The 139,586-nt window shown below is 43.7% G+C and overlaps 2 protein-coding genes and 1 long non-coding RNA gene across 4 annotated transcripts; 2 read left to right on the forward strand and 1 right to left on the reverse strand.

The window, feature by feature from the left end:
- Positions 1-37,319: 37,319 nt before the first annotated feature.
- On the forward strand, positions 37,320-76,894 carry LOC106573454 (uncharacterized). Its single transcript, XR_001321349.3, has 4 exons — positions 37,320-37,441; positions 50,520-50,624; positions 70,562-70,627; positions 76,667-76,894. It is a non-coding gene; the product is annotated as an uncharacterized LOC106573454 (long non-coding RNA).
- A 101-nt stretch (positions 76,895-76,995) lies between these two features.
- Positions 76,996-95,596, forward strand: LOC106573453 (metabotropic glutamate receptor 3). The gene is made up of 11 exons (XM_014148514.3): positions 76,996-77,342; positions 77,561-77,704; positions 78,644-78,913; positions 79,447-80,083; positions 89,217-89,459; positions 89,788-89,977; positions 90,090-90,399; positions 90,614-90,807; positions 90,938-91,070; positions 92,245-92,422; positions 92,587-95,596. The coding sequence occupies exons 1-11, from the start codon at positions 77,022-77,024 to the stop codon at positions 92,661-92,663; spliced, it is 2,697 nt and encodes an 898-aa protein (XP_014003989.2). The 5' UTR covers positions 76,996-77,021; the 3' UTR covers positions 92,664-95,596.
- Positions 95,597-98,796: 3,200 nt separating this feature from the next.
- Positions 98,797-120,262, reverse strand: elapor2a (endosome-lysosome associated apoptosis and autophagy regulator family member 2a). 2 transcript variants are annotated; one of them, XM_014148516.3, is made up of 23 exons: positions 119,889-120,262; positions 119,094-119,195; positions 116,274-116,394; positions 108,210-108,399; positions 107,962-108,109; positions 107,707-107,796; positions 107,321-107,426; positions 107,082-107,234; positions 106,819-106,907; positions 106,429-106,609; positions 104,129-104,257; positions 103,792-103,882; positions 102,713-102,815; positions 102,430-102,567; positions 102,021-102,278; positions 101,726-101,899; positions 101,454-101,640; positions 101,259-101,355; positions 100,993-101,094; positions 100,448-100,574; positions 100,153-100,331; positions 99,874-100,048; positions 98,797-99,676 (listed from the first exon to the last, which is right to left on the reverse strand). In XM_014148516.3, the coding sequence occupies exons 2-23, from the start codon at positions 119,184-119,186 to the stop codon at positions 99,608-99,610; spliced, it is 3,000 nt and encodes a 999-aa protein (XP_014003991.2). In that variant the 5' UTR covers positions 119,187-119,195; positions 119,889-120,262; the 3' UTR covers positions 98,797-99,607. The 2 variants fall into 2 exon arrangements, with proteins under 2 accessions (XP_014003991.2, XP_014003990.2); XM_014148515.3 differs by lacking the exon at positions 119,889-120,262 and adding an exon at positions 119,346-119,625.
- Between the last annotated feature and the right edge of the window lie 19,324 nt (positions 120,263-139,586).

The raw sequence follows: 139,586 nt of genomic DNA on the forward strand, positions 1-139,586 counted from the left end.
AGACCCATACTTCTTATCCAACCTCCATGGACACCACCATATACATTCCTCATACATGTACCCATTAACCTGTTAGGGCTAGGGGGCAGTATTGACACGGCTGGATAAAAAACGTACCCGATTTAATCTGGTTACTACTCCTGCCCAGTAACTAGAATATGCATATAATTATTGGCTTTGGATAGAAAACACCCTAAAGTTTCTAAAACTGTTTGAATGGTGTCTGTGAGTATAACAGAACTCATATGGCAGGCAAAAACCTGAGAAGATTTCATGCAGGAAGTGGCCTGTCTGACAAGGTGTCGTTCTTCTTGCCTCTGTTTATTGAAGAATGAGGATCTCTGCTATAACGTGACACTTCTTACGGCTCCCATAGGCTCTCAGAAGTCGGCAAAAAGCTGAATCGTGGATTTGCAGGCTCTGGCTGAAAAAAAGTAGCGCGTTTGGGTAGTGGCTGGTTACAGTACTGTGAGACTCACGATAAACGTTCACAAAAAACATAACAATTATTTTAAGAATTATAGATACAGAACTCCTTTATGCAATCGCGGTGTCAGATTTTAAAATAGCTTTTCGGTGAAAGCACATTTTGCAATATTCTGAGTAAATAGCCCGGCCATCACAGGCTAGCTATTTTGACACCCACCAAGTTTGGCACTCACCAAACTCAGATTTACTATAAGAAAAATTGGATTACCTTTGCTGTTCTTCGTCAGAATTGCACTCCCAGGACTTCTACTTCAACACCCAATGTTGTTTTGGTTCCAAATAATCCATAGTTACATCCAAATAGCGGCGTTTTGTTCTTGCGTTCAAGACACTATCCGAAGGGTGACCGCCGGCGCATATCGTGACAGAAAATTTCAAAATATTCCATTACCGTACTTCGAAGCATGTCAAACGCTGTTTAAAATCAATTTTTATGCGATTTTTCTCGTAAAATAGTGATAATATTCCGACCGGGAGACGTTGTTTTCGTTCAAAGACTGAAAGAAGAAAATGGTGTCTTCACGTTTACGCTCGCGCCCGTCTCATTGTTCTCAGATCGACCACTATCCAAAACCCCTACTGTTTTTCAGCCAGGGACTGCAGTCATCATTCCCCGTTCTGGCGCCTTCTGAGAGCCTATGGGAGCCTTAGAAAATGTCACGTTACAGCAGAGATACTCTATTTTCCATAAAGAGGCTATAGAAGGACAAGAAATGGTCAGAGAGGGCGCTTCCTGTATGGAATCTTCTCAGGTTTTCGCCTGCCATATGAGTTCTGTTATACTCACAGACACCATTCAAACAGTTTTAGAAACCTTAGGGTGTTTTCTATCCAAATCAAACAATTATATGCATATTCTAGTTTCTGGGCAGGAGTAATAACCAGATTAAATCGGGTATGTTTTTTATCCGGCCGTGAAAATACTGCCCCCTATCCTAAACAGGTTAACCTCTTGGGGCTAGGTGGGACGCTAGCGTGCCACCCGTGGTGCACTCCATCAACAGCAGGTGCATTTCAAGAGCGGCAAATTTGAATCCAAATAAATGTCAAAATTCAAATTTTTCAAAAATACAACTATGTTACACCATTTGAAAGATAAACATCTCCTTAATCTAACCACGTTTTACGATTTCAAAAAGGTTTTACGGCGAAAGCATAAATTTAGAGTATGTTAGGACAGTACATTTACAAGAGTTGTGTGTAATGTTTTGTCAAGTCAAAGACAGGGTCACCAAAACCATAAAACCAGCTAAAATGATGCACTAACCTTTTACAATCTCCATCAGATGACACTCCTAGGACATTATGTTAGACAATGCATGCATTTTTAGTTCTATCAAGTTGATATTTATATCCAAAAACAGCGTTTTACTATGGCATTGATGTTGAGGAAATCGTTTCCCTCCAATAACCGGCAGTCAAGTCAGCGTCACAAATTAAATAATTAAAATTAGAAAACATTGGTAAAATATTATATTGTCATTTAAAGAATTATAGATTTACATCTTTTGAACGCAATCAACTTGCCAGATTTAAAAATAACCTTACTGGGAAATCACACTTTGCAATAATCTGAGCACTGCGCCCGGAAAAATACGCGTTGCGATACAGACTAGACGTCATGTTGGGGAGATCTAAAATCGAAAATACTATGTAAATAATCCATTACCTTTGATTCTCTTCATCAGATGTCACTTCCAGGTATCACAGGTCCATAACGAATGTAGTTTTGTTCAAAAAAGCTCATCATTTATGTCCAAAAATCTCCGTCTCGTTAGCACATGATGTAAGCCAGCCGGACTTCTCGTCATGAACGAGGGGAAAAAATATATTTCCGTTCGTTCAAACATGTCAAACGTTGTATAGCATAAATCATTAGGGCCTTTTTTAACCAGAACATGAATAATATTCAAGGTGGACGAATGCATACTCTTTTATAACGTATTGGAACGAGGGTACCCAACATGAACTAGCGCGCCAGGTGTCTAATGGGACATCAACGTTCCATGGCTCTTGTTCGGTCAGATCTCCCTCCAGAAGACTCAAAACACTTTGTAAAGGCTGGTGACATCTAGTGGAAGCAATAGGAAGTGCCAAAATATTCCTAAACCCCTGTGTTTTTCAATGGGATAGGTTTAAAGTCAATACAACACATCAGGTATCCACTTCCTGTCAGAAAATGTCTCAGGGTTTTGCCTGCCAAATGAGTTCTGTTATACTCACAGACACCATTCAAACAGTTTTGGAAACTTTAGAGTGTTTTCTATCCATATATAATAAGTATATGCATATTCTAGTTACTGGGTAGGATTAGTAACCAGATTAAATCGGGTACATTTTTTTTATCCAGACGTGCAAATGCTGCCCCCTAGACCCAACAGGTTAAGGCAAGGGCTGATTTCAAGGTTTTACTGCTAACCTGTTAGGGCTAGGGGGCAGTATTGACACGGCTGGATAAAAAACGTACCCGATTTAATCTGGTTACTACTCCTGCCCAGTAACTAGAATATGCATATAATTATTGGCTTTGGATAGAAAACACTCCAAAGTTTCTAAAACTGTTTGAATGGTGTCTGTGAGTATAACAGAACTCAAATGGCAGGTCAAAACCTGAGAAGATTATGTACAGGAAGTACCCTGTCTGACCATTTCTTGGCCTTCTTTGCCATCTCTATCCATTACAGAGGATCTCTGCTGTTACGTGACACTTCCTACGGCTCCCATGGGCTCTCAGAAGGCGGCAAAAAGCTGAATCGTGGCTTTGCAGGCTCTGGTTGAAAAAAAGTAGCGCGTTTGGGTAGTGGCTGGTTACAGTACTGTGAGACTCAGGCGCGTGCCCACGTCGACCGAATGCTTTGTTTTCTTTCCTCTGTTTACCTAAACGCAGATTCCCGGTCGGAATATTATCGCTTTTTTATGAGAAAAATGGCATAAAAATGGATTTTAAACAGCGGTTGACATGCTTCGAAGTACGGTAATGGAATATTTAGAATTTTTTTGTCACGAATTGCGCCATGCTCGTGACCCTTATTTACACTTCGGATAGTGTCTTGAACGCACGAACAAAACGCCGCTATTTGGGTATAACGATGGATTATTTTGGACCAAACCAACATTTGTTATTGAAGTAGCAGTCCTGGGAGTGCATTCTGACGAAGAACACCAAAGGTAATCAAACTTTTGTAATAGTAAATCGGAGTTTGGTCAGGGCTAAACTTGGTCGGTGTCTAAATGGCTAGCCGTGATGGCTGGGCTATCTACTGAGAATATTGCAAAATGTGCTTTCACCGAAAAGCTATTTTAAAATCGGACACCTCGATTGCACAAAGGAGTTCTGTATCTATAATTCTTAAAATAATTGTTATGTTTTTTGTGAACGTTTATCGTGAGTAATTTAGTAAATTCACCGGAGGTTTGCGGGGGGTATGCTAGTTCTGAACGTCACATGCTAATGTAAAAAGCTGGTTTTTGATATAAATATGTACTTGATTGAACAAAACATGCATGTATTGTATAACATAATGTCCTAGGTGTGTCATCTGATGAAGATCATCAAAGGTTAGTGCTGCATTTAGCTGTCTTCTGGGTTTTTGTGACATTATATGCTAGCTTGAAAAATGGGTGTCTGATTATTTCTGGCTGGGTACTCTGCTGACATAATCTAATGTTTTGCTTTCGTTGTAAAGCCTTTTTGAAATCGGACAGTGTGGTTAGATTAACGAGAGTCTTGTCTTTAAAATGCTGTAAAATAGTCATATGTTTGAGAAATTGAAGTAATAGCATTTCTAAGGTATTTGAAAATCGCGCCACGGGATTACACTGGCTGTTGCGTAGGTGGGACGATTTCGTCCCGCCTAGCCCAGAGAGGCTAACCTACAAAGCATTACATGGGCTTGCTCCTACCTATCTTTCCGATTTGGTCCTGCCGTACATACCTACCCGTACGCTACGGTCACAAGACGCAGGCCTCCTAATTGTCCCTAGAATTTCTAAGCAAACGGCTGGAGGTAGGGCTTTCTCCTATAGAGCTCCATTTTTATGGAATGGTCTGCCTACCCATGTGAGAGACGCAGACTCAGTCTCAACCTTTAAGTCTTTACTGAAGACTTATCTCTTCAGTAGGTCCTATGATTAAGTATAGTCTGGCCCAGGAGTGTGAAGGTGAACGGAAAGGCTGGAGCAACGAACCGCCATTGCTGTCTCTGCCTTGCCGGTTCCCCTCTTTCCACTGGGATTCTCTGCCTCTAACCCTTTTACAGGGGCTGAGTCACTGGCTTACTGGTGTTCTTCCATGCCGTCCATGGGAGGGGTGCGTCACTTGAGTGGGTTGAGTCACTGACGTGGTCTTCCTGTCTGGGTTGGCGCCCCCCCTTGGGTTGTGCCATGGCGGAGATCGTTATGGGCTATACTCGGCCTTGTCTTAGGACGGTAAGTTGGTGGTTGGAGACATCCCTCTAGTGGTGTGGGGGCTGTGCTTTGGCAAAGTGGGTGGGGTTATATCCTGCCTGTTTGGCCCTGTCCGGGGGTATCATCGGATGGGCCCACAGTGTCTTCTGACCCCTCCTGTCTCAGCCTCCAGTATTTATGCTGCAGTAGTTTATGTGTCGGGGGGCTAGGGTCAGTCTGTTACATCTGGAGTATTTCTCTTGTCTTATCCGGTGTCCTGTGTGAATTTAAATATGCTCTCTCTAATTCTCTTTCTTGCTTTCTGTCTTTCTCTCGGAGGACCTGAGCCCTAGGACCATGCCTCAGGACTACCTGGTATGATGACTCCTTGCTGTCCCCAGTCCACCTGGCCGTGCTGCTGCTCCAGTTTCAACTGTTCTGCCTGCGGCTATGGAACCCTGACCTGTTCACCGGACGTGCTTGTTGCACCCTCGACAACTACTATGATTATTATTATTTACCATGCTGGTCATTTATGAACATTTTAACATCTTGACCATGTTCTGTTATAATATCCACCCTGCACAGCCAGAAGAGGACTGGCCACCCCTCATAGCCTGGTTCCTCTCTAGGTTTCTTCCTAGGTTTTTGGCCTTTCTAGGGAGTTTTTCCTAGGGAGTTTTTCCTAGCCACCGTGCTTCTTTCACATGCATTGCTTGCTGTTTGGGGTTTTAGGCTGGGTTTCTGTACTGCACTTTGAGATATCAGCTGATGTACGAAGGGCTATATAAATACATTTGATTTGATTTGATTTGATCCTCTGTATCACTGTACATAGAGGAGCGGTATTGTTCCCCAGAGACTCTGTTAGCCACTTCCTTAATTTATTAGTCACACAAATCTCTGCCCGTCATATCAAATTCTTCTTTTCCAATTCCCTATAACATTAATGCCTTGGTTTTTGGGACTCCATAGAATGCAATGATATTGGTCCTGCCAGAAACTGCAACTAACACTCCATAAGACTAACCCTTGACCCCCTTATCTTACCATTTCCACTGATGGATTTCTATCTCAGTCACTAGTTCAGCCCCTAAATGAGTCTGTAAGAATGCCTTCATCTGCTCATATCTTCTTCCCCCTGACACTTGAGAGCAAGAATAGTTTGGTTCCCATATTCACCCCTTAGGATGTTGTCCAGAGTATAATTACCCCAACAAGCTATCTTTCCCCAGGTTCATGGTCTGCTGGTGTCTAACACTTTCCCTGACCACTTCACTCCCTTAGTTGCTGTACTAAATGGCATTACTGGTGAATAAAACCTCCTTTTACGCGACAGCACCTCCCCCACAATATTCTTTGCTACTCTATCGTCAGCAATGCTTGTGTCAATGTTTTCAACCTCCTGAAAGGTTTTCAGTTGTGGTAGCACTAGTCTGAAAGTTATCGACTGACCTTCAGCTGATGTAGAACCCTGGCATGTTATTTCCATCTGAGGCAAAAGAGAAAATCTAGTTTAATTCTTTAGACTCCAGTCTGTAATAAGACAACACCTTGTTCTGAACAGCCTACGCCCAATGTACTAGACCTGTCATCAAGTGGCTCCACCCAGATCACCATACCTTTGTGATTAGTGATCTGTCTGGTATCCGTAGTGTTAGTACTGACTCCACCCCAATGCATTCTCGTGTCTTCATATTTGGCACCCCATTCTATGTTAACCTCTTAGGGCTAGGGGGCAGTATTTACACGGCCGGATAAAAAACGTACCCGATTTAATCGGGTTACTACTCCTACCCAGTATCTAGAATATGCATATACTTATTAGATATGGATAGAAAACACCCTAAAGTTTCTAAAACTGTTTGAATGGTGTCTGTGAGTATAACATAACTCATATGGCAGGCAAAAACCTGAGAGATTCCTTTACAGGAAGTGGCCTGTCTGACCATTTATTGGCTTTCTTTGACATCTCTTTCCAAAACAAAGGATCTCTGCGGTAACGTGACACTTCCCACGGCTCCCATAGGCTCTCAGAGCCCAGGAAAAAGCTGAATGTCGTCATTCCAGCCCCAGGCTGAAATACATTATCGCCTTTGTCAAGTGGCCGATCAGGGGACAATGGGCATTAGGCGCGTGCACTGGTCACCCCCGTCTTTCTTTTTTTTCCTCTATTTAGCTAAACGCATATTCCCGGTCGGAATATTATCGCTTTTTTACGAGATAAATTGCATAAAAATTGATTTTAAACAGCGGTTGACATGCTTCGAAGTACGGTAATGGAATATTTAGAAATTTTTTGTCACGAAATGCGCCATGCTCGTGACCCTTATTTACCATTTCGGATAGTGTCGTGAACGCACGAACAAAACGCCGCTGTTTGGATATAACGATGGATTATTTGGGACCAAACCAACATTTGTTATTGAAGTAGAAGTCCTGGGAGTGCATTCTGACGAAGAACAGCAAAGGTAATAACATTTTTGTTATAGTAAATCTGATTTTGGTGAAGGCTAAACTTGCCGGGTGTCTAAATAGCTAGCCCGTGATGGCTGGGCTTATGTACTTAGAATATTGCAAAATGTGCTTTCACCAAAAAGCTATTTTAAAATCGGACATATCGAGTGCATAGAGGAGTTCTGTATCTATAATTCTTAAAATAATTGATATGCTTTTTGTGAACGTTTATCGTGAGTAATTTAGTAAATTGTTAGTAAATTCCCCGGAAGTTTGCGGGGGGTATGCTAGTTCTGAACGTCACATGCTAATGTAAAAAGCTGGTTTTTGATATAAATATGAACTTGATTGAACAAAACATGCATGTATTGTATAACATAATGTCCTAGGTGTGTCATCTGATGAAGATCATCAAAGGTTAGTGCTGCATTTAACTGTCTTCTGGGTTTTTGTGACATTATATGCTAGCTTGAAAAATGGGTGTCTGATTATTTCTGGCTGGGTACTCTGCTGACATAATCTAATGTTTTGCTTTCGTTGTAAAGCCTTTTTGAAATCGGACAGTGTGGTTAGATTAACGAGAGTCTTGTCTTTAAATAGCTGTAAAATAGTCATATGTTTGAGAAATTGAAGTAATAGCATTTCTAAGGTATTTGAAAATCGTGCCACAGGATTCAACTGGCTGTTACGTAGGTGGGACGATTTGGTGCCACCTGCCCTAGAGAGGTTAATTGTAAATCTATCCTTTTCACATGGTGCATTAAAACCTGTTAGGGCTAGGGGGCAGTATTGACACGGCTGGATAAAAAACATACCCGATTTAATCTGGTTACCACTCCTACCCAGTAACTAGAATATGCATATACTTATTACATATGGATAGAAAACACCCTAAAGTTTCTAAAACTGTTTGAATGGTGTCTGTGAGTATAACAGAACTCAAATGGCAGGTCAAAACCTGAGAGATTCCTTTACAGGAAGTGGCCTGTCTGACCATTTCTTGAACTTCTTTTCCATCTCTATCTTTTACTAAGGATCTCTGCTCTAACGTGACACTTCCCACGTCTTCCATTGGCTCTCAGAGCCCGGGAAAAAACAGAATGTCGTCATTCCAGCCCCAGGCTGAAACACATTATCGCCTTTCTCAAGTGGCCGATCAAGGGACTCTGGGCTTATGCGCGTGACCCGACCGCCCCCGCCTTTGTGATTTCTTCCTCTGTTTGCCGAAAAGGAGATTCCCTGTCGGAATATTATCGCTTTTCTACGAGAAAAATGGCGTAAAAATTGATTTTCAACAGCGGTTGACATGCTTCGAAGTACGGTAATGGAATATTTAGAATTTTATTGTCACGAATTGCGCCATGCGCGCGACACTTCTTTACCATTTCGGATAGTGTCTGGAACGCACGAACAAAACGCCGCTATTTGGATATAACGATGGATTATTTTGGACCAAACCAACATTTCTTATTGAAGTAGCAGTCCTGGGAGTGCATTCTGACGAAGACAACAAAAGGTAATCAAACTTTTATAATAGTAAATATGATTATGGTGAGTGCTAAACTTGCCGGGTGTCTAAATAGCGAGCCCGTGATGCCTGGGCTATGTACTTAGAATATTGCAAAATGTGCTTTCACCAAAAAGCTATTTTAAAATCGGACATATCGAGTGCATAGAGGAGGTCTGTATCTATAATTCTTAAAATAATTGTTATGCTTTTTGTGAACGTTTATCGTGAGTAATTTAGTAAAATGTTAGCGAATTCCCCGGAAGTTTGCGGGGGGTATGCTAGTTCTGAACGTCACATGCTAATGTAAAAAGCTGGTTTTTGATATAAATATGAACTTGATTGAACAAAACATGCATGTATTGTATAACATAATGTCCTAGGGTTGTCATCTGATGAAGATCATCAAAGGTGAGTGCTGCATTTAGCTGTCTTCTGGGTTTTGGTGACATTATATGCTAGCTTGAAAAATGGGTGTCTGATTATTTCTGGCTTGGTACTCTGCTGACATAATCTAATGTTTTGCTTTCGTTGTAAAGCCTTTTTGAAATCGGACAGTGTGGTTAGATTAACGAGAGTCTTGTCTTTAAATAGCTGTAAAATAGTCATATGTTTGAGAAATTGAAGTATTAGGATTTTTAAGGTTTTGAAAATCGCGCCACAGGCTGCAAGTGGCTGTTACCCACCTAGCCCATAGAGGTTAACCATTAAAGCAACAGACACAAAGATTATGGCGGTTAAAGTACAGTTGAAGTCGGAAGTTTTCATACACCTTAGCCAAATAAATTTAAACGAAAATTTTCACAATTCCTGACATTTAATCCTACTTAACATTCCCTGTCTGAGGTCAGTTAGGATCACCACTTTATTTTAAGAATGTGAAATGTCAGAATAATAGTAGAGAGAATGATATATTTCAGCTTTTATTTCGTTCATCACATTCCCAGTGGGTCAGAAGTTTACATACACTCAATTAGTATTTGGTAACATTGCCTTTAAATTGTTTAACTTGGGTCAAACGTTTCGGATAGCCTTCCACAAGCTTCCCACAATAAGTTGGGTGAATTTTGGCCCATTCCTCCTGACAGAGCTGGTGTAACTGAGTGAGGTTTGTAAGCCTCCTTGCTTGCACACACTTTTTCAGTTCTGCCCACACATTTTCTATAGGATTGAGGTCAGGGCTTTGTGATGGCCACTCCAATACCTTGACTTTGTTGTCCTTAAGCCATTTTGCCACGACTTTGGAAGTATGCCTGGGGTCATTGTCCATTTGGAAGACCCGTTTGCGACCAAGCTTTAACTTCCTGACTGATGTCTTGAGATGTTGCTTCAATATATCCACATCATTTTCCTCACTCATGATGCCATCTATTTTGTGAAGTGCACCAGTCCCTCCTGCAGCAAAGCACCCCCACAAGATGATTCTGCAACCCCCGTGCTTCACGGTTGGGATGGTGTTCTTCAGCTTGCAAGCATCCCCCCTTTTCCTCCAAACATAACGATGGTCATTATGGCCAAACAGTTCTATTTTTGTTTCATCAGACCAGAGGACAATTCTCCAAAATGTACAATCTTTGTCCCCATGTGCAGTTGCAAACCGTAGTCTGTCTTTTTTATGACGGTTTTGGAGCAGTGGCTTCTTCCTTGCTGAGCGGCCTTTCAGGTTATGTCGATATAGGACGCGTTTTACTGTGGATATAGATACTTTTGTACCGGTTTCCTCCTGCATCTTCATAAGATCCTTTGCTGTTGTTCTGGGATTGATTTACAATTTTCGCACCAAAGTATGTTCTTCTCTAGGAGACAGAACGTGTCTCCTTCCTGAGCGGTATGATGGCTGCGTGGTCCCATGGTGTTTATACTTGCATACTATTGTATGTACAGATGAACGTGGTACCTTCAGGCGTTTGGAAATTTCTCCCAAGGATGAACCAGACTTGTGGAGGTCTACACATTTTTTTTAGGTCTTGGCTGATTTCTTTTGATTTTCCCATGATGTTAAGCAAAGAGGCACTCAGTTTGAAGCTAGGCCTTGAAATACATCCACAGGTACACCTCCAATGACTCGAATTATGTAAATTAGCCTATCAGAAGCTTCTAAAGCCATGACATAATTTTATGGAATTTTGCATGCTGTTTAAAGGCACAGTCAACTTAATGTATGTAAACTTCTGACCCACTGGAATTGTGATACAGCGAATTATAAGTGAAATAATCTGTCTGTTAACAATAGTTGGAAAATGACTTGTGTCATGCACAAAGTAGATGTCCTAACCGACTTGCCAAAACTATAGTTTGTTAACAAGAAATTTGTGGAGTGGTTGAAAAACGAGTTTTAATGACTTCAACTTAAGTGTATGTAAACTTCCGACTTCCACTGTATCTCCCTGTCCCAACCCAACTGCTTGTTTACAGTGGAATCTACTCTTCCTCTTTCTCTTTAGCTCCATATCCTCTATCATAGTGGCTTCCAGCTCACCCATTATGCAGCTTATTTCTCAATTCACGTGAGAAGTGTGAACCCACCGAGGAGAGGCTGTGGTCTTCACCACTGCATGAGTACCGTGTGTGTATCCAGACCAACGGCATCCTAACACCCCCGCCTGGTGGTCTTGATGTACACTCGATCTCCAGGATTCAGCCCATGCTCTCTGTTATCTCCTTGCGCCTGCTCCTCATGTGCTGCTTTCACCTGGGAATAAACATACTGCAAAGCAGGGGTCATTTTCTGACAGTAGGACAACATAGACTCTCCCATTATTGCCAGATCACTAATTTGTGACATGTGAATAACAGCTCCCAGTACTCTCATCAGTCTCCCCGTTACCAATTCATGTGGCGTGAGTCTTGTGGTGGCGTTAGTTGACGCCCTCATTGACATTAGTACCATGGATAAATTCATAACCCAGTCTTTCCATTTGGTGCTCAATGTCTTGGCCAATTTCTCCTTAAGTGAATGATTCTGACGCTCCGTAATCCCCGCCACTTGCAGCCTTTAAGGACAATGAAAGTTATGTGCGATTCCCAAAGCCTTACACACCGCCTGTAGCACTTTGGAGGTAAAATGTGTCCCTTGATCGGAATCTAATGTCCAGATGAATCTCAATATCAATTACGTTAACAAAGTTTGTGCTACAAATTTTGCTGAAGCTGGGGAAGTTGCAAATACTTCTGTCCATCTGGAGAATCTGTCCACCACCATCAATGCATGAGTCTTCCTCCTTGCTTCGAGGGAGTGGATCTATAAAGTCTATCTGCAATGATGTAAATGGTCCATCCGGCAGGGGTTGCTATCGGGCAGGAGTAGGCATTGTAGGTGCAATATTGTGCTGGGCACATATCAAACATCTTTTAACCCAGTCCCAAAATGTTCCCAACACCCCCTTTCCCCACCACGTCGTCTTGAAATGAGAGTACATGTTCACAGCCGATTGATGTGGTGGTCCGTTATACATTTCAGAAAGAGTAATATGTATCCTGCTTGGTGCCACGGGCCTTCCAGTGGTAGTATTATACTACAAAAAAATACTATTATACTACAAGTCTACTTGGCTCCAATGTTCTAATCACTTGCACATTTATTTCTTGTTAGTTTGCTGCTGTAAATATTTTGGAATTAGAATCCCAGCCCTGGTATTCACAATATTGACATGCGGTTCCTTAACACCTTCTCTTACTAAGGCTGCTGCCTTAGCCATTTCATCTGCTCGGCAATTCCCTATGGCTATTTTATCTATACGACTAGTATGAGCTTCACATTTCACCACTGCTAATTTACTGTGTAGCTGACACGTTTCTAATAATGCCTCTACCTCCTGTCCATTTTTATTGATGTTCCTGTCGCTGTTAACATGCACCATTGTGACCACAATGTACCGAAATCAAGAACTACCCCAAATGCATATGGAGAATCAGTGTATATTGTTACATTCTCCCCTTCCAACAACCTACAGGCCTCGGCTAATGCATATAACTCGGCCCCCTGGGCTGACAGAGGCAGGCAGTGTGCCAGCCTATACTACACCCCTGTCATCCCACACAGTGTAACACATTACATTCTTCCCTTCTATGGTCATGTACTGTAGCTAGAGCCATTTGTATACTGTACAATACTTATCCGATTCCAAAGCTGTCTCTTGAAAATCGTGCCGAGGCTTTGATGTAATTTGATCTGGGTCACATATGCGATTCACCCTCCCCAGGCAACGGCATTAACAACGCAGAATTCAAAGCACCAATCTTATGGAATTGTAGATTTTCCCCATTTAATATTAACTCCCATTTTGTCCATCTCGCACTAGTAACATGTTGTGATTTTGTGCTGTTAACTATGGTTGCTACTGCGTGTGGAACGTACAGATTTCATAATACTACGCATTTCGCTCACACTCAGTGGCTGATGGTGATGCTGAATTTGGATCCGTACTTGGGGATGCGCATCATCAGGAATAGGGTAATCCTCCCCTGGTACTATTTGTCCCGGATAATATGTAACCGGGGTCGCGTGTGTTCGTATTGGGCGCACATCTCTATGATTACCTGGGTCATGCTGATCCACTATCCAGTCCGGGACTACTATATCCGGACTGGTATTTTGCCTGTCCTCTGCCTCTCGAAACCCATATCACTCTTTTTCCTCTTTAAGAGAGGGGTATAATGGTGGCCCACCAGATGTGACCTGTTTCACCTTATAGCATAGGGTGAACGGCAGAGGAGTGGCAATTACATATACTCCTCCACACATATTTTGATACTGTTGAAGCGCAAATATGAGTTGTTTTATTTGTTTTGGTCTATCCTCATGTGCTCCCTCTAATTCCTGGTTTAGGTTTGGACTTTTTTCTAGCGCAACAGCCAATTCCTGCTTTTGTTCTTCTAATCTATATGCATGCCCTTCGGACAAGCCTAGTTTTTTATTCGTTGCCTTGTTCTTGTCTACTGCCTGCTCCATTTTACCTCTCTGGTCTCTATTTTTCTATTTCTCCAGTTTTATCCACTGCTGATAAAATGCTGTGGTTTCTATTTTTGCCTGCGTATTGTGATCTGGACCATTCTCTGATCTTGCATCAATACACTCTTGGCTGGTTTTAACCTTTCCATCTATGGGATAAGGTGTACCAATTTTGTCAAATTTGGCTAATATCCCCCACTATTTGGGTCTTGGTGCTGATCATATTACTTTTTAGTGCTTCTAAAGCTTTGGTAACATTTTCCCCTTCTACCCCTCCCACTTCAGGAGTCTCCTGGCCTCTAGAAGCCATCTCAGTTATTATTGACTCGGCGTCACCCCCAACGGTGTTAAGTATAAACAGCTTTGGCTATTAATAATTTGGTCACTCCTCCGTACACTTTTGGTGCTGGACGACACTGTTGTATCTGTCAATTCACCGCTGGCAATTGTGGACGACTAATGTGTAGCACGGGAAGGGGTCCAAGTCCAATTTCTCACATAAATTACAACTGTTCCCAACAATACTCATTACCAAAATTACTTGGGGGATCAAATACTTTTTTCCCTCACTGTATTTCCACCTAATCTGTCACGGTTCTCCACTCAAATAGGGGATGGACCAACCTCTCTCTTTATTGCTACAGACGAATCATGTTCAAACATTCATACACTCACACACACCACACGGCCTCACAGCTACCGCGGCTGAGCTTTAACCCCCCCTGTTTCGGGTCTAGCAACCCTACCGGGATTTACCCCCTAGGACTTACCCTCTGCAGGTACCAACCTGCTCTGGCTTACCTTCCGAAACTTACCCTATTCTTTATGGTTCTCACAGGAACCAACCCACTCAGAATTGACCCCCTAGGACTTACCCTCCGCGGGGACTAACCTGCTCAGGTTTACCTTCCGGGAATTACGATATACCATAAATCAACGATCGGTCGTAATACAATGGGACTACTGAATAAGCTCAGACTTTCTAGGTCCGTATCCTATTATTGTTCAGCCTACGACTCTCATCTCCCCAAGATGTCAGAATGAGTGGTAACAGGTGTAGGAACTGAGCCTACCTTGTGTTTTTTTGTGCCTGCTCCTGGTCCACTGATTCGGACTCTCCAGTTTGACAAAAATATAGTGGTGAATCCTGTCGACAACACCAACTGTAAGGTTCTGACAAACAGAGTGAAAAACTAACGGAGCTCAAACCAAGTAAACACTACGCTTTGTTGCTAGGTAGGAAGTTAAGTGATGGGTGTAATAAAACTGTTCCTTCTCCCTTCATCTGACCTGACCTTGGCCCACATTCCTCACTAATCCACAGCTATCCAACCTTATCAGTGACCGCAACCAAGTGATTGCCTTTTCCCTCACTTAGTAACTTTCCAGACTCATACTTCTTATCTAACCTCCATTGACCCCACCATATACATTCCTCATACATTAACTTCTAGTATAGGAAGTATTTCAAATTACAACCCAACACACCAGATGCCTACTGGTTTTCTTATCCACACACCTTTTTTTAAGTTATCTGTGACCAACAGATGCATATCTGTATTCCCAGTCAAGTGAAATCCATAGATCAGGGCCTAATTCATTTATTTCAATTGACTGATATCCTTATATGAACTGTAACGCACTAAAATCGTAAACATTCTTGCATGTTGCGTTTATATTTTTGTTCAGTACATCATATTGTTATATAGCTAGTACAATGCAGTATGTTGCATGTTGCTGTATGTTGTTTGTTGATGGTGTGTTGACTTCATGTTGACTTTAATGTGTGTAAATATTGATGGGTTATATGTATTCTGGTCAGCTAGCATTTTGAGCAGCAGTTGGTCTGTTTCCCCTCAGGCCATGAAGCTGTACAGGGCCTGCTATCGGCTCAACCCAAACATCACACATACACTTACACACTACCACACACACACTGCGGCATAGTGAACATGTGTCTGTATTTAATGCTATTAAAGAGAACATTTTTCTAAAGGATTACTACTGAGCAGAGGGAGAGCAGATAGAAACTCCTTGAAGGATATCGATTAGTAACACACACACACACAAATACACACTCACACTCAAGGCTGTAACAAAATGCAATGATTTAAAACCATGAGTTTTTAAATGCTTCTTTCACTGTGCCCTGAAAACACATCAACAGCAGTCAGTCAGTCTGTCTGTCTGTCTGTGAGACATTAGCTAGATTGTTGACTCAACACACACAGTTTACGGCTTACTCTCTGTTGTCTAACATCTGTCTGCTGTTTGGTGTGTTCATCACACGATGGAACTAACGGCTCATATGATATGGCCAACAGAAAAATAACAAGTCACTGCAGCATTGACCAGTCAGAGAGAAGTATTGAATAATGGAATAGTATTTTTTGCAGAGATACTGTATGTGCTCTTTTATGTCATGAAAATGTTCAAGTTAGCAAGTTAATACAATTACTGTTATATTGTAGTTTCTGGTCTCGTGTGTGTGTGTGTGTGTGTGTGTGTGTGTGTGTGTGTGTGTGTGTGTGTGTGTGTGTGTGTGTGTGTGTGTGTGTGTGTGTGTGTGTGTGTGTGTGTGTGCACGTAGGTCCGTGCTTCTATGTGAATTTGTGTGTGAGTGCTTGTGCGTGGGTGTGTATGTAAGTTTGTGTGCGTGCATTTGTATGCGATTATGAAAATGATGTGTTGTGATCAGTGTGAGTGTCACTAGCCTGCCAGATACATCATGATTAATGTATGCTGTTCCACATAGCATCATCAACTGGCTTAAACCCTTCTCATATGTATCACACAGCCTGAGGCTGATGAGGAATAAAACATGATTTGGGGTTTATGTTTCGTAATATCTGGGAAAATATGACTTCAGGCAGCCTGCCACGATGGCATAGTTCACAACCACAAGGCCAAGCTAAACAACCAAATCAAAGCTTTAATTCTGTCAATCAGTGGTTTACAGCGATAGAATAAAGAAGTTCAACACCTGGAAAGAGGGGACAATGGCTGTCTTACGGCTGTGGTCATACACTCTGGTGTTAAGAGTTTACCCACTTATGTTAACCACTACAACCCTGATCATGTGCTTTAAAAATGTACCATTACTAAGTTTTCCTCCAACTGACAGTCAGAGGGCAGAGTATGGAGTGAAGTCATTATAATATGCCATATGATTGGTTCAGCTCTCCTGTCAGCTAGAAGAGAGAGGCTGTGCCTTTGGCATCAGACACATACACGCACACACACGCCTAGAGCGCTCAATTACCTGTGTGAGAGAGAAATTGTGTGAATGTGTGTAAATGGCTGGTGGTGTCATTGTGTGTTTAGAGTAGAAGCAGCAGGGTTTGTGAGATATCTGTACACCGCCGAAGGGCTGTCTCACTGAGCAGAAAATAGATGCTACAAAATAGAAAACTCATTAAGGGAAAATGCCTTTATGGATTTTATGCCACATGTGGCAGTGTGAGTGCCACATTTACACAGTGTTGCTGGTTCAACTCCTGCTCTGGCTTATTCGCTATAGACAAAATAAATCATCCTCATTGTTTGGAGGGGGAAAGAAACCGAGTAGAAGAAACAAATTAGTTATCTTGTGTATAAACGCCTTTAAAAATATACTTGTAAAGTATTAAAATGAATGATGCTAATACTTTGATATTGAATTAATCAACTGTTCCCACTGGTATTAAGTGGTAGTTAACCTGATGGGAGAAATAGGCAGCCACGAGATGAGACAGAGAGAAATTATATTATATCATACCCCCAGGACACACACACACGCATGCACACACAGACACACATTCCTTCAACTCAATAAAAACAAAGGAGCTGATCGTGGACTACAGGAGACAGAAGAGGGATCTCCATCTACAGGTCCTCAGTGGAGAGGGTCAAAGCTTCAATTTCCTTGGGGTGTACATCACTGAGGAACTGAAATTATCCCTCCACACCAACACCATTGTGAAGTCGCAACAGCGCCTCTTCAACCTCAGGCAAATGAAAACATTTGTCATGGCCCCAAAGACCCTCACAAACTTCTACAGATGCTCCATTAAGAGCATGGTATGGCAACTGCACCGCCCTCAACCGCAAGGCTCTCCAGAGCGTGATGCGATCATCCCAACGCATCACTGGGGGCACGCTGCCTGCCGTCCAGGACATTAACAGCACACAGTGTAGTTGGTGCAGCTCTATGCAATCATCTGAGATTCGTCTGAGATTCCTAAAGATTGGAAAGCGGCCGCGGTCATCCACCTGTTCAAAGGGGGAGACCCAAGCTGTTACAGACCTATATTCATCCTGCCCTGCCATTCTAAATTCTTCGAAAGCCAAGTGAACAAACCTCAGTCACGCTCAAGGTCCTAAATGATATCATAACCACCATCGATAAAAAACAGTACTGTGCAGCCATCTTCATCGACCTGGCCAAGGCTTTCGACTCTGTCAATCACTGTATTCTTATCGACAGACTCAACAGCATTGGTGTCTCTAATGACTCCCTCGCCTGGTTCACTAACTACTTTTCAGGTAGAGTTCAGTGTGTCAAATCGGAGGGCCTGTTGACCGAACCTCTGGCAGTCTCTAAGGGGGTGCCACAGGGTTCAATTCTCAGCCCGACTCTTTTCTCTGTATATATCAATGATGTCGCTCTTGCTGCGGGTGGTTCTTTGATCAACCTCTACGCAGATGACACCTTTCTGTATACAGTGAGGGAAAAAAGTATTTGATCCCCTGATGATTTTGTACGTTTGCTCACTGATCAGTCTATAATTTTAATGGTAGGTTTATTTGAACAGTGAGAGACAGAATAACAACAAAAAAATCCAGAAAAACGCATGTCAAAAATGAGGGAAATAAGTATTTGACCCCTCTGCAAAACATGACTTAGTACTTGGTGGCAAAACCCTTGCTGGCAATCACAGAGGTCAGACGTTTCTTGTAGTTGGCCACCAGGTTTGCACACATTTCAGGAGGGATTTTGTCCCACTTCTCTTTGCAGATCTTCTCCAAGTCATTAAGGTTTCGAGGCTGACGTTTGGCAACTGGAACCTTCAGCTCCTTCCACAGATTTTCAATGGGATTAAGGTCTGGAGACTGGCTAGGCCACTCCAGGACCTTAACCTCTTACATCTAGACGTTCCGCTAGCGGAACACCTCCTCCAATATCCAATGATAGGCGTGGCGCGAATTACAAATTCCTCAAAAATACAAAAACGTCCATTTTTCAAACATATTACTATTTTACAGCATTTTAAAGACAAGACTCTCCTTTATCTAACCACACTGTCCGATTTCAAAAAGGCTTTACAGCGAAAGCAAAACATTAGATTATGTCAGCAGAGTACCCAGCCAGAAATAATCAGACACCCATTTTTCAAGCTAGCATATAATGTCACAAAAAACAAAACCACAGCTAAATGCAGCACTAACCTTTGATGATCTTCATCAGATGACACACCTAGGACATTATGTTATACAATACATGCATGTTTTGTTCAATCAAGTTCATATTTATATCAAAAACCAGCTTTTTACATTAGCATGTGACGTTCAGAACTAGCATACCCCCCGCAAACCTCCGGTGAATTTACTAAATTACTCACGATAAACGTTCACAAAAAACATAACAATTATTTTAAGAATTATAGATACAGAACTCCTTTGTGCAATCGAGGTGTCCGATTTTAAAATAGCTTTTCGGTGAAAGCACATTTTGCAATATTCTGAGTAGATAGCCCAGCCATCACGGCTAGCTATTTAGACACCCATCAAGTTTAGCCCTGACCAAACTCCGATTTACTATTAGAAAAGTTTGATTACCTTTGGTGTTATTCGTCAGAATGCACTCCCAGGACTGCTACTTCAATAACAAATCTTGGTTTGGTTCAAAATAATCCATAGTTATATCCAAATATCGGCGTTTTGTTCGTGCGTTCACGACACTATCCGAAGTGTAAATAAGGGTCATGCGCACGACGCATTTCGTGACAAAAAAATTCTAAATATTCCATTACCGTACTTCGAAGCATGTCAACCGCTGTTTAAAATCAATTTTTATGCCATTTTTCTCGTAAAAAAGCGATAATATTCCGACCGGGAAAGCGTGTTTACGTACAAAAGAGAGAGAAAATAAAAGCATGGGATCCCCTCGTGCACGAGCCTGAGTCTCATAGTACTGTGACTGGCCACTATCCAAACGCGCTAATGTTTTTCAGCCAGGGGCTGCCTCGATATCATTCAGCTTTTTGCCGCCTTCTGAGAGCCCATGGGAGCCGTAGGAAGTGTCACGTAACAGCAGAGATCCCCTGTATTGGATAGAGATAATCAAGAAGGCCAAGAAATGGTCAGACAGGGTACTTCCTGTACAGAATCTTCTCAGGTTTTGGCCTGCCAAATGAGTTCTGTTATACTCACAGACACCATTCAAACAGTTTTAGAAACTTTGGAGTGTTTTCTATCCAAAGCTAATAATTATATGCATATTCTAGTTTCTGGGCAGAAGTAATAATCAGATTAAATTGGGTACGTTTTTTATCCGGCCGTGAAAATACTGCCCCCTAGCCATAACAGGTTAATGTGCTTCTTCTTGAGCCACTCCTTTGTTGCCTTGACCGTGTGTTTTGGGTCATTGTCATGCTGGAATACCCATCCACGACCCATTTTTAATGCCCTGGCTGAGGGAAGGAGGTTCTCACACAAGATTTGACGGTACATGGCCCCGTCCCTTTGATGCGGTGAAGTTGTCCTGTCCCCTTAGCAGAAAAACACCCCCAAAGCATAATGTTTCCACCTCTATATTTGACGGTGGGGATGGTGTTCTTGGGGTCATAGGCAGCATTCCTCCTCCTCCAAACACAGCGAGTTGAGTTGATGCCAAAGAGCTCCATTTTGGTCTCATCTGACCACAACACTTTCACCCAGTTGTCCTCTGAACCATTCAGATGTTCATTGGCAAACTTCAGACGGGCATGTATATTTGCTTTCTTGAGCAGGGGGACCTTGCGGGCACTGCAGGATTTCAATCCTTCACGCCGTAGTGTGTTACCAATTGTTTTCTTGGTGACTATGGTCCCAGCTGCCTTGAGATCATTGACAAGATCCTCCCGTGTAGTTCTGGGCTGATTCCTCACCGTTCTCATTATCATTGCAACTCCACGAGGTGAGATCTTGCATGGAGCCCCAGGCCGAGGAAGATTGACAGCTCTTTTGTGTTTCTTCCATTTGCGAATAATCACACCAACTGTTGTCACCTTCTCACCAAACTGCTTGGCGATGGTCTTGTAGCCCATTCCAGCCTTGTGTAGGTCTATAATCTTGTCCCTGACATCCTTGGAGAGGTCTTTGGTCTTGGCCATGGTGGAGAGTTTGGAATCTGATTGATTGATTGCTTCTGTGGACAGGTGTCTTTTATACAGGTAACAAGCTGAGATTAGGAGCACTCCCTTTAAGAGTGTGCTCCTAATCTCAGCTCGTTACCTGTATAAAAGACACCTGGGAGCCAGAAATCTTTCTGATTGAGAGGGGGTCGAATACTTATTTCCCTCATTAAAATGCAAATCAATTTATAACATTTTTGACATGCGTTTTTCTGGATTTTTTTGTTGTTATTCTGTCTCTCACTGTTCAAATAAACCTACCATTAAAATTCTAGACTGATCATTTCCTTGCCAGTGGGCAAACGTACAAAATCAGCAGGGGATCAAATACATACCCTGTAGTGCCTTGCAGTCAGAGGCCTAGCAGTTGCCATACCAGGCAGTGATGCAAGCAGTCAGGATGCTCTCTATGGTGCAGTTGCAGAACATTTTGAGGATCTGAGGACCCATGCCAAATCTCCTGAGGGGGAATAGGCTTTGTCGTGCCCTCTTCACGACTGTCTTAGTGTGTTTGGACCATGATAGTTTGTTGGTGATGTGGACACCAAGAAACTTGAAGCTCTCAACCTGATCTATTGCAGCCCAGTTGATGAGAATGGGTTGCGTTTAATCTTAATGATCTGGTGCCGTTCGGGCAATTTAACGTATTGATTGGGGTTTTTTTTAAGGAAGAATGTAACTGTTTTTCTGGTGATGTTTTATTTGTGCTTACCATGACAGTGTTTTTGTATTTTAATGTGTATAACATATATATACAGTGCATTTGGAAAGTATTCAGACCCTTTGACTTTTTCAGAATGTTGTTACGTTACAGCCTTATTCTGAAATTGATTAAATATTTTTTTTGCCTCATCAATCTACACACAGTAGCTCATAATGACAAAGCAAAAACAGGTTTTTAGACATTTTTGCAAATGTATAAAAATATATTTTTTAAATACCTTATTTACATAAGAATTCAGAAGCTTTGTTATGAGTCTCGAAACTGAGCTCAGGTCCATCCTTTTTCCATTGATCATCCTTGAGATGTTTCTACAACTTGATTGGAGTCAACCTGTGGTAAATTCAATTGATTGGACATGAATTGGAAATGCACACACCTTGTCTTTTTATAAGGTCCAACAGTTGGCAGTGCATGTCAGAGCAAAAACCAAGCCATGAGGTTGAAGGAATTGTCCGTAGAGCTCCGAGACAGGATTGTGTGGAGGCCCAGATCTGGGGAAGAGTAACAAAACATTTCTGCAGCATTGAAGGTCCCCAAGAACAGAGTGGCCTCCATCAATCTCAAATGGAAGAACATTGGAACCACCAAGATTCTTCCTAGAGCTGGCCCGGCCAAACTGAGCAATCGGGGGAGAAGGGCCTTGGTCAGGGAGGTGACCAAGAACCTGATGGTCACTCTGAGAGAGCTCCAGAGTTCCGCTGTAGATACTGGAAAACCTTCCAGAAGGACACCCATCTCTGCAGCACTCCACCAATCAGACATTTATGGTAGAGTGGCCTGACTGAAGCCATTCCTCAATAAAAGGCACATGACAGCCCACTTGAAGTTTGCCAAAAGGCACCCACAGGACTCAGATCCTGAGAAACAAGATTCTCTGTTCTGATGAAACCCAGATTAAACTCTTTGGCCTGAATGCCAAGTGTCACGTCTGGAGAAAACCCTGCACCATCATCCCTACGGTGAAGCATGGTGGTGGCAGCATCATGCTGTGGGGTTGTTTTTCAGAGACAAGGACTGGGAGACTAGTCAGGATCGAGGCAAAGATGAAGGGAGAAAAGTACAGAGAGATCCTTGATGGAAACCTGCTCCAGAGCGCTCAGGACCTCAGACTTCGGCGAAGGTTCACCTTCCAACAGGACAATGACCGTAAGCACCTAGCCAAGACAACGCAGGAGTGGCTTCAGGACAAGTCTCTGAATTTCCTTGAATCCAGTCTTGAACCCGATCAAACATATCTGGAGAGACCTGAAAATAGCTGTGCAGCGACGCTCCCCATCCAACCTGACAGAGCTTGAGAGGCTCTGCAGAGAAGAATGGGGGAAACTCCCCAAATACAGAAGTGCCAAGCGTGTAGCTTCATACCCAAGAAGACTCGAGGCAAACACCGGAGCAAAACCAGTTTATATTTTCAGTTATGATGTGGTACGAATCCATTATATTCTTCAAGAACCCATGGGTACATATAATTAATTTATTAGTCAAAAAATGGACATAGCAACTAAGAATTTACTATTTATTAACAGGCAGTGCGCTTCATACAGCAGAACCATGTCACCATTTGAATGTGATCCATTAACCTGCCCGGAAATGTTTTATTCTTTCCACTGTTCCGCGAAAGTCCTGCAAAATCGCTCTCATGTTACGCATTTGGGCCTTTTAGATGTGGTAACCATAATTCCACCGGCGGAAACATTGCTACTGCAACATGTTAACACCATCTCTTCACATGTGAGGGGAATAACATTATTTCAACCCCACATGTGAACTTGCAATTTCACATGTAAAGGTTTCTTGCATTTGAAACTGCAAATTAGATTTTCACTTTCACATGCAGAATGTGAAAACAATCACATGTAAAAATCTAATTTATACTTTCATATGTGAAAAACATTCCCATGTGAACATCTCACTTTCATGTGGAATTGCAAGTCAGATGTGAAAAACAATCATGTGGAAGTTTTTTTACATGTGAAACTGCAAATGTGATTTTCACAAGTGAAAATGTAATTCCACATGTGCAAGTGAGATTTTAAGATGTGGAGTTTTCTTACGTGAATCTGCATATTAACTTAACTTTTTTCCCAAGATGGCGTAGCAGTTCAGACGTCCTCTACCCTCCTCTTGTCGTGTCCCGTGTATATATATATTTACATATTTTTTTTTCTTCACGTATCTTTTTATATATATATATATATTTTTTAATTCTAAAAACTCAACCTCAAAGCACTCTCCTGCAACCCACCTCACCAATTTAAAAAAGAAAGTATTATTTACCTCATCTGAATTCCACAACAGAAGCTAGCAAGTGTTTAGCCATTTTAACTGGCTAACGTTGAAGTTCAGCTAGCCACGGTTAGCTGTCCTCAGCTATCCATTAGCTCGAAAAGCTATCGCCAGTTTTTGTACAGCGCGACTCAGACCAGAGCATACCGGACCTATTCTCTCTCCTTTCCCCGATTTCTACCGCAGGCTCTGGACATTTACACCTGGATCTTGCAGCTAACTAGCTGCTACCTGAGTGACTATTGGCAACGTCGGTCACGGAATTAACACACATTATTACGGAGCTAGCCAGCTGAAGAGTTCCGTCAGCCACTCCTGGGCTATTCCTGAGCTAGCCAGCTGAAGTGTCTCCTGGGCTACAACTCACCTATCCTGACCCGTTTTACTGCCGATGCGGAGCCCCATCGGGTCTTCACGACTGGACCACCGACGTTATCTGCCCGAGGGAGTTATCCAACTGGCCCCTCCGTCGCGACGTAACCTGATCGCCCATCTGCGGCCCGCTAATCGTTAGCTGTCTTTTCGGCTGCGATCTGAATAGGTCTATCGGACACTTTTCTTGGGCCACTATAACTAACTATTTTGCCAACTTGGACTGGTCCCCCCTTCCACACGGAACCCCACTAACCCACAGACGGAAACGCACGAGGTGGCTAAAAACAGACCTCCCTCCCATCTTCCACCAGCTTGCTACCTATGGCCCGGCGAGCTGTCTGAATCTCACTGGACCCTTTGATCACTCGGCTAAGCATGCCTCTCCTTAATGTCAATATGCCTTCTCCATTGCTGTTCTGGTTAGTGTTTATTGGCTTATTTCACTGTAGAGCCTCTAGCCCTGCTCATTATACCTTATCCAACCTCTCAGTTCCTCCACCCACACATGCTATGACATCTTCTGGTTTCAATGATGTTTCTAGAGACAATATCTCTCTCATAATCACTAAATGCCTAGGTTTACCTCCTCTGTACTCACATCCCACCATACCTTTGTCTGTACATTATACCTTGAAGATATTTTATCACCCCCAGAAACCTGCTCCTTTTTCTCTCTATTCTGGACGTCCAGACGACCAATTCTTATAGCTTTTAGCCGTACCCTCATACTTATTCTTCTCTGCTCCTCTGGGGATGTAGAGGTGAATCCAGGCCCTGCAGTGCCTGGCTCCACTCCTACTCCCCAGGCGCTCTCTTTTGATGACTTCTGTAACCGTAATAACCTTGGTTTCATGCATGTTAACATTAGAAGCCTCCTCCCTAAGTTTGTTTTATTCACTGCTTTAGCACACTCTGCCAACCCGGATGTCCTAGCTGTGTCTGAATCTTGGCTTAGGAAGTCCACCAAAAACTCTGAAATCTTCATCCTTAACTACAATGTTTTCAGACAAGATAGAACGACCAAAGGGGGCGGTGTTGCAATCTACTGCAGAGATAGCCTGCAGAGTTCTGTCCTGCTATCCAGGTCTGTACCCAAACAATTTGAACTTCTACTTTTAAAAATCCACCTCTCCAAAAACAAGTCTCTCACCGTTGCCGCCTGCTATAGACCCCCCTCGGCCCCTAGTTGTGCTCTGGACACCATATGTGAACTGATTGCCCCCCATCTATCTTCAGAGCTCGTGCTACTAGGTGACCTAAACTGGGACATGCTTAACACCCCAGCCATCCTACAATCCAAGCTTGATGCCCTCAATCTCACACAAATTATTAATGAACCCACCAGGTACAACCCCAAAGCCGCAAACACTGGCACCCTCATAGATATAATCCTAACCAACGTGCCCTCTAAATACACCTCTGCTGTTTTCAACCATGATCTCAGCGATCACTGCCTCATTGCCTGCACCCGTAATGGGTCAGCGGTCAAACGACCTCCACTCATCACTGTCAAACGCTCCCTGAAACATTTCAACGAGCAAGCCTTTCTATTCGACCTGGCCCTGGTATCCTGGAAGGATATTGACCTCATCCCGTCAGTAGAGGATGCCTGGTTATTTTTAAAAAATGCCTTCCTCTCCATCTTAAATAAGCATGCCCCTTTCAAGAAATTTAGAACCAGGAACAGATATAGCCCTTGGTTCTCCCCAGACCTGACTGCCCTTAACCAACACAAAAATATCCTGTGGCGTTCTGCATTAGCATCGAACTGCCCCCGCGATATGCAACTTTTTAGGGAAGTTAGAAACCAATACACACAGGCAGTTAGAAACGCCAAGGCTAGCTTTTTCAAACAGAAATTCGCTTCGTGCAACTCCAACTCTAAAAAGTTCTGGGACATTGTAAAGTCCATGGAGAATAAGAACACCTCCTCCCAACTGCCCACTGCACTGAGGATAGGAAACTCTGTCACCACCGATAAGCCCACTATAATTGAGAATTTCAATAAGCATTTTTCTACGGCTGGCCATGCTTTCCACCTAACTACCCCTACTGCATTCAACAGCACTGCACCCCCCACAGCTACTCGCCCAAGCCTCCCCCATTTCTCCTTCTCCCAAATCCATTCAGCTGATGTTCTGAAAGAGCTGCAAAATCTGGACCCCTACAAATCAGCTGGGCTTGACAATCTGGACCCTTTCTTTCTAAAATTATCTGCCGAAATTATTGCAACCCTTATTACTAGCCTGTTCAACCTCTCTTTCGTGTCGTCTGAGATTCCCATAGATTGGAAAGCAGCTGCTGTCATCCCCCTCTTCAAAGGAGGTGACACTCTTGACCCAAATTGCTACAGACCTATATCCATCCTACCCTGCCTTTCTAAGGTCTTCGAAAGCCAAGTCAACAAACAGATTACCGACCATTTCGAATCCCACCGCACCCTCTCCGCTATGCAATCTGGTTTCAGAGCTGGTCATGGGTGCACCTCAGCCACGCTCAAGGTCCTAAACGACATCGTAACCGCCATCGATAAGAAACAATACTGTGCTGCCGTATTCATTGACCTGGCCAAAGCTTTTGACTCTGTTAATCACCACATCCTCATCGGCAGACTCAGTAGCCTTGGTTTTTCAAACGATTGCGTCGCCTGGTTCACCAACTACTTCTCTGACAGAGTTCAGTGTGTCAAATCGGAGGGCCTACTGTCTGGACCTCTGGCAGTCTCTATGGGGGTACCACAGGGTTCAATTCTTGGGCCAACTCTTTTCTCTGTATACATAAATTATGTCGCTCTTGCTGCTGGTGAATCTCTGATCCACCTCTACGCAGACGACACCATTCTGTACACTTCTGGCCCTTCTTTGGACACTGTGTTAACAACCCTCCAGACGAGCTTCAATGCCATTCAACTCTCCTTCCGTGGTCTCCAACTGCTCCTAAACACAAGTAAAACTAAATGCATGCTCTTCAACCGATCGCTGCCTGCACCTGCCCGCCTGTCCAGCATCACTTCTCTGGGCGGTTCTAACTTAGAATTTGTGGACAACTACAAATACCTAGGTGTCTGGTTAGACTGTAAACTCTCCTTCCAGACTCACATCAATCATCTCCAATCCAAAGTGAAATCTCGATTTGGCTTCCTATTTCGCAACAAAGCATCCTTCACTCATGCTGCCAAACATACCCTCGTAAAACTGACCATCCTACCAATCCTCGACTTCGGCGATGTCATTTACAAAATAGCTTCCAATACCCTACTCAACAAGCTGGATGCAGTCTATCACAGTGCCATCCGTTTTGTCACCAAAGCCCCATATACTACCCACCACTGCGACCTGTACGCTCTCGTTGGCTGGCCTTCGCTTCATAATCGTCGCCAAACACATTGGCTCCAGGTCATCTACAAGACCCTGCTAGGTAAAGTCCCCCCTTATCTCCGCTCACTGGTCACCATAGCAGCACCCACCTGTAGCACGCGCTCCAGCAGGTATATCTCTCTGGTCACCCCTAAAGCCAACTCCTCCTTTGGTCGTCTCTCCTTCCAGTTCTCTGCTGCCAATGACTGGAACGAACTACAAAAATCTCTGAAACTGGAAACACTTATCTCCCTCACTAGCTTTAAGCACCAGCTGTCAGAGCAGCTCACAGATCACTGCACCTGTACATAGCCCATCTATAATTTAGCCCAAACTACTACCTCTTCCCCTACTGTATTTATTTATTTAATTTATTTTGCTCCTTTGCACCATATTATTTATATTTTATCTCTGAACTTTCTTCAAACTACAAATCTACCATTCCAGTGTTTTTCTTGCTATACTTTATTTACTTTGCCACCATGGCATTTTTTTGCCTTTACCTCCCTTATCTCACATCATTTGCTCACATTGTATATAGTCTTTTTTTTTTTCTTCTACTGCATCATTGATTGTATGTTGTTTTACTCCATGTGTAACTCTGTGTTTTTGTATGTTGTCGAACTGCTTTGCTTTATCTTGGCCAGGTCGCAATTGTAAATGAGAACTTGTTCTCAACTTGCCTACCTGGTTAAATAAAGGTGAAATAAATAAAAATAAATAAATAAAATATTAGATTTTCACATGTGATTGAATTCCACATGTAAAAGTGAGATTTTTCACATATTAATGTTTTTCACATGTGAAACTGCAATTCACATTTGAGGTGAAAACATGTTATTTCCTCACATGTGAAAATGTTTGTGTTAACATTTTGAACTCTAAATGTAATACATGTGAAAATATTTCATTCCCTCAGTAATTATATTCTGTGCTTCCCACCATACACCTAATGTATCTACACTCATAAATCACCTTTCACTGAAAATGTACTGTCAGATATTGCTCCTATCTGTGTGTAACACAGACACAGCCACAATTCAACCATCAATACAAAAACGGTTTTCCCATGCTAGTCTTCATCAGGGTGCTAGTTTGATCCAATGATGCAACTTCTAAAGACAAGTCTCCCTCCTGCCTCCTCTCTCACAGACAGACAGAGCAGTGTCACAACAGAGACTGAGATCTAGAGACAGAGCAGAGACAGAGAGAGAGACACAGAGAATCAGAGCATGGAGGGAGAGGTTGTATGAGTGAGGTAATGGCATTCCACAGAGGATCTGTGTTGTGAGAGAAAGAACGGAGCATTCTTAGGCAATGGAGTTTAAAGGGATGGAGGGAGCATTCTGAGTGTTCCATTCAGATCCTGTCAAGCGCTACTCTCACCCCTTACAGTGTTCCTCTCCTTCAGTCACCTCCTCACAATGGCCTCATCTGTAGTCTATGTCTGATTTCTACTGATTAGGGAGTAGGGGAATAGGAGGGGAAGAATACAACTGTGTCACTTCCCATAAAAAGCAAGGATTTCAGAGAGAAAAACACATCTAAATGGGTTCCAAGGCCCAGTCCAAAGCCATGTCAGCACTAATAGTAAAAATAGCTGTGCCATTGCCAACCATCACCTGGAAAGTTCTTCAAATACACTGCCCTCACCCTCTCCCCAACACACACACACATACACAAGCAGAGCCCCTCTCAGAGCTGTGTGTATAATAAGAATATAAAATGACTGGAAATACTGCGAGCAGTTTCATTTAACGGTAGTTACAGAGTTAGAGAATGGGACTCTTCTCAAGTCAGGTCAAACTCAAGGTTTTCTGAATCAACTACTAAACTGTTTCATCTTTTTTTCTCAAGTACTTTTCTCTGTGAGAGAGTAACAGGACTAGAGTAGCCAAGAGGTTAGTAATTAGCCACAGAGATAATTAGCAAAATGGAAGAAAGAGGCCCTGATGAAATGATAGCTGTGGGATATTTCAACTCTCCCTCTGCTGTGGTGGGTGTATGTGTTTGTGTGTGTGTGTGTGTGTGTTTGTGAGTGTGTGTGTGTCTGCGTGTGTCACATGTTGCCCTCCCTTGTTCTTCTGTTGATGAGGGTGACGCACACACACCCACACACACACACACACACACACACACACACACACACACACACACACACACACACACACACACACACACACACACACACAGTAGAGGGGGAGTTTCTATGGGTCTTGTAATGGGTCCCTTTAATTTTTCTGTGCAAATAAATAAACATAAGAAATAACTAGCTAGAAATAAGCAGGTAATGACCCAGACAGAGGGAAAGGTTTGATAGAGACTGTGCTGAGTTGTAATGGATGAAGGTCAAGGATGGAGCTCCTCATGAATCAAGTCGTTAAATTAAATATTAAGGCGTGAGATAATGAACTGCTAAACTCCTCCCTTCAGCTTCTGACTCACACAAACACACACACACACACACACACACACATACACGTGCACACACACACCTAACCTAACTCGTAGACTGAAGCCTCTACGAGTTCTGAAAGTGGACAACTCTCTAACCCCTCAAATGTTCCTGTACGCCTACTGATGAGCTCTCTCTTTCTCTCTCTTTCCCTTTCTTTCTTGCTCTATTTCTCTCTCTCTTTCCCTCTTTTTCTCTCTCTCTTTCCCTCTCTTAGGCCTGATAATATGGACACATCACACACATTCATTTTCACCCTGAGATTATTATCATTATCCTCCTTTTCAGTGTTTGTGTGTGTGAGAGAGACATAAAGAGAGGAGGGGAGAGGAGCTTTTACTAATCTCTGTGGATTGAGATGGAGGGAGTATGTGTTTGTCTTTCTTAGGCCATGCCGCAGGAAAAGTATACAAAAGAGAAAGGGAACAGAGAGGAATGGGAATGTATTATTTCTTCTCCATATTATATTTTATCCATTATCTATTTCTCTCCTTTGCAGGTGATGGAAATGTATCTCCTCTTCACATCTCCCCCTGCTGTCTGTGAGAGGGGTGGATATGTGCATCTGTGTGAGTGAGAGAGAGAGAGAGAGAGAGAGAGAGAGAGTTTGCTGGGGTTTTCTGTTCTACCTGGGGGATGAGTTTTCCCTCAGCATTCCTCCTGCTCCAGATAAAACCACCAGTCGAAACCCTTTCAGACACCCTAACTCCTCTTCACACACACGCACACACGCACGCACGCACGCCCCCCCCCCACACACACACACACACACACACACACACACACACACACACACACACACACACACACCCTAACACACTTGATTGTGTTAGTCCACTGAGCTGAAGTATTGTGATGTGAATGACCTGGATTTAAACCCAGTTCATCACAGCGCTGCCATTAAAGGGCATGTCTGTATAGACACACCTGAGAGCTGTCCCTTCAGCACCACACCACCCCTGACAACACAGCAGAACTCTCCATTTACATTGTACATTTTAGTCATTTAGCAGATGCTCTTATCCACAGCGACTTACTCTCCACTTCAGCACCATAGACAGCTACTAACCCACCTGAACCAGCTCACACTGACCATAACGCACACCTTCCATAACACAACCACTGTAATATTCTAAATAGAGCAGCCAGGTGATACAAGTCAGTATTAGACATCCATCCATATCTGAGGATGTCAGGAGATACGTGGAAACCGACCACTAGGGGCAACAGTGAGTGCTGTTACCTTGAAGTAGGTTTCAGTTTTGCTAACGCAGTGATGGTGGATGGGCATAAGCATCCACCTCTGATGCAAAAGGTTACATGTTCAAATCCAGCAATATAAAGTTGATTTTGAGAGTTTTGTTTTAAGCCTATCTCAAACCTTAACCCTTACCTTAAGCATTCTGAGTCAATGCATACCATTAAAAATTAAGAGTTAATGCCTAAACTTAACCTTAAATACTTTGACATTTGGAACAACTTAGAAATCTGAAGTTTGAGAAACATTGTAAACTTGCTCTTAGTCTATTCCAACAAGCTCTCAGTCTCACTTCAGAATTAGATGTTCATCCATACTGCAGCTAAATTATGTTTACTGTGTTCATGTGTGTGTGTTCATGCGTGTTTGTGTTTACATGTGTTTGTGTGTGTGCGTGTGCATTTTAGTGTATTTGTGTGTCATGGCCTTGGTTAAGCATTCCAATGATTTTGGCCTCTCTTTCCTCTAATCCAATCACTGCTGTGTTATTTTCAGAATGTCTGCTCACCCGATCGCTTCATATCATTAATCAATAATTCACCAGCAGGACGTTAATGTTTCATAACCAAAGCTGCTGTGGTCAATTACTAATGAATTGTCATCTTGGTGAGAAGGCTTGGAGGAGCAGCCAGGTTACCCGTGATACAAGTCAGTATTCGACGTCCATCCATCTCTGAGGACGTCGTGAGATGAAGTGGAAACCGGCCACTATGGGCAACAGTGAGTGCTGTTATCTTCAAGTAGGTTTTGGTTTTGCTAGGGTGATGGGGATGGCAGATGGGCGTCAGCATCTGCCTCTGGTGACAAAGTTTTCATGTTAGAATCCAGCAATAGGAAGTTGTTTTTGAGATTTATGTTTTAACCTTATCACGCGTGACTTCCAAATATCTTCCACACACCCCAGCGTGTTTTTTTATGCACGTGATGTCAGAATGCACTCACTGTTCTAAAATGTGATTGTTACACAACAGGATAGTTAACTCACGCTGCCCTCGAACCAAGGCATGCTGCCTGCTAATTATCTATAGGCTATGTTTACATTTTATTTAAGTTTTATTTTCTAACAACAGTTTGAATTGAAAGGTGTTCCACCTCCTCATTAATTCACATAGAAGTAGCCCATTTCACTGTTGGGAACAATTTACCTTTGAGGCATTACTGAGCCGGACAAACTTCTCTCTTCGACGAGAGCCCAAGCACTTCCCCAGTGTTTCCCCAGATAAAGTATGCAGACATTTGCACATCTCCATTCAGAACAGAACTTGCACAAACCTTTCCCCCGTGGCACATTTTCCAGCTGGCACACACATTGTTGTTTTCCTTACTAATAATAACTGTTGACATATGTGCGTTCCTATCAAATTAAGTGCTTTATTACGTTATTGTTATCATTTGTGTATATCGTACTGTTGTTTCTACTGTAGCACACCGAATGCATGTATGGAGCATAAGGTATTTACTGTTTTATTCACGTTTTCAAGTTCTGGTGACAAATCATACATTGTAATGGACACATATGGTGCGTGTAAAATACTTTTTTGAAGGTTGGGCTGATTATGATGACCTAATGCTAAGCTAATTGCCAGATATGTGTGGAGCATTGATTAATGATATGAAGCGATCGGGTGAGCAGACATTCTGAAAATAAGACCGCAGTGATTGGATGAGAGGAGAGAGAGGCCAAAATCAATGGAATACTGAACCAAAGCCATGACACACAAACACAAACACATGTTTGTTGACATCATACAATGCATTCTGGTTGTCACGTAAACGTCTGTCAGACCAAAGATGTTATAACAAAACGAGGTGAAGGAATGGTTCACTTGTCTTTCGAGGAAGCTTCCGGAGGTGAATGATGAAGTGAATGATGGTAGACGACACAACATGCATACTGCAAACAGACCCAACTCTTCTTGTAACCTCTTTTCTTTGGTTGACGCAGGGAAAAAATGATGGCGGCATGCACAAACTACCCATTGTCGGATTACTTTAGATTTTTAGAAAGTGTATTACTCAATTTATTATTATTTAGATTATGAAGTGTGATGAATTGTAAATAGTAATTGTTATTAGATCATTCATATTATGGTTTAGGTCAGCCGAGTTAGCTAAATATGACTGGTTGTGTTAGGTCACTCTTTCCCCAGTTAGCGCTAAGACTAATGTATGCTACATTTTCCAATTTGGATGAGACTTGTGTTATGCTGTTGCTACTTCTGTGAATGTATGAACATTGCATCCAAAAATAAACTGCTCACATTGAGGACATAACTTTGTAAAGACTGTGTTTGTGCAAAAATGTTTCAGTGTGGCCAGCTCAAACGCTGACCGTTGTGTCAATTGTAACTGGAGGTTCTAAATAAGTTTGAGCGTATGCTACAAGGACCACTGTAGAACCATCACATCCGTGTGTTCGTATGTGTCAAAGGGTTAAGCCTAACCCAAACCTTAACTTAATCCTAACTTTAAAAATGTGGAGTTAATGCCTAAACTTAAACTGAAACACTTTGCAACAGCTTCAAATTGTGACTTTTGAGAAACATGGATGAACGTCTAATTCTGATGTGAGACTGTGAGAGCTGGTTGGGAGGAGAGGCCCAGACAGTTGTAGTTATTTTCTCTCTCTCTGTGTGTGTGTGTGTGTGTGTGTGTGTGTGTGGTGTGTGTGGTGTGTGTGTGTGTGTGTGTGTGTGTGTGTGTTGTGTGTGTGTGTGTGTGTGTGTGTGTGTGTGTGTGTGTGTGTGCGTGCGTGTGCGTGTGCGTGCGTGCGTGTGCGAGAGAGAGAGAGAGAGAGCAGACGTACACTCCTCAGGTCAGTAGCTGTCCATTGGGGTGTGTGACCTGCAATCTGTTGGCCATGCCTCTGTAACCTGGATAATTAGAGACCTGCCCCCTGTTAGGAGCTATAAAGAAAAGACCATATGACAGAGCACCTTCATAAGCATCAGACCGCAATACAGATGGATGTGTGTGACAACAACTTCTTGTTCTAACTTACTCTCTTGTTTATCTGACAATAACGGCCAGTAGCTGTATTGACCAAAGGTAATGTAGCCTCATGATTCTTACTAGTCCACGTGTTTCTTTCACTGTATTGCCAGTAGCTATATTGACCAAAGTGAATGGTTCTAACTAGCTACCTTGTCTACAGGACACTAGGCACATATCGAAGCACACTCCTTAGTACACTGACTTCTCTGTGTGAGGGTCCATCAATCATCGGGCTAAGACAGGGCTGAGGACTATGGGTAATGGAGCATGGCTAATGTTATTAGCACCGGGACACAAACACTCTGTGGGGACTCAAAGACAAGGCTCTCGTTTGGGGGGGAACAGTATCCCAGAGGACCAACTTCCTGCCGCATGAGCAGACCGGCTCTCCCTAGGCGGGGGAAGTGTTAGGCAGCAGCATGCAAGCTCTCCTAACACACACACACACACACACATGCACACACACACTCACAAAGTAGCTTTCCCAAGAGGGAGCGGTCTGCAGGGGTCTCTAGTCCATAAACAAATCGATATGGAGGGGCACAACTGCACCGCTATTCACCAACTCACCCACGCCCCCTCAAACCCAGCAGAGAGACAAAATAGCCTGATAGACTATGTTCTCTCTCTCCCTCCATTTTTTTCTCACTCTTCCTCCCTCCCTCTCCCTCCCAACCACTCTCTCCCTCTCTTTCTATGTTCCTCTCCCTCCATCCCACCCTCCTTTCTCTCTCTAGGTCTGCTGTGCTGGGGTCTATGGGGAGAAGCAGTGGACAAAGCTGTGATGCTGAGGGACCCTTAGGGGTCAAAGCAGCTTTCTAGACTCTCTGCATACATGCATGCCACAGGGACAATGAGGCCTTTATTAGGAAGGCCAGCATCTGACACACACACACAAACACAAACACACACACTGGCTTAATGGGAGCTAGGGAACACTGGAGCAATGGGGCTGCAGTCTGGGAGAGCTGTCACTGACACCGGGGCTGTGAGTGTGTGCGTGTGTCTGTACGAGCGTGTGTCTGTACATGTGTGCGTCTGTAGACGCTCAGGTGTGTGTGTATATGTGCTGTATGTTGTTGGGATGTTGTCAGCATACCGTATGGTGATGCAGAAGTATAGGAAACAGAACACCAGTTTAACACTGTACTTCGCCCAGTCATCTCGTCATGCATACAAAACAGACTGGCTGCACAGTATACAATAAAGATGTGATTACATTTGCAATCAAAAATGACTTTGTCTGAAATGTCTCCGTACGCTTGGCTAACTTCACAATACACAGACACAGATATGCTTACTGAACGCTCTGGTTCCAATGCTGGTGAGGTTCTTGTTAGGTTGGTTGACTGTGTGTGTGTGTGTGTGTGTGTGTGTGTGTGTGTGTGTGTGTGTGTGTGTGTGTGTGTGTGTGTGTGTGTGTGTGTGTGTGTGTGTGTGTGTGTGTGTGTGTGTGTGTGGCTGTGGGTGTGTGTGTGCATGCGTGCGGCCAAGCCATGCATGGAGCATCTTTGCATTCTGTTCAAGAGGAGCTGCACACTTACATAATGGCATTCTAAAGACTATACGCACACACACACACAATCACAGTAGGGGTGACACCATTGAGACATTCCACATTTGTTGAGTGAAAAACAGAGATGTGGATTTTCAGAAGAGGGGGGAGGGAAAGAGGAAGGAAGAGGAGGGGAAAGAGTGTAGGAGGAATGACGAGAGCCCACTAGCCTCCAGCCTATAACATGTGTATACCATGAATGTCCTGGCATGGATAAGGCGGCGGCTCTGGTCTCAGTGCTGAGTAGGAGCTCAGGCAGTAGGCTGTAGGCCAACAATGCATGTTTCTCGGTTCCCATCTATTTATTTAGAGGTTCAGAATCAGATATGATACTGCCTAATGGTGTAGCATTTCGTTTACCAGGAACTTGTGATAACATTTAGAACACAAAAACCCTACACATATTACTGGCATACCTTTAGGCTGGAAGTTGAGGATGAGTTATCATGTGTAGGCTATGTGTTATTTTCAACCTTGGGCCTACATAAAGATGTGAGATCTTAATTTGATCACTCTGTTGTTCCAGGAAATGTCAAGGTCTATTTGTGTTTTAAAAAGGTTTCTAAAGTTTGTAATTTACATTTTAAAAAATCCGATTTTATTTTCCCTAACTACAACTGTATCAACCCCTAAAAAAGTGTCTATCCATTACAATCCACGCCATAATTTACATTTCCTGTTGTTGCAGGAATATTTTCCTGCTGTAAGAAACTGGTTAGATTAATAACCTACACCTGTAGCAATTCTTGTTTTCTTTATCCCTGCTTACTAAAACAAACATGAGTTTATTTTTATCTTCTTAATCATACATTATCTTATTATACATGATCTTATTAATCCTAAAATCATACAATCTGATTTTATTAATGATACATTCCAAATATGTGTCAGTATGTGCTTACATTTTGTTTTCACTAGGTTGGTGATCCCCCCCCCCCCCCCCCCCCCCCTCTCTCTCTCTCTCTCTCTCTCTCTCTCTCTCTCTCTCTCTCTCTCTCTCTGTGTTATTCTGGTAAAAGGGGTGAATGGCCAAGTTTTCTTTTTATGCAATAAAAATATGTCCTTGCCAGATCGATTGTTGTTGCTAGGAGACTGAAGCATCCTCTGGCAAGGGCTGCCCGCGCTCTGGTACTAGATGTCTTTTTTTCCTCCCTCTCTCTCGCGCTCTCTCTCGCTCTTTCTCTCTCTCAGTATGACTCTGAGGGATCAGGAGTAAGACAAACTCGTCTCAAGTGCTCAAATAACTGCAAGATTTGCGCGCCTCACATTCTAAATAAAGTAAGTAATTTGTATTTTTAATCTCTGGACATTGGATTTAAAATGTGTCCATTTGCAAGAACGCATAGGCCTACGTAGGATAATGTTTGACAGGTAGTCCACATGCGCGCGCTAAGGCAAGTTCAATGAAATGTTGACGGAATGACGTGAGTAAAATAAAAATGTATGTTGTGGTGTGCATTGTATTTACAGACACTCAATCATATCTGCATCCTTCATCATCATCAGATATGATGTGTGAGTGATAGCCTAATATTTGATTCATGACAATTCTCTTTCTTGACTCGAGCAAAAACAACTTGGCAGAGGAACTAAGGTTAAGTCAGACTGCCATATCAGAGAAAAATGAAAGAAATTGTATATTTCCTTGCGTAGCTGTAGCAGTGTTTTCCTCAGCGTGGAGAAGTTATTTTGGCTGTTATATAATTCGTTAGGCTACAGACACCAAATGGACAGAGGATCCCAGGAAACCAAACTAAGAAACGATGTGTGAAGGGGTAATAACTGCTTTCTAACCTCGGTGACACATTTGATGGATACAGTTACTGATGAGGTCATACGAGTATTTTGTTTCGGGGGAAGGAACACCAACAAACTGGACCAGAACGCATCGATATACGCACCCGTCAATCTGCTGTGTGCACCGCTACTCTGCACTCCTCGTCAGCAGGTGAGCGCGCGCGCGCGTTTGAGTTCCTACCTGTCTCCTCCCAGGCAGCTTTGGGATTTGGTAGGAGGTTGTATTTAGTCAGTGGTGTCGATTAGCACAAACTCATTTATGTGTTGTTATAGTTAGTTGGAGGTAGGCTAGATGGATATTGTTTTAGTGAAGTGAACTGGACAGTGTCCTGGTATTAGGGTACTGTTGCCACTGCGTTTCTCTGCTGCCTCTCAGGACTCTCTGACTGACAGACTAGGGGCTCTATTTTTATTAAAAACCTAATGCAATGGTAAATCTGAGCATAGGCGGTAGGGCTATAGGTTCAGGGGTGTGTCAGAAATACACTACATGACCAAAAGAATGTGAACACCTGCTCATGGGAAAGCTTTCCACTAGATGTTGGAACGTTGCTGCGGGGACTTGCTTCCATTCAGCCACAAGAGCATTAGTGAGGTTGGCACTGATGTTGGGTGATTAGGCCTGGTTCACAGTCGGCGTTCTAATTCATCCCAAAGGTGTACGATGGGGTTGAGGTCAGGGCTCTGTGCAGGCCAGTCAAATTCTTCCACAAACCATTTATGTATGGACCTCGCTTTGTGCATGGGGGCACTGTCTTGCTGAAACAGGAAAGGGCCCAAACTGTTGCCACAAAGTTGGAAGCACAGAAGCGTCTACAATGTATGTTATAGCATTAAGATTTCCCTTCACTAGAACTAATGGGCCTTGCCCAAACCAGGAAAAACAGCCCCAGACCATTATTCCTCCTCCACCAAACTTTACAGTTGACACTGCGCATTCGGCAGGTAATGTTCTCCTGACAGCTGACAAACCCAGATTGGTCCATCGGACTTCCAGATGGTGAAGCGTGATTCGTCACTCCAGAAAACGCGTTTCAACTGCTCCAGAGTCCAATGGTGGAGAGCTTTACGCCACCCCAGCCAACGCTTAGCATTGCACATGGTGATTTTAGGCTTTTGTGCAGCTGCTAGGCCATGGAAACCCATTTCATGAAGCTCCTGATGAACAGTTCTTGTGCTGACATTGCTTCCAGAGACAGTTTGGAACTCGGTAGTGAGTGTTGAAACCAAGGACAGACGATTTTTACATGCTACACTCTCCTGTTCTGTGAGCTTGTGTAGCCTACTACTTCGCGGCTGAGCCGTTGTTGCTCCTAGGTATTTCAATTTCACAATAACAGCATTGGGGCAGCTTGACAGAGGCAGCTCTAGCAGGGCAGAAATATGACAAACTGACTTGTTGGAAAGGTGGCATCCTATGACGGTGCCACATTGAAAGTCACTGAGCTCTTCAGTAAGCCCATTCTACTGCCAATATTTGTCTATGGAGATTGTATGGCTGTGTGCTCGATTTTATACACCTGTCAGCAACGAGTGTGGCTGAAATAGCCTAATCCACTAATTTGAAGGGGTGACCACATACCTTTGAATACATAGTGTATGTTTTCTATTTTCACTATCACAATTCGCACTTGCTGGCATTGGTGCAAAAGGGCTGGTTTTTGATTAATAAACAAGTTGTGGGTGTGTCAAAGCTTGGTCCCTCACTGGCCAATCAGAACGTACTCCATGGCTAAATATGTGGTTGCTTCAAGTTGTGTAATTTTGGTCTTTTAATTAATGCCTTGGATTCAACTCCAATTCCAATGTTAGTCAGTTATAGTTTGTTAAATGGCTTATAGAAACGAAATAATAAAATGTAGACCTATCTTTGCTAAATACCTTAACTTTAACCCATTTTCAGTACACATTGTTCTAAGTAATTGCATGGCTCCAATAGCATGCACACTCATATAGGGGCTAGGCATTATGGCTGAGCATGGACATGCCAAACATTGTCAATATCAAGACTACATTCAATATTGATAAGGCCTAAAAAGAGAACAAATAATTCTAATCAAATTCTAAACAAAACAAAACAACAGCTTTTTTAAATAGGCTATGTCACACTTACAAGCACCATCATTTCTCCCCGTGGGCATTTAATATGAAAACAACGCAGAATATGGAGGGTTTTATGCAAATCCAAACTTTTCTCAGTAGCTGGACAAAGATCAAATAAGAGAAAGGGAGAATGTCCACTCACCGTTAAACTGCTCCCAAATAGGCATATGTTTTATAAACATAATCGGAACCATATTACAGATCTTCGGAAGCTGCTTTGCAATCGCGTCACGGACGTTGTCACCATAATACCAGGAAGGTGAATCATTCAAACAAGCAATCAGTAATTATTTTAAAATAACAACAACAAAACATAAATGTTAAATGTAATGATATCATAAAAGCTCAAGGATAAAAAAAGACACGCATTGCTCTTGTACCAGCCTTTGTTCCAGTAGAAAATATGAACATATGAAACAGAAAACAAGCAATTGTTACAGTTTACATGTAACTTCTAAATACGAGTTTCACTGGTGTTCACCGAGGTTCTCGTCTCTCGTTTCATAATGTGCATGGACACGTAGCCTACATCATGGAGGGGGGTTTACGCAGTAAAAAACGGGACCTGCATGGCTAAAATAACGTTGGCCTGCCTACAATGCATAAATAAAAAGGGAACGTCAGCTCACTGTTTTACTCTCAAACGTTATATTTTAATGAAGCTTTGGCGATTAAGATTTATTTCCAACCGGTCTCAGGAGCCAAAGCCTGTATCGACAGTCTTGACTACTTCGTGATTGCATTGGGCAGGACAAAAAAAATGCCTTAATTGAGTGGAGGGGTGGCTATGCTTGGTTATTAACCAAATAAAGCAAAATGGGAAAAACATATATATTTTTTCAAAGTATAAAGGCACCAAAAGCACATTAGGCTATGGCAGGTAGCGAAGTGGTTTGCGCATTGGGCCACTAACCGAAAGATTGCTGGATCGAATCCCCGAGCTGACAAGATAAAAATCGTACTGCTCCTAAGCAAAGCAGTTAACCCACTGTTTCCCTGGCGCTGTGGGTGACGATTTAAGGCAGCCCCCGCACCTCTCTGATTGAGCGGGGTTGGGTTAAATGCGGAAGACACATTTCAGTTGAAGGCATTCAGTTGTACAACTGTCTAGGTATCTAAAACCATTCAAAAATATATATATCCCTATCTGCGCTGCCTCAAATTAGCACTTTAGATTATGTTTTGGAAATGCCAGTGCACCAGTTTTTACATGACGAAATTGCAAACTAACGTGCGTTGACTCTAGCGCCGTCTTTACGCCAGCCGAAAATAGAGCTCTAGGTGTGTCAGTGTGTGTGTGTGTGTTTCTCACTCCTGACTTGTCTATGTGTGTCACAGGGTGTCTCTCCTAAAAGGGCTCTTTCACATCACATATCTTTACCTGGCTCTCCTGAGGGCTGTTCTTTTCTCGTGTGTGTGTGTGTGTGTGTGTGTGTGTCTATGTGTGTGTGCGTGCGTGTGTGAGTATGTTTGCATAATGGATAGGTGAGTCTGTTCCGTACAGTATGTGTGTGTATGTGATGATACATAATTGATTCCCCCACTGTCTGTAGAAAATTTGTATCTGTATGTTTGGTGTTGTTGGTTGGTTATACATCTCTGCCTCCATAAACCAGTTACTATTATATATATATATACGACCTGGCCAAGATAAAGCGTAGCAATTCGACACATACAACACAGTTACACATGGAATAAAAAAAACATACAGTCAATAATACAATAGAACAAAAGAAAACAAGAAGTCTGTATACAGTGAGTGCAAATGAGGTGAGTTAAGGCAATAAATAGGCCATGGTGGCGAAGTAATTACAATATAGCAATTAAACACTGGAATGGTAGATGTGCAGAAGATGAATGTGCAAGTAGAGATACTGGGGTGCAAAGGAGCTAGATAAATAAATAAATACAGTATGGGGATGAGGTAGTTGGATGGGTTATTTACAGATGGGCTATCTACAGGTGCAGTGATCTGTGAGCTGCTCTGACAGCTGGTGCTTAAAGTTAGTGAGGGAGACATGAGTCTCCAGCTTCAGAGATTTTTGCAGTTCATTCCAGTCATTGGCAGCAGAGAACTGGAAGGAAAGGCGGCCAAAGGGGGAATTGGCTTTGGGGGTGATCAGTGAGATATACCTGCTGGAGCATGGGTGCTGCTATGGTGACCAGTGAGCTGAGATAAGGCGGGGCTTTACCTAGCATCTATCACAACTAGTAGGCTAGTTGAAATCTATCACTATTCTGAATCAAGTAGCTCAAATAGCTCTCATTATTATTGTCAATAGTCAAGTTTAGGGATGATCAGTAATTCAATCTGGAAACTTCACAATAGGTTTTGTAGAGAAAGAGAGGGAGCGTGAATGTGTTCATGTAATGACACAATATTGCGGTGCATGTGTGTGTGAATGGATATGGCCTTGTATAGGCCAGGCATTTGTGTAGATGTGTACAGATGATGCATGCGTGTGCGTGTGTGCATGTATGGCCTTCCAGATGATATTTTCCATTCAGAGCTGTACTCTGTGGGCTGAATGCAGTACAGAGCCTCCATCACATCATTAGCAGTTCAACAGCATTCTCTCTAATCAGCACAGGGAAATAAGCCCCTATCAACTGAATGTTTCTGTGTCAAATCAAAAAACAATTCAAGTTTATTGGTCGCATACACAGTTAAGCAGACTTTATAGCAGGTGCAGCGAAATGCTTGTGTCACTAGCTCCTAACAGTGCAGTAAAACATGTAAAACTAAATAATAATCAAATAATAGTACACAAATAATAATCAAAACTAGAAGCAAGAAATCACAAGTGTCAGGACGAATCCAACCCGAATAACAATGTACCAGTAATCCAAACACAATCAATGCCTATATACACCAAAAGATATACTAAGAATGATATGTATCGGGGCGGCAGGTAGCCTAGTGGTTAGAGCGTTGGACAAATAACCGAAAGGTTACAAGATCAAATCCCTGAGCCGACAATGTAAAAAAATATCTGTTGCTCTGCCTCTGAACAAAGCAGTTAACCCACTGTTCCTAGGCCATCATTGAAAACAAGAATGTATTCTTAACTGACTTGCCTAGTTAAATAAAGGAAAAAATAAATATGTACAGCAGTATATACACTGACTTTACAAACATTAGGAACACCTGCTCTTTCCGTGACATAGACTGACCAGGTGAAAGGTAATGATACATTAATGTCACTTGTTAAATCCACTTTAATTAATGTAGATGAAGGGGAGGTGACAGGCTAAAGATGGATTTTTAAGCTTTGAGACAATTGAGACATGGATTGTGTGTGTGCCATTCAGAGGGTGAAAGACAAAATATTTAAGTGCCTTTGAATGGGGTATGGTAGGCGCACTGGTTTGAATGTGTCAAGAACTGCAACGCTGCTGGATTTTTCACACTCAACAGTTTCCCTTATGTATCAAGAATGGTCCCCCACCCAAAGTACATCCACCCACCTTGACACAACTGTGGGAAGCATTGGAGTCCCCATGGCCCAGCATCACTGTGGAACGCTTTCGACACCTTGTAGAGTCCATTCCCTGACTAATTGAAGCTATTCTGAGGGCAAAAGGGGGTGCAACTCAATGTTAGGAAGGTGTTCCTAATGTTTTGTACACTCAGTGTATAATACAATGAGCTATGTCAAGAATCCAGTATAAAAAAAACAAGTATATGTGTATAACAAAACTAAATGCATTGAACAGTTCTAGATATATTAGAGTGAGCTATGTGAAGAATACACGATATGGATGAGAATCCGGCACATTACCAGTATATAAATAAGAATCCAGTATATAAAGATGCGTAGTGTATGAACAGTGGAACCAAAACGCAATGTACAGTAGTAGATGCATGTACATAAGAATGTGAAAAATACAGTATATGAATACACAGCGTGATAAACAGTATAAAGGAAACAGTCCAGTGTTTTATGTCTCTACATACAGCGAGGTCCAACATTTTCGACACCCTCGATAAAGATGAGCAACAATGACTGCGCAAAACAAATAAATAAAACACTGAAAAGGGGCAAATCACATTTCACTGTGTCTGTGTGTACGTGCATGTGTCTGTCTGTGTCTGTGTGTGTGCATGTGTCTGTCTGTGTCTGTGTGTGTGCATGCGTGGGCGTATGTGTGTATATTAGTCCGGGTGCCGTTCGTCTGTCTGTCCGTCAGTCCTCACAGTCTGTCAGTCTTTTCATACAGTAGCCAGACATGATAGGACAGAGGGCTTGGGCATTGACATGAACAGCATGTTAAAGGAGACAAATCCCTGAACTGCTTCTGCGTGTCACCTGATGGTGCATTTATTGCTTTTTCTGGGAATAGGAAAACTGTAATGTCATGAATTCATATGGCGCCCATGCAGTTCAGGTGTAGTGGTGTTACACTCAACTGATGTATGAGTATGTTGTTTGTAGAATGAGTCTCGAAAGTCATTCAAAGTCAGCATTTTATTGACTCACAGCTTGCTCTGGGTGTGATCGTGATAACTCTGACTCTAATCGCTAATGATGTCAATGGTTCATGTACAGTAAAATACAGCTCATATCATCCTGCAGTTTTAGGTGCAGTATTGTGTTATGCTTATGTAGTGTAGTGTGTGTTTGTATCTAGACAGTGGGAAGGCTTTATTGATCAGACGTTCTATGTTGTTCGATGCACTTAATGTGTCTCTGTAAATCTTACACCGTTCTGCTCTGTCAAAGAAACAGAGAGACTACAAACCACTGCTGCATGTAGTGCACCACTTAACACACATACTATCTCTCTCTCTCTCTCTCTCTCTCTCTCTCTCTCTCTCTCTCTCTCTCTCTCTCTCTCTCTCTCTCTCTCTCTCTCTCTCTCCTCTCTCTCTCTCTGTGTGTGTTTGCTAAGGCAGTGAAAGGGTAGTGTAATGTATAGGTCTGGGGTTCTTTTCCGCTTATGCATTCTAATTTTGACGCCAAACCCACCGCTGGTGTGTGTGGCCAAATCAATCATTAAAATGTATTTGTAAAGCCCTTTTTACATCAGCCGATGTCAAAGTGTAGTACAAAACCCAGCCTAAAACCCCAAACAGCAAGCAATGCAGATGTAGAAGTACGGTGGCTAGGAAAAACTCCATAGGAAGGCAGGAACCTAGGAAGAAACCTAGAGAGTAACCAGGCTCTGAGGGGTGGCCTGTCCTCTTCTGGCTGTGCCAGATGGAGATTATAACAGAACATGGCCAAGATGTTCAAACATTCATAGATGACCAGCAGGGTCAAATAATAGTAATCACAGTGGTTGTAGAGGGTGCAACTGGTCAACACCTCAGGAGTAAATGTCAGTTGGCTTTTCATAGCCGATCATTCAGAGTTAGAGACAGCAGGTGCGGTAGAGAGAGAGTGAGAGAGAGAGTCGAAAACAGCACGTCTGGTGAACAGGTCAGGGTTCCATAGCCGCAGGCAGAACAGTTGAAACTGGAGCAGCAGCACGACCAAAGAGCTCTATTTTCATGTCATCCGAGAAATGTAAATGCTTGGAGTTTTCTAAATGCCATTGGCACTTGGATTGGAGCTGGTGCTTTAGTCAGATGACATGAAAATATATTTATTTGGCCACGCACACCAGTGGCGGGTTTGGTGTCGAAATGAGAATGCATAAGCAGAAAAGAACCGCATAGGCCAACCTACTGTAAAATATGGTGGTGGAACTTTGATGTTATGGGGCTATTGTGTTTCCACTGGTCCTGGGGCCCTTATTAACCTGTTAAACTCTGGCCCCCTCTGGTGGCATTTTCTAAACAACGCATAATATTGTATACTACCCTCATAAAGTACATTTTGGTACATTTCCAACCTGTTACGCGGAGTGGAACAGGGGAACCCAAGAGCAGACTCAGACGAGGAGACTGGGATGAAGTAACCAAGGTATTTATTGAAACACAGGGGGAAGATCGAGTGCCGTCCGGTGGAAGCTTGGGTGGCTTGCAGGAAACCAGGTGGGAAGGCTGAGGCTGGAGCGGGAGGGGTTGGGACAGGGTAAGCAGGTCCAGAGGGGAATACAAGGGAGTAGGAGAGTGGGGAATCCAGGACAGAGTAGCAGGATGACGAACCGTGGAACTGGAGACAGGGACCAGAGTCAGAGTGGGCGGAATGAGCAGAGATTACGATCTGGCAGTGTGGAAGTGGCAGAGCTGAGTATTTGTAGAGGTCTTGATGGGGATCAGCTGGTGGGGATTTTCTCTGATTCCAGAACACCTGTCTCCACCCACACAATCACACACACAGAGAGAGAGGGGGAGAGGGAGAGAGTACTGGGGGAGTGGCGGCAGGTCAAGGAGACACAGGATGAGCAGTAGAGGGCATTGCAGGAGCAGATGTGACACCCCCAATTGTCCTGATGTTGGGGAATAAGGGATTAAAACGTCTAGTTTTGAGATAAAATACGTCACCAATTATTGTTCCAAAATTATTGAAAAAAAAATATTTACCTAATGGTGGCGCTCCAAACATGATCAAATTCCAATTGGAACACAGCCATTTTAGATTCTTATGACATTGCCAGTAGTAATATTTGAGTTTGATTTACAAAAAGACAAGGCCTGTAACTTTCAAATTATATTTGTACCTCCTAACTCAACGGGCCCTGTACAGGGCCCAAAACAACTGCTCAGAGTTAAGGTCAACGGCATCATGAACTTTACCAAAAACCTGGTTGCCTCTGCCAGGAGGCTGAAACTTGTCCGTAGGTGGATCTTACAGCAAGACAATAACGCCAAGCACAGATCAAAATCCACAAAGAAATGGTTAGTTGGTCACAAAATCAACATTTGGCAATGGCCATTTCAGTGTCCAGACTTGAAACCCATTGAAAACATGTGGTTTGAATTGAAGAGGGCAGTCCATAAGCTCAGACGAAGGACATAACGGATCCGGAAGGATTCTGTATGGGGGAATGGTTTAAGATCCCAATGTGTTCTCCAATTCATAAAACATTTTTTTAAAGTCTGAGTGCTGTTATCCTCGCAAGATGAGGTGTTGAAAACGTATCATTATGAACTACTGTTCCCTGAAGAAGGGAAATGAGGTAGAACATACTATGGGGAGTTACACTCTCACAACAATGGTTGACAGAAATAAAATCACACCTGACAAGGCCAATGAAGTCTGCACCTCACTGGAAGCCCCACCTTCAACAGGTGATAAGTGTGAGGCTCGGATTCATTCCTTCAATTTACAGTTTTTACCAAATGTTTACACACTAAAACTGGCCCATCAGGCACAATGGCCCAACCTGTAAGTAATTTAGTACAACCAGACACCAGATCTGCAATACTACTGGCATTTGGCTTCACACTCAGATTGCAATTCTATTACAAACATTTGACAAAACACAACACACAATTCTCTACCTGTGGCACAACTTTCACAACTAAAATCTCTTGTGTGCAAATGAAAAGCAACACTGTTCAACAAGCTAAACCCAATTGCCAATTGATCACTTTCTCTCTTCACATGTGCAAACACTAATTGCGTAAATGTTCACTTTGTAATCAGACCTTTGGATGAATAAAAAGGTCATAGGTGAGTACTTCTGTGTTTGGATAACAATGGGAGCAAATTGGCAGAAAGAGGTGGAGGTAAGGTAATCTCTGATGAAATTTGTGAGACTGTGGTGGACCATGTGGTCAAAATGAGAATAGGTATGACCTGCAGACATTGGACCTCTACTACTTTACAGTGCCTTGTGAAAGTATTAACGCCCCTTGGCATTCTTCCTACTTTGTTGCCTTACAACCTGGAATTAAAATAGATCTTTGGGGGTTTTGTATCATTTGATTTACACAACAACACTTAGAAGATGCAAAAAAATGTATTTTGTGAAACAAACAAGAAATAAGACATAAAAACGTGCATAACTATTCACCTCCCCATTGTCAATACTTTGTAGAGACACCTTTTGCAGCAATCACAGCTGCAAGTCTCTTTGGATGTGTCTCTATAAGCTTGGCACATCTGGCCACTGGGATTTTTGCCCATTCTTCAAGGCAAAACTGCTCCAGCTCCTTCAAGTTGGATGGGTTACTGCTGGTGTACAGCAATTTTTCAGTCATACCACAGATTCTCTATTGGATTGAGGTCTGGGCTTTGACTAGGCTATTCTAAGACATTTAAATGTTTCCCCTTAAACCACTCAAGTGTTGCTTTAGCAGTATGCTTAGGGTCATTGTCCTGCTGGAAGGTGAACCTCCGTCCCAGTCTCAAATCTCTGGAAGACTGAAATAGGTTTCCCTCAAGAATGTCCCTGTATTTAGCGCCATCCATCATTCCTTCAATTCTGACCAGTTTCCCAGTCCCTGCCAATGAAAAACATCCCCACAGTGAAGCATGGTAGTGGCAGCATCATGCTGTGGGGATGTTTTCATTTTATGCAAATAATTTTATAACATTTTTTACATGCGTTTTTCTGGATTTTTTTGTTGTTATTCTGTCTCTCACTGTTCAAATAAACCTACTATTAAAATTATAGACTGATCATTTGTTTGTAAGTGGGCAAACGTACAAAATCAGCAGGGGATCAAATACCTTTTCCCCCCACTGTATAGTGAGATCATGTGACAGATCATGTGACACTTAGATTGCACACAGGTGGACTTTATTTAATGAATTAAGTGACTTCTGAAGGTAGTTGGTTGCACCAGATCTTATTTAGGGGCTTCATAACAAAGGTGAATACATATGCACGCACCACTTTTCCGTTTAAAATATATATATATTCTTTGAAACAAGTTATTTTTTTCATTTCACTTCACCAATTTGGACTATTTTGTGTATGTCCATTACATGAAATCCAAATAAAAATCAATTTAAATTACAGGTTGTAATGCAACAAAATAGGAAAAAGCCAAGGGAGTGAATACTTTTGCAAGGCACTGTACAACTTGACAGTAGTACAACATTAAGCACAGTAATGACTGTAGATTCCAATACATACTGTAAGGGGAAACAAAGTAAATGTTTAATGTATTACTGTATGTATGAAATTGGGAGCTATACTACTTTGTAACATGCTTATCCTGTATACTGTATTACTGTAGTGTTTTCTGTACCGCATGCTATTTGGTTTTGTAGAACTGAAAGACTACCAACACGTCTATCTACAGACCAACAGGAGGCTGCCATTGTGCAAATGGTATTTGAAAATAATGCCATAGAACTGCGGGAAATCCAAAAACAGATTATTGAAAACCCTGCTATCTTCCATAATATCAGATTGAGTTTATCAACCATAGCCCGCATCCTTAAGAAACACAATTTCCGGATGAAGCAAATCTACAGAATCCCATTTTAAATGAATTCCCAAAGAGTGAAAAACAAACGGTATGAATACGTGCAAGCAAGTAATGTACTAGTATTACACTCTTAAAACATTAGAGACTCATGTATGTTGCAGGTGAACTTTACTACACAGCAATTACAGTACTCATGAAGTTGGATGCAAGTCCCTTCCCTCAGGAAGTCATATTCATAGATGAGGCTGATTTCAATTTAGCAAAGAAGAGGAGGAGAGAAAGGAAAATCATTGGTCAACACACCATCATTGAGGTACCTGGCCACGTGTGAAATGTCACCATATGGGCAGCTGTAAGCCACAATGGGGTCCTACACCGCCATTCCACCCTTGGATCATACAACACTGCCCATCTCCTTAATTTCCTCAACACCTTACATTACGTTTTCAGCCAGAGCAGAGAGTGCCAGGTGATCCTGAGCAGCAAATGTATGTTCTCATTTGGGACAACGTGAGTTTCCATCAGCTGCTCAGGTCCGCAACTGTTTCCATGACCATCCCAGTTTACAATTCTCTATCTCCCACCATATTCCTCATTCCTAAACCCCATTGAGGAGTTGTTTTCAGCATGGCGGTGGAAGGTGTATGATTGCAAACCCCATGAACGTATGGCCCGTCACCAGGCAATGGAGGAGGCCTGTGGTGACATTCCAGCAGAGTCCTGTCAACGGTGGATGCGTCATGCCAGAAGATATTCCCCCCTCTGTCTGGCCAAGGAGAATACCGCCTGTGATGTTGATGTGAGGGGCCAAATAGGTGTTGTACCTAGTTTCCCTCCATCAGTGAACGTGTCACTAATCAATATGAAGGACTTCTTGTCAGAAGTCAGCAGCTGATTTGCCAGTTAAATAATTGGTGAAATTTTGTTTGATTATACATTGTTTATGGTTAATATCAGGAATGGGTAGGTGATCTATATGTATATATATATATATATATATATATATATGTTTGGCGCGTTGGTAACACATTCACCCTTTGATTAGACGACCGGAGTTTGAATCGCGGACAGCATCATGATTCATGAAATCTTATTCTAACCAATAATGGGGCGTGCTCAGTATAAATACATTGTGATTTAGTTTCAGTATCAGACTAACTTTTCTTATGTTTTTTTCTGCAGAGCATAGAGGCTGGCAGTTTATCGCCAGTTCACCCTATGGGCTCAAGGGAGAATTGGACGATGTGTACGGCGTTTCCTCCCTGCGTGTGTCGTCTCTTCCATAAGGTAGCATACCCAGAAGCAAAGACATTTACATAGGGTTTGAGTTTGAATAAAACCAGTTAATTTGGTAAATCTAGCCTGCTGTAATTTTTTTCAAGACATTGACCTGCGCCTTATGTAAAAATAGTATTAGTTTACATATAACATTTATTTAACTAGGCAAGTCAGTTAAGAACAAATTCTACAGCCTACCTTGGCCAAACCCAGATTACACTGGGCCAACTGTGCGGCACCCTAAGGGACTCCCAATCACAGCTGGATATGATACAGCCTGGATTTGAACCAGGGACTGTAGTGATGCCTCTTGCACTGAGATGCAGTGTATTAGACCGCTGCGCCACTCGGTAGCCCAATAGTCTTAGTTAGCTTGTCCACTAATGTTATAACAACAGTTTCAAGCGTAACCAGATAAACTTGCTTTGAAGATAAAACTACTTTCAACGCACACTAATCCCATGTCCCTGACGATAGAGTAGTGACTTCAACTAGCTTTGGCTGCCGTCTATTGGAAAGGAATGGTAACTACATTGGGCAGCTAGTTGGCAGAATCAAAGTAGACTTTAGTATGCCATTTAGCAGACGCCTTTATCCAAAGCGAACTGGGTACATGGTAGTGGTAGGTCATAGAAACGGGATTACAAGTTTGATTTCATGGATGGTCAGTCGTTGCATCTATAGCTCTGTCTATGAATTTGAGAGTGGTTGCATTTCTCCAATTTTAGTCACATGCGCCGAATACAACAGGTGTAGACCTTACAGTGAAATGCTTACTTACAAGCCCCTAACCAACAGTGCAGTTTAAAAACAATATGGATAAGAATAAGAGATAAAAGTAACAAGTAATTAAAGAGCAGCAGTAAAAAATAACAATATATACAGGGGGGCTGCCGGTACAGAGTCAATGTGCGGGGGCACCGGTTAGTTGAGGTGGTATGCACATGTAGATAGAGCACATATAGGTAGCGTTTGGCATGCTGTACTAACTGTTCTTTCCTGTTGGTAGAAAACAATGAGGGCATCTATTTGGCTATAGTTATATTCAAGAATCACTGCATATACTTGAAATAAACAATAGCCTTAGAAACAACATGGATTTGCATGTACTTCCTCTGCCTCCTGCACAGTCTTCTCCACTATGAACATTTTTTCAGGGATGAAGAAGTCATCCTGAAACCAAACAAACGTTTTGTTAAGACAATTGAACCCAAATATATCAATTGCCATTAACAAGTTACCTGACTTGTATGCTTTGTCAACACACACGCAAACTTACACACACACACACACACACACACACACACACACACACACACACACACACACACACACACACACACACACACACACACACACACACACACACACACACACACACACAGCAAATTACAGGGACATTTATTTTTCAGAAAACATTAGCTATGTCAACATGAGTTTAGCAAAATGAGGTGGAGCTAACAAAACATTACAAAAACAAGTCTGTCAACAATGTATTACAGTAACTTGACTATCTGAGGTGGGAGCTAGCTACTGTAACTACCTAATAACAAGGGTACACAGAGAAAATATGTTGCAGTTTCAGTTGTTGCTTGCAAACGTTGTTTGCTGGGGGGTGTTACACAAAACACTTCAGACACAATTAGCTAGTTACCTTCAACTAGAGTTGCAAAAAAGTTGTCCAGCGTCTAACGCTAGCCTATTCACCAAAAGTCATGACCGGTTATCGTTACCTCAGGCTCCATTGCATTGACTCGCGTTGCCTCCTCCGTTCAGTCGCTTTTGCTTGACTCCAAAGTAATCTATGTTGATGATGGTCAGTCAGTAACCCCTATACCAAAACCCTCCAAATATCAAATGGCGGTGCAACCAGAGTGCTTCAACGTAGCTCGAGCTGGCACATCCTTTCTCTTCAGGACATGGAGCCACTTCTTCACAAGTTGTGGATCCTTGGGCAGCCGATGGTAGTTTACTGATGGATTTGTCTTGAGCCAATTCATACAGCCTGGTGCTATACATTTCATGTTTGAATTACTACTTGTTGTTGCCATCTTCATTGTCCGCACCTAACCTCACTCTCTTCGATTCACTCTCTGTGCGAAAACTCAACACCACAGACAATTTGCTGATTCCTGCCAGTGATGCACTGGCATCAGTCGTTACTATGGCAATTTAAATGGTGCTGACCATAGCTCAAATAAAAATATAGAGATGTTTTTATGTTAAATGCACATGTTTAGTATTAGTGGATCTCTTTGCTTAAATGTACTTCCTAAAGTGTTTCCATTCCCCTTTAAACAACACTCCAGACTCTGCCAGACCCCTAGTGGAGTGAGCACGTATACTGATAAGTAACCCTTTCTCCTCACTGCTGTATGCCAGGGAGATAGCCTCCACAATCCACTGGGAGAGACACTGCTTAGAGAGCGCCCTGACACGAGCTGGATTACAAAACAGACAAAAAGCATAACCGGATATCCATAGCAAAAAAGAAGAAAGGCATAACCGGATATCCCAGGTCCATTCAACGTACATACGTAATGTAAGCTTGCACCGGACACAGGGCATGTAACATCTGTTGCTCTTCAGAAGCAAGGAGTAGGTGAAAAGGGAAATAGCAAAAAAGCTAAGGAAAAAAAACAGCATAGACCAGCATAAATTTCAAGCTGGTCCATTCTGGTCTATGTTGGTCAGGGCCGGTTGGATGCTGGTCAAGCTGGTCTGACCAGCATGGTCTAGCTGGTTATGCTGGCAAACCAAGTTGGTCTTTGTTGTAAAACAAAATTGTGCCAACCGTTAATGGAAGTGTTGTACCAGTTGATGTGGTTTTATCGTTATGTTGATGAAGATTGAGCACCTTGTTTGTCCACTCCCAGTTATACAGTCTTTGTAAGAGGTTGTGACAATCAAGAGCTTCACTGTTAAGAGATAACTGTGCATTTTCCTGTGACTTAACGGCAGTTGGTCACCAAAAAGTTCATGTTTAATTTTCAATAACTTACTGTCAACTTGCTAGTTATTATAAAATTCACAGTAACTTACTGTGGCTGATCTTTGTCATGCTCACCTGATGGTGTGGCAGGAAGGTCAGTTTGCTGCCAACCTAGAGGTTGATGACAAGTGAGGCTGGGTCCCAAGTGTAGTCACCACAAATAATGCATAATAGTTGTCACCTAATGTTATAAGCTTTATTTTAATCAGAAAAGTTAATTGAAGGTACTGAGCTACTGGCAGCGAGTTGCAAGTATGCTACTGTGCATTTTACAACAACTTACTAACAGTTAGGTTGCCAGTTATGCTGCTGGCAGTCAGTTGCCAGTGAGTTAGTAGCAGTTACTGGCTATTAAGTTACTGTTCATTTTACAATAACGTACTGACAACTGGTGGCCAATTCAGTAACACAGAATTCACAACTTCCATTGAGTTACTGTGAAATGCACAGTAACATCTCAACAGTTCTGCTCTTTAACATCAAATTCACTTACGATTGTAAAACCTACCATATTAAAACAGTTGCTCAAACTTTGATAACATAACCATCTACCACTTAAACTGGTACAACACCTCCACTGGCGCTTGGCACAAATAAACATATATTAGACCATGCCCCCAAATATGCTACTGAACCCTAGCGGTACATTGCCCCCACCTACATTTCAAAGCGCAGTGATGATTGTACATTATATGCAAAATATTGGATAGAAAAATGTACCATTATAATACTCTATCCGTACATGTACGCTAAAAGGACCTGGTCAGTACCATGTGACTTCCTACTGTATGTGTACCTCTGAAGATACCTTATGTGTTTATTTGACCTTTTTGTTTCCAAGGGAACAACATTGTACCCTAACCGTACCCTAATTTTGAGCGTGTGGATATATGTTCTTGGTAATAATGACGTACCTGGTGGCACTGCGGAAACATTAATGCACTTCTGCCGAAAAACGTACAAGTTCAAATCCCCAAAGCATTTTGCTCACTTTATATCAAGTGTCCCTGAGAACTGCTATTTTTACGCTGGTGTTGTCAGATAATCAACAATTATTGACTTGATTTAGCAAAGTGACAAACTGTATTCTTGCCATTAAATTGTGGCCAATCTCTGTCATTGTCACGTCCTGACCAGTAAAGGGGTGTTTTGGGGTTTTTGGTTTATGTTCTATGTTAGTATATTTCTATGTTTGTTCTAGTGTGTCTATTTCTATGTTTAAGTTTCTTGGGTTGACCTTCAATTGGAGGCAGCTGTTCCTCGTTGCCTCTAATTGAAGGTCCTATTTAGTAGGGGTGTTTTTCCATGGGTTTTGTGGGTAGTTGTTTCCGTGTATTGTTAGTGAACCTTACAGGACTGTTTTTCGTCGTTTGTTTAGTATAAGTGTTTTTGTTTTGTTATCTTCAATAAAAGAAGATGAGCATACATATACCCGCTGCGTTTTGGTCCACTCACTACGACGATTATGACAGTTGTCGTGTCTTTGGGGTACCATTAAACTGAAGACATGTTTATCAATTAACTCCCTGTAATTATTATCACGCGATTAAACTGATTAATCGTTTATTTGTAATTAACTAGGAGATCGGGGCACCAAGGAGAATATTCAGATTACAAAGTTATAATTTTCCTAATATAACTTTCCTATTTTATAATATAGGCCGATTATCTTCTGGTTTAAATGGTGTATTTTACCTCGCGTTCAGTCTCATTCCAAACGTCGTAAATTGTTGTATCTGCACGAACCCAGTCTTTACTAAAATCATCCATACATCAATTGTCTTAAAATCATTTATTTACTACACTAAGTAATTAACAGAAAACATACAAACAGTAATTATCGTCACAAAGGATTGGTATAGTAATGTGCCCTAATGGCTAACAGGCATGGCTGGTCTGTTAGACAATGGGTCATAAACGGTCAGCTGAGAAGGTACACAGAGTTCATTAATATTAACAATTGACAATTGAAGGCTCGCTCATTCGGGAACAATTGCAATCAATATATATTTACGCTCATGTGTCGTCGTGATCCTTGTTGGAGCGTCGTTCTGTGGAGAGTTTTGTCTCTCTCGCCCTCTCTCTCGGTTAGAATGGATCTTTCAAAGCGACATTCATTAATGTTGTCATAGAATGGATGTTTCGTTGGTCTTCGCGTTCAATGATATAATTTACTTAGCTGCAGACTAATAATTAATATCAAAGACTTGTTCTTATTCTGTCGGTATCAATAGTAAAAGTTAACCTCTATGGGCTAGGCGGGACGAATTCGTCCCACCTACGTAACAGCCACTTGCAGCCTGTGGCGCGATTTTCAAAACCTTAAAAATCCTATTACTTCAATTTCTCAAACATATGACTATTTTACAGCTATTTAAAGACAAGACTCTCGTTAATCTAACCACACTGTCCGATTTCAAAAAGGCTTTACAACGAAAGCAAAACATTAGATTATGTCAGCAGAGTACCAAGCCAGAAATAATCAGACACCCATTTTTCAAGCTAGCATATAATGTCACAAAAACCCAGAAGACAGCTAAATGCAGCACTCACCTTTGATGATCTTCATCAGATGACAACCCTAGGACATTATGTTATACAATACATGCATGTTTTGTTCAATCAAGTTCATATTTATATCAAAAACCAGCTTTTTACATTAGCATGTGACGTTCAGAACTAGCATACCCCCCGCAAACTTCCGGGGAATTCGCTAACATTTTACTAAATTACTCACGATAAACGTTCACAAAAAGCATAACAATTATTTTAAGAATTATAGATACAGAACTCCTCTATGCACTCGATATGTCCGATTTTAAAATAGCTTTTTGGTGAAAGCACATTTTGCAATATTCTAAGTACATAGCCCAGGCATCACGGGCTAGCTATTTAGACACCCGGCAAGTTTAGCACTCACCAATATCAGCTTTACTATTATAAAAGTTTGATTACCTTTTGTTGTCTTCGTCAGAATGCACTCCCAGGACTGCTACTTCAATAACAAATGTTGGTTTGGTCCAAAATAATCCATCGTTATATCCGAATAGCGGCGTTTTGTTCGTGCGTCCCAGACACTATCTGAAATGGTAAATCAGGGTCGCGCGCATGGCGCAATTAGTGATAAAAAAAATCTAAATATTCCATTACCGTACTTCGAAGCATATCAACCGCTGTTTAAAATCCATTTTTATGTCATTTTTCTCGTAGAAAAGCGATAATATTCCGACCGGGAATGTCCATTTAGCTAAACTGAGGAAAGTAAACAAAGCTTTCGGTCGACGCGGGCACGCGCCTGAGTCTCACAGTACTGTAACCAGCCACTACCCAAACGCGCTACTTTTTTTCAGCCAGAGCCTGCAAAGCCACGATTCAGCTTTTTGCCGCCTTCTGAGACCCTATGGCAGCCGTAGGAAGTGTCACGGGACAGCTAAGATCCTCACTCTTCAATAAACAGAGACAAGAAGAACGACACCTTGTCAGACAGGCCACTTCCTGCCTGAAACCTTGTCAGGTTTTTGCCTGCCAAATGAGTTCTGTTATACTCACAGACACCATTCAAACAGTTTTAGAAACTTTAGGGTGTTTTCTATCCATGTGTAATAAGTATATGCATATTCTAGTTACTGGGTAGGAGTGGTAACCAGATTAAATCGGGTACGTTTTTTATCCAGCCGTGTCAATACTGCCCCCTATCCTAAACAGGTTAACCACGTGGTATAGTTCACTTTCAGAAGAGGAATTGGATGGTAAAACCTATTGGCCATGGAGTGGAGGCCTGGTCTGAAACCTATTGTAAATCAGGGTGGGTTTTATAGTGACCCTTGAACAGGCTTGTCAAATGACGCCTGGTCCTGTCTGTGTCCCTTGGGGGGCGTGCCGATGGCTGAGTGAAGCTTGGTACAGAAATCCAATTATATCACATTAACATCAGTACATAGCATCAATATATTACAAATAGCTTTATCCTTATTAACCTGTTTGGGCTAGGGGGCAAACTCCTACACCAACTCAGAAGCTAGAATATGCATATTATTGTTCAGGTTTGGATAGAAAATACCCTAAAGTTTCTAAAACTGTTTGAATGGTGTCTGTGAGTATAACAGAACTCCTATGGCAGGCAAAAACCTGACAAGGTTTCATGCAGGAAGTGGCCTGTTTGACAAGGAGTCGTGCGTCTTGCATCTGTTTATTGAAGAGTAAGGATCTTAGCTGTAACGTGACAATTCCCAGGGCTCCAATAGGCTCTCAGGACCCGGGAAAATCATGAAGGTTGAAGAGGCAGCCTCAGGCTGAAACAGATTATCACCTTATCCAAGTGTCCCATTAGGTGACAATGGAATGAGGCGCGTGCGCGATTAGCCCCCGTGGAGTATTTTAATTCGGCTGTTTAGTTTATTGCAGATTCCCGGTCGGAATATTATCGCTTTTCTACGAGATAAATGGCATAAAAATTGGTTTTAAACAGCGGTTGACATGCTTCGTAGTACGGTAATGGAATATTTAGACATTTTTTGTCACGCCATGCGCCATGCGCACGACCGTGGATTACCATTCGTATAGTGTCTAGAACGCACGAACAAAACGACGCTATTTGGATATAACTATGGATTATTTGGGACCAAACCTACATTTGTTATTGAAGTAGAAGTCCTGGGCGTGCATTCTGACGAAGAACAGGAAAGGTAAGAACATTTTTCTTATAGGAAATGTTATTATGGTGAAGGCTAATCTTGCCGGGTGTCTAAATAGCTAGCCGTGATGGCTGGGCTATGTACTTAGAATATTGCAAAATGTGCTTCATCCGAAAAGCTATTTTAAAATCGGACATATCGAGTGCATAGAGGAGTAATGTATCTATAATTCTTAAAATAATTGTTATGCTTTTTGTGAACGTTTATCGTGAGTAATTTAGCAAACTGTTAGTAAATTCCCCGGAAGTTTGCGGGGGGTATGCTTTTTCTGAACGTCACATGCTAATGTAAAAAGCAGTTTTTTGATATAAATATGAACTTGATTGAACAGACATGCATGTATTGTATAACATAATGTCCTAGGTGTGTCATCTGATGAAGATCATAAAAGGTTAGTGCTGCATTTAGCTGTGGTTTGGGTTTTGGTGACATTATATGCTAGCTTGAAAAATGGGTGTCTGATTATTTCTGGCTGGGCACTCTCCTGACATCATCTAATGTTTTGCTTTCGTTGTAAAGCCTTTTTGAAATCGGACAGTGTGGTTAGATAAATGAGAGTCTTGTCTTTAAATAGCTGTAAAATAGTCATATGTTTGAGAAATTGAAGTAATAGTATTTCAAACGATTCAAAAATCGCGCCACTGGATTAGACTGGCTGTTACGTAGGTGGGACGAATTCGTCCCGCCTAGCCCATAGAGGTTAATACATTTTATACAACCATTATGACGCAAGTCTCAAGCTGAGGCTATTATATAAACAGTTTTATGGTAATATGGCTATATTGTCTCTTCTGAGTATCACAAAATTGTACCAAGCGGACCAGTTCGTAGCTGGATTCTTCACCAATCTTCCATACCTTCTCCAGAACACAAATGTCGCTTGGCTCCCCAATTCTGTGAGTTGGAAGAATTTCCTGTGTCTCTATGGGCCATGTGGCCAGAGATTATCCTCTTAGAGTTTTTACAACCCTTTCACACAGGGCCTGGGTTGGGGGGAAGGTAGGTTGGGGGATGGTACAAAGGGGAGGGGGTCAACTGTCCTTCCTGTACCCAAAGAGGCCAACGTCATGACACAGTCATTCCCACAGACCTGGTAGCATAGCAGGAAATTCAGGTCTTTAGCAACCAAGCGGAGTTCAAATCAAATAATGAAGTTAAATCAAATTATATTGGTCACATACACATATTTAGCAGATGTTATTGTTGGTGTGGCGAAATTCTTGTGTTCCTAGCTCCAACAGTGCAGTAGTATCTAACAGAGCAGTAGTATGTAAAAACTTCACAACAATACACACAAATCTAAAAGTAAAAGAATGGAATTAAGAAATATAAATAAACATTCAGCTGCATACTGTCAATGTCTGTGTTTTCTGCATGTGTACGGATTGATTCATTAATCAATACATTTATCTTATGCTACACAAAGTTAAATAACATTCATTTTTCTATACTAACCCAATCTGTTCGTAGACTTATTGCACTCGTTACTGAAATGATCAGGACACTCACTTCTTCCCTGTAGGTTGTCTCATCCTTGTTTGTAATCAAGCCTACCATTGTTGTGTCGTCAACAAAGTTGGTGATTTAATTGGAGACGTGCATGGTCACTCAGTCATGGGTAAACAGCGAGTACAGGAGGGGGCTAAGCACACACCTATGTGGGGCCCCCGTGTTGAGGATCAGCGTGGTGGAGGTGTTGTTGCCTACCTTCACCAGTTGGGGTCAGCCCGTCAGAAAGTCCATGACCCAGTTGCACAGGGAGGGGTTCAGACCCAGGGCCCTGAGTTTAGCGAAGAGCTTGTACAGCATTCTTACATAGGCATTTATATGGCCCAATACATCACTGGGGCCAAGCTTCCTACCATCCAGGACCTATACAATAGGCGGTGTCAGAGGAAGGCCCAAAAAACTATCAAAGACTCCAGTCACCCTAGTCATAGACCTTTCTCTCTGCTACCACACGGCAAGCGGTACCAGAGTGCTAAGGACCAAAAGGCTCCTTAACAGCTTCTTCCCGCAAGCCAAAAGACTGCTGAACAATTCTACCCCCTCTTTGTTTTTACACTGCTGCTACTCGACTAACTAAATAACAAATAATTAAAGAGCAACAATAAAATAACAGTAGCGAGGCTATATACAAGAGGTAACAGTACAGAGTCAATGTGCCGGGGAAAAGGTTAGTCGAGGGAATTGAGGTAATTTGTAATATGTACATGTAGGTAGGTAGGTAGGTAGGTAGGTAGGTAGGTAGGTAGGTAGGTAGGTAGGTAGGTAGGTGTAAAGTGACTATGCATAGATAATAAACAGAGAGTAGCAGCAATGTAAAAATATGGGTAGGGGGGACAATGCAAATAGTCCGGGTAGCCATTTGATTAGCTGTTCAGGAGTCTTATGGCTTGTGGGTAGAAGCTGTTAAGAAGCCTTTTGGACCTAGTCTTGGCGCTCCGGTACCACTTGCCGTGCGGTAGCGAAGAGAACAGTATATGACTAGAATGCTCTCAATGGTGCAGCTGTAGAACATTTTGAGGATCTGAGGACCCATGCCAAGCTTTTCAGTCTCCTGAGGGGGAGACTGAAAAGAGGGGGGAGACTGCCCTCCTCATGACAGTCTTGGTGTGTTTAGACCATAATAGTTCGTTGGTGATGTGGACACCAAGGAACTTGAAGCTCTCAACCTGCACCACTACAACTCCGTCGATGAGTATGGGGCTGTGCTCAATCATCCTTTTCCTGTAGACCACAATCAGCTCCTTTGTCTTGATCACGTTGAGGGAGTGGTTGTTATCCTGGCACCATACTGCCAGGTCTCTGACATCCTCCCTATAGGCTGGCTCAGATCCGAGACAGGATTGTGTCAAGGCACAGGTCTGAGGAAGGGTACCAAAACATTTCTGCAGCATTGAAGGTCTCAAGAACACAGTGGCCTCCATCATTCTTAAATGGAAAAAGTTTGGAACCACCAAGACGCATCCTAGAGCTGGCCGCCCAGCCAAACTGAGCAATCATGGGAGAAGGACCTTGGTCAGGGAGGTGACCAAGAACCTGATGGTTACTCTGACAGATTTCCTCTGTGGAGATGGGAGAACCTTCCAGAAGGACAACCATCTCTACAGCACTCCACCAATCAGGCCAATATGGTAGAGTGGCCAGACGGAAGCCACTCCTCAGTAAAAGACACATGACAGCCCGCTTGGAGTTTGCTGAAAGGCACCTAAAGGACTCTCAGGCCATGAGAAACAAGATTCTCTGTTCTGATGAAACCAAGATTGAACTCTTTGGCCTGAATGCCAAGCGTCACATCTGCAGGAAACCTGGCACCATCCCTACAGTGAAGCATGGTGGCAGCATGGTGGCAGCATCATGCTTTGGGATGTTTTTCAGCGGCAGGGACTGGGAGACTAGTCAGGATCGAGGGAAAGACGAACGGAGCAAAGTACAGAGAGATCTTTGATGAAAACCTGCTCCAGAGCGCTCAGGACCTCAGACTGGGGCAAAGGTTTATCTTCCAATAGGACAACGACCCTAATCATACAGCCAAGACAACGCAGTATGGGCTTCGGGACAAGTACCTGAATGTCCTTGAGTGGCCCAGCCAGAGCTCGAACTTGAACCCGAGCGAACATCTCTGGAGAGACCTGAATATAGCTGTGCAGCGACGCTCCCCATCCGACCTGACAGAGCTTGAGAGGATCTGCAGAGAAGAAGGGGAGAAACTCCCCAAATGCAGGTGTGCCAAACATGAAGCTTCATACCCAAGAAGACTTGAGGCTGTAATCGCTGCCAAAGGTGCTTCAACTAAGTACTGAGTAAAGGGTCTGAATACTTATGTAAATGTAACGTAACAAAATGTGGAAAAAGTCAAGGGGTCTGAATACTTTCCGAAGGCACTGTATATTAAAAACTGCAAGCGTTTCTCTCCACCCTATGGCAAAACGTGTTGTAGAATTCTAGGAAATATACTGTAAAACAGCTCATTTTACTCTCTGCCCAACAGCAAAATGAGAAGAATGGCATGAAATGTGGAATAAAATTGCTTAATCTTCTCTCCGCCACCATGGCAAAATGTACAGAATTGCAGTAAACTTGTTTTAAAATAGCAAAATGTTCTCTACACCCGAAGGCAAAATGTGTAGAATTGCATAGAATAAATGTATTTTTTTTATTATCTCCACTGTCAAGAGGGGAGCCACTAAAATATTTTCCTAGCCTGGGGGGGGGGGGGGGGGATATGGATGTCTGTACGCAGACCCTCATAATGAGTTCAGATGTTTTGTGGTGCCCACCCCCATGAAAGTTGCCCGTCCCTGCACTAGAGGTTATATGTTATTAGATTAGTCTAATAAGGGTTAAGAGTTATAATGTGCATCATTCATCACCATTGATCTATCCTAATCAAGAATCAATAATGTGTTCTGTGGTCCTTAATGACCTGCTGACCCCTACACAGAGCAGGGCTTGTTAGAGTAAAGATCAGGCCACACATTCAGCGCCATGCGGGTCACAGGTCATGGCCAGAGAATTAGAACTAATTGAATGGAATCAGCTATAACATCCATGTACCCAATATTGTGTTGCAATAAAGGCCTATTCAGTGTTATGGTTGTTTTGAATTAATGTCTCTTCTATGATTAGTAATTATACGGTTAGGGAACGTGGGTGCCAATAAGTACATCGTTTTTTCCAATACAAGTGCAAGACAAAATAGGCCTACATATATAATCAGTGGAATTCACAGACTGTATATTTAAAGCTGGGGTGTCTATACACCTCTATGACCCGTCTCTGTAGTAGCACTTTGCTTGATGCATAGTGAGGATACTGACTAGGTGAAGGGTTCACTCCTGGGGTGAGAGGGAGGGGGGCTGGTGGCTGGAGAGGAGAGATCATTGTTGGCTATTACTCCAAGATGAGTTGCCTGCTAGTGCCGCTGACTGTGTGTGTGTGTGTGTGTGTGTGTGTGTGTGTGTGTGTGTGTGTGTGTGTGTGTGTGTGTGTGTGTGTCCTGCATTTCTGCTAGGCTTAATGTGTCTCTGTAACATTCACACCGCTCTGTCGAAGAAACAGAGTAACTACAAACCACTGCTGCTACATGTAGTTCACCACATAACAACACACAAACACACACGGATGCACACGCATGCACGCACACACACACAGACACAAACACACACACAGATGCACACACGCACGCACGCACACACACACACACACACACACACACACATTGCCATTACCATTAGTATTTATCTATTTATTATAAACTGGGTGGTTTGAGCCCTGAATGTTGATTGGCTGACATCCGTGGTATATCAGACCGTATACCACGAGAATCACAAAACATTTATTTTTACTGCTCTAATTACGTTGGTAAACATTTTATAATAGCAATAAGGCACCTCAGGGGTTTGTGGTATATGGCCAATATACCACGGCTAAGGGCTGTGTCCAGGTACTCCGCGTAGCGTCGTGCATAAGAACAACCCTTAGCCGTGGTATATTGGCCATATACCACACCTCCTCGGGCCTTATTGCTTAATCCTACTACCAGTCACTTTTATGTATAAACCTACCTCAACCACTCCAGTACCCCTGCATATTGAATAAGGTACTGGCACTGACCTGTATATACTACCACTCCAGTACCCCTGCACATTAAATAAGGTACTGGCATTGACCTGCATATTGAATAAGGTACTGGCATTGACCTGCATATTGAATAAGGTACTGGCACTGACCTGCATATTGAATAAGGTACTGGCATTGACCTGTATATACTACCACTCCAGTACCCCTGCATATTGAATAAGGTACTGGCATTGACCTGTATATACTACCACTCCAGTACCCCTGCACATTGAATAAGGAACTGGCACTGACCTGTATATACTACCACTCCAGTACCCCTGCCCATTGAATAAGGTACTGGCACTGACCTGTATATACTACCACTCCAGTACCCCTGCACATTGAATAAGGAACTGGCACTGACCTGTATATACATGCCTTCTCGTGTTTTTTTAACTCACATCATTCTTGTGTGGTTTCTTATTTCTTCTATTTTCTGTTATTATCTATATTATTATCATTGCATTTGTAACAGTGTAGGTTCCATCCCTCTCTTCGCCCCAACCTGGGCTCGAACCAGGGACCCTTGCACACATCAACAACTGACACCCACGAAGCATCGTTACCCATCGCACCACAAAAGCCGCGGCCCTTGCAACACAAGGGGAACAACCACTTCAAGTCTCAGAGCGAGTGACGTCACCGATTTAAACGCTATTAGCGCGCACCACCGCTAACTAACTAGCCATTTCACATCGGTTACACATTGTTGGGAAAGAGCTCTCAATGGAAGAATTTCACTGTTCTGTTTTACACCTGTTGTATTCTGTGGACGTGGTGAATAAACTTTGAAACTCGAAACACACACACAAGGTCTCTGTGGGGTGAGGCAGTGAAAGATGCTCTGTGTTCACTGGCCGTGCAGGGTATAATAGTGGGTACCCGACAGGAAAACAAACACACACCCGGACACAGACAATAATCACTGTATATCTAATGGTACTGTAATTCCACCCCACATAATACAGTACCCTACCATATCTTTGGAGTGCCAAAAACCTTTTGAGAACTAGTGGGTGCATGGTATTATTGTTTCTGCCTCATTAACATATTTGGAGGTGTGCCTTTTAAGAGGCTATATATGTTGTCCCCGTGAGTCAGAATGCTGTACCAACTAAACTCCAATGTGGTTATAGTGCCTCATCAGTTGAACATTTATAGGTGACAGATTGAAGTGGCAGCAAGTCTTCAACCAAGTCTGGAAGCCTTTGTTAAGGCCTCTTGCAAGTGATATAAAGCACCAACTATTCATTAATATTGTAACGTATAAAACACTTTACCTAGCAGCCAACCTGCTTGCACCAATCCTTTGTAATTACGGTAAGATACTGTGAAAAACAAACCCCTCCCCTCAATTTCATTCATCCATTCATTCGTTCATTTAGATTATGGTAGGGTTTACCTTTTTTACAGCATAATTCAGTTTTACAGTAATGTACTGTGTGTCATTACGCAGTACTTCCTTTGATACCATATTTATATTACAGTAGGTGTACTGTAATATGAAATACAGAACTTTACTTGCCACTGAGCTGCCTGTTAGCCACTGTCAAATTCACAGTAACCCCTTTACAGTGCTGAACTAGTATGGACAAGAAAAAAATAACTATGTACACTTTGGCATCCATTGTTACCCAACCATAAAATTACTAATCATAGAACATACAATCTCATTTAAAACAACCATAACACTAAATAGGCTTTTATTGGGCACATGAATGTTAGAGCTGATTCCATTCTATAAGTTCTAATTCTCTGGCTATGACCTGTGACCCGCAGGGCGCTGACCGTGAGGCCTGATCTTTACTCTAACAAGCCCTGCTCTGTGTAGGGGACAGCAGGTCATTAACCACAGAACACATGATTGATTATTGATTAGGATGGATTAATGGTGATAAAATATGCACATTATAGGTATTAATACGTATTAGACTAATCTGATACCATACTACCTCTAGTGCATTGATAGCAGCAGTATCTATCATCGAGTCACTAGCTCTGTCAGATCTCTCATTGTCTGAAGCAACAGCCAGCTTTGAGTTAATCAGATCTGCTGCAAAGGGAAGGGATCACTGCCGCTACCAAGCTTTCCAACCAAGGTGCATGAATTGAGATGCAAACTGAAGGAGGAAATTGAGCAACACTTGGAAGACAATGGAATAAAAATGTAAAAAAACACTAATTTATTGCTAAAAGTAGAACCATTGCCTTAATCATGTTGTTTATTAGATCTATTAAATAAATACTAGACCCTCATTTTTTCCAAAGTCAAAACAGAACACATATTTTAACAGACACACCTGGACATGATCCAAAACAACACAATGATCTTTGCAGCAGAGGGAGCACCCCCCTATCCACATCGATGGGACCGCACTGGAGAAGGAGGAAAGCTTCAAGTTCCTCGGCGTACACATCACTGACTAACTGAAATGGTCCACCCACACAGATAGTGTGGTGAAGATGGCGCAGCAGCGCCTCTTAAACCTCAGGAGGCTGAAGACATTTTGCTTGGCACCTAAAATCCTCACAAACTTTTACAGATGCTCAATTGAGAGCATCCTGTCGGGCTGGTACGGCAATTGCTCTGCCCGCAACCGCAGGGCTCTCCAGAGGGTGGTGCGGTCTGCACAACGCATCACCAAATTACCTGCCCTCCAGGACACCTACAGCACCCGATGTCACAGGAAGGCCAAAAAGATCATCAAGGACAACAACCACCCAAGCCACTCCCGGTTCACCCTGCTATCATCCAGAAGGCATGGTCAGTACTTGTGCATCAAAGCTGGGACAGAGAGACTGAAAAACAGATTCTATCGCAAGGCCATCAGACTGTTAAACAGCCATCACTAGCACATTAGAGGCTGCTGCCTGTATACATGGACTTGAAATCACTGGCCACTTTAATAAATGGAAGACTAGTCACTTTAACTCTATGCCGCTCTGACATTGCTTGTCCATATATTTATATATTCTTAATTCCATTCCTTTACTTACATTTTTGTGTATTGGGTATATGTTGTGAAATTGTTAGATATTACTTGTTAGATATTACTGCACTGTTGGAGCTAGAGACACAAGTATTTCGCTACACCCGCAATAACATCTGCTAAACACGTGTATGTGACGAATACAATTTTATTTGATACACTACTGCATTTCTGGCAGATTTTTGCAATTGCAACATGGTTAGGACGGTATTCTGACTTGAGATCCATGCACTTAACCCACATTTCCTCCCATTCCTCCTCCCAAGTCTCCCATTGACAACAATGAATGATTTACCTGAATGACTGAGATCAGTGCACTTATCTCGATTCTGAATAGAGCTGTTAGGGACAGAACAGGACAGGATGGTCTGGAGTGTACAAAACATTAATAACACCTGCTTTTTCTATGAGCTAGACTAACCAGGTGAATCCAGGTGAAAGGTATGATCACTTATTGATGTTACCTGTTAAATCCACTTCAATCAGTGTAGTTTATGGGAGGAGACAGATTAAAGAAGGATTTTTAAGCATTGAGACAATTGAGGCATGGATTGTGTACATGTGCCATCAGAGAGTGAATGGACAAGTGCCTTTGAACAGGGTATGGCAGTAGGTGCCAGGTGAACCCATTTGAGTGTGTCAAGAACTGCAACGCTGCTGGTTGTTTTACGCTCAACAGTTTCCTGTGTGTATCAAGAATGGTCCACCACCCAAAGAACATCCAGCCAACTTGACACAACCGTGGGAAGCATTGGAGTCAAAATGGGCCCACATCTCTGTGGAACACTTTTGACATCTTGTAGAGTCCATGCCCCGACAAATTGAAGCTGTTTTGAGCGCAAAGAGGGGGTGTAACTCAATAGTTTGGAGTCACTTAGAAATGTCCTTGTTTTTGAAAGAAAAGCACATTTTTTGTTCATTAAAATAACATCAAATTGATCAGAAATACTGTTGTAAATTACTATTGTAGCTGGAAACGGCAGATTTTTTGTGGAATATCTACATAGGCGTGCAGAGGCCCATTATCAGCAACCTTCACTCCTGTGTTCCAATGGCACGTTGTGTTAGCTAATCCAATTTATCATTTTAAAAGGCTAATTGATCATTAGAAAACCCTTTTGCAATTATGTTAGTGTTGATTAAAGAAGCAATAAAACTGGCCTTCTTTAGACTAGTTGAGTGTCTGGAGCATCCGGATTTGTGGGCTCGATTACAGGCTCAAAATGGCCAGAAACAAAGACCTTTCTTCTGAAACTCATCAGTCTATTCTTGTTCTGAGAAATGATTGCCAAGAAACTGAAGATCTTGTACAACGCTGTATACTCCTCCCTTCACAGAACAGCGCAAACTGGCTCTAACCAGAATAGAAAGAGGAGTGGGAGGCCCCAGTGCACAAATGAGAAAGAGGACAAGTACATTAGAGTGTCTAGTTGGAGAAACAGACACCTCACAAGTCCTCAACTTGCAGCTTCATTAAATAGTACCTGCAAAACACCAGTCTCAACGTCAACAGTGAAGAGGCGACTCCGGGATGCTGGCCTTCTAGATAGAGTTGCAAAGAAAAAGCCATATCTCAGACTGGCCAATAAAAATAAAAGATTAAGATGGGAAAAAGAACACAGACACTGGACAGAGGAACTCTGCCTAGAAGCCCAGCATCCCGGAGTCGCCTCTTCACTGTTGACGTTGAGATTGGTGTTTTGCGGGTACTATTTGATGAAGCCAACCATCTAACCTCAGCTAACCTTAGCTAGCTAACAGCAAGCTTTAACTTGGGGAATTCCTCTGTCAAGTGTCTGTGTTATTTTTCCCCATCTTAATCTTTTCTTTTTATTGGCCAGTCTGAGACATGGCTTTTTCTTTGCAACTCTGCCTAGAAGGCCAGCAACCCGGAGTCACCTCTTCACTGTTGACGTTGAGACTGGTGCTTTGCTGGTCCTATTTAATGAAGCTGCCAGTTTCTCAAACTAGACACTCTAATGTACTTGTCCTCTTGCTCAGTTGTGCACCGGGCCCTCCGCCTCCTTCTATTCCCAGTTGGAGCCAGTTTGCGCTGTTCTGTGAAAGGAGTAGTACACAGCGTTGTACCAGATCTTCAGTTTCTTGGCAATTTCTCACAAGGAATAGCCTTCATTTCTCAGAACCAGAATAGACTGACGAGATTCAGAAGAAAGTTATTTGTTTCTGGCCATTTTGAGCAGTAATCGAACCTACAAATGCTGATGCTCCAGATACTCAACTAGTCTAAAGAAGGCCAGTTATATTGCTTCTTTAATCAGGACAACAGTTTTCAGCTGTGATAACATAACTGCAAAAGGGTTTTCTAATGAACAATTGTCCTTTTAAAATGATAAACTTGGATTAGCTAACACAACTTTCCATTGGAACACAGGAGTGATGGTTGCTGATCATGGGCCTCTGTACGCTGTATATATACTAGGAGTATATACATAATATACTCCTAGTAATTTTTGTAGTCTTTAGACCAGGGTTTTGTTGAATCATCTTAGGCTTTTGTGTAGGGTGCTGGTGTGTGTTTAGTTGTACCTCTCTATTTACGGATCAACAATCTTCCTACCCTAAAACACACTGTAAATAACGAATGAACTGTCCATCTTACCCAACACATAGGTAGGAGTGTGAGGAGTGTTTCTGGAACACCAAACTTACACACATGCTTACCCACGCACACATACACAAGCGCACACAAGCACGCACGGCATCTTAAATGTTTTCTGTGGAAAAAACTGCATGGTGTGCACCGTTTATGTATATGCTTCATAGAGAGATGGAGTGAGAAAGAGACAGAGTCAAGTATAGAAAGATCCACACAGAAAGTAAGGGAAACAGAAAAAGGCTCTGCTCGTGTGTGACCCTGTAATGAGAGGTCTGTAGCTCTCTCACACCAATGGTGGAGCTTTGGGACAGACAAGAGATACAGATAAACACACACACAGTGTAGAGCGGGGTGATTACTGTGGTCCATCAACCCTGCATGTCCTCTTTCTGCAGGGTGCGTGTCATCATCAACAACCCTGCCTGTTGGAGAGGGATGGGAGAGAAAAACTGGTTCCACATTTTGTTTGGTTCTGTGCAAGTGCAGTGTGAAGCTGATTATAAACGAAATACATTTTTTAGTTGCGCTCGTGTCTCTTGGTATCCCCTGCGCTGTGCTGAGCTTAAGTGTTTTACGCATTGCAAGTACTGTAGGTGTGAGCAGAGCACACATTTGACAAGAATGGAAGATCTATTGTCTTGTGTGTGTAACATAGTCACAGCTTAAGGAGGAAAGGACAGAGGGGGTAGATAGGAGAGAGAGGGTGAGCAGGAGGAGAAAGAAAGAGCAAAGAGATAGAGAAAGGGGAGGAGAGTTAAAGATGATGTAGCAGGTGACCTTTGGGCTGTAAGTTCAGGTCATGATTAGTCTCTCGGTCACACGCTAACAGGCTACATCAGGATAGAGATCTGCTACTCTCCGTCTTTACCCTTAATTCATTTTCCTTTTGTCTCTTCCCTCTTTTTCTCCTGGTCCAATTTCTGAACCGTGTAACCAAGACTAACTGGATGATGTGGGCGTGGGCATTGGCATGTGCGTGTCCCTAAACATTGTTTGCTGACCCATTCTCTTTCTCTCCCTCTCTCTAGGTTTCTCTGGTGATGTAGCTATGTACCATGACCCAGCAGCTCTTTGTCTTGTCTGGTTCTTGTCAGGTAAGATACTGCACAATTTAGGGGGAATGTTATGGTGTGGTATTCGGACACTATAACCTACATTCTTAATGCAACACATTACAGCACAACATTATTTATCAGATACATGCCATCATAAGCCAACCAAGAGCTGGCTAGTGTAAAAATGCGGTGTGTGTGATGTGTGTATGTGCATGATGTGTGTATGTGTGTATGTGTGTGATGTGTGCATTTGTGTATGTGCGTGTAGTATAAGAATGTTTTAAGATGTTATTATTTGACTCATCAGTGGAAGATGTATTTTATGAGCTGCCAGTTAGATTACAGCATGCTGTTAAAGAAAGGCCCTGGGTGGAACGGCTGCTAGTCTCCAACGCTATCTGCACCGAAAACACATAACGTACACAAAAAAGACCACAATGGGCTATATCTGTTCTCTATGTGGTCTTTCTCTCCAGAGACTGAGAGTCAGACTGGACAGCAGACGGAAAAGAAGAGATAGAAGAGAGAGAAGAAAGGAGGGCAGCAGAGTAGGAAAGGAAAAAAGAGGAGATAGAAGAGGAGTGATAGAGGAGACAAAAGAAAACATGGTGCTCATCAAAACGCTGGTCAACCAAGTTAATTACAGAGTTGTGGTGCAGGGCTGTGACATAAAGAGAGAGATAAAGAGAGAGAGGGAGAGAAAAGGAGGGAGAGGGGGAGAGAGGGAGAGAGAGAGCGAGAGAGAGAGCGATAAAGAGAGTGCGAGAGAGAGAGAGCGAGGGAGAGAGAGAGAGGAGGGAGAGAAGAAAGAAGAGAAGGGCTGGTGAGTTCTCTCTCAGGACAGTATGTTCATGTTATTTAGATGAGATTTCTCTTCTGTAGAGTGGGAAGTTTCTAGGAGTTAACAGTCTATAGGGGGGTTGGGTGGGAGACAGATCGTAAAGTTAACTCAGGGCACATTTTTGCCCCTGCAAGAATAATCCTGTTACAGTGAGGGAAAAAAGTATTTGATCCCCTGCTGATTTTGTACGTTTGCCCACTGACAAAGAAATGATCAGTCTATAATTTTAATGGTAGGTTTATTTGAACAGTGAGAGACAGAATAACAACAAAAAAATCCAGAAAAACGCATGTCAAAAATGTTAATGAGGGAAATAAGCATTTGACCCCTCTGAAAAACATGACTTAGTACTTGGTGGCAAAACCCTTGTTGGCAATCACAGAGGTCAGACGTTTCTTGTAGTTGGCCACCAGGTTTGCACACATCTCAGAAGGGATTTTGTCACACTCCTCTTTGCAGATCTTCTCCAAGTCATTAAGGTTTCGAGGCTGACGTTTGGCAACTGGAACCTTCAGCTCCCTCCACAGATTTCTATGGGATTAAGGTCTGGAGACTGGCTAGGCCACTCCAGGACCTTAATGTGCTTCTTCTTGAGCCACTCCTTTGTTGCCTTGGCCGTGTGTTTTGGGTCATTGTCATGCTGGAATACCCATCCATGACCCATTTTCAATGCCCTGGCTGAGGGAAGGAGGTTCTCACCCAAGATTTGACGGTACATGGCCCCGTCCATCGTCCCTTTGATGCGGTGAAGTTGTCCTGTCCCCTTAGCAGAAAAACACCCCCAAAGCATAATGTCTCCACCTCCATGTTTGATGGTGGGGATGGTGTTCTTGGGGTCATAGGCAGCATTCCTCCTCCTCCAAACACAGCGAGTTGAGTTGATGCCAAAGAGCTCCATTTTGGTCTCACCTGACCACAACACTTTCACCCAGTTGTCCTCTGAACCATTCAGATGTTCATTGGCAAACTTCAGACGGGCATGTATATGTGCTTTTTTGAACAGGGGGACCTTGCGGGCGCTGCAGGATTTCAGTCCTTCACAGCGTAGTGTGTTACCAATTGTTTTCTTGGTGACTATGGTCCCAGCTGCCTTGAGATCATTGACAAGATCCTCCCGTGTAGTTCTGGGCTGATTCCTCACCGTTATCATGATCATTGCAACTCCACGAGGTGAGATCTTGCATGGAGCCCCAGGCCGAGGGAGATTGACAGTTCTTTTGTGTTTCTTCCATTTGCGAATAATCGCACCAACTGTTGTCACCTTCTCACCAAGCTGCTTGGCGATGGTCTTGTAGCCCATTCCAGCCTTGTGTAGGTCTACAATCTTGTCCCTGGCATCCTTGGAGAGATCTTTGGTCTTGGCCATGGTGGAGAGTTTGGAATCTGATTGATTGATTGCTTCTGTGGACAGGTGTCTTTTATACAGGTTACATGCTGAGATTAGGAGCACTCCCTTTAAGAGTGTGCTCCTAATCTCAGCTCGTTACCTGTATAAAAGACACCTGGGAGCCAGAACATTTTCTGATTGAGAGGGGGGTCAAATACTTATTTCCCTCATTAAAATGCAAATCAATTTATAACATTTTTGACATGCGTTTTTCTGGATTTTTTTGTTGTTATTCTGTCTCTCACTGTTCAAATAAACCTACCATTAAAATTATAGACTTATCATTTCTTTGTCAGTGGGCAAACGTACAAAATCAGCAGGGGACCAAATACTTTTTTCCCTCACTGTAATTTTGACTGCTCTTGAATCACACACACGAACACACATACACTTTTCCTTGTCGCGTGATGTCATCTTGGAAGAGATCGCTTGAATCCTTCATAAGTACATAACCTAGTGGGGGATAAACTCCTAATTAGCTGCAGGATAACCCCATTGGTGAGACAACCTAGTAATGAACGTACTGTTTGTGACTACCTACAGTATACTATAGAAGGAGTACATTGTGTTAAACATAGCAGAGTTAGTATCAGACTAGAGTGTATACACAGCAACAGCCTATTGGAGTATCTGAGCTCAGAGCTGACTGCATCTCAGAGAATCTTTCATCCGCCTACATGCTGACACACATACATACTGTCGTGTCTTTGGCTATGCTGGATTAAGTGATATGACATGCTATTCTATAATATTACCTGATTAAGCTAATCAGGTAAATAATTAACTAGAAAGTCGGGGCACCACGAAAGAATGTTAAGAGAGCTGTTATCTTCCGAATAAACTCTTAAAGACCTGGTAATCTTTTACATCAATAGCAGTCAATATTTAATCGTCACCTTGTTTAGTCTCATCTGAAAGTTGCAAATTCTTGGTCATCTTCAAGAACCCTGGCTAACAAGTTGAATCAGCAATACAAAATTTGGTTTAATTATTTATTTACTAAATACCTAAATAATCACACAGAATTACATCTACACAGAATGGATCATACATTGATTACAATTATGTCATAAAGAAAATGTCCCTGGTGGACGGAGCCGACATGACGGCTGGTTACACAAAGGAAAGGGGGTGGTGTTTGAATGAAAGAGCGAGAAGACTGAGGAACAAAGGAAGAAGCTATGTCTCTATTGGGCCGTAGGCAGCTATGCTATCGTAAATACAGTATCTTACGCATTCTAAATTTCCGCCCATTTGAAAAAGGAGAATGCAATAAATATTTACTCTGAGCTGCACTTCGGTAGATTGTTCGTAGATGGGAGACCGGGTGGTCCAGCATGGATCTCTGGTCCTCTGAAGAATGTCTCTGGTGGTAAACGGGATACGTTGTAGTATTGTTGTGTGTGTTAGACTGGATATGTCGTCCATCCTTTCCTAGCCCACGTTTACAGTTGCTGTGCTAACGCAATGGCTAGGAGGTATCACTTCTTTAGTGAATAAGAGTTCAAAGTTCATACCAAGTTGCCAAACTTTAAGCTCATCCTATATTTTGGCTGGTATAGTCAAAATTCATCCTTCCAGCGTGTAGGTTGTCACCTTCACATTGACATTTGATGCTAATTTCATAATTTTCTTGCTGAGGTTGGCTTAGTTCTGTAGGTGGTCTTTGTCCTTTCAACGTGGGGATCTCAAGTCCACACGTCCTTGGAACAGGAAGTTACATTTTCGTTAAGGGGCTTATATAGAGTTGGGAGAGAGGGCCGTGTTTCATAGTTTACAACCAGTGTCTGTTCACATGGGCGGGGCCACTGAGTTGGTAGAGTTTACTCTATGACAAACCGTTCTCTCATTAAGAAGCTAAATTACATTTAATCTTTTCACAAATAGTTTCATATTTAAACATTTAAATTGTACAACAATTCCATGTGAATCTGATAACTAGAATGTGTAGATTTTACAAGCTACAGTTTATGTCGTCCTATCATCAGTAATCACGTCTCAGACGCCAACTGAACTGACATCATATTCACTAAGTCCCAACGCATATTTTCAACTGGTTGGATTACCGAAATATGGTTCCGTTTCCCATCTTTTGATGTCACCAGACTCTCTCTCAATGTTAACAAAGGGATTTTCAATAGTCACATCGGTAGAGTAGAAAGAGGAAAAAGGGGAAAGGTATTTATGGGAGTCATAAACCTCCCCCCTCCGGCCAACGTCATGACAGTACATACACACGCACGCACACACACACACACACACACACACACACACACACACACACACACACACACACACACACACACACACACACACACACACACACACACACACACACACACACACACTGATAGGACAGAGGACAGCACTCAGATCGTACATAGTGAATCTCTCTCCCTATCTCTATCCCTCTCTCTCTCTCTCTCTGTTGTGTTGTTGGAACGTATGTGTTGTAAGGCATTATTTCAGGGGGTTCAGTGGAATAGAATTCGATTGTTGGTTGTGAAGAGACAGTGGTAGTAGTTCTGCTGGGTAGATAGGCATGTTCTGGGCTTAGGGAAACAGAGTGGGAGCTTTAGCTGAGGACTTGAAGAGATAGCATCAGTTTGGGCACTCACACAGACACACACACAGTCACACACTCACACAGACACACATACACACACACACACACACACACACACACACACACACACACACACACACACACACACACACACACACACACACACACACACACACACACACACAGTCTCACAAAAAAATGTGCTGTGTCTGCGTCAGTGGAGGCAGGTATGTGGGAGCACACACAAACACACAAACAGTCAGAGTGTAAGGCATGGGCGAGTGAGGAATCATTGAAACAGAGATCAGATTCAGGAAGAGTTCCAGAGCAGTGGCATCAGAACCCTGGGCTTCTATATCAGCTATCTGAACAGACTTATCCTAAAACAGCCACAGGCACAAACACCAATGCACATACACCTACACAAATACACCTACACATATACACCTACACACATATAACTACACATATACACCTACACACATATACCTACACACATACACCTACACACATACACCTACACACATACACACATACACACACACCTACACACATACACCTACACACATGCACATACACCTACACACATACACAAACACCTACGCAAAAACACCTACACACATACACAAACACCTAAACACATACACTTACACACATACACCTACACAAACACCTACACAAAAACACCTACACACATACACAAACACCTAAACACATACACCTACACACATACACCTACACACATACACAAACACCTAAACACATACACCTACACACATACACCTACACACATACACCTACACACGCAGGCACACACAGCATTGCGCAGGGAGAAGAGTAATAGAGTTTGCTGCAGTAGAGAGAGATTGGGGAAAGAAGGTGAGAGAGGGGGAGACAGAAAGAGGATGGAGAGAGAGAGAGAGAGAGAGAGAGAGAGAGAGAGAGAGAGAGAGAGAGAGAGAGAGAGAGAGAGAGAGAGAGAGAGAGAGAGAGAGAGAGAGAGAGAGAGAGGCATTCTCCAAACCAACTCCAATCCTTTTAGTCATGGTCTGACTGACTGTGAAATAAACATTACTGTCAGCTCTTGTTAACAATACCCCAAAACTCTCCCATAACTCTCAGAAAACTTGAACATAACTCTAACATATTTGATGTCAGCACAAAACATGGAGTTTGTCACCTGTACAGTAGATACATAGAGCTGCTTTGCGATGAGTTGTTTAGCCTTATCTCTTGTCGTTCTGCACCCCCCCTCCTTCTCTCTCTCTCTCTCCTCTCCTCTAGAAGGTCTGATGTCTAGACCGTGTGCTCCTTCATGTGTGGTCCAGTTGAACTCTCCTTGACCATTAGCTGGACCACAAACAGACCAGCAGCTACTGTGACCGCACTTCACAACTACTTCACCTTGACTCTTCACCCCTTTACCTTTGAACCCTCACCCCTGACCCATACTCTTGACCTCTAACCCCTCACTCCAAACCCTTAACCTTACTCCTCTCCTCTCCTCTCCTCTCCTCCTCCTCTCCTCTCCTCTCCTCTCCTCTCCTCTCCTCTCCTCTCCTCTCCTCTCCTCTCCTCTCCTCTCCTCTCCTCTCCTCTCCTCTCCTCTCCTCTCCTCTCCTCTCCTCTCCTCTCCACTATGTTATCCCGCATCCCTACAGTCCTCCTAGCTGTGTTGTGTCGGTGTGTGCTAGTGTCTCTGGGGGTGGACCCCCCTCACCCCCGTCGAGAGATCCGGATCGAGGGAGACCTGGTCCTGGGGGGGCTGTTCCCGGTCCATGAGAAGGGGGGAGGGATAGAGGAGTGTGGCAGGGTAAACGAGGACAGGGGGATCCAGAGGTTGGAGGCCATGCTGTTTGCTATAGACATGATCAACTCTGATCCTACTCTACTGCCTGGAGTCAGTCTGGGAGTTCACATACTGGACACCTGTTCTAGAGATACGTACGCACTGGAACAGGTTGGTGAGCTTTGTCACACACACACACACACACACTTTTTATTTCTTCCTTCTTTTTGAGCTTTTGCTGTAGAAAAATTATACAAATGGCATAATAAGCTTGCCCTTGAAATAAATATAAAAGTAAGCCTAATTGTAAGTCATAGAAAACACTGTCAATATTACATTTACAGTCTTTAAATAAGTGTTTATTGAGTATGTGTGTGTGTACTTCCCAGGCGCTGGAGTTTGTGCGTGTATCTCTGACCAAGGTGGACGATACAGAGTTTATCTGTCCTGATGGATCCTACGCTCTACAGGAAGACATTCCCCTGGCCATTGCTGGAGTTATAGGAGGATCCTATAGCAGTGTGTCTATACAGGTAACACACACACAGAAACACACAGACACAAACACACACACACACACACACACACACACACACAAATACATTCACACAGCTCCAGTGGTATGGTATTGTGACAGAATAAGGTGATTTGCATAATTTAGCATAACATCTCCTACTCTTCTACTCCTCTGTGACTGCACAAAGCATCCTCTCCTCTCCTCTCCTCTCCTCTGCTCTCCTCCCCTCCCCTCCTCTCCTCTGCTTTCCTTTCCTCTCCTCTCCCCCCCCACTCTCCTCTCCTCCACTCTCCTCTCCTCTACCCCCTCTCCCCCCTCTCCTTTCCTCTCCTCTCCTCCCCTCCCCTCCCCTCTCCTCTCCACTGTGCTCCGCTACTCTATCAGACCCAAATCCCTCATCTCTACAACTCTGTCTCTGTTTTTCTCAGTCTCTCTTTTTTGTCAATCTCTCTCTCCTTCTCTTCCTCTCTATCTCTCTCTTTGTATTAAAAGCTGTCACTCCCTCACTCCGAGGGGAGAGCCCAGTGTATTCTGACCTCAGTCCACTCTCCTCCTCTCTCTGATAGGCATTGTTATCCCTCATCGCTTGTTTTTCATCACATACAATTACTCTTTGTTTTCTCTGGCTTGACAGTTTTTGTTGTTGTTTGGCCTGTGTGCCTTCAGGGACGTCAGGTGTGTGTGTGTGTGTGTGTGTGTGTGTGTGTGTGTGTGTGTGTGTGTGTGTGTGTGTGTGTGTGTGTGTGTGTGTGTGTGTGTGTGTGTGTGTGTGTGTGTGTGTGTGTGTGTGTGTGTGTGTGTGTGTAAAATCCTAATCAGGAGAAAGGGAATATCATATAGAACCTAGACCCCTTATGTCCATCACTAATGGATAAGTCCGCAGTTTATTGACTGTGTTTGAACTTACACATCTGTGTGTGTCTGTTTCTCATGTCTGTTTGCCTCTCTCTCCCAGGTGGCCAACCTGCTGCGCCTCTTTCAGATCCCTCAGATCAGCTATGCCTCTACTAGCGCCAAGCTCAGCGACAAGACACGCTATGACTACTTTGCCCGCACGGTGCCCCCTGACTTCTACCAGGCCAAGGCCATGGCAGAGATCCTGCGGCTGTTCAACTGGACCTACGTGTCCACGGTGGCATCAGAGGGAGACTACGGAGAGACGGGCATTGAGGCCTTTGAACAGGAAGCCCGTATGAGGAACATCTGCATCGCTACCTCTGAGAAGGTAGGGAGAGATAGAAGTGGAGATAAGGTTATCAGGAGATTATATAGGGAGATTGACAGTGAAGGAGATAGGCGCAGACCTATGTTAGAATATAGAAGAGCAAGCATAGAGGAGATGAGGGGTTGATCAGACAGAAACAACAGGAGAAGGAGATGGGTTCAGGGTTAACCCTACAGCGTGCTACTATGTATTTTAGCCTGCTATTCTATGTACAGATGCAGGGTCTTGTTTTGAGCCAGTTTGCTATAGCAGGAAAATAATCCTGCAGCAACAGGAAATGTAAATTATTATAATTAATGGACAATTTTGTAGGGGTTGATACATTTTTCGTAAGAGAAAATCAAGTCTTAAATTTCAAAGTGGAAATTACAAACTACAATACAGGTTTAACATTTCCTGCAGTGGAGGATAGTTCTCCTGCAACAGGGTGATCAAATAAAGATCCTACATCTGTAGTAGACCTCTTTCGGAAGTGTGTTTACTCCCTCTGTTTCCAGTGTAAATAACTAAAGGATGTTCCTTCTCATGTCCAGGTGGGCCGCTCTAACGCTAAGAAGTCCTATGAGGCAGTGATCAGGCAGCTCCTCCAGAAGCCCAACGCCCGCGTGGCTGTCCTCTTCCTGCGCAGCGATGATGCTCGGGAACTCCTCTCTGCTGCTGCTCGACTTAACGCTACCTTCATCTGGGTGGCCAGTGACGGCTGGGGGGCACAGGAGAGCATTGTCAAGGGCAATGAGGCCACAGCCAACGGGGCCATCACCCTGGAGCTGGCGGCCAATCCCGTGCCGGCGTTCAACCGCTACTTCCTGTCTCTGGATCCAATCAACAACCACCGCAACCCCTGGTACCGAGAATTCTGGGAGCAGAAGTTCCAGTGCTCGCTTGGAGGAGGGGGTGGAGGAGTAGGAGCTGGGGCAGGAGGAGTAGGGTCGGGGGGAACTGTGTCTCTCTCTCTCCCTCCATGTGACAAGGGTGTGTTGGTGGATGATAGTAACTTTGAGCCGGAGTCCAAGATCATGTTTGTGGTGAATGCGGTATACGCCGTGGCCCACGCCCTCGATAAGATGCAGAGAACACTGTGTTCCAACACCAACAAGCTCTGTGACAGCATGAAGGCTCTGGATGGACGTAAGCTCTACAGAGACTACCTCCTCAACATCAGCTTCACAGGTCAGTACTGTAGACTACCTAGTGATCATCAGCTTCACAGGTCAGTACTGTAGACTACCTAGTGATCATCAGCTTCACAGGTCAGTACTATAGACTACCTAGTGATCATCAGCCTCACAGGTCAGTACAGTAGACTCCCTCGTCAACATCAGCTTCATTGGTCAGTACTGTAGACTACCTAGTGATCATCAGCTTCACAGGTCAGTACTGTAGACCTGGCAGAATGGGAGGAGAGGGGCAGAGTGAGGGATGGAAGCAGTGGAAAAGAGAGAGGTGAAAGGGGAATGCTCAACATTAACTTTACTGTTTGGTCTGTTTGAGGGGAGGGAGAGATATGAAATGGGGAGGAAAGAGGGTTCATTAGAAGAGAGAGAAAGGGAGAGAGATATGCAAGAATTGCTTTGGCAAGCATAGCAACAGGAATCGTATAAGAATAGTTCACCTTAATTGACATGTACTGTAATGCTTGCTGGTTGCCATCTATTAGATATGTGTAATTGATATGACAGCACAGAGTCCAAGTTAATAGAGACTCCTATAGTAGTAATAATGCAATTGTGAGGGGGGGGTGTGTGTGTGTGTGTGTGTGTGTGTGTGTGTGTGTGTGTGTGTGTGTGTGTGTGTGTGTGTGTGTGTGTGTGTGTGTGTGTGTGTGTGCGTGTGCGTGTGCGTGTGCGGGCGTGCGGGCGGTGCGGGTGTGTGCGCGTGAGTGTGTGTGTGTGTGTTATAGGCTCATATAGCAGGAGTGTCTCTGAAGACTGGAGAGAAGGAAAAGGGAAAAATTGGATTGGGTTGAGTGGCAGGTGCGGTACAAAGACATAGGTATAAATACACTGCTGTTGGAGAGACAGACAGACAGACATACAGGTTTTGAGCTGTTTATTCCCCTTCTAACCATGACCGATGGGGGACATCAAAATACCGCAACAAACAGCACTGCCACTACAGCTTTAGAGAGAGAGGGAGAGGGAGGTTTTGGCATAGGGAGACTGACAGGTCGACTGAAGTGGGGAGAGGTAAAGAGAAAGGTAGCAGTAGTGAAAGGGAGTGAGGTGGAGAGATAGCGGGAGGGAAAGAGAGATAGGAGATAGAGGGAGAGAGAGGGGGAGGCAGGGAGGTAGAGCTGGGTTGCTGGTGGAGTGGGACAGTATGCGTCAGCAGAGGAAGATTCTCTTTGAAATTCCACATCTTCATTTCTCAAGCTGCAAATCAAAGGGCTCAGAGCACGGCTGTCTCGGGGAGAGTGGGAGAGAGAGAGGAAGAGAGGGAGAGAGAGAGGAAGAGAGGGAGAGGAGAGAGGCTGCCGCAGCCACAGCCTCCAGTGAGCAGGAGTGGAGTGGAGGTGGGAAGAATAAGTCTGAAGATGGAGGGAGGGCTGGAGAAAAAGTGAGAGAGATGGGGGGAGTCGCTCTGATCTGTCGCTCTGATCTGCTAGCATCCCCATAGTCAATCTCCCCTCTCCTTCCCTCTCTCACCCTACCTCCCAATCTTGGCTCTCACCCTCCTTCCCTCCCTCCTTTTCTCCTTTCTCCTTCCCTCCCTCCACTCTCACTGCAACAGACATGTTACAGATAGGAATAGATAGACGTGGTACAGTGGTGATCAAAGTCAGGAGGATGAGGCTGAACAGAGTGATGCTTCTGATGATTAGGATGATGATGATGATGATGATCATTTTGTGTGCTGTAGTTTGCATGTGTGTGATGTGTATCATTTAGCGCAGTCTCAATGTTCTTCTAGAACAGAAGCCTCTCTGTAGCTATGCTGTTGCTATGGTAATTAAGCTGACACTATGGCCAATTGTCGAAGTAGTCCTGTAGATGTGAGCTCTCTCAAAGCCAACCGCTAAACACCAGCGTTGGGGTTACAAAAAAAGTAATAAATATAAAGTAATATATTTCCTATATTTTACTTTTTCAATAATAACAAATGACTTTACTTATTACTCCATGGGAAAAGTAATTTGTTGCACTACTCGTTATATTACTTTTACGCTACACACCAAAACATTGCGTGTCCTCACTCAATATAAACAATGTAAATGTTACGTTATGTAGGCCTATACACCAATACAAGTAGCCTAATAATGACAGGTTCTACCGTAGATAAGGGCAGCATTTCCTCTACTATATACACTGCTCCAAAAAATAAAGGGAACACTTATTAAACAACACAATGTAACTCCAAGTCAGTCACACTTCTGTGAAATCAAACTGTCCACTTAGGAAGCAACACTGATTGACAATAAATTTCACATGCTGTTGTGCAAATGGAATAGGCAACAGGTGGAAATTATAGGCAATTAGCAAGACACCCCCAATAAAGGAGTGGTTCTGCAGGTGGTGACCACAGACCACTTCTCAGTTCCTATGCTTCCTGGCTGATGTTTTGGTCACTTTTGAATGCTGGCGGTGCTTTCACTCTAGTGGTAGCATGACACGGAGTCTACAACCCACACAAGTGGCTCAGGTAGTGCAACTCATCCAGGATGGCACATCAATGCGAGCTGTGGCAAGAAGGTTTGCTGTGTCTGTCAGCGTAGTGTCCAGAGCATGGAGGCGCTACCAGGAGACAGGCCAGTAAATCAGGAGATGTGGAGGAGGCCATAGGAGGGCAACAACCCAGCAGCAGGACCGCTACCAACACCGTGCAGGACGTTTGGCATTTGCCAGAGAACACCAAGATTGGCAAATTCGCCACTGGCGCCCTGTGCTCTTCACAGATGAAAGCAGGTTCACACTGAGCACATGCGACAGACGTGACAGAGTCTGGAGACGCCGTGGAGAACATTCTGCTGCCTGCAACATCCTTCAGCATGACCGGTTTGGCAGTGGGTCAGTCATGGTGTGGGGTGGCATTTCTTTGGGGGGCCGCACAGCCCTCCATGTGCTCGCCAGAGGTAGCCTGACTGCATTGATGCTATGGACTGGCCCGCCCGTTCCCCAGACCTGGATCCAATTGAGCACATCTGGGACATCATGTCTCGCTCCATCCACCAACACCACGTTACACCACAGACTGTCCAGGAGTTGGCGGATGCTTTAGTCCAGGTCTGGGAGGAGATCCCTCAGGAGACCATCCGCCACCTCATCAGGAGCATGCCCAGGCATTGTAGGGAGGTCATACAGGCACATGGAGGCCACACACACTACTGAGCCTCATTTTCACTTGTTTTAAGGACATTACATCAAAGTTGGTTCAGCCTATAGTGTGGTTTTCCACTTTAATTTTGAGTGTGACTCCAAATCCAGACCTCCATGGGTTGATAAATTGGATTTCCATTGATTATTTTTGTGTGATTTTGTTGTCAGCACATTCAAATATGTAAAGAAAAAAGTATTTAATAAGATTATTTCATTCATTCAGATCTAGGATGTGTTATTTTAGTGTTCCCTTTATTTTTTGGAGCAGTGTATATACCCATCTACAAGGTGGTTCAGCTCTCTAATAGGAGGGGAATGATAACAGTGTCAACCTATGTCTTTAGTAAATAACTGCAATATTATTACTCAGATTGGAACAGTAACGCTGTTATATTACTCAGTACTGCAAAAAGTCATATTATTACTCTACAGCGTTACTTTGTAACCCCCAACATTGCTAAACACACACACACACACACACACACACACACACACACACACACACACACACACACACCACACACACACACACACACACACACACACACACACACACACACACACACACACACACACACAAATACACACTCAGAGCTTTGCAAAAAGTCACAGCTTCAGATTTTTATTTTTTGCTGTCATGAAATCGCAGACACCCCCCACCCACACACTTTTCAAAGACATCATTCAACTCCCACCTACCGCCCCCCATCTGCAGTAAACAAATCAGTCACACACACACACACACACACACACAGACAGACAGACAGACAGACAGACAGACAGACAGACAGACAGACAGACAGACAGACAGACAGACAGACAGACAGACAGACAGACAGACAGACAGACAGACACATGCAACCTCCTGTTGAAATAGTTGTCATATTCCCTGTCCTCTGCTCTTTTATGAGGGGGGGGTGTGTGTGTGTGTGTGTGTGTGTGTGTGTGTGTGTGTGTGTGTGTGTGTGTGTGTGTGTGTGTGTGTGTGTGTGTGTGTGTGTTAGCAGAGCGAGGAGAGGCGTTGTGCCTTCAGTGCCATATTGAACTGAGAGCTTACTGTAACGGTTACATGCCAGAGAACAACCTTCACTTTCTCTCTCCCTCCCCCACCCCTTTTCACACTTGGAAACAGTGCTTCCCACTCATAAACACTTCACAAGCTTCTTGCCTGGGTGCCATCATCCCTTCCCTCCCTTCACTTCCGTCCCTCCCTTCCAGCAGATTAGCATTTATTGGGAGGACTCATGTACTGGAGGCAGCTCTGCAGAGTGGTCACTAGCTGGCACAGCCACAAAGTCATTAAACCTAACCCTAACCATATCTTTAACCACACTTCTGACCCGTAATGCCTAACCCTAACCATAGCTTTAACCACACTTCTGACCCGTAAACCTAACCCTAACCATAGCTTTAACCACACTTCTGACCTGTAATGCCTAACCCTAACCATAGCTTTAACCACACTTCTGACCCGTAAACCTAACCCTAACCATAGCTTTAACCACACTTCTGACCCGTAAACCTAACCCTAACCATAGCTTTAACCACACTTCTGACCCGTAAACCTAACCCTAACCATAGCTTTAACCACACTTCTGACCCGTAAACCTAACCCTAACCATAGCTTTAACCACACTTCTGACCCGTAAACCTAACCATAACCATAGCTTTAACCACACTTCTGACCCGTAATGCCTAACCCAATCCTTAAATTAAGACCAAAAAGCTCAATTTTGTTTTCAGGATTTTTTGGGCCGGAAATCAATCAGGTCTGCCTACAGGACAAGACTCATCCCAATAAACATCAACCTGCTCCCTTCCATCCATCCCTTTTCCCTTTCTTTAGCTCATCCTTTTATCTAACTCTTCTCTTCTCTCTTCCCTACCTCTTCTTTTTTATAGCTTTTTCTTTAAAACCTCTTCTATGTTGTGCTATCACTTGTTCTTCTCTTTCTATCTCTTCATTGTGTCTATTATTTGGTTCCTCCCTTCTCTTGTGATCCCCTCCTGTCTCCTCTCTTATCTTGTCTATTACTCCTCTCCTCTCTTCTCCCCTGCTATTCCCTCTTTTGTCTCCTCTATCACTCCTCTCCTATTTTCTTTCCTTTCTCTCTCTTCTATCTCTTCTTTTCCGTCTGCTGTCCAGTCTGACTCTCAGTCTCTGGAGAGAAAGACCACATAGAGAACAGATATAGCCCATTGTGATGTTTTTCATGTGTCTCTCTCTCTGGGACACACATGTAAGAGGTCATCACTCCAAACACGCCTGATTGGACTGAACATTCCCCACGCCTAACGAACATCAGACACAAACACACACACACGCACACACACAAACATACACACGCCTTGCCTAATGCACATTACACACATCACTTTACATTGCAGCTCTAAAGATGTTAGGAAGGGTTGGAGAGAAAGATGATGGAAAAGTGGGAGGAACAGAAATAGAGAGCATGAGGGGAAGATGAAGAGTGCCTCTGGGATCTCACAATATTTTACTCACCACCGCATTTACTGCAAGGAGAGGAGAGCAGAGGAGATGAGAGCACAGGAAAGGAGAGCAGAGGAGAGAAGAGGAGAGCACAGGAGAGGAGAGCACAGGAAAGGAGAGCAGAGGAGAGGAGAGAGCAAGAGAGGAGAGCAGAGGAGAGCACAGGAGAGGAGAGCACAAGAGAGGAGAGTGCAGGAGAGCAGAGGAGATGAAAGGAAAGGAGATAAGAGGCTGAGAGAGCACAGGAGAGGAGAGCACAGAAGAGAATAGGAGATGAGAGGCTGAGATTATCCTAGCATATGTTGCACAAAGCTTATACAGTCTAAATGTTACCTGTCCCCTAGTGTGTGGTGACATCAGCTAATCAACAGCCAGCCTGGTGGACTCTCTCTCTCTCTTTCTCTCTCTCTCTCACCCCCCTCTCTCTCTCTCTCTCTCTCTCTCTCTCTCTCTCTCACCCCTCTCTCTCTCTCTCTCTCTCTCTCTCTCTCTCTATCACCCCCTCTCTCTCTCTTTCTGCAGTATCACATTATGTATTCCCTCTCTTCCCCCCATCATTGGATTAAAGGGGATTGGTTCACCCCCTCCCAGTAATACCCAGCATCCCCTGCGGCCAGTGTGTTAGCCCTACATGGTCGAGAGTGTAATTCATTTCTGAACTACTGAATGAAAGCCCTGCTTCCCCTTACTTTTAATTCATCCAGAATAATAAAGACTCTCTCATTTACAAGTGAAGTTATGAATGTTTTTAAACTATGAATTTGGCCTCAGAATTATTTTTCTCGATCTGTATTTTTCTCTTCTAACTGTCCTATTTATTGCTACTCTATAGTCTTAGTAGCTGTAGTTTAGTTCCAGCTGTTTGAGTGCATGCTGCATGAGAGAGAGAGAGAGAGAGAGAGAGAGAGAGAGAGAGAGAGAGTAAACAATAGACGGTTGGTGTGGACAGATTTGCTCTGCATATGAATGCATTGTAGTGCAGTGCTTTACTGTCTAACGTAAAGCTGCAGACTTCAGTCTTTTTCCAACATCAGAGAGGACTACGGCGGGAGTTATTCATTCCGCTAGAGCTCTCAGCAAAGCAGATACTGCTGAGGAGACCTAGGGAGAGTCATGCTAACCTCGAAGCCTGAACTGGACAGTCTCCCAGAGCTCTTAACCTAGAACAAGCTGAGGGGAGAGATATGCCTTTACTCTGGGCTACCTATGTTCTCTAGACGGATATGGTCAGATACTGGGTCACATAGAACGTTATAGGAAGTTGCAGGACGAACAGTATACGGGTTTGTTAGGAGTGTGTGTGCCTAGGTGTGTTGTGTGTGCGTGCCTAGGTGTGTTGTGTGTGTGTGCATACGTGTGTGTGTTCAGCAGTTGGCATTGACATGTGAGTGTGAGGGAACGTTGGACACAGGCTTCCATTCCCACAAGGCACCAAACCTGAATGAACCAGATCCCACAGCCATAGAAACCAAATACCTCTACTGGTGGGGATGGGGATCTGATAGCAACCAAATCCATTCTCTTCATGGTTGTTATTTTTCGACCACCTTGTCTTTGTCAGATCTACACAGTCATCAAAATCTCCTCCAGTAGCCTTGGAGTGTCTATAACTTGCAGTGTTAAGTTGGTACTGACTGCCAGCAAGGTCTCAGGTCTCTGTAGGGAATAGAAGGGGTACTGGTGTTGGATCAGAGACATGCGAGTGCCCTCTGGGGACAGACAGCAGACTAATCCTGAATGATCAAACATCTCCTTACCCAGGCCCAAACCAGTAATGTAGATCTGAGTGAGGGACTAGAGGAGTAGGGTGTAGGGACAAGGGCTTGATTTGGAATTCAGCACACCAGTTCTAACACATAATCATAATGTGGCCAATTAACCTTTTCCACAAAGCTGATATGCTAATAGGGTGCAGTTATGATAATGAGGGAGGTGTGTGTCTGTGTGTCTAACCTTATTGCTTTATTATATAGAGAGAGATTAGCTGCATTTTGCAGTATTAAGAATGTTCAGCTATTCTCAGTCTTAAGATCTTATCAGCTTTTCCTTATTGAAATCATTTAACTTTTTTTTCGGAAAGAAGCCTAAGCACTGCCAATATCCTCTGTGAGTGACAGAGAGAGAGGGAGGGATGTATTGAGGGTGGAGAGAGAGAAAGAGGGGGATAAAAAAGAGGGGGAGAGAGAGACTCAGGTTGTCTTTGTGATTTATAGATTTCATAAGCCCTAAAACCTCTCTGGTCTGACACTCCATTCTTCTCTCATCTCATTGAGTCTTCACAGCTATCACAGCTTTAGTCCTAGTCAGCAGACACACACACGCACGCACGCACCTACGCACGCACCTACGCACACACCTACACACACACCTACGCACACACACACACACACACACACACACACACACACACACACACACACACACACACACACACACACACACACACACACACACTAACAAAAACAGGTACGTTCGCACACAAACACACACACATACCCGCACACACCACACAACGATGTCAGCTTTAGTCCAAATCTGCCACCATGCTCAGAACCATGTGCTATAAACCAGTTAGAATAGGACCCAACGGAGCACACACACACACACACACACACACACACACACACACACACACACACACACACACACACACACACACACACACACACACACACACACACACACACACACACACACACACACACACACACACACACACGTACTGTACACACACGTACTGTACACACACATGCACACACACACACCGGGCTTGGCTTAACCTGGTCCCATGAGTCTCCTCTAGAATACCAAGTGTTCCGTAGATGGTTGTCCTTATATGACCTGATCCTGAGGTGCATATAAAGCACAGGGTCTATGTCAAGCACAAAACAGTGTCATGAGGAAACAGGCCTCATTAAGACACACTGAGCATTTACAGCCCCTCAGTAAACACACTCTATCTATCTTGGTCACGGAAACATTGTCACAGCTATGTATAGGCCTACCTCATAGGGGTAAACATCAGTCAGTCACCCTCATGCGTTTCCTCTTGCAGTGGAGTTTCGGTAAACCACACTCACACAATTACTAATTTTGTCCAGGCTTTAGCTCGACTGGCTTTGTGTTACAGAGGCAACAGGTTCAATCCCAGTCAGTAACATTAGTGTTGTGACACTCTCATAAAGCGGTGTATGTTCTGAGCTTCTTCTCTCTGCAGTTGTGTTGTTGAGTACAGCATATTGTCCTCAGTGAGATGCTGTAACACAGGTCTAAAGCTCCTGAAACACTTGCTACATTCTCACTTTGTCACATCGACTGGCTCTGTACGTGGTGTATGTCTTGGAATTCAATAAACCCCTCTGTGTGACACTGCTTTGTTCATATTGACTTTTAAATTGAAATCCTGACTCATCTCTCTTCTCTAATTCCCAACCATTCTCTTTTACTCCCCTGCTCCTCTCCTCTCTCCTCATCCTTCTCTCTCTCTTTCTCTTAGCTCCCTTCTCTCCTCCCGGTAGTGAGACCGTGGTGAAGTTTGATGCCTACGGCGACGGGATGGGACGCTACAACATCTTCAGTTACCAGCACAACGCTGATCGCTACGGATACGTGCCCATTGGTGAGTGGGCGGAGACTCTGAGCCTGAGCAGTGACCTGATTCGCTGGCCAAGGGAGGTGGTGCCCCCATCCCAGTGCAGCGACCCGTGTGCCCACAACGAAATGAAGAAGATGCAGGCTGGTGAGGAACACACACACACACACACACACACACACACACACACACACACACACACACACACACACACACACACACACACACACACACACACACACACACACACACACACACACACACACACACACACACACACACACACACACACACACACACACACACACAGGGCTTAAGCAGATCTAGTGACATCACTAGCAGAAGTTTCAGTGTAATTTGTTTTGGAAGAATGAAATGATTAGAGCAGCTGGCTCTCATGTAAACATCCTCGTTTCCTTTTCTTACATAAAAGCTGCCTAAGGTAATATATTTGTTTTATACCTGTATCTTGTAGGAGAGTACTGTTGTTGGATCTGTACGGCATGTGAGGCTCATGAGTACCTAGCTGATGAGTTCACCTGTTCGCCCTGCGCCCCTGGCCAGTGGCCCAGTGAAGACCTAATTTCCTGTTACGACCTGCCTGAGGACTACATCATGTGGGAGGATGCCTGGGCTATTGGACCAATCAGCATCGCCGTTGTTGGGTGAGAAGTTAGAGGAGAGGAATCAGTCTCATCAGGCCCAGCACTAACACTAGACACTTTTCCCAGGGGATTCAACAAAGTCAACTGAAACTGATCTACTCTCCCTCTGCAGGTTCCTGTGTACATCTCTGGTGTTCTGGGTGTTTGTGAGACACAACAGCACGCCCCTGGTGAAGGCGTCAGGCAGAGAGTTGTGTTACATTCTACTGCTGGGTGTCTTCATGTCCTACTCCCTCACCTTCCTCTTCCTGGCCAAGCCCTCGCCTGCTATCTGCGCCATGCGACGCCTCGGCCTCAGCACCTCATTCGCTGTCTGCTACTCTGCCCTGCTCACCAAGACCAATCGGATCGCCCGGATCTTCAGTGGGGTGAAGGACGGGGGCGGGACCACAAAGCCGCGCTTCATAAGCCCCACGTCCCAGGTCAGAGGTTATCCTAGCTGTCAGAAGATGGGGGAGGGAAGAGGGAGGGAAAAAAGAGATGAGGGAGAGATAAAGAAACAGAGGTAGGGAGAGATGGAAGGAGGAGGGAGATGGAGGCAGATTACAGATAGATAATTTAGATGATGGTGTTGGTCTTCTCTCTCTTTCTCTCTCTCTCTCTCTCTCTCTCTCTCTTTCTCCCCCCCACCCCCAGGTGTTTATCTGTCTCAGTCTGATATCGGTCCAGTTAGTGATGGTGTCAGTGTGGTTGCTGCTGGAGGTTCCTGGTACCAGGAGGTTTACGTTACCGGAGCGACGGCAGACAGTGATCCTGAAGTGTAACGTCCGTGACTCCAGCATGCTGCTGTCGCTAGGATACGACGTGCTCCTGGTCATCCTGTGTACTGTGTAGGTGGTGCAGAGGTGCTGCGTGTGACTGTGTGTGTGGACTTCTGAAGGTTTATCACTCTGTTTATTAAGTAAGCCTTCAAGGTTTGTTAATTCTTTCGTTCTATTTGTCTCCTTTATCTGATCCTAGGTACGCCTTCAAGACCAGGAAGTGTCCAGAGAACTTCAACGAGGCTAAGTTCATAGGTTTCACCATGTACACAACCTGTATCATCTGGCTAGCCTTCCTGCCCATATTCTACGTCACATCCAGTGACTACAGGGTGAGAGCAAGGTTCCCACACACACACACACACACACACACACACACACACACACACACACACACACACACACACACACACACACACACACACACACACACACACACACACACACACACACACACACAAACAAACTCAAGCAGGCTGTCCTTTTTTCTACATCCCTACATCACCACAGATACAGACATTTTAATGAGTACTCCTCTTGCAGTTTACTTCAGTATGTACACAACCTTTATATTCATCATGAACAAACATAAGGGCAAACGTTTTAATAAGACACACTGCTGTCTTCCACTGTCGCTGGCTGCAGGATATCTGTCCTGACATGTCATGCTAACTGTTTTATGTGCACCCTTATAATGTTAATCCAAGAGGCTGCCAGGTACTGACAAACTGTCGACAAGCAGAGCAAGAGGAGGATATGTGTTTACCTGATCCTTACAAATCACACACACACTCACACACACAGCCTTAGGGTGTGGAAAGAATTGCTTTGGCCTTGGTAATCTGACTTGGGAGGTAGAGAGAGACACACCACGGCCTTGTCTGTGAGATGGTGTGTGTGCGTGTGTGTGTGCGTGTGTGTATGCGTGTGTGTGTGCGTGTGTGCACTTGTACAGGAAGTGGATACACACACATTTCTTCTTGCTTTACTGTCTGTTCATACATACGTCCATAAAAAGCATGCACTCTTCCTTCCTCTGGTCCTCTGTTCCAGTGTAGTTACCATGTTCTCTGTCTCCCTCTGGTCCTCTGTTCCAGTGTAGTTACCATGTTCTCTGTCTCCCTCTGGTCCTCTGTTCCAGTGTAGTTACCATGTTCTCTGTCTCCCTCTGGTCCTCTGTTCCAGTGTAGTTACCATGTTCTCTGTCTCCCTCTGTTCCAGTGTAGTTACCATGTTCTCTGTCTCCCTCTGGTCCTCTGTTCCAGTGTAGTTACCATGTTCTCTGTCTCCCTCTGGTCCTCTGGTCCTCTGTTCCAGTGTAGTTACCATGTTCTCTGTCTCCCTCTGGTCCTCTGGTCCTCTGTTCCAGTGTAGTTACCATGTTCTCTGTCTCCCTCTGGTCCTCTGGTCCTCTGTTCCAGTGTAGTTACCATGTTCTCTGTCTCCCTCTGGTCCTCTGGTCCTCTGTTCCAGTGGAGTTACCATGTTCTCTGTCTCCCTCTACAGGTCCAGACCACCACCATGTGTATCTCTGTCAGTCTCAGTGGTTTTGTGGTGCTGGGCTGTATGTTCGCTCCCAAGGTCCACATCATCATGTTCCAACCACAGAAGAACGTCACCAGTCTCCGCCTCAATATCAACCGCTTCAGTGTCAGTGGTCCTGCCACCACGTACGCTTCACACGGTATGGTTAAGTTACAGTCAGAGACACTGACCAATGGGCATGGTTCGTTATGTAGCCAAGTTGGAATTTAACTAAATGTCCCATTTTTATGAATCTCTCTCTCTCTCTCTCTCTCTCTCTCTCTCTCTCTCTCTCCCTCCCTCCCTCTCCCTCTCCCTCTCCAGCATCGGTGAGTGCCCAGTACGTACCGACAGTGTGTAATGGGAGAGAGATCGTCGACTCCACCACTTCCTCTCTGTGACCACACCCACTCACCTCTCTAACCCTGCCCCCCAGAGACTGTTAGCCAATAGGCACACATTGTGCCCCCCTGTCCCCTCCTCCCACGATGTGGACCAGCACAGTTCTGTTTCACGGCTGTAGAAAGGGTTTACTACTACATTGTTTTCTAGTGCTGTACATATAATGGAATCAAAATTGTTGTAGAGAAACAAAAGAACCAAAACAACTTTGTAGGAGGATTTTTTGAGCCTTTGTTTGGAATAGCTTTGTTAAGACGATGTGTACATATATAACTGTGCACTGGGTTGTGATAGGAGTGTGTATGTGTCAAGGTTGTGATAGGAGTGTGTGTATGTGTGTGTGATAGGAGTGTGTATGTGTTAAGGTTGTGATAGGAGTGTGTGTATATGTGTGTGTTAGGGTTGCGATAGGAGTGTGTGTGTGTGTTAAGGTTGTGATAGGAGTGTGTATGTGTTAAGGTTGTGATAGGAGTGTGTGTATGTGTGTGTGTTAGGGTTGTGATAGGAGTGTGTGTGTGTGTGTTAGGGTTGTGATAGCAGTGTGTGTGTTAGGGTTGTGATAGGAGTGTGTGTGTGTGTGTTAGGGTTGTGATAGCAGTGTGTGTGTTAGGGTTGTGATAGGAGTGTGTGTATGTGTGTGTGTTAGGGTTGTGAAATGAGTGTGTGTATGTGTGTGTTAGGGTTGTGATAGGAGTGTGTGTGTGTGTGTTAAGGTTGTGATAGGAGTGTGTGTATGTGTGTGTGTTAGGGTTGTGATAGGAGTGTGTGTGTTAGGGTTGTGATGGGAGTGTGTGTATGTGTGTGTGTTAGGGTTGTGAAATGAGTGTGTGTATGTGTGTGTTAGGGTTGTGATAGGAGTGTGTGTGTGTGTGTGTGTGTGTGTGTGTGTGTGTGTGTGTGTGTGTGTTAGGGGTGTGTGTGTGTGTGTGTGTGTGTGTGTGTGTGTGTGTGTGTGTGTGTGTGTGTGTGTGTGTGTGTGTGTGTGTGTGTGTGTGTGTGTGTGTGTGTGTGTGTTAGGGTTGTGATAGGAGTGTGTGTGTGTGTGTGTTAGGGTTGTGATAGGAGTGTGTGTGTGTGTTAGGGTTGTGATAGTAGTGTGTGTGTTTGTTAGGGTTGTGATAGGAAAGTGTGTGTGTGTGTGTGTTAGGGTTGTGATAGGAGTGTGTGTGTGTGTGTGTGTGTGTGTGTTAGGGTTGTGATAGTAGTGTGTGTGTTTGTTAGGGTTGTGATAGGAAAGTGTGTGTGTGTGTGTGTGTGTGTGTGTGTGTGTGTGTGTGTGTGTGTGTGTGTGTGTGTGTGTGTGTGTGTGTGTGTGTGTGTGTGTGTGTGTTAAGGTTGTGATAGGAGTGTGTATGTGTGTTAGGGTTGTGATAGGAATGTGTGTGTGTGTTAGGAGTGTGTGTGTGTGTGTGTGTGTGTGTGTGTGTGTGTGTGTGTGTGTGTTAGGATTGTGATAGGAGTGTGTGTATGTATTAGGGGTGTCTGAGAACAGATGTTCTGTAGGGGTAGTGGCTGAGACAGCCTCACCTGCAATAGCCCGCAGACTTTGTACTATTTTTTGTAGGCCTCATTGTAATAACCCAGTCAGTATGCATTTTTATTCATTTGTATGTTGTATGTTGTATCTGTATATTTGTATATTACTGATGGTTGGAACAGCACAATGCTGACAGTATTATGTAACTCCAGTAGGATTCCCACTACTGTGGACTGACTGTGGATGAAGCTCCCTGATTTGGGCTGACGAGCCCATAGGAATAGAATGGCTGGAACGGACATAGTATCCACATTTCATACAGTATGTTGAATCACACATTTGCTCTCATTGTAGCATATAGGGGGAAGGTAGCCTAGTGGTTAGAGGGTTGGGCCAGTAACTGAAAGGTCGCTGGTTCAACATCTTCAGTTACCAGCACAACTCTGATCGCTACGGATACGTGCCCATTGGTGAGTGGCCGGAGACTCTGAGCCTGAGCAGTGACCTGATTCGCTGGCCAAGGGAGGTGGTGCCCCCTTCCCAGTGCAGCGACCTGTGTGCCCACAACGAGATGAAGAAGATAAAGGCTGGTTAGGAACACACACACACAGGGCTTTAAGCAGATCTAGTGATAGCACTAGTAGAAGCTCTATTTGAGTCCCTGAGCCGATAAGGCGAAAAATATGTTGATGTGCTCTTGAGCAAGGCTCTTAACCCTACTGGCTCCTGTAAGTCACTCTGGATAAGAGTGTCTGCTAAAATGTAAATGTTCAAAATATAGCAGTATAGAATATTTACTGAACTTTCCAAATTATGCACCCAATATGGCAGCCATTCCAGTCATTGTTTTGAACTGGAATGTCCTTTCTACTCGTTCTAACTCTATGGAACAGCCACTGTATAGGAGGGTCCAATTACCTTGGTGGCCATAGTAACAGACGTGTGTACAACAACGCAACAACATTTCTCCTTAACCAGCATTTTCGGCACAAACGTTAGCAACGGTGTGACAACACAAGGTCGTTAATTACAAGTGACTGTTCAAAGTCTTAACTGCCATTATTGTCAATATTAAAGAAACATTACAGATGCTATGCCACAACCCTAAACTCACTCACTGATGTTTCGTTTAGCATTCAGAAACATTCACTGAAATCGTTCCACAAGCACTGTTTGTAGAAATTAGTTTACGTCGCACAAGTGTAGTTGAACACGTCTTCCCTGGATTGGCATCCTTTATACCAATGGGTAGTGAGCCCTCCCTTGTCGAAGTGTTCTATAGTCATGTGATGATGTTCTATTCATGGCTATGTGCCTTAAAGGGAAATTCCACCCCAAAACGATCTTTTGGTATTTGTTTCATTAGTCCATATACCCCCAAAATGTATATACAGTACCAGTCAAAAGTTTGGAGACACCTACAGTACTCATTCCAGGGTTTTTCTTTATTTGTACTAATTTCTACATTGTAGAGCAATAGTGAAGACATCAAAACTATTAAATAACACATATGGAATCATGTAGTAACCCAAAAAGTGTTACACAAATCATAATACCCTTTGCCTTGATGACAGCTTTGCACACTCTTGGCATTCTCTCAACCAGCTTCACCTGGAATACTTTTCCAACAGTCTTGGAGGAGTTCCCACATATGCTCAGCACTTGTTGGCTGCTTTTCCTTCACTCCGCTGTCCAACTCATCCCAAGCCATCTCAATTGGGTTGAGGTCGGGTGATTGTGGAGGCCAGGTCATCTGATGCAGCACTCCATCACTCTCCTTCTTGGTCAAATAGCCCTTGCACAGCCTGGAGGTGTGTTGGGTCATTGTCCTGTTGAAAAACAAATGATAGTCCCACTAAGTGCAAACCAGATGGGATGGCGTATCGCTGCTTGGTAGCAATGTCGGTTAAGTGTGCCTTGAATTGTAAATAAATCACTGACAGTGTCACCAGCAAAGCACCTCCACACCATCACACCACCTCCTCCATGCTTCACAGTGGGAACCACACATGCAGAGATCATCCGTTCACCTACTCTACGTCTCACAGACAGGGCGGTTGGAACCAAAAATCTCAAATTTGGAATCCAGACCAAAGGACAGATTTCCACCAGTCTAATGTCCATTGCTCATGTTTCTTGGCCAAGCAAGTCTCTTCTTATTATTGGTGTTCATCTTCTTATTGGTGTTTCTTTACAGCAGTTCGACCATGATGGCCTGATTCATGCAGTCTCCTCTGAACAGTTGATGTTGAGATGTGTCTGTTACTCTGTGATGCATTTATTTGGGCTGAAATTTCTGGATTGTCGCTTCTCTTCGCTTATTTGAGCTGTTCTTGCCATAATACGGACTTGTTTTTTTTACCAAATTGGGCTTTCTTCTGTATACCACAACACAACACTGATTTGCTAAAATGCATTAAGGAAAGAAATTCCACAAAATATCTTTTAACAAGGCACACCTGTTAATTGTAATGAATTCCAGGTGACTACCTCATGAAACTTGTTGAGAGAATGCCAAGAGTGTGCAAAGCTGTCATCAAGGCAAAGGGTGACTATTTTGAAGAATCTCAAACCTCAAATATATTTTGATTTGTTTAACACTATTTTGCTTACTACATGATTCCAAATGTGTTATTTCATAGTTTTGATGTCTTCACTATTATTCTACAATGTAGAAAATAGTAAAAATAAAGACAAACCCTTGAATGAGTAGGTGTGTCCAAACAGACTGGTACTGTATATCTTGAAAACATGATATCTGACATGCAAAACATTTTGGGACTACATCAACAATGGACTAATGAAACAAATGTGAAAACATCGTTTTTGCATAGAGTTTTCCTTTAATGTGTGTCTGCTAGTTTATCCATGCTGTGCTTATAGGCAAAGATCTAGGATCAGCTTACAGTCCACCAATCCCAACCTTAATCATTAGGGCTAAAAACTTCAAACTGACTTTAGCTCAGTGTTCATGGTTAAAGTCATCCTGCCCCTGGTGTTATTCTATCCTCCCAAGTTGTCATTGTTGATGGGAGGTGGGAGGGAAAGCAGATATTCTGGATGCTCTCGAACTTCTTAAATAGAATCCTCTCCTTGTCTCCTTTCCTTCATCCCACTTTTCTGTTGTGTGAAACACAGGAAGTGTCCAGGAGAATGAGGCCACACCCACCTCTGCTAACAGATTTGACTGGGGTGTGAAAACCGCTGTCACACCCCTAACGCAGGTCACCAGTCAACCATTTCCCCAAAGGCTTAGGAATGGTGAGAAAAAAAAACAAGGGACAGTTTCTGTGATTGAGCATTTGTCTGTGTGTGTTTTGCAGCAGGCAGAGGAGCAGGATTATATAAAAGCGTCCCACGGCCCAGAAGGCACAGCATCATGTTCAGCCCAGACACACACTAACACGGCCCAGAGATTGGAAGGCTGTTGTCCTGAGGCTTATGCATTCACTCCCCAGCCCTGCTCCAACCAGACACTATAACCTCCCATCCACTCCTCTCCCTGCATGGCACGTTGCTATGGACAACCACTGCCACATCCACAATTCCTTTTGTTCTGATGTAGTGGGATGGGGGAGTCGAGTATGAAGAAGGGAGGAGGATTAAGGAGTGGGATGTTGATTCAAACTCAAGTTGTCTTTAATGATGGGACTTGGCAGAAAACTCAACCAACCTACTTTCCACATTCCCCCTCTCCATCAGTCTCCCTATCTTTCTCTGTCACACATGGCAGTCCACCTTCACTATCTCATCTTGTGAAACTTTGCTGGTATATTTGTCAGAGCCAAGATTGCTTAAGACAGGCTCTGTACGGGTCCTGAGCCCACTGCAACACAATGCCAAGAAGGGTTCTGCGACCGCGCTCCATCATGTCAAGCATACACATACAGAACCTGAATCAAATACACACAAAGAACATGGGGCTGTCACAGCAGCAGCCTTGAAGAGGGTGGAGATGGAGGGAGGGATGGAGAGAGAAGAGTTGGTGTTGCAGTCTGATTGTGTGAGCTGTGTTCAACTCAAAGCAGTGGCATACTGTAGAACTACAGATGAGGTATACATCTAGTCCCTTTTAAAAATGATACTGTACTAGTTAGCTTGACCAACAGATGACAGGGATTGTAATGTGTACATATGGGAATAGGCTAGGAGTGACTGGTCATTCACTAGCAATGTAGAACAATACAACAAAACAGTGAAGTTAACAGTCAGTCTTTTACCATTATAAGTGTCAATGCTAATGGTACTAACTCTGTCCAAAGGTGTCTTTAATAATGTTATCAAAGTATGTGTTCGCTTTTCACAGCGTATTCTCACCTGGAATGGGTCAGTGATCTCCAGATTCCCAAGAGAACAACCCAGAACATTCTGGAGTCAAGGTAGAAGTTGCTCCAATAACCACAGATCTAGGATCAGATTACACTATCCTCAATCCTAACCTTAACCATTATAGGATGACAAGGTATCTCACCCTGGATCAGTGGTTAGATCTGGGGTCAACGTGAACCCTGACCTCTTTGGACTGGCCGATCAGAAAGCAATAGAGCTCATCATACGTGCAATAACGAGGACATCATAATAAACAATAACAAATGATCCGCCTGTTGTCTGCTCACTTCTTGTGTGTAGGTTTTTCATTGGAAGCAAGGAACAGATTGAAAGTGTACACAAATACAATATAGTTTATTTCACTTTAAATAACAGAAAGGCAGTCAGCATCATATCATCATATGGATAATGTAACATCGCCACTCCTGATTGGACTAAGAGAGAGTGAAGGACATTCCACCATCACCATGGTAACCCAAAGCCTACAAACAGAACAAATGGGTAAAGGGTGGTGCAGGTCAGACTAAGATGAGACTGTAATAGTGTGTGTGTGTGTGTGTGTGTGTGCCGGGTATTTAGGGCTATGTGCGGATTTCTGTAGATCTCAAAGGATTAGACAGGTGCCAACATGCAAAAATCCCACCCAGCCTTTCAGAGGGCACTATGGAACACCGTTTCTTTCCTCTTATTGAGAAGGAGCCTAAACACCTGAGGGAAAACAACATGGCCGCCAAAGCAACCTAACAACAGAGTGACGGAAAACAGCACAAAAAACATCCCACATACAGGTTCTCTTCTCTACCTAAGCAGAACCGACACACCACCCATATACCCCACCATACACACCCGTTTAAATCACACCACCCATATACCCCACCATACACACCCGTTTAAATCACACCGCCCATATTCCAGCAATCCACCCATATACACACACACACCATTCCAGGGATAAGGCCAGATGGGTGTAATGTCCTCTCACATGTGTTTGTCAGTGAGCATGCATTCTGGGTGTGTACTCTGCATGTGTCTATGTATGTTCTGAGTGTGTGTGTTAAGGGTTCAAACCCTCAACATGGAGATATGTTGAAGAAGTCTCTCTGGGGGGGGGGGGGGTTCTCTCCTTGTTCTCCTTCTTCACCCCCACACCAACCCGTTTGACTGTGAGGAGTTCAACTGGACATTTTCATAGCTTCTCTCGTTTCCCTGTGGATGAAATATACAGAGACACGTTAGTCTATGAACTAGAATTACCAGGGGAGAAACAGATTCTGCACTCGCAGGTGTACACACACACACACACACACACACACACACACACACACACACACACACACACACACACACACACAAGGTAATGTAGTTTGATTTCAGCATAACTGCATAGTGGTTCTGACTCTTACCCTAGATGCGATGGCTTTGAGTTTGCGTATCAGGGATGTTTTTTTGGAGTAGACCACCTCATCCTCCATCTCTCCCTCGTTCTCCTCTCCCTCCATCACGGCACAGCTGTCTGCCCCCGGCAGTTCACACTCCTTATTGGCAGACATTACCAGCTTCGAGTACTTAAACTCCAGCCTACCAGAGTCAGGGGTAGGCGGGACTTAGAAAAATCACCAAACTTCAGTACTACTCTAGTTCTTATTCCAGACATATGTATGAATGAATACATGAGTTCCTACCTCTTGTTCTTCTTCCAGAAATAGCAGGTGATGGAGAAGAGCAGTGCGGCGGTGAAGGCTCCTATCGTCGCCCCCATCTTTACCAAGAAGTCCATGCTCTCACACGGCCAGGTCTTCTTCTCCGGAAGGGACACCCCTCCTACACACCGCTTTGGCTCAGTCCACACATACAGAGTGTCCTGGGGAGAGGGAGACAGTGAACATGTGTAATGCTATGAAATACATTTTATCTAAAGGATTCAGAGTGAGAGCAGATAGCAGCTCCTTGCAGGTAATCGATTAGTAAAACACGCACCTGTAGTCCTCCCTTGCAGGCTCCCTCTATCTGGTGGTAGTTTGTGGATGTGCACTGAGGACACGCCCCCGAGCTCTCCCACAGGAAGTGGAAGGTACAGCCATCACACGTGCCTGCCGGACACTGACTACAACAGAGAAACATACTGTTACTACAATGTACTAATCTAACTTTTACGTTATAAGGACAGTTTCAATGAGATGTAATCTGATCAAATCCGATCAAATCTGAGTGATAAATCCATGTGTTTGTTCTCAGCTTCTCGTGTTCCCCCAGCACGCAGCATGAATATCCATCACACAGAGTTAGATAACTAGCTGCCTGGGAGTAAAAGCAAACTTCTTACTAATTTAACAGTCACAAGAGGATGCAGAGTTTCTGTGAATTGAGCTTGCAGTTCATTTCGAGCTTGGACTTCTTTTAAGTCTCTCCTTTTACTAGTAATCTCCTTTGAGGCTGCAGTTTCAGAGCAAGACAGAAAGAGAAAAAGAGAGAGATAGAAAGAAAGAGAGGGGCAAGAAGAGAGGAAAGGAGACAGACAGTACCTGGGTACTGTGAGTTCTCCTTGTGTGCTTCTATCCGGGTTACAGCGAAGCGTCACCACCACGTTACGACCTTTATCACATGACGAGGTCACCTCCAGAGAACTATCCAATAGAAGCACAACATTTGGTTAAAAAAACAACAGGGTGCTACTGATTAAGAGCAACTAAATACTACCCCAAACCTTTACTTGGGCCCCAAAAACACAATTCACAGAAGTAGTTATGTTTTAGAATTTGTGTTTTAGGATGTAGAAAAGATAAATTACCGGTAGAAGAAGTTGACGTCAGGGACTTTGTTGGTGGTCTGTGGGAACAGGTCTGGTCTTGCCTTGACTCCATCCAGAGTCAAGGCCACTGTCGCTCCTACACACATTCATCAATAAATTAACGCCTACTATACACCAGCGACAAAGATCGGCATCAGGTTACAAGGAAAATGTGTGTGTGTGATGTGTACTCACCCAGGAAGGTGTCTGCTAGGCTGATGGACTGAGAGGATAGTGCTGTGTGGAAGCCCCGCCCACTCGAGGGGATAATGGTTGATTGACAGATTAAAGTCTCCACCGCATTGGCTGGTTCCCCTGTCTCTTTCTGAGAATCGGCACTGGAAAGGTCTGTCACGTTGTCTGTACACACAGCCCTTCTACCCTGAGAATTTAAAGCACAATTCAGGATCACAAAGTAATTGTAGGTTGCAAATATTGTTAAAATCAGTGTGTGTGTGTGTGTGTACCTCTCCTCCACAGAGGCTGATGTTGAAAAGATGGTAGTATTTGGTTCCTTTGGTGGTAAAACTGGGTCCGTTCATCAGTGTTCCAACAGAGCCCAGGGAACTGTAGTCAAAACTCAGAGACACATTGTTCTCAGAGTAGGAGAACACACAGTCACTGTAGCACCTGCTGTGCTCCTGAAAAAACAAACATTCAGTTTTGCACTGGGGGAATCAACAATGGACACACTTTTATTCACCAACCTCGACACACATAAACACACGCTTGGTGTGACACTGATATCAACTAAACACACACCTTGTTACTCTTGCTGGATGGTCCACAGGGTTTGCAGGCCTCTGGGCCCAGGGTGCTGTGTGAGGTGAGGTGTGTGTTGGGGGGGCACTCGGTGCACTGGCTGGTGTGTATGTAATGTCCTGGAGGGCAGGGCACACACAGCGAGCCGGAGGGCTGGGAGAGGAGGGCACAGGTATGACACTCCGACGACACACCGTCTACAGCGTTACTCACTGAGATGGAGTAGATACGCGCCACGTTGTTCACGTTCTGACGCACCTGGAGAGAGAGAGAGAGAATGCACTACTAGTATATGATTGTGTCTGTATACATTAGCGCGTATCCAAGTTTGTATACAGTGTGTGTGTGTGTGTGTGTGTGTGTGTGTGTGTGTGTGTGTGTGTGTGTGTGTGGGGGGGCGTGTGCTTACGTCAGAGGCCTGGTTGGTCCTCTGGAAGGCCCAGGTGTATGACACAGAGGCGTTCTTGGTCATAATGTGTGTGTAGGACTGTCTGACCTTACTGCCTTCCCATGACGCCACCACCCTCGTACTCTTCCTGTTTACATCCTACACACAGTGATGTAATTAACTTTTACACCGTTCAAAAGTAGTGCACATTTTAAAAGGAATAGAAATGTCCAAACACTTTTCTAGATGCTTGTATACTTTTTGCATTGAGTGTGGGTTTTTCTTTATCCGGTGTTGTTCTCACCATCATAAAGTACAGCTCACAGTCAGCTGTACACACCATCTCAAACTCAAAGCTGATACGGCCAAACTCTGTCCCCGCACCACCTGTGGCTGATGTAGGAGGCCTGAAAACACACACACACACACACACACACACACACACACACACACACACACACACACACACACACACACACAGATAGATAGAAGGAGAGGGGAAGGGAGAGAGCAAGAGAGTAGTGTTGCACGCTATACCGGTGACACGGTAATATCATGATACCAAAACAATACTTACGATAGCAACATTTTAGAATACCGTAGTACCGTTTCATATGATACTACCAAAATGTGCAGTCCATGATGAGTCAACTGTTGTTACATTTGATACATTGCAGCAGTGCAAAGAGCAAGCAAAGTTGATACATTGTATCATTTCATCGCCTGCTATAACCAAGAACACAGGTCAGTCTCAGTAGACTTTGGAGGTTCGCTGTCCTGCAGCCCCCGAGTGTCATAGAGGAACAATGGACAGGCATGCTTGCAGCTTTACAGAGAAGAAAACAGCTGGTCTTAAGGCCAAACCATTAAACAAATATGATCCATATAACCAGAGCTACCTTATTTCCTTCTAGCACATTTGATATAATTTCACAAACTTTGTCACGGTCCATTTTAAACTAGGTCAGGTAGTTAATTATTGGTTTGTGTTAACTGAAGAGTAAAGGTGGTTTCATGCAGTGTTCCCCTTACTTCCACAATGACCTGCAGATCATTATGCATTTATATTCCTTCTTTCCATTCTTCCAGCCAAATCACAGGTAGACCTTTGTAAATCAGCCATTCTATGCGGTATTCTATTATACACTGAATGGTGTGAAGTTAAATTCAACATGACATGTTTTGCGTTGCACATGCACAGAACGTTTAGAAAACGGGAAGAAATGTCCGGGGGAAGGGGCGAACAGGACGCTAGCCACTCCGAATTATTTTTCCAGCGGTTTCGCGATACTACTTGGTATCGTGATACTTTGCCTGGTATCGTTAGTAAAATGTTGGTATCGTGACAATAAGACAGAGACAGATTGAGATGATGGGACTCACTTAAAGCCAGGTACATGGAGGTTGAGAATGAGGTAGTCGTTATCAGAGCCCCCTGCTCCACTACGGATATGATCCCCCGCCACCTCCCATCCTGATGGAGAGACACGTCAGAACACACACGACATGCAGACATACTAGGGTCTTCCCTGACTATTTCATTCAAATGTGGCCTGTGGCCCCTCTATGCATTATGCTAAAGTGCCTAAGACAGGGGTACACAACCCTCCTCCTAGAGAACTACACTCTCTTAATTCTTATCCTGGCCTAAGGGGAACATGTCAACAAAAGTAAAGAGCAACAGCGCCCTCTAGGCCTCAGAGAGAGCAGCTGCACCCACCATTCATGCCGTCACACTTGGAGTTTCCCACATTGAAGCAGGATGTCTTCATGCTGGTCGGAAGGACGTTCCACCACTTATACTGATAACCTACAGCAGGCTCAGTACCCGCAGGACACGACTCACACGCTGGGAGAGAGGTAGAGATCATAATTTAGGAAAGCAAACGGCAAAAAAAAAAAATACAGATCCCATTGGGCAATGCAAAAAAAATAAATAAATAAATAAATAATAAATAAAAAACTCAAATCAAATTCTGTCACATGGCCGAATAAAACCTTAGTGAAATGCTTACTTACGAGCCCTTAAACAATGCAGTTAAGAAAAATAATTGCTTACTAAATAAACTGAAGTAAACAAATAAATAAATAAATACAAATGAAAAAAATAAGGAAATTGAAAAATATGAAATAATTTAATAGCAACAATAAAATAATAGTAACGAGGCTTTATATGGGGGTACCGGTACAGAGTCAATGTCCGAGGGCACAGGTTAGTTGAGGTAATTGAGGTAATGTGTATATGGAGGTAGAGGTAAAGTGACTATGCATACATAATGAACAGAGAGTAGCAGCAGCGTAAAAATGGCAGGGGGGGGGGGGGGGGGGGGGGGGGGTGTCAATGCAAATAGTCCGGGTAGCGATTTGTTTAGCCGTTCAGGATCTCATGGCTTGGTGGTAGAAGCTGTTAAAAAGCCTTTTGGACCTAGACTTGGCACTCCGGTACTGGTTGCCCTTTGGTAGCAGAGAGAACAGTCTATGACTAGGGTGGCTGGAGTCTTTGGCAACTTTTAGGACCTTCCTCTGACACGGCCTTGTATAGAGGTCCAGTGATGTACTGGGCTGTACGCACTACCCTCTGTAGTGCCTTGCAGTCGGATGCCGAGCAGTTGCCATACCAGGCGGTGATGCAACCAGTCAGGATGCTCTCGATGGTGCAGCTGTAGAACTTTTTGAGGATCATGAGTCATGAGTCAAGACAAATCTTTTCAGTCTCCTGAGGGGGAAATGGGTGTTGTTGAGCCCTCTTCACGACTATCATGATGTGTTTGGACCATTACAGTTCGTTCTCGATGAGAATGGGGACATGCTCGGCCCTCCTTTTCCTGTAGTCCATGATCATCTCCTTTATCTTGATCACATCGAGGGAGTAGTTGGCACCACACAGCCAGGTCTTAGACCTCCTCATCGTTGTCGGCAAACTTAATGATGGTGTTGGAGTCGTGCTTGGCCATGCAATCACGGGTAAATAAGGAGTACAGTCGTGACCAAAAGAGAATGAAACAAATATACATTTTCACAAAGTCTGCTGCCTCAGTTTGTATGATGGCAATTTGCATATACTACAGAATGTTATGAAGAGTGATCAGATGAATTGCAATTAATTGCAAAGTCCCTCGTTGCCATGCAAATGAACTGAATCACAAAAAAAACATTTCCACTGCATTTCAACCCTGCCACAAAAGGACCAGCTGACATCATGTCAGTGATTCTCTCGTTAACACAGCTGTGAGTGTTGACGAGGACAAGGCTGGAGATCACTCTGTCATGCTGACTGACTTCGAATAACAGACTGGAAGCTTCAAAAGGAGGGTGGTGCTTGGAATAATTGTTCTTCCTCGGTCAACCATGGTTACCTGCAAGGAAACACATGCCGCCGTCATTGCTTTGCACAAAAAGGGTTACACGGGCAAGGATATTGCTGCCAGTAAGATTGCATCGATATTTTGGGTCCATGGCCAGGAAACTCCCCAGACCTTAATCCCATTGAGAACTTGTGGTCAATCCTCAAGAGGCGGGTGGACAAACAAAAACCCACAAATTCTGACAAACTCCAAGCATGCAAGAATGGGCTGCCATCAGTCAGGATGTGGCTCAGAAGTTAATTGACAGCATGCCAGGGCGGATTGCAGAGGTCTTGAAAAAGAAGGGTCAACACTGCAAATATTGACTCTTTGCATCAACTTCATGTAATTGTCAATAAAAGCCTTTGACACTTATGAAATGCTTGTAATTATACTTCAGTATTCCATAGTAACATCTGACAAAAATATCTAAAGACACTGAAGCAGCAAACTTTGTGGAAATTAATATTTGTGTCATTCTCAAAACTTTTGGCCACGACTGTACAGGAGGGGACTGAGCACGCACCCCTGAGGGGCCCCTGTGTTGAGGATCAGTGTGGCAGATGTGTTGTTACCTACCCTTACCACCTGGGGGCGGCCCGTCAGATGGCGGACAAGAGAGAAGGAAGACAAGAGAGATAGAAGAGGACATGGGAGAAAGGGGTATTTTTGTCACCTTTGACCCCATCAGAGAATGTCCCGGGGGGGCAGGGAGAGCAGGTAGCAGTGTCGTTGTTATAGAAACCGGGGTTGCACGGCGGGCAGGGCTCACGGTCACCAGAGGGGGGCAGTGTTTCAGCCCCGGGCACATCAACCAGACAGATCTGAGGCTCCACCCACCTGTAGGTCACCTGCGTCTGAAACCACACAGAGACAACATGGAGGATGAGGAAACTAACCATACAGAGAGCCAACATGGAGGACACAGACACTGAATTGTAGGGATACAGGCACTAGAATGGCTAAGCCCTGCATGGGCACTTGTGTAGATCAAAAAGGATTAGACATGCATAAGCAATCTGGCAATAATGGATGTGGTATTGGGAGGGTGAGTTAGTCTTCTCACCTTGCCCTCAAGGTCACAGGGGGTGTGGATCTGAAAGTAATCCTTCTTGGAGCATGGTGGTCTCGCTTTGCACTCAGCTGACCCCTCCGCTGGAAGAGAGAGGGAAAGAAGGGGGGGGGGCAGTGAAAGAGATGTTTAAAAGATAATGAACTGCAGTATAACCAATAAGCTGCTCAAACTCATGTTCTAACTCTAATAAGACAAGTTGTGTATAGGTGTCTGCATCTAGACTTGTCTGCATGCTTATGTTCCTGTGAGCCTACGTGCATAGAGCGTGGTGGTGTTGCAGGGGGTACAGGAGCTGGCTCCGTGGCCAGAGTGGGTATCTCTGGGACAGGGCTGACATGAGGAGGAGCCTGGGGTTCGGCTGAACGTCCCTGGTTTACACGGGAAACACTCTGACGCATACGCCACTCCTAGAGAGAAAATAACACTTAAGTACAGAGGGGAAGTGGCATGAACAGCTACAATAAATACACAAACACACACACGGTAGTCCTACCCTCTATGTGGACGTTCTTCAGCAGAACAGGTTTGACTACTTTAGCTCCAATCAGGATCCCTGCTGTCCTCCAGTACAAGATGTTAGTGCCAGACTTCAGATTCACCTTGAACACACCCATTAGAGACCTGGGTTTAGAATGGCCATCTACACAGAGATACGACCTGAAAACATCCCAATACCTGACACTTGATGGTGCTGTAGCCTCAGAGGCTGTCTAACCCTTTAGACCTGAGACACTCCTGATTCAATGAATCAAGGGCTTGGTGATTAGTTAACTAGTGAAATCAGGTGCGCTAGTGCTGGGCTAAAACAAAATATTGCACTCAATTTTGATCTTGAAGACCAGGACTTAGAACTTAATTACAAACAAACACAGCTCTTACAGTGTGTGTGGCCCACTCCCCGTGACTGGTAAGCTTGAGCCACTTCTTATCAGCAGTCTGGTCCATCTCCTGACACTGGTCATTCTGGATCTGCCAAGCAACCAGAACATCAACCAATCAATCAATATTTAAATTTGTGAATATCACTTCAGCATATTTATAGCGCTACTTGGTCAGGAAGGTACTGCAGAGAAGAATTTACTCTCCCTAACTAGCAGATATCATAGAAATGAGAGAATGAAGTAGAAGACTCACAAAGAACTCGAAGAAGAGGTTGCCGTCTGGGTACTGGTAGTCAAAGGAGACTGATCCCGGTTTCTTCAGATGGACAGCATAGATCAGAGAGACAGTACACTCATCTCTGTTAGACTCCAGGTAACTACCCTGCGGAAACCACGATGAACTGGACACACACACACAGCAGAGATTAATGAGATGTATGCAAGAACTGCAACGACACCATGATTTAAAAATCATAAGCTAAACCCCTCCCCTTCCCACACCTGTTGCAGGTAGTGCTGTCGTCTCCATGGGGACCATTGTCGAGGTAAGTTGCTAGGGAGCTGAACCCGCTGGGGATGGTTTCCCAGTCATCAAATCGAATACCGCTGCCCAGAGAGTAGGTACCTGCTGCACACTGAGTACACTCCTGGGCAGACATCTCCAGAAACTCCCCCGCCTCACAGGAAAATGCTGGGGGAGAGAGACGGGAAAGAGAGAGTGGACATTTCATGGAAAAGATAAGAGAAGTATACCACCAGCAGCGACCTGTCATTCAGGGCACGTGGGGCAAAGCCCGACCTGTTTAGCTAAAATATAAATATATACAGTACCAGTCAAAAGGTTGGACACACCTACTCATTCCAGGGTTTTTCTTGATATTGACTATTTTCTACATTGTAGAATAATAGTTAGACATAAAAACTATGAAATAACACGAAGGAATCATGTAGTAACCAAAAAAAAGTGTTAAATCAAAATATATATTTCATATTTGAGATTCTTGGTGACAGCTTTACACACTCTTGGCATTCTCTCAACCAGCTTCATGAAGTAGTCAACTGTAAACCATTTCAAATCAGTAGTGTTGTGACAAGGTAGGGGTGGTATACAGAAGATAGCCCTATTTGGAAAAAGACCAAGTCCATATTATTGCAAGAACAGCTCAAAAAAGCTAAGAGAAATGACAGTCCATCATTACTTTAATACATGAAGCTCAGTCAATGCGGAAAATTTCACGAACTTTGAAAGTTTCTTCAAGTGCAGTCGCAAAAACCATCAAGCACTATGATGAAACTGCCTCTCGAGGACCGCCACAGGAAAGGAAGACCCAGAGTTAATAAGTTCATTAGAGTTACCAGCCTCAGAAATTGCAGGCCGAATAAATGCTTCACAGAGTTCAAGTAAGACATATCTCAACTGTTCAGAGACTGCGTGAATCAGGCCTTCATGGTCAAATTGCTGCAAAGAAACCACAACCAAAAGGACACAGGCTCCCGAGTGGCACAGTGGTATAAGGTACTGCATCTCAGTGCAAGACGCGTCAGTACAGTCCCTGGTTTGTATCCAGGCTGTATCACATCCGGGTGTGATTGGGAGTCCCATAGGGCGGCACACAATTGGCCCAGCATCATCCGGATTTGGCAGGGGTAGGCCGTCACTGTAAAATAAGAATTTGTTCTTAACTGACTTGCCTAGTTAAATAAAAAGGTTAAATAAAAATAAATAAGAGGAGACTTGCTTTAGCCAAGAAACACGAGCAATCGAAATTAGATTGGTGGAAACCTGTCCTTTGGTATGACGAGTCCAAATTTGAGATTTTTGGTTCCAACCGCCCGGTCTTTGTGAGACGCAGAGTAGGTGAACAGATGATCTCTGCATGGGTGGTTCCCACATGAAGCATGGAGGAGGTGGTGTGATGGTACTTTGCCATTGACACCGTCAGTGATTTATTTACAATTCAAGTCACACTTAACCAGCATGGCTACCACAGCGATATGCCATCCCATCTGGTTAGCACTTAGTGGGACTATCATTTGTTTTTCAACAGGACAATGACTCAACACACCGACAGGCTGTGTAAGGGCTATTTGACCAAGAATCAATGCAAATAGTCCGGGTAGCCATTTGATTACCTGTTCAGGAGTCTTATGGCTTGGGGGTAAAAACTGTTGAGAAGCCTTTTTGTCCTAGACTTGGCACTCCGGTACCGCTTGCCATGCGGTAGTAGAGAGAACTCTATGACTGGGGTGGCTGGGGTCTTTGACAATTTTTAGGGCCTTCCTCTGACACCGCCAGGTGTAGAGGTCCTGGATGGCAGGCAGCTTAGCCCCAGTGATGTACTGGGCCGTACACACTACCCTCTGTAGTGCCTTGCGGTCAGAGGCCGAGCAATTGCCGTACCAGGCAGTGATGCAACCAGTCAGGATGCTCTCGATGTTGCAGCTGTAGAACCTTATGAGGATCTCAGGACCCATGACAAAGTTTTTCGTGTCCTGAGGGGGAATAGGCTTTGTCGTGCCCTCTTCACGACTGTCTTGGTGTGTTTGGACCATTCTAGTTTGTTGTGGATGTGGACACCAAGGAACTTGAAGCTCTCAACCTGCTCCACTACAGCACCGTCGATGAGAATGGGGGCATGCTCGGTCCTCCATTTCCTGTAGTCCATAATTATCTCCTTAGTCTTGGTTACGTTGAGGGATAGGATGTTATTCTGACACCACACGGCCAGGTCTCTGACCTCCTCCCTACAGGCTGTCTCATCGTTGATCAGGCCTACCACTGTTGTGTCGTCTGCAAACTTAAATGATGGTGTTGGAGTCGTGCCTGGCCATGCAGTCGTGGGTGAACAGGGAGAACCAAAGGGGACTGAGCATGCACCCCTGTGGAGCGCCAGTGTTGAGAATCATCGTGGGAGATGTGTTGCTACCTACCCTTTCCACCTGGGGGCGGCCCGTTAGGAAGTCCAGGATCCAGTTGCAGAGGTGTTTAGTCCCAGGATCCTTAGCTTAGTGATGAGCTTTGAGGTGTTGGTGTTGAACGCTGAGCTGTAGTCAATGAATAGCATTCTTACATAAATGTTCCTTTTGTCCAGGTGGGAAAGGGCAGTGTGGAGTGCAATAGAGATTGCATCATCTGTGGATCTGTTTGGGCGGTATGCAAATTGGAGTGGGTCTAGGGTTTCTGGGATAATGTTGTTGATGTGAGTCATTACCAACCTTTCAAAGCACTTCATGGCTACGGGCGTGAGTGCTACGGGTCTGTAGTCATTTAGACAGGTTGCCTTTGTGTTCTTTTTTCATTTCACTTCGCTAATTTGGACTATTTTGTGCATGTCCATTACATGAAATCCAAATAAAAATCTATTTAAATGACAGGTTGTAATGCAACAAAATAGATAAATTGCAAAGGGGATGAATACTTTTGCAAGGCACTGTATGTATACTGTGGCTACGAAAGTAATACTAAGTGTATGTTGTGTAGTAAGCTGTTAGTAGCCCATGTGCCTCACCCTAATAATTTGGTCCCTTTCCCTCTCATAACTTAGCCTACTGTTCCGACTTGGTGGTACACATGTAGCCTATAGCCTGTTTTAGAGAAAAATAATCATTGAATTTTGTAAGACCTTTCATTGTCTGCTTATATGCCCCCTTTATCTATCCTACGGTTCTGACTTGGTGTACTGTCGTGGCCAAAAGTTTTGAGAATGACACAAATATTAATTTTCACAAAGTCTGCTGCCTCAGTTTGTATGATAGCAATTTGCATAATGTTATGAAGAGTGATCAGATAAAATGCAATTAATTGCAAAGTCCCTCTTTGCCATGCAAATGAACTGAATCACAAAAAAAACATTTCCACTGCATTTCAACCCTGCCACAAAAGGACCAGCTGACATGTCAGTGATTCTCTCATTAACACAGCTGTGAGTGTTGACGAGGACAAGGCTGGAGATCACTCTCTCATGCTGATTGAGTTAGAATAACAGACTGGAAGCTTCAAAAGGAGGGTGGTGCTTGGAATCATTGTTCTTCCTCTGTCAACCATGGTGACCTGCAAGGAAACACGTGCCGTCATCATTGCTTTGCACAAAAATGGCTTCACAGGCAAGGATATTGCTGCAAGTAAGATTGCACCTAAATCACCCATTTATTGGATCATCAAGAACTTCAAGGAGAGCGGTTCAATTGTTGTGAAGAAGGCTTCAGGGCGCCCAAGAAAGTCCAGCAAGCGCCAGGACTGTCTCCTAAAGTTGATTCAGCTGTGGGATCGGGGCACCACCAGTACAGAGCTTGCTCAGGAATGGCAGCAGGCAGGTGTGAGTGCATCTGCACGCACAGTGAGGCAAAGACTTTTGGAGGATGGCCTGGTGTCAAGAAGGGCAGCAAAGCCACTTCTCTCTGGGAAAAACATCAGGGACAGACTGATATTCTGCAAAAGGTACAGGGATTGGACTGCTGAGGACTGGGGTAAAGTCATTCTCTGATGAATCCCCTTTCCTATTGTTTGGGGCATCCGGAAAAAAGCTTGTCCGGAGAAGACAAGGTGAGCGCTACCATCAGTCCTGTGTCATGCCAACAGTAAAGCATCCTGAGACCATTTATGTGTGGGGTTGCTTCTCAGCCAAGGGAGTGGGCTCACTCACAATTTTGCCTAAGAACACAGCCATGAATAAAGAATGGTACCAACACATCCTCCGAGAGCAACTTCTCCCAACCATCCAGGAAGAGTTTGGTGACGAACAATGCCTTTTCCAGCATGATGGAGCACCTTGCCATAAGGCAAAAGTGATAACTAAGTGGCCCGGGGAACAAAACATCAATATTTTGGGTCCATGGCCAGGAAACTCCCCAGACCTTAATCCCATTGAGAACTTGTGGTCAATCCTCAAGAGGTGGGTGGACAAACAAAAACCCACAAATTCTGACAAACTCCAAGCATTGATTATGCAAGAATGGGATGCCATCAGTCAGGATGTGGCCCAGAAGTTAATTGACAGCATGCCAGGGCGGATTGCAGAGGTCTTGAAAAAGAAGGGTCAACACTGCAAATATTGACTCTTTGCATCAACTTCATGTAATTGTCAATAAAAGCCTTTGACACTTATGAAATGCTTGTAATTATACTTCAGTATTCCATAGTAACATCTGACAAAAATATCTAAAGACACTGAAGCAGCAAACTTTGTGGAAATTAATATTTGTCATTCTCAAAACTTTTGGCCACGACTGTACAGGAGAGATTACTGTAAGAACGGCCCATGTTCTGAATTCTGTTGCTATACATTTCAAAACTGCTGAACAAATAGCTATTGACTACGTCGGTCTTAGCTCGCTCATTAATGTCTTATGGATGGCCTCTTATCCGCTCTTCATTCCCTTATGCCATAGTTTGTACATCTTTTAAAGGCAGTAAATGAGTCTGAATGAACTGTTTCGCTGCCAGACAAGGCTCCGCTGATATCCAGGTGTAGCAGTGGTAAGGAACTCACTCCATGGTGCTGAAAAGAAAGCTCTGCTGTTGCAACAGCTTTATGTAGGCCCTAACAGTTTGTGGGCACCGTTTGTCAAAGTTATAGTGCAATTCATGTATTGTTTAGTCTTGTGTTGTGTAGTGGCTTTGCTGGCATGCATCAAAAAAAAAAAATTCTGTTTGCCCCACCAAAATGTACATGCTAAAATCGTCTATTTGGAAGTGTGTCAGAGAGTGAGAGAGGGGATGTATCAGAGCTTGTTAGAGGTCAGGGATGGTGCAAAACAGGAGATAATAACATTATATTGGTAAAAAAAAATGGTAGACCTTCTGTTTACACCAAGGAGAGGGGAAGTAACTAGGTCCATAATTGGGCTGGATACAGCTCAGAGATGTACAACAGCCCTCGGATGGCTTCCCTGTAACCACGGGAACAAACCTACTAATCCCCACATCCTGGTGAAAAGGGCTGTGTGGGTGGGGGTGCGTGCGTTGGCGAGGTTGTACAAAGTAGGGGTGTGACATTTAAATGAAATTGGGATTGGTTACGTTAAAAAGAAACATCCCTAACCTAAAAACTTTAAATCATTTTTTAAACAAAATTTCAACTAAACCTCCACTGACAGGTCGCGATAATTATCATAAAGACAAAAAAATACCTAACGCAACAATGTTATAATGTAAGTAGGAGAAGATGAAATGCAAAGATGGAATTGAGCTACAGTGGCAGTACAGATGCAATGCGGAAAAGGGGAGCACCATGAGCCCCAAACCCTTGCTGGCAGCAGTGCGATAAGGGACGGACTGAGAAAATCACAGCGCTGATTACAGAAATGATTGCGGTTGCTGTGCAGCCATTGTCAATTGTAGAGGATGCCGGCTTCAATGTTGCCCTAATGGCATGTCTAGAAACAGACTACAAGATGCCATGTCGAAAAAGCGTGACGGCCCGGATGGAAAAATTATTGCTCTGAAAGTACAAAGCACGAGCTCTCAAAAACAATACTTGGCTCCCGAGTGGCGCAGCAGTCTAAGGCACTGCATCGCAGTGCTAGAGGTGTCACTACAGACCATGGTTCGAATCCAGGCTGTATCACAACTGGCCGTGATTGGGAGTCCCATAGGGCGGCGCACAATTGGCCCAGCAACGTCCGGGGTAGACCACCATTGTAAATAGGAATTTGTTCTTAATTGACTTGCCTAGTTAAATAAAAGGTTAAATAAAAATAAAACCAGATAGTTTGACATCTATGAACACGCCGTCATACACCACTGCAATGAGCAATCACATTGAAGAGAAGAAGTGAGAACATGGAGGAGAGCAGAGAATCTTTGCTGAGTGGGTGGGGGGCAGAAGTAAGGTCTGGTAGGGTTACCACTAGATAGCACAGCCACAAAGTCAAAATTGGCTATATTGTAAATATTAATGAAAAGAAAAACTAGCTTTTTGTCTTAACTTAAGGTTAGTCATAATGTTAGCAGTGGGGTTTAAAATCATATTATAAGAAGACAAATTGTAGAAATAGGTGGATTTTATGACTTTGTGGCTGTGGTAATTAGTGACGACTCTTTGTTAGGTAGCCAGGACTGCGGCAAATTGAACTGCATTGTCCCTTAGCAGTCATACGCAGAACCATGTCTGAATTGTGATTTTAGTAAGGTGACTTCTGTCACAATAAACAATAAAACAATGCTCTACTCTAGAATTGTCTGGAAGCTTTTCCCCAGGTGTCTGTCTCACTAATTCAACCAGACGGACAGGGTAGAAAAATGGCCAATCAGGAATTAAATAGAAAAAGAGAAAAGCAGACAGAGGTGAGCTTTTTCCAGAGAACAAAAAGATGCAAAGATCATGCCCCCACATGCTAACCTCGCACCATTACCATTAACAGGGGAGGATTCTCTTGGGGGTATGATATTTATGAATCTGTAACTTTCTCACTCATCATTATTCACGATGCACTCATGATTATTTACATTTACATTACATTTAAGTCATTTAGCAGAGCGACTTACAAAATGGTGCATTCACCTTATGATATCCAGTGGAACAACCACTTTACAATAGTGCATCTAAATCTTTTAAGGGGGGGGGGGGGGGGTTAGAAGGATTACTTTATCCTATCCCAGGTATTCCTTAAAGAGGTGGGGTTTCAGGTGTCTCCGGAAGGTGGTGATTGACTCCGCTGTCCTGGCGTCGTGAGGGAGCTTGTTCCACCATTGGGGTGCCAGAGCAGCGAACAGTTTTGACTGGGCTGAGCGGGAACTGTGCTTCCTCAGAGGTAGGGGGGCCAGCAGGCCAGTGGTGGATGATTACATTATCTGTAATCATGGTAGAATCCTCATTAAAAAAAATGTAAGTGTTCAGAAACATACAATATTCTATTCTTATTTACAATAAAAGTGACTCCAAAAATAATACAATACATTATTTAACATGAATTTCTATTGGGTATAACATAATCGGAAACATAACCAAAACGAAACTGAAAATGCATCCAACAAGTTTGTAGAGTCACAAGCTTGATGTAATCATTGCGTGCTAGGAATACTGAACTTTTGACTAAATATAATACACCATAAGTGAATTTGTCCAAATACTTACGACACCTTCGAATGGGGGACTAGATGCATAAAGTGCTTACATTTCTAAATGTGAAAACAGATATGAACAAATAAAAAGGTGACATTTTGTACTGTCGCCTCATAAAACATTTGATCTCAAATCCAAAATGCTGAAGTATAGAGCCAAATTAAAAGTTTTAGCTTCACTCTCCAAATAAATATGTAGGGGAGTGTCTGTCAATAAAACCTTTTCCACAGACATGAATCAGTTAGAGATATTTAGGGAAGCAAAGTCAGGCGCAAGTCCCCCCCCGTGAAAATTCACAAGGGGGGGACTTGTGTGTGTGCGTGTATATATAAAGCTCTGAGGTTATTGGCCTATTGTTCCAGCATGAAGCCAGCTCTGCCCTGTGCTATGACTGGAGCAGAGACAAAGAGCCAATCAGGTCGTTGTGGAATACTGGAGGAAATTCCAACCAGCTGATAAGAGGGTGTGAGAAACATCTCTGACACACACACACAGTACTTACTGCACTCTGTCCCTCGTACAGGCTCGGGCAGTCCGATGCAGGATCCATGGCTCTGAGGGATTGCTACTCGCCATCGCGACCCTGTACTGTCACACTCTGTATATTCATAGTAGTAGTCTGTCTGCAACACAGTGATGGAGAGAAAGAGAGAGAGGTTGAGTGTGTCTGTGTGTGTCTTTGAACAGTATGTGAGAAACAGACATGGGGACAGAGGGAGGTCAGTAAACACCAAGACCACCGAGTTCTCTCTTCACCCCCCCCATTCCATCACTATGGATACAGGAAACCAAGGCACAGCACACAGTGGGTAAGTGGATGAGATAGAAGTTGTCCATAAAAACTGATCCTATGTCAGTATAATGAAGGTAGAAGTTGTCACTAACCACTGACAACTGTATGTCCAGGCGTAGGAATTTGATGTTTCAGTCTTGCTAAAGGTTCTGAGATGTAAGGTTTTTGAGTTCAAGGTTTGCATTTTTCACTGTGAGAACATTGTTGAAGTGTTATCTCACACACACACAAACATGCTGTGGAGTATGTGGTTCACCATCATGGTTAGGGAAATCGTAGAGAGAGCATGACTCGTTTAATCACTCTTCTGACCGAAAATGTCCCTTGAATTTGCCAAACCAATGATTGCCAAACCATTGAGTGAAATACAACATGCTTTTTGCCATGTTGAAGGAATGTTGACCTTTGAGAAGAACACACGTGTCTAGACACTGCCGAAGGGGTCATGTTGTGGGCATCATGGACATGACAGATATATGAAGTTGTTTAATCACACCTGGGCTTTACAGTAACACCACTGTTTCGTCCTCAAAACTGAAGCTATTTGTATCCAACAACAGTACTGTTTTGATGCAAATTAATGAATGCCACATGCAGACCTGATTTCACATGATATTGATTTCAAATAATGTATTGCCTTATTTACTACCATCTGTCTTAAACTCTCCCCTTCCCCCTCGCTTTCTATCAGAAATGACTGATAGCTATGTATCACTGAGGTTCATGCCAATCAATAAATCAGGGCATAAAGTTTAATGATCTATTCCTCTATACCATGACCCCAACAGAAGTCTACATTCTGCATGCCTGTCATGTGTTACCTGATAGGAGATGTCTGTTCCAGGACAAATCTGATCTGATATTGTTCTATACCTCAAGCACTAATATATCAGGTTCTGTCACATGGTGTCATTCTAAAGACATTCCACTAGACCAGGGACTGCCAACCCTTCTTCTGCAGAGCTACTGGGTGTGCAGGCTTTTGCTCCAGCCCTGTGCCAACACTCCTTAAATCTAAGCATTTGCTCATCAGGACATTGATTAGCAGAATCAGATGTGTTCTAAAGGGCAAGGCGAGAGCAAATACATGAATATTTAGTGGCTCCAGGAGGATGGATGCCCCTACTCTATGAATCTGAGAGTGGAAGACTCCTCTCTCATCTCTAACATGTAGGCTCACTTGTTGTGAACAGTCCCATCACAAGTCAGACTGTTGAATTAACTTCATTTGAATGTACTTTACCTGTTGTCTGCCGATTTTGTCCTTATGTAGGAGGTAATTGGAGACAAAATATCCACAGGGAAGTGTTATTAGCCCTACTTTCAGTATGCTGGTCTGTTTTTATTTTCAATACTGATGCAATTTGCACGTGACCAACACTATGGCCGAGGAATGTGGCTGAACCTAAACCATAGCCGATTGTGAGGAAACATGCTTCAATCGACTACGTTCGGCTATTGTTGACATATTGTGCATCACATGTGATGTGTGAAGAGACTAAAAATACAAGTGACAGAACCTACCGGCTCTGCAAAAAGTCAGGTAAACAACACTTCCCTGTGGATATCTCCACCTCCTACCACCAAAAGAACAAACAGCATGTACAACCAGTAAAGTAAATGTAAATATCATTTTAGTCAACACTCTGGCTTGTAGAAACTATTGTGTTTTTTTTTAGGAAGAGTTTGGTCAGACTGATAATCCATGGAGTAACCATGGCAACAGCCTGATGTTTAGACAACGTGCCCCAGGATAAATGTAGGGCCAAAATACTTGTTTTCTGGTGGTAGAAATAGTAGTCTTGTGGAAGTGCAGAGCGCAGATTCCACAAAGCCCTGGTGAGTCACTGTGACTGGACAGTAAATTGGAGTTTGTGTCCGTCTGAATGTAATATAAGCCAGGCTATGTTGTTGCCAGCCATGTGCTATGGCTCAGAGGTGATGAGTGGAGAGAGCGAGAGAGACGGTGGGAAGGAAAGGCAGCTCCATGCAGGAAACTGATAAGACTCAAAGTTTGCCCTGAGTGTTGAGACAACACAAACCAGAACACTGCATGCATGCGCACACACACGCACACACCACACAGCCCTAAGCAGTGCAAGTGTCCTAAGCAACAATTCCACAGAAATCCTGCAGGACTACCTGATTGCATGACTGACAGGTGTTTGGAGAAACAGGATGAGTAATTAGTTGTCAAGGAGGGCATCTCCCTCTCTCTAAGCAGTGTATGTGTGTGATTTATATAAACATATGAATCTGACCGGAAGTGCAGCGTCATCAATTCATAATCGTATTAGTAATGGTCGGTGGAATGATTACTGTTTAGCGCTCATGTTGTTCTACACAGTAGCTTGTGTGCCCCTGACTCACACTCCTCTTCTGACTCTCTATTTGAACGGATAAGCTGTTAAATAACACACTCTTGTGTTTTCCACTAACATGCATGCACCATTATTAGCCCAAGGAAAATACAGACACTAAAAATAACTCCGACAACACATACATCGGCATCCTGACAGTGGATCTCACCTCTGTGCATGGATGTGGTCCCTTCGCCCCGAATGCCAGCCGAAAAGAGAGGAGGAGAGCGCTACCAGCGATAAACCAAGACCGGGAAGCCATAATAGGAACCTGGGAATATAGCGATGTCAAAAAGCAAAGTAGGCTAGATTTCAGTCATAAAGCAATGGCCTGTTAGACGTTTTGAGTGTTTGATGTCGCAAATGTATAAAATGCTGTCCGAATCACGTCTAGGTTGAAGTGGGTTTCCTTTTTCTCTACCTGCGACCGATGGGTTTGAGATTCTGGTTGTACGTTTGCAATTCGCATCTACCGGTGTTTGACGCGACGGTGACGTCGGTGGTCTGATAAAGGCAAGCCAGAGAGGAGTCGTTATTACGATGAAACCGCGTTCATGAAATACGATGAAACCGCGTTCATGTATGTCGGAAATACGTGCTTCCGAATGCAAAAAAATATATATTTGAATGGCCCTCCAACTGGTAATAAAAATGGGGAAACTGGTTTCCTCGTGTTGCGACACTATCATTTGTTTAACTGTAGGCTACTTTTGTCGTTCATGGTTGACGCAGTTTGTTCATAGCACGTGAATGCACACAACTCGTTTCCCCGAGTTTCCTAGGCGCATTTACTGAGTTTCCGATGTGTCATGAATGCAACATTACAGTAGTCCTACCATTCTTTATACCTCAGTGATTCCTACTGTACATACAGAGCAAAATCAGTGCAGCAGTTTTGTATTGAGATTAATTTGAATATTTACCTAACAATTCATTATTTCAAATACAACCATAGTTAGCCTACCTGTCTTTGTAGAATCTATGAAAGCTAGCTTTCACATAGGCATCACGTTCTAAAATCACTGCCAGGGTTCAGAATTGTGGTTAACTGTATATTTTATCGATTGGCCATTTCACTCAACTGAGCACAAAGACTTTAAGTGGTTTACAGTTTCCAATTACTTGATATGGAAATGTATAGTCAGGTGTATAATTATTGGCACCCTTTAAAAATATGAGCGAAAAAAGACTGTAGCCTATAAAATAAATAATACAAATACTGAGCTATATTGTATGCTAAAAAATGTCATTTATATAATGTTATACTAATAAAATTGCTCAGAGAAAGAATAATAAAGAAATCTTAAAAGGATAGGGGTCAAAATTATTGGCAACCCTGTTTTCGCTGGAGCTCGACAGCTTATAGTCCTGAAACCCGGAAATGATTTACCTCTGGTTCGTTCGTTATGGGAAAATGAATGGTGAAAGAACAGGGTTTTGGGATAAACGCCTAAAATAACGTCTGAGGTTAACACAGGCGTAGGAGATTTTATAGGCTTTGTTCTTTGAGATAATATCAGTCAGTTCGCATTACCGTTGTGAATTATGAAGCCTTTATGTGCTTTTATCAAATAGTACATAAATGCTTCAAAATTCACACAAAGTGACGTTAGCTGATGAAGATTATCTCATAGAACAAAACCTATAAGATCTCAAGCCTGTGTTTACCACAGGCCATATTTTCAGCATTTATACAAAAACCCTACAGAAACGCCATTCATTTCCCCATAGGCTTTTCCAACGAACCATGGAGGAGTTAGTGCCTACTAAAAGATACCTTTACTATTTCACTCTAAACTCTAGCACCCTATCCTTGCGACGATAACGACACTGCCCAGTGGGCACAGATTTCAGTTCAAAGTTGGTTGAAAAAATACAAAATTCACTTTTTACAAATCCAGTCAGTTTTCCACATTGATTCAAGACATCACAAAGATTTTTTTCTTTTATTAAATGACATGTAAAACAACAGGCTTTTTTCTAAAATGTTTTATGAGATTGGAGAACACAATGGGAGGGATCTTTACACCGTTCCTTCATACAGAATCTTTCCAGATCCTTGATATGCTTCATCTGCTCTTATGGACTGCCCTCTTCAATTCAAACAGGTTTTCAATGGGGTTCAGGTCCAGAGACAAAATAGTTGATTTTGTGGTCAACTAAAAATTTCTTTGTGGATTTTGATTAGTGCTTGGGGTTATTGCCTTGCTGGAGGATCCACTTGCGGCCAAGTGTCAGCCTCCTGGCAGAGGCCAACAGCGTTTTGGCTAAAATGTCCTGGTACTTAGTAGTGATGGAGTCCAAGATGGCGTAGCAGTCAGACGTCTTTGCCTTTGTCTTGTCTCGTCCCATGTATATACACTGCTCCAAAAAAATTAAGGGAACACTAAAATAACACATCCTAGATCTGAATGAATGAAATAATCTTATTATATACTTTTTTCTTTACATAGTTGAATGTGCTGACAACAAAATCACATAAAAATAATCAATGGAAATCCAATTTATCAACCCATGGAGGTCTGGATTTGGAGTCACACTCAAAATTAAAGTGGAAAACCACACTACAGGCTGATCCAACTTTGATGTAATGTCCTTAAAACAAGTCAAAATGAGGATCAGGAGTGTGTGTGGCCTCCACGTGCCTGTATGACCTCCCTACAACGCCTGGGCATGCTCCTGATGAGGTGGCGGATGGTCTCCTGAGGGATCTCCTCCCAGACCTGGACTAAAGCATCCGCCAACTCCTGGACAGTCTGTGGTGCAACGTGGCATTGGTGGATAGAGCGAGAAATGATGTCCCAGATGTGCTCAATTGGATTCAGGTCTGGGGAACGGGCGGGCCAGTCCATAGCATCAATGCCTTCCTCTTGCAGGAACTGCTGACACACTCCAGCCAGATGAGGTCTAGCATTGTCTTGCATTAGGAGGAACCCAGGGCCAACCGCACCAGCATATGGTCTCACAAGGGGTCTGAGGATCTCATCTCGGTACCTAATGGCAGTCAGGCTACTTCTGGCGAGTACATGGAGGGCTGTGCAGCCCCCCAAAGAAATGCCACCCCACACCATGACTGACCCACCGCCAAACCGGTCATGCTGGAGGATGTTGCAGGCAGCAGAACGTTCTCCACAGCGTCTCCAGACTGTCACGTCTGTCACATGTGCTCAGTGTGAACCTGCTTTCATCTGTGAAGAGCACAGAGCGCCAGTGGCGAATTTGCCAATCTTGGTGTTCTCTGGCAAATGACAAACGTCCTGCACGGTGTTGGGCTGTAAGCACAACCCCCACCTGTGGACGTCGGGCCCTCATATCACCCTCGTGGAGTCTGTTTCTGACCGTTTGAGCAGACACATGCACATTTGTGGCCTGCTGGAGGTCATTTTGCAGGGCTCTGGCAGTGCTCCTCCTGCTCCTCCTTGCACAAAGGCGGAGGTAGCGGTCCTGCTGCTGGCTTGTTGCCCTCCTACGGCCTCCTCCACATCTCCTGATGTACTGGCCTGTCTCCTGGTAGCGCCTCCATGCTCTGGACACTACGCTGACAGACACAGCAAACCTTCTTGCCACAGCTCGCATTCATGTGCCATCCTGGATGAGCTGCACTACCTGAGCCACTTGTGTGGGTTGTAGACTCCGTCTCATGCTACCACTAGAGTGAAAGCACCGCCAGCATTCAAAAGTGACCAAAACATCAGCCAGGAAGCATAGGAACTGAGAAGTGGTCTGTGGTCGCCACCTGCAGGACCACTCCTTTATTGGGGGTGTCTTGCTAATTGCCTATAATTTCCACCTGTTGTCTATTCCATTTGCACAACAGCATGTGAAATTTATTGTCAATCAGTGTTGCTTCCTAAGTGGACAGTTTGATTTCACAGAAGTGTGATTGACTTGGAGTTACATTGTGTTGTTTAAGTGTTCCCTTTATTTTTTTGAGCAGTGTATATTTTTACATCTTTTTCTTTGCATTCTTTTTAATATTTTTTTCTTAAACCTCAACTTAAAAACACTCTCCTGCAAACCGCCTCACCCAATGTGGTGTGGATCAGTTTTTTTTTCTAAATTATTTCTATTTACCTCTGAACAGAAATCCCTAAACTGAAGCTAGCTAGCTAACTAGCTACCAGCTATGTCAACTAACCACTGCTAGCGGTCATCAGCTAACCTTGAGCTAGCCCATGCTAGTCCCATCTCCCGGCTAGGGGTCCTGGGCTACTCCTGAAGCCCACTCCTTGGCTACAGCATCCGGACCCCTTCTACTGCCGGTACGGGGAACGAAACCCCGCCGACCCTTCACGACTGGAATACCGACATAATCTGCCCAAGGATCCCAACAGGCCCCTCAGGCGCGAGGTCCCCTGAAGGCCCATTCTGCTAACCACGGCCTGATAGCTATCTAGAGCATATTGGACTGTTAGCCGATCCATCGGCCAGTTTCTTGGACCACTATATCCATTTTGCCAATTGGACTTGGACCCCTCTGCTACTTGGAACCCTACTAATTCCACGACTGGTCTATCGACGTCACCGCATGAGGAGGCAAAAACAGACTTTCTCCCATCGCGACATCCCTCTAAGGCCCTTATGCTAGCTTGCTAGCCCCGGCCTGCTAACTGCTAGCTTGCTAGCCCCGACCTGCTAACTGTCTGAATTGCCGTGTCCCCAGCCAGCCCAACCACTCACTGGACCAATACGATCACTTGGCTATGCATGCCTCTCCCTAATATCAATATGCCTTGTCCATTACTGTCCTGGTTAGTGATTACTGTCTTATTTCACTGTAGAGCTTCTAGCCCTGCTCAATATACCTTAACCAAACATGTTGTTCCACCTCCCACATATGCGATGACATCACCTGGTTTAAATGTCTCTAGAGACTATATCTCTCTCATCATTACTCAATGCCTAGGTTTACCTCCAATGTATTCTCTTCCTACCATACCTTTGTCTGTACATTATGCCTTGAATCTATGCTATCGTGCCCAGAAACCTGCTCCCTTTACTCTCTGTTCCGAATGTGCTAGACGGACAGTTCTTATAGCCTTTAGCTGTACCCTTACTTACTTCTCCTCTGTTCCTCTGGTGATGTAGAGCTTAATCTAGGACCTGCAGTGCCTAGCTCCACTCCTACTCCCCAGGTGCTCTCATTTGATGACTTCTGTAACCGTAAAAGCCTTGGTTTAATGCATGCAAGCCTACTCCCTAAGTTTGCTTTATTCACTGCTTTAGCACATTCTGCCAACCCGGATGTCTTAGCCGTGTCTGAATCCTGGCTTAGGAAAACCACCAAAACCCCTGAAATTTCCATCCCTAACAATAACATTTTCCGCCAAGATAGAACTGACAAAGGGGGCGATGTTGCAATCTACTGCAGAGATAGCCTGCAGAGTTCTATCTTACTATCCAGGTCTGGACCAAAACAATTCGAGCTTCTACTTCTAAAAAAATCACCTTTCCAGAAACAAGTCTCTCACTGTTGCCGCTTGCTATAGACCACCTTCTGCCCCCAGCTGTGCCCTGGACACCGTATATGAATTGATTGCCCCCATCTATCTTCTGAGGTCGTGCTGCTAGGTGACCTAAACTGGGGCATGCTTAAACCTGTTAGGGATAGGGGGCAGTATTTTCACGGCCGGATAAAAAACGTACCCGATTTAATCTGGTTATTACTCCTGCCCAGAAACTAGAATATGCATATAATTAGTAGATTTCGATAGAAAACACCCTAAAGTTTCTAAAACTGTTTGAATGGTGTCTGTGAGTATAACAGAGCTCATATGGCAGGCCAAAACCTGAGAAGATTCTATATGGGAAGTGCCCTGTCTGACCATTTCTTGTCCTTTATAGCCTCTTTATCGAAAATACAGGATCTCTGCTGTAATGTGCCATTTTCTAAGGCTTTCATTGGCTCTCAGAAGGCGCCAGAATGTTGAATGATAGCTCTGCAGTCTCTGGGCGAAAAACAGCAGGAGTTTTGGAGAGTGGTCCTTCTGAGAAGAATGGCACTGGCGCGCGCGTGCATGTGACGACTCCATGTTTTACTTTCAGTGTTTGAATGGATACAACGTCTCCCGGTTGGAATATTATCGCTATTTTACGAGAAAAATCGCATTAAAAATTGATTTTAAACAGCGTTTGACATGCTTCGAAGTACGGTAATGGAATATTTTGCATTTTTTGTCACGAAATGCGCCGGCGCGTCACCCTTCAGATAGTGACTTGAACGCACGAACAAAACGGAGCTATTTGGATATAACTATGGATTATTTGGAACCAAAACAGCATTTGTTGTTGAAGTAGAAGTCCTGGGAGTGCATTCTGACGAAGAACAGCAAAGGTAATCCAATTTTTCTAATAGTAATTCTGAGTTTAGGTTGTCCCAAACTTGGTGGGTGTCAAAATAGCTAGCCGTGATGGCCAGGCTATGTACTCAGAATATTGCAAAATATGCGTCCCACCTAGCCCAGGGAAGTTAAACATCTCCAATCCAAAATTAAATCTAGAATCGGCTTCCTATTTCGCAACATAGCATCCTTCACTCATGCTGCCAAACATTCCCTCGTAAAACGGACCATCCTACTGATCCTCGACTTCGGCGATGTCATTTACAAAATAGCCTCCAACACTCTACTCAACAAATTGGATGCAGTCTATCACAGTGCCATTCGTTTTGTCACCAAAGCCCCATATACTACCCCCCACTGCGACCTGTATGCTCTCGTTGGCTGGCCCTCGCTTCATACTCATCGCCAAACCCACTGGCTCCAGGTCATCTACAAGTCTCTGCTAGGTAAAGCCCCACCTTATCTCAGCTCACTGGTCAAAATACCAGCACCCACCCATAGTACGCGCTCCAGCAGGTATATCTCACTGGTTACCCCCAAAGCCAATTCTTCCGTTGGCCGCCTCTCGTTCCAGTTCTCTGTTGCCAATGACTGGAACGAACTGCAAAATTCTCTGAAGCTGGAGACTCTTACCTCCCTCACTAGCTTTAAGCACCAGCTGTCCGAGCAGCTCACAGATCACTGCACCTGTACATAGCTCATCTGTAAATAGCCCAACCAATCTACCTCATCCCCATACTGTATTTATTTATTTATTTATTTATCTTGCTCCTTTGCACCCCAGTGTCTCTACTTGCACATTCATCTTCTGCACATCCTACCATTCCAGTGTTTAATTGCTATATTGTAATTACTTCACCACCATGGACTATTTATTGCCTTACCTCTCTTATCCTACCTTATTTGCAAATGCTGTAAATAGATTCTTCTACTGTATTATTGATTGTATGTTTGTTTATTCCATGTGTAACTTTTGTTGTATGTGTCGAACTGCTTTGCTTTATCTTAGCCAGGTCGCAGTTGCAAATGAGAACTTGTTCTCAACTAGCCTACCTTGTTCAATAAAGATTAAATAAATAAATACACATTCATGATGCTGTTGACCTTAACAAGGGCCCCAGGACCAGTGGTGTCCTGTCTACTCCCGCTCCCACTCTCTGGCGCTCGACGTCGCCAGTCTACTTACCACCGGTCCTGGCAACCCATCATTACACACGACTGGCAACCCTCTTTAGGCAAACCTGCGCCCCATCATGAGGCATACCTGGACTCCATCACTACCCTGATTACTCCCCCTTTATCCAGCACTCCCTTCAGGCAGTATTGGTTATGTTTCCTTGTCAGGTGGATCTCTTGTTTTGTTTGGGTCTACGGTCATTATTAAACTCACTAATTTCACCTGTTTCCTGAATCCCTACTTTGCGGAAGAAGCGGAATCCCTGGGTTTGTAGGGCCGTTCAAGGTCCTCCGGAAGGTCAACGAGCTAACTACCAGATCTTATTCATGTTTCTCCCCTCAGGCCGATGGTTCCTGGTCCCCTGGCTGATGCCGTTCCCCACGACACCCCTCCCCCGCTTAGACATCGAGGGGAGCCCCGCCTATGCTGTTAGATCACTCCTAGACTCCCGACATCTTGGCGGTCTGCTCCAGTACCTAGCGGACTGAAAGGGGTACAGTCCAGAGGAGCGCTGCTGGGTTCCGGTGGACGTTCTAGATCCCAACATTATCTGAGAATTCCACCTTCGCCGATCTGCCTGCTCCTCGCCCTCAGGAGCCGTCCTCCTGGCCGGCGTTGTCCTGCAAGTTGGAGCTGCCTATCGGGGGTGGGGGGGGGGGGGGTACTGTCACGTTTACTCCGGCGCTCGACGTCGCCGGTCTACTAACCACTGTTTCTGGCAACCCATCATTACGCACACCTGCACCCCATCATGAGGCACACCTGGACTCCATCACTACCCTGATTACTCCCCCTTTATTTAGCACTCCCTACTATCACTCTTCAGGCAGTATTGGTTATGTTTCCTTGTCAGTCGTTTCTCTTTTGTATGGTATTATTAAACTCACTAACTGCACCTGACTCTGTGTAAACGTTACAAGTGAAAGCAAAATAGACCCATAACATCAAAGATACACCACTATATTTTACCCAACCCAGTACCACAGATTATTGTGAAATGGACACAAATTAGGTTACTTAAAACAGAAACAATAGGAGGGAGGTTGGTCAGGTGTACACAGCGAATGTCTAGAAACCCAAAAATTGTGTTAGACTCTCATCATAGATAATGTTAGCATTTTCGCTACTTAGCATGTTAGCTAACCCTTCCCCTAACTTTAGCCCTTTAACCTAACCCTTTATCTACTAGCTAGCATGTTAACTAACCTTAACCCTTAGCAATGTTAGCTGCCTAGCTAACGTTAACCACAACAAATTGGAATTTGTGTAATATACACAACTGTTATGAAGGAAAAAGCATGTAATACACACAATGCGTTGTGATGACGCTCTAATGCACACAAGTGGACTTTTTCGTGTGGCTGTCATGAATGAGTAATTTGTCTTTCACAATGAGCCATACAAGTTACTTTTCTGCATATGCTTCTGTTTTTCAACACCAAACTCATGTCATCTGATCATAGCACCAGTTTCAAGCCTACTGCCAATGCCATTTATCAAACTCCAGGCAGTGCTATGGTCCGATGCCATGAAAATAGAGATTTTTGGACACGTAAATACTCTAAGATCCCTCCAAATGTGTTCCCCAGTCTAATAAAACAGCGTCATTATCCTCGCAAGGGTAGGGTGCTGGAGTACTGAAAACAGGGGTGGCAATAATTTTGACCACAGTCTTATAAACATTATTTTTTACAAAATCTCTCAATTGAATTACTACAAACATATCCCCTTTTTTTTTTTTTTTTTTTTATTCAATAAAGCTCAGTATTTGTATTTTATACAGTCTGTTTTTGTTTATCTTTATCAAGGGTGCCAATAATTATGAACCTGACTGTATCAGGCAGGTCACCCGTGATACAAGTCTGTATTTGACGTCCATCCATGTCTGAAGATGTCAGATGGGGGTAAGCGTTTGCCTCCGGTTACAAAGGTTGCATGTTCGAATCCAGCAAAAGAAAGTTGTTTTTTAAATTGGTTTAAGCCTATCCCAAACCTTAACCCTTACCTTAACCATTCAGAGTTAATGCCTAACCTTAAGAATTCTAAGATAATGTCTAAACTTAACCTTGGAACGATACAGAGAAGTAACCAAACACTTTGAATTTGACGTTTGAGAAACATGGATGAGCATCTAATTCTGACATGAGACTGAGAGCTTGTTGCACTGTATATGATAACAATGTATTTTATTCAGACAGGTCAAGCGCATTTTCTAATATTGACCACTAGATGTCAGTCATGCTCTAGTCTAGACAGAGCTCTGGAAGCGACATCATACCAACAGGACTGACTTCATCCCAACTGCAGGGCAGCACATTTTAAACTATGACATAAGAACAAAAAAGGAATCCAATATTGCTCCTAATTCTGTGAACCACGACCATTTTATGAGCAATCTTGCCTGAGAACTGAAGACTGGGTAGCTCCCCAAAGCAATGCTTAGGCTTTAGCTCAGTGGGTAACAGTCTTGTAATGCATAGACAATACAGTTTGGAATCATGTGTGGACCATGTGTGGATGTGTGTGTACCTGTTTAACTATTTTTGTGGGGACCCCACAAGAATAGTAAACAAACTAAAAGTTGACCAACTGGGGACATTTTGTTAGTCCCCACAAGGTCAAATTATTTTTCTAGGGGGTTTAGGGTTATGGTTAAAATTATGGTTAGTGTTAGGAGCTAGGGTTACTTTTAGGGTTAGGAGCTAGCTTTAGGTGTAGGGTTAGGGTTAAGGTTTTTGGGTTAAGATTAGGGTTAAGGTTAAGGTTAGGGTTAGGAGCTAGGGTTAGTTTTAGGGTTAGGAGCTATGGTTAGGTGTAGAGTTTGGGTTAGGTTTAGGGTTAGGGGTTAGGGGGAAATAGGATTTTGACTGGGACTAAATTGTGTGTCCTCACAAGGTTAGCTGTACCAGACCGCACGTGTGTGTGTGTGTGTTTAAGCCTGCTAGGTAGTGAGTGTAAACTAAATCTCTGTTTACATCCTCAGACAAAGCAGCTCATGCATATTTTATCACCGGCGCATTGTTCAATTTGTCCATGAGTAACACTGCCCTGCCACGAAGCTGCTTAACCCAGGGAGGGAGGGAGAGAGAGAGAGAGAGGTATACAGAGAGATGTCGAGAGAGAAGGTGAGAAACAGAGTGCAAAGGCATATTTATGGATCTGCCTATTTCAGTCAAAGTACAGTTTGTTAGCAGTCACCATAGACTTCAAGTCATTACGCTAGTTAGCAATTGCGCTGACGCTAGTTTGTAACTTCCTTCAAAATGCATGCAGAGACGTAAAAATGGTATCCACGAGTTCATCTGACTCTGGAGAAGTAGATAAAGGGCTTCATTGCCAAAATCCTGAAGTATCCATTTAACCCTACTACTCATGTTATTTAATGTACGATGTCCTGTTTATTCTGTGTTGACTGTTGAATTCTCTGTGAAATATCTTGTGCATCCAGCCTACGTCTTGCTCTATAAGAATTTAAATGTTTTTACAATTTATGAAGCTTGCTGCCTCACCCCTCAATATTATAAAGAGTAATAAAATATGTATATCTGACGATAGCGTGGGCTGGATGAGCGACTGATAAACGGATGCTTTATTCGCCTGTATAAATATTAAAGTAGCAGTCAGTCACCCTAGAGCAGTTGACCCTGTATTCTCCTTTCTCTCTTGTTCTGCGGGGAGATATGCCAAGCTCTCTCTCTCCCTCTTTCTCTCTCTCTCTCTCTCTCTCTCTCTCTCTCTCTCTCTCTCTCTCTCTCTCTCTCTCTCACCTGAGGCCTATCCGTTTCAGTGCTGTAACCTGAGCTATCACGGACCTCAATACCCAACCACAACACACAAGTGACCCTGTATACCCTAGCGCCTGGTCTAGGATCAGATGTGTTCATTAGCACAAAATGGTGCATCCCACTAACTGACTGGTGGACTGGGTGGTACCTGCATAGGTAATCAGACACCCAGCACACACATGATGCCTCTGAAACACACACACACACGCGCACACACACACACACACACACACACACACACACACACACACACACACACACACACACACACACACACACACACACACACACACACACACACACACACACACACACACACACACACAGCAGGTAGGCAGGAAGAGGGGTTCACTGTGTTGAAGAGAGAATTGTTCCAGCTTTTGTACTGCCAGAGAGAGAGAGAGAGCGAGAGACGGAGGAGAGAAGAAGAGAGGAGCTAGTCACAACCAGGCAGAGGAGTCAAGACCAGGAACCCCAGACTGACCCAGACAGGGATAAATCATTGGCTTACTAAGTATTTAGATCATATACTGAACCATGGGTGGAAGAAAAAGGTGTGTTGTAGCTGGAGGACTCAAAAACACACAGGATAAGATAGTGTGACTGACCGGTGGATATTCTGTGCACTCATCCAGACAGTGAAGAATGGCCTTAGAATTCCTCTTCTTCTGGTGCTGAGGATATTAACCTGCGGGAAAGGAGAGAACAGGTGTCTCTTGCAGGCTCTTGAGGGTGACAACGCTGTGGCTTGACTGACTCCTGATAGACCTGTTGCGGGGAAACACCCGGACAGTGTTGTTGTCATTGGGGGATTTGTTTGGTTGTTTTCCGTGTGACTCTACATTCTATCAGCATGCACGGCCTCCCCTGTTCTGCGCTGCTCCACTGTTTCGGCAGTCCCGCAGACGTTACAGCCAACCCTACACAGTCCCTGGACCCGGACCTCTCCCGATCCGGCAAAACTGATCTGGAACCCCCCGTGGTGGTGGACCCGGTTCTCTGCCAACCGGTTCCCAAACCAGACCCCCCTCTAGAACACCAGCCACACCACAGAATTGTCAGCTTTATATCTACACACACCAGAACAAGAACTCTGAATGGCACCTACTCCAACTCCAATGGTCAACCGCCAGGGAGGGAGAGCCACAGCTTTAAGACACCTCTGGCCTGTCATTGCCTGTCAGACAGCGCTGAGGGGCATCGTGAGATGGTGATTGGTTTAGAGCTTGGGGTGAAGTACCCTATCATCCCCAGACCCTCCATCATTATCAGACAACCCAAGGTATGTTGTATAGGTGTGCAAGATATTACTCTACCACTATGCTGGTCTGATAAAATAATGTTATACTGTGCAGCAGTTGAAGTCATCAGATTTAGGCCATTCTTCACCAAGCTACCACAAGGGGGAATCTAGAGCCCAAACATGATTTTCAGTAACCTACCTTTTTATACTAGTTGAGACCATCTTCTCTCCATCAAAATGTAAAAATGTGTGTGCACACGCAGACGCACACACACACACACACACACACACCACACACACACACACACACACACACACACACACACACACACACACACACACACACACTCGCATGGATATCCCCTTGGCTGTGTGGATTGTGTGTCAGTTGGACTGTCTCAGATCCTGTTCAACATGACCTGCGAGCCCTGACACGTCTGTGGTGGCACACACACACATTAGTGTCTCAGTATAGTAGCATGTGTGTTTTGTCAGTCTTGAGTTTCCCATTTAGTAGGCTGCGGTGGATTGTGTGATGATGTTGACTGTTGCCAGCACAATCATTTGTACACCTTATAGGCTACCAATGTGATAATTCTCCTTCATTCATCCCCAGATTCATGCACCAAACCATTCGTGCATAAATATGACCTGACTATTTATTGTTTATTTGTCTATGGCCCTTATAGGCCTACTGTCAGGCTACATCTCCTAAAGGCCTACATAGACAATCCGTGTATGTTTGAGCGTTTATCAGCATTTGTTTGGCTATAGAGTTTATTCCACTACCCTAATAAGAAACACAGCCACATCACAGTTACTTACAGTGCATTTGGAAAGTATTCAGAACCCTTGACTTTTTCCACATTTTGTTACGTTACTGCCTTATTCTATTCCTTATCATTATACACACAATAACTCATAATGACAAAGCATTAACAGGTTTTTAGATTTTTTTTTGCATATTTATTACAAATAAAAAACAGAAATACCTTATTTACGTAAGTATTCAGACCCTTTGCTTTGATACTTGAAATTGAGCTCAGGTGCATCCTGTTTCCATGATAATCCTTAAGATGTTTCTACAAGTTCATTGGAATCCACATGTGGTAAATTAAATTGATTGGACATGATTTGGAAAGGCACCCCTGTTTATATAAAGTCCCACAGTTGACAGTGCACATCAGACCAAAAACCAAGCCATGAGGTCGAAGGAATTGTACGTAGAGCTCCGAGACAGGATTTTGTCGAGGAACAGATCTGGGGAAAGGTACCAAAACATTTCTGCAGCATTGATGGTCCCCAAGAACACAGTGGCCTCCATCATTCTTAAACGGAAGAAGTTTGGAACCACTAAGACTCTTCCTAGAGCTGGCCGCCCGGCCAAACTGAGCAATCGGGGGAGAAGGGCCTTGATGGTAAAGTGGCCAGATGTAAGCCACTTCTCAGTAAAAGGCACATGAGAGCCCGCTTGGAGTTTGCCAAAAGGCACCTAAATATTCTCAGACCATGAAATACATTGAAATATGCCTCAATGCCAAGAGTCACATCTGCAGGAAACCTGGCACCATCCCTACAGTGAAGCATGGTGGTGGTAGCATCATGCTGTGGGGATGTTTTTCAGTGGCAGGAACTGGGAGACTAGTCAGGATCGAAGGAAAGATGAATGGAGCAAAGTACAGAGAGATCCTTGATGAAAACCTGCTCCAGAGCGCTCAGGACCTCAGACTGCGGCGAAAGTTCAACTTCCAACAGGAGAACAGCCCTAAACACACAGCCAAGACAACGCAGAAGTGGCTTCGGAAGAACTCTCTGAATTTCCTTGAGTGGCCCAGCCAGAGCTCGGACTTAAACCTGATCAAACATCTCTGGATAGACCTGAAAATAGCTGTGCAGCGATTCTCCCCATCCAACTTGACCGAGCTTGAGAGGATCTGCATAGAAGAATGGGAGAAACTCCCCAAATACAGGTGTGCCAAGCTTGTAGCATCATACCCAAGAAGACTCTTGGCTGTCATCGCTGCCAAAGGTGCTTCAACAAAGTACTGAGTAAAAGGTCGGAATACTTATGTAAATGTAATATTTCATTTTTTATACATTTGCGAACAAGAAGACACGCCCCCTCAGAGAGAGAGACACTTAATGTGAGCTCTCACATTTTTCAACATGTTTTTAAAAAAAGGATAGATTTCGAGTTAGATAAACTTGTATTTTTCAGCAGGTAATATGCAGGATGCTACCCTCCAGAGCATGGCCTTCACTTCAGATCAAAACTCCAAACCTATAACCTAAATTTGACCAAAATTAACCGGAGACATTACTGCTTCCAAGGTTTTATTTTTCCAAGCTATACGGAGGGTGCTCTAGCCAACAAACAGCAGAGACCTGAGGATACCATTCCAACCTGGAACTGAGCCAGATACAAATTCAATTAGCACTAAGGTGTGAAGTAAAAGGCCTTTGGGCCCAACAAGTGATTTCTGCTCTCGTAAAACCCTGAGTTTTCTGCAAGTTAACACTAGAAGCGTATTACCTAAAATGAATCGATTGAAAGGGTGGGTTCACAGCTCCAATCCAGATGTGTCATTACTGAGACGTGGTTAAGAATGAGCGTTTTGAATACTGATGTTAACCTTTCTGGTTATAACCTTTTCGGCAAGACAGATCTTCCAAAGGTGGGGGAGTGGCAATCTTTACCAAGGATCACCTTCAGTGCTCGGTTGTCTCCACCAAGTCTGTCCCCAAACATTATGATTTGCTGGTTTTAAGCATTAAACTTTCAAATAGCTCTTTGTTGACTGTTGACTGGGTACTATCGTCCTCCATCAGCACCGGCCTGTACCCTACCTGCCATAAGCTCTCTCCTGGCCCCTTACACTAAGTCTGAATTTGTCTTGCTAGGTGACCTAAACTGGGACATGCTTAAACCACCTGACCAAGTCCTAAAGCAATGGGACTCCCTAAATCATTCTCAGATTATCACAACCCCACAAGGTATGACTCCAAACACCCAGAAAAGGCTACTGTCCACGATGTTATCCTCACAAATAATCCTGATAGGTATCAGTCTGGTGTTTTCTGTAATGACCTTAGTGATTACTGTTTTACGGACTGTGTTCGTAATGGCTGCTCAGTGAAATGACCTGCTCTGATTTGTCATAGACGCTTGCTAAAAAACTTTAATGAGCAAGCCTTCCTTCATGAACTGGCTTCTGTAAAATGGTATAGAATCAGCTTGATCCCCCTCTGTCGAAGACGCTTGGACCTTCTTTTTTGATATTTTCAGTGGTATTGTTAACAAACACACCCCCATAAAGAAAATGAGAATTAAAAACAGTTTCAGCCCCTGGTTCGACCGTGATCTTGCAGAGTTACTCCACCTCAAGAATTGCATTTGGCAAAAGGCTTGGCACACGCATACTCAAGCTGACTGGCTACCTCACTTGTGAATTGATCGCACAACCTCTTGGTTGCTAATGACCTGAATTTCCTGCTAAGCTACCAGGTCAGTGGGCAAGACATAGATTGACCACAGATTTAATGGCAAGAATGTTGTTCTGCACTTTGCTAAAAGTTGGCCAGAATCAAGTCACTAATTGTCTAATTATCTGACAACACCAACATAATAAAATTGCAGTGCTCAGGTACACAATGTAAAGTGTGCTTAAACGCTTTGGGGATTTGAAGTTGCAAGCTTTTGGCAAAAGTGCATTAATATTTCAGCTATACCACCAGGGACAGCTTTATTAGAAAGAACATATCAACACACTCTCAAAATTAGGGTACGGTTAGGGTACAGAGTTTTACCCTAGGGTACAAAAAGGTCAAAGGTACACATAAGGTACCTTCAATTTGGTTCCTTTTAGGGTAAATGTGTGGATTATCTACTATCTACTATATTATCTACTATAATGGCACATTTTTCTTCACAATATTTTGAATATAAGGTACAATCATCACTGCGCTTTGAAATGTAGGTGGGGGCAATGTACCTGGAATGTACTTTAGCATATTTGGGGGCATGGTCTATTGTTCATGTATTTGTGCCAACCGTCAGTGGAAGTGTTGTACCAGTGGTTGAGCAACACTTTTAATGTCAGGTTTGAGCTATTAAGTGGTTACTGTGCAATTCTCACTAACTTAATGGAAGTTAATTGTGTGGAAGTTGCTGTGAATACGGCATTATTGAATTGGCAACCTGCTGTCAGTAAATTATAGTGAAATTCACTGAAATGTAATAGTCTGTAACTGGTAGTAACTCACTTGCAACGTTAATGTCAGTAAGTTACAGTAACATATTTTCAACTAGCAGCTCGCTGTACATTCAATGAACTTTTCTGATTACAAAAAGCTTATAACATTAGGAATCCCACAATTGGGACCCAGCCTCTAAGTTGGAAGATTACTGACTGTCATGCCACACCATCAGGTCAGTGAGTATGACAGAGATCAACCACAGTAAGTTCCTGTGAATTTTACAGAAACGACTTGCATCATGCTGACACGAGCTTACTGGGAAATGGATAGTAACACCATGACAGTGCAGCCCTGATAAGGAACAAATAAGGCATCAACTTAATTCTTCCTCAATTTAATGCTTCCACTAACGGTTGGCACAAATGCACCAAATTTTGGACCATGTCCCCAAATATGCTATGAGCCCTTGACAGCACATTGCCCCACCTACAAGGTAAGATTAACAACAACTGTAACGCTTTTCGTTAGGAGAAGTATCGGAGTCAGGCGCAGGACACAGGGATGAGTGTAAACAAAACGTGTTTACTCAAAACAATAATCCAACTTCTCCCACAGCAATAAAACATGGTAGGGAGAAACACCTCCAACAACTACAAAACAGGAAAACAATCACGGATAATACAAACAGGAAAGCCAGAGGGTTAAATAATGAACATAATCAGGGAATAAGAAACAGGTGTGTACAATAAAGACAAAACCAAACGAACAGGGAAACATAGATCGGTGGTAACTAGTAAGCCAGTGACGTCGACCGCCGAAACCCGCCCGAACAAGGAGAGGGGCCAACTTCGGCGGAAGTCGTGACAACAACAAGTAATTTTACAACAGTAGCTAGGTTTCCATCCAATTGGCGACAGATTTTGATACGAATATTCTAAAATATAAAAACAAATTCACATGTACTGAATAAAAAAATACAAGTTAAATGGGTTTGCGTCGCATTTTCAACTCTACTGATGGCTTTCTCACAAAACAAATGTGTTATATAGCGAGTGTGCCAACTCTGGTATTGGCACATGCCGTCTAGTCATGTACTTTACTCGCTTACAAAGGTTGAATGGAAACCTGGTTAATAAAACCTTAATTCAACTGTAAAAATACTGTGTTTTTACTGCAACTCAGTAGCCGGTAACTTACAGTCAAATTACAGGTAATTTTTTATACTGTGTGCCATAAGCACATCTGAAGTATCCTATAAGTATAATTGTAAAACCTGTCATTGGTTCTACCTGGAAACAGAGGGTTCCAGGTAGAACCATTCTCCCTGTCACAAGGGGATTTATGGGTGATTTAAGATGAAATCGTCAACCCTGTTACTGTCAACCCTGTTATGGTCAACCCTCTTACTTTATCTAGCACTTAAGAGGCAATTACTATATTATTTGATTTATTTCAAATGTGTTTTTTTATTAAGATGAACATGTGACCTTTATGACAGAATGTTAAAATTAGGTGAAATCAAAAGAAACCGAATTGGTGGAACAACCCTACCACTGATATTTTCTGTTTTGCATTTAATCTCTGGCATAGGCTTTCTTTGTCCAGGTCCTGTGATGTGTTCAGATGTGTGTAATTCTTCTCCGCTAATCGTTTGTATCTTTGTTAAGCCATCAACTGGAACAGATGTAACTCTGATCTCTTGATCCATACCCTTTATATCTATGTGTCTGTGTGTCTGTGCGTTTGTGTCGTGTGGGTCTGTGTGTTTGCGTGGGTGTGTGTGTGTGTGTGTGTGTGTGTGTGTGTGTGTGTGTGTGTGTGTGTGTGTGTGTGTGTGTGTGTGTGTGTGTGTGTGTGTGTGTGTGTGTGTGTGTGTGTGTGTGTGTGTGTGTGTGTGCGTGTGTGCGTGTGTGCGTGTCAGGGTTTATCTTTGGCCCACTCTCAGAGCCGGATGTGTTTGTAGGTCACCTGCTTTATCTGTGATAGAGGAAGTGGGAAACTGCTGCCATTAACCAAACAAACTGGATGGTCAGAATAGAGACAGACAAAGATAGAACAAGTAGTGAACGAAAGATCTTCAGATTGATTCAAACATCTTGCTCTGACTAAGTACATTTTAATCCATACAATATACAACTTAAAAACACTTCTATGCCATTTTCAGAATGATTTGAAGTATCAGTCACAACACTCCTGTACAAATTCGTTATATAGCTATTTCTTGCATGACTTACTGTCACGCTCTGACCTAAGAGAGCTGTTTTTTCTCTGTTTAGGTAGGTCAGGGTGTGATAGGGGGTCGACATTCTATGTTTTGTTTTCTATGTTTTGGCCGGGTATGGTTTCCAATCAGAGGCAGCTGTCTATCGTTTTCTCTGATTGGAAGCCATACTTAGGCAGCTTTTTTTCCCCTTGGTTTTTGTGGGTAGTTGTTTTCGGTTTTGTTAGTATAACCTGACAGAACTGTTGGCTGTCGTTTTGTTTTCTTTGTTTAAGTGTTTTCATTAAAAGTAAAGATGAGCACTCAACACACTGCGCCTTGGTCCCCTTTAAACGACGCCCGTTACACTTACACTATATTTACAATAGTATGTGGACACCCTTTCAAATTAGTGCATTCGGCTATTTCAGCCACGCCCATTGCTGACAAGTGTATAAAATCAACCACACAGCCATGCAATCTCCATAGACAAACAGTGGTATTAGAATCACCTTAGTGAAGAGCTCAGTGACTTTCAATATGGCACCGTCATAGAAGGCCACCTTCCAATAAGTCAGTTCATCAAATTTCTGCCCTGCTAGAGCTGCCCCGGTCATCTGCAAGTGCTGTTATGTGAAGTGGAAACGTCTAGGAGCAACAATGGCTCAGCCGCGAAGTGGTAGGCCACACAAGCTCACAGATCGGGACCGCTGACTGCTGAAGCTCGTAGCTGTAATAATCGTCTGTCCTCGGTTGCAACACTCATTACCTAATTCCAAACTGACTCTGGAAGCAACGTCAGCACAAGAACTGTTCGTCGGGAGCTTCATGAAATGGGTTTCCTTGGCCGAGCTGCCACACACAAGCCTAAGATCACCATGCGCAATGCCAAGCATCGTCTGGAGTGCTGCAAAGCTTGCCGCTATTGGACTCTGGAGCAGAGGAAACACATTCACCATCTGGCAGTCCGACGGACGAATCTGGGCAACAGTTTGGCGAAAGCCCTTTCCTGTTTCAGCATGACAATGCCCCCGAGGTCCAAACAGAAATGGTTTGTCGAGATCTGTGTGGAAGAATTTGACTGGCCTTCACAAAGCCCTGACCTCAACTCCAACGAACACCTTTGGGATGAATTGGAACGCTGACTGCGAGCCAGGCCTAATCGCCCAACAGTAATGCTCTTGTGGCTGAATGGAAGCAAGTCCCCGCAGCAATGTTCCAACATCTAGTGGAAAGCCTTCCCAGATGAGTAGAGGCTGTTATAGTAGCAAAGGGAGCATCAACTCCATATTAATGCCCGTGATGTTCTTGATTGCATGTGCGTGTGTGTGTGTGTGTGTGTGTGTGTGTGTGTGTGTGTGTGTGTGTGTGTGTGTGTGTGTGTGTGTGTGTGTGTGTGTGTGTGTGTGTGTGTGTGTGTGTGTGTGTGTGTGTGTGTGTGTGTGTGTGTGTGTGTGTGTGTGTGAGACCAGGGAGGTGACTGACAATGTTCTTTTCTGTTTCATCTCGGGGGTTCACATCAGCAATCAGAATTCCAGGAAGCTTCGTCTGACTGGTCGGAATATATGGAGGACGGGACGTTATCAGGTACAGAAATCAACACAAATGTCCTGTTCTCTCTTCCTTTCATCATCCTCTCTCCTCTACTCCTGCTCTCTTGTTACTCCTTCATTCTCTTCCTCTCCTCCTTTCTCTCCACATTTCTGGATATATATTTGG

Source organism: Salmo salar, chromosome 16, assembly GCF_965601325.2.
Source record: "Salmo salar chromosome 16, fSalSal1, whole genome shotgun sequence".
NCBI classification, from domain to species: Eukaryota; Metazoa; Chordata; class Actinopteri; order Salmoniformes; family Salmonidae; genus Salmo; species Salmo salar.

What these genes read in the sequence shown, in the direction of transcription:
- LOC106573453 (XM_014148514.3), top strand. Translation starts at nt 77,022, where the DNA reads ATGTTATCCCGCATCCCTACAGTCCTCCTAGCTGTGTTGTGTCGGTGT. An exon ending in CCTCAACATCAGCTTCACAG is followed by an intron (nt 80,084 to 89,216) that starts GTCAGTACTGTA and finishes TCTTTCTCTTAG; the next exon opens with CTCCCTTCTCTCCTCCCGGT. An exon ending in TCATAAGCCCCACGTCCCAG is followed by an intron (nt 90,400 to 90,613) that starts GTCAGAGGTTAT and finishes CCCCACCCCCAG; the next exon opens with GTGTTTATCTGTCTCAGTCT.
- elapor2a (XM_014148515.3), bottom strand. Translation starts at nt 119,393, where the DNA reads ATGCGAATTGCAAACGTACAACCAGAATCTCAAACCCATCGGTCGCAG. An exon ending in GAAGAACGTCCACATAGAGG is followed by an intron (nt 107,235 to 107,320) that starts GTAGGACTACCG and finishes TTTTCTCTCTAG; the next exon opens with GAGTGGCGTATGCGTCAGAG. An exon ending in CCTGCAAGGGAGGACTACAG is followed by an intron (nt 100,332 to 100,447) that starts GTGCGTGTTTTA and finishes CCCTCTCCCCAG; the next exon opens with GACACTCTGTATGTGTGGAC.